This window comes from Lethenteron reissneri, unplaced genomic scaffold (genome assembly GCF_015708825.2).
Source record: "Lethenteron reissneri isolate LAM-NWPU_2019-01 unplaced genomic scaffold, ASM1570882v1 scaffold_121, whole genome shotgun sequence".
Lineage (NCBI taxonomy): Eukaryota > Metazoa > Chordata > Hyperoartia > Petromyzontiformes > Petromyzontidae > Lethenteron > Lethenteron reissneri.
In genome coordinates this window covers 310550-454728 of record NW_026890904.1, presented here as the reverse complement: position 1 = coordinate 454728, position 144179 = coordinate 310550, and the positions used below count along the sequence as shown (strand labels likewise).

Sequence of the window (144179 nt, the reverse complement as noted above, 5' to 3'; positions counted from 1 at the left end):
GCGCCTGGGGCTGTCTCAAGGCCAGGAGACTCAACATGCCACAGACAGCAGCCGACTTTGCCCACGAGCCGGTGGTGCCAAGTCTGGATTTTGAGCTGCCCCCCTCGGTGTCCCTCTCCATGGTGGAGCACCTGGCTGTTGCGCACCTCACCAGGGCGGGTGACATGGTGCAGTCGGGCCCACAGGGCCGATGGCTTGCACCGGACGAGGTGGCCGCACGGGCAGGACTACATTCAGAACGGCACGCCGCCCAGATACTGAACAGGGTGAAGGTAACATTCTCCACGAGGGTGGGGAGGGGGCCAGCCATGAACATCGAGGACGTATCGTCTAACCTCGTCGGATGCAGAGCATTGCTCGTGCTGCCTGCAGGACCTTTCATGAGGTGGAATTCAACAAGGTTCAGCGGCAAAAATTGTACAAATTCATGGTACAGTTCCACCATCAAGACATGCCGAGGATCCACAAGGACCACGCCTGGAGGGGGACCCTGCCCTGTGAGGGCCAAGATAAGCCTCTGTGAAGGGGTCTTCTACCCCAAGCCGTCATAGAAGAGTCATGGGGACCTCAGTTGGAGCCTGGCCTATGGCAACATAACCACCAATGCCGTCCTAGCCAGGTTCACGGACACCAAACCTGAGTGTGCTCTCTGCGGGAAACGGGTGGAGACAGTCGCACACCTGTGTAATACGAAAGTTCATCGATGAGCGCCGATCAGTGGATAGGCTCCACCGCTTGGGCCATCACCCAATTAGAGGGATGGGCCGAGGTTAGGGGCGGAGCTCAAAAGGCTCGGGGGAAGTAACCATCTCGAAGGTCCGTGAGGGGGCGTGGCTGTAGGTGAGGATTGGTGAAATAGGCCAGGGGATACATGGGGAAGCGGAAGAGAGCTCGGGGTCAGTGTGTAGAGTCAGAGAGCGGGACCACGTCGCTCGCCTCCGGGACGCCAGCGGCCATGTGGCTGGCCGGAGGCTTCCTCCCAGCGCACCGCCTGTCAGCGGCGCGCGGGAGTGGGATGTTGAAATAGAGAGGAAACGCGAGTAACCACCAGCCGTGCGGAACGGAGTGCAGCCATGCCAGAGAGCGGCGCTGTCCAGCTGTGAAAGAAATAATAAAGACGAAGACACGCCCAGATCGTCGTCGCAGTGGTTCATAGGGAAAATGTCAAAACTGGGTGGTTTTTAACTTTTGCCGACAAAACTGGATCCCAAATGTCAAAACTGGGTGCACCCTGGGTGGCCAAAAACTTGAGTTTTGGACACTCAGGATGCACCCAGTTTTGACATTTGTCAAATACACTTGATAATTGTATACTAGCACAGTGTGCCAGCACCCCATTCATCCAAACACTTGGTATTTGTATACTGGCACACTGTGCCAGCACCCCATTCATCTAAACACTTGGTATTAGTATGCTGGCACAGTGTGCCAGCACCATATAACTACACACACTTGATATTTGTACGCTGGCACAGTGTGCTAGCACCCCAACGACCAACATTTCAAGCTACGGCTCGGACTCGGAAGTGAGCTCGGGGCGGGCTTGCGACCAGGCGGGCGCACTGCCACCTTGCGTGATGACCTAGACTAGTGACTCGCGTCAATACCAAACTTTTGGATTGATGCTACGCGCTACTGTACACCCTTAAATTTGCCATGCATTCGACCATAGCCCGCCAAACGACCAAGCACAGAGACAAAGGCGACGTCCTTGGGAGATGGACCAGCCTGCTTGACGCTCCTGACCATGGTCCCAATGGTGCGGAACAAACCAACGAATGCGCATCTCATTGATTGGTCAATCCTTTGGCCCACCGTTACGGTGATTGGCGGAAATATTGTGTGAAAAATCAAATTGCTGGCAATGAAAATAGACATATTGTCTCGTGAAAAATTGAAAGTAGACGTAGAAACGTGATTTTTCACAAGCATTTTTCACGAAACAGGTGGAGGAGCGGCTCACATTCGAATGGCAACCCTCCACCCCAAGAAGACTTTTACCACGCGCCGCGAGGCCATCCACGGCATCCAAGACTTTGCTTTGCAACAAGGCAAGCGCGCGGTCCTTGACCTCAAGCGAAGCGGCGGACGGCACGTTGCCATCGTCTGCTCTAGTTCAACACCTTGTTCCTTCAAGGTGAAGCTGACGAAGCTCACGGGGGAACGACGCGGCTTCCGCGTCTCGGCGCTGTACACGGATCACCACGGCTGCACGGGCACTACCAAGATCACGCAGCGCCAAGTGGAGGCGAACACGACAGCCCGTTCGGCCTTTCGCGCCAACCCCCGTACCTCCGCACCGACTGTCATTGCCCAGGTCGCCGACGTTGCTCGCGTCATTGTCCCGACCCGGATGATGTACCGCGCCAAGGACACGTGCATCGCGGCGAACGAGAGTGCGGCCCATGCAGGCTTCGAGTTCATCAACTCGCTGGTGGAGACGGTCGGCAAGCTCAACGCGACGACCTGCAGTGTGCGAGAAGACGCGGGCATCTTCTGGGGTGCGTTCATCTGCAACCCGATCGCACGCTCGTTGCAGCCAAGTCTTCAACGCGTCGTCGGCATCGACGGGGGTCGCACATGAAGGCGCGCGCCTACAACGGAACCATGCTCGTCCTCGTTGGGCGCGACGGCAACAACCGCAACGTCCTTCTCGCCGTGGCGCTGGTGCCGTCCGAGACGGCAGCGGCCTACGACTGGTTTCTCAACTGCTGCACGACCCAACGACATCGAGCTCGACGGCACGCCGGTCTTCTGCGATCGTGGCACGGGCATCCTAGCCTCCGACTGGAAGGACCTCATGCTCATCCACTGCACGCGGCATTTGATCTGCAACGGCGTGGACAACATCGGCTCCGCGTTCACGCCCGACCTCCAAGGCATCATCTACGATGCCCAAGGGTGCGCCTCCGAGGCCGCGTTCCGCAGCTCCTTGGGCTGCTTGGGCGTAGCTCTGCCTGCGGCGGCCACGTACTACAACAAGATCGACCCCCACACGTGGGCGCTCTACCCGCACCTGCACACGACGCCATTGTACGGCTGGCGCACGACGAACTTTGTGGAGTCCACGAACAGCGAGGCCCTGCCGGCTCGCGAGATGGACCCCTTCCACTTCCTCATGCATCACATGGAAGACATGACGACGACGGCCTTTGCCCACCGCAGCGACGCCGAGAAGTGGGCCGCTCAAGGGCGTGTCATTACGCCGTACGCTCAAGGACTCATCGACGCTCAGCAGGCGTTGGCCCCGAGGTACAAGGTCTACGAGAGTACCTCGACGCGTGCATACGTCAAGGATCCAGACGCCTACGCCTCTGCAAGCGCCGAGTCGATCTCAGCTCTCGGTCGTGCACGTGCGGGTACATGAAGCAGATGGGCTTGCCGTGTCGGCACTACATTCGTGCCCTCATGGCGTTTGGGCGGATGCCTGAGCTCTACGACGCATGTGCGGTGTGTTACCAAGTCTCTGCCATCAACACGACATGGACCTCGGTTGCCGGTATCGAGCTGCCCATTGCCGAGGAGCTGCAACGCGACAACACCATGATGCCACCTCCTCGCCAGAAGAAGGCTGGCCGCCCGAAGAAGCGTCGGATTCGCAACCGTGGCGAAGGTGGCCCATTGGGCCTCACGCGGTGCTCCTTCTGTCGCGCCAAGGGCCACAACAAGCGCTCTTGCCCATCGAAGTAGTTATATATATGTAACAAACATGTTTTGTTCTAAGTGTGCAGCACTATACTTCTCGACGCAAACACTATCTACCGTTGTTCTACTGTAGTAGGTGTAGCATGCAAGCTGGCACACTGTACCAGTATACAAATGGCAAGTTCGTGTATGTTCGCGAGCTGAAAGTGTTACTGTAGTTGCAAGCTGGCACACTGTGCCAGTATACATATGGCAAGTAAGTGTTACTGTAGTAGCGAGCTGGCACACTGTGCCAGTATACAAACGGCAAGTAAGCGAGCTGGCACACTGTGCCAGTATGCAAACGGGAAGTTTGTGGTGCAAGGTATGGAACATGAGCCACGAGAAACATCATTTGGAACGCTCTAAATCTGTGGCGACATATGGATGAATAACGCAAGGACCTAAACGTGTACAAAATGATACATTAAAATCGTACACCTTCACCCAGTTTTGACATTTGTCCACATTGAACATCACCCAGTTTTGTCATATCAAAAAGCACCACCCTGTTTTGCCTGTCGTTTTCCAAGACCACCCAGTTTTGACATTTGGGATCCAGTTTTGTCGGCAAAAGTTAAAAACCACCCAGTTTTGACATTTTCCCGTGGTTTATATTTCACCTGTACACGCAGTGCAAGGCTCTGGACTCACTTTAAAGCTCCTGCGGAACATCTTGCTGAAATTCAACCTGCGCTTCCTCGCCCACAATGCTCGTCTTTGGTCAGAGGGGAGGCAGGGACAACAAACAGGGATGGACTTGTGAACACTCTGATGAGCTACGCCAAGCTGGCAATCTACAGGGCGAGAAAGGCGGCGGTGGACGGGAGCCGCTCACCAAACCTCTGGGGCATCTTGAGGGCCCTGCTCTTCTGGAGCAATGGGCGGTGGAGGGCGCGGTGTGATCTGTACTAGCCAACAGGGACCTGGTCATGGCTGACGGAGCTGGACCTCCACCTCCTCTTGGCAGCCTCGCACCACTTTTTGTTTACTTTACAAGCACATTTAAGTTTCTAGTCCAAAGTAAGACACTCGCCTGCAAAGCAAAAAAACAAAAAAAGCCGAAATGATGACCAAACAGTGCGCACGATCTGTGAACACACCTGGGACTGATCGGAAAGAGAAAAAAGGAGACACGGGGAGGAAGACAGGGGGAGGAGTGGGAAACGGGGAGGAGGAATGGGAAATGGGGAACAGGAATGAGACACGAAGAGGAGGAAGAAGATGAGGGGGAGGAAGAGAAGGAGGTGCTGCAGCTGCTGATCGTCTTGACAGGGAATCTGATCGCCGGCTTCATGGCTCACCTGGCGACACAGACGTAGTGGCTGAAGGTGCAGGACCAGCTGCAGAAGGTCCAACAGCTGAAGGTTTAGCGAGCACAGCTGGTGCAGGAATTGGTCAACTGCCTGGGGGACCCTGTTCAGAGACTCCGTTCTGGACTGCCGGCTGCTCGTGGACGTGGCCTGGGAGGTTCTCCGCGACGGCTCCGTGAGCTGGGGCCGCGCGGTGGTCCTGGTGGTGCTCTGCTCGCTGCTCTCCCGCGAAGAGGCTGGTGGACTGTGTACGTCTGAGCGACACGGAGATGGCGGCCGTGACGGACGCGGTGGCCACCCTGCTAGTGAACGTGTGCGGGGCCTGGCTCGTCGAGCAGGGAGGCTGGGAGGGCTTCCTGCAAGCATTCGGGCTGGGGACGACCACTTAGGAGAGGGGCCGTTGATGTAGAGCTCCGACGGGTAGCGACGGTGGAGACGAGAGGTTGAGAGCGAGAACGTTGCAGTTGGAAAAGGAAGAAACAATCCGTATGGAGGAGATGGCGCAACCTCACCCTAACCCCAACCGAGACGCGCGTTGGAGAGCCCTCATGTCGTTGTTGTTGACTCCGTAGTACAGGTTTTGTTTGGGTTAAATCGCGTGAATATATAAATGTTGTGTCGTTAAACCCGCCACCACCCGACACGGCTATCACCACACAGAGACCCTGCTGTCGCGACTGCCGCCCTGACTGCGCAGTAGGTCTCTCTAAATTTCCTCTTGGGCAGGCATTGACGTTTTATCAGAAGAGGTTACTACAAAATTCTGGCTAAAGCGCTATCATCCAAGATGAAGACTGTATTGGCTCAGGTGGTGGGCAGTGACCAGGCCTACACGGTCCCAGGGAGAACAATTCATGATGGTATCTTCCTCGTCAGAGACCTCATCACCCTCTGAGAGGAAGGGGCTCCCACTCGCGCTTCTCTCTATCGACCAGGAGAAGGCATTTGACAGGGTCGACCACAGGTACCTAACAGGAACACCGAGGGCATTTGGTTTTGGGACCAGCTTGCTGGGACTGATCTGCCTGCTCTACACTGAAATCCAGTGTCTAATCAAAGTCAACGGTACCCTCGCTGCCCCTGTTTGCTTCAGAAGAGGTGTGTACAACAGGGTTGTCCCATGTCGGGGCAGTTGTATACCCTCATTGTGGGGAAACATACTAATTAACTGATCACTAACGTAGTATATAATTACACACATTACAACTAATTACTAATCTACAACTTATTACTAATCATAATAATTACCCGATTACTAATCTATTATATAATTACAATACCCCCCTCCGCCTCAAATCACTGCACCTGAATGAGTTAAATGACGTCACCCTGCTGCTCTATTAAAGACCGGGAGCGAGAGGGCTGCACCATTCTGGCAAATTGCCCGAAAATGCTGGATGTAATTACCAGCGAAATGTTGTACCAAATTTTTTTTTTGTACAGGGAGGGAAAAAAGTATTTGATCCCCTGCTGATTTTGTTCGTTTGCCCACTGACAAAGAAATGATCAGTCTATAATTTTAATGGTAGGTTTATTTGAACAGTGAGAGATAGAATAACAAAATCTAGAAAAACGCATGTTAAAAATGATATAAATTGATTTGCATTTTAATGAGGGAAATAAGTATTTGACCCCTCTGCAAATCATGACTTAGTACTTGGTGGCAAAACCCTTGTTGGCAATCACAGATGTCAGACGTTTCTTGTAGTTGGCCACCAGGTTTGCACATCTCGGGAGGGATTTTGTCCCACTCCTCTTTGCAGATCTTCTCCTTCAGCTCCCTCCACAAATCTTCTATGGGATAAAAGTCTGGCGACTGGCTAGGCCACTCCAGGACCTTAATGTGCTTCTTTTTGAGCCACTCCTTTGTTTCCTTGGCTGTGTGTTTTGGGTCATTGCCATGCTGGAATACCCATCCACGACCCATTGTCAATGCCCTGGCTGAGGGAATGATAATAAAATTAAAAATTTATTAGAGAAAAGTACCTACATTAAAATTGAACGTAAAACTACTGCAATCATTGCAAATTCATTCATCCCTAAGAATGAACAATACCGAATTAAGCCAAGGGCCTCAAAACCAGCTAGACTGTATGGGCTACCAAAGATTCATGAAATCGGCATCCCATTACGACCCATAGTCAGTACAATCGGCTCTGCCACATATAAATTAGCAAAATATATAACTAAACAAATACAGCCCTACATCGGTAGGACATCTTCATTCATAAGAAATTCAGAACATCTTGTGAATGTGATTAAAGATATCAAACTTAACCCTAATGATATTCTGGTGAGTTTTGATGTGATTTCTCTATTCACTAAAGGTTCCAGTGAACGAGTCACTTAAATTACTTGATACAATAGTAAAGAATACAGGTTTACCAAAAGATATTCCGAAACTCGCTGACCATTGTTTAAATAAAACACTTACTTCTTATGGAGGTGATTTCTTTAAACAAGGGGCAGCAATGGGCTCTCCGTTATCTCCTGCTAGCAAATCTGTACATGGAAAACTTTGAAACAAGAGCGAGTACACTAAAACCATCTTTTTGGTTTAGATATGTGGATGACACTTTGGTTGTCTGGCCACATGGTAAAGACACACTTAATGATTTTCTAAATCGTCTCAATGCACAAAACCCAGCCATCTAGTTCACCATGGAAATGGATGTGAATAACTCCCGTCCGAGATATTTTTCTTGGACATGGCCTAAATGGTGAAAGTCTTGCGAGGGAGATTAAACATGTTAAAGAAGCAGTACGACAGAAGGGCTACAATAATGCTCAAATTAACAGAGCACTGAATGCCAAATCACGATCGCAAAGTAACACTGCTGAAAGCGATCAGATTGTTAAAACAACGAAAATACCATATATCTCAGGAGTAACTGACAAATTAGCCCGTGTTTTGCAAAAGCAAAACATTACAGTAGGAGGGAGACACAGGGAGGTGGACAGAGACAGGGGGAGGGGGAGTGGGACACGGGGAGGAGGAGGAAGAGAAGAGGAAGAAAAGGAGGTGCTGCAGCTGCTGACCGTCTTGACAGGGAATCTGATCGCCGGCTTCATGGCTCACCTGGCGACACAGACGTAGTGGCTGAAGGTGCAGGACCAGTTGCAGAAGGTCCAGCAGCTGCAGAAGGTTTAGCAGCTGCAGAAGGTTCAGCCAGCGCAGCTGGTGCAGGAATTGGTTAACTACCTGGGGGACCTGTTCAGAGACTCCGTTCTGGACTTGGTGAGTGACGCGGAGGAAACGGCGGCCGTGACGGACGCGGTGGCCGCCCTGCTTAATTAAATCGCAGTAACAGTTCTATTTCTGATGGTCCGAAATCCGTTTTAGCTAAAGGGCTAAACTTTGCAGTCACACCTAGACACATACCAGTTAATGATATAATTGCCCAAGTAGATGTGGCTCTCAAGGGCCTGGGTCACATCGCTGTAGATGTAGCAAGATCTGAAATCGCTGCAACCCTCAAAAACGCTAAGATGCCAGTTAGCAACATCAGCAAAGATGAGCGTTTTGAATTATCTCAATTAAAAAAAGAGGTATGACATTGTCATCCTCTCACTCGGCCGACAAAGGCAATGCCACCGTCATCATGGACAAACTAGAAAACAACAAAATTCAAGAACTACTCAACGATGGCAGCTATACAAAAATAAAAAGAGACCCCACCAACAGCCTCGTCATAAGCTTGTGCCGGAGGCCCCGGGGGGGACAGGCGTCTATGACGTCTCCTGGCCAAACCCCAATTGGCAGAGCCAGGAGATTGAATCTTCACCCTCGGGGCTCCTCCAGAAACAACGAAAAGCCACTTCGCGTGGTCACATGGAATGTTCGAACACTTACTGTGGAGGAGAGGCTGCCGCTCCTTTGTCGGGAGCTGGACCGGTACCGCCTGGATCTCTTTGGTATTCAGGAGGTCCGGTGGACCGGTTCTGGCTCCTGCCACCATGAGGGGTGGACAGTCCTCTACTCGGGGCAGGAGACTGCCAAACAACAGGATGTGGCTTTTCTTCTGAACAAAAGAATGAAGGGGGCGTGGGAGCGTGGCGGCGAGGTGTGGGAAGCTGTAAGCCCCAGGCTGCTTTGGGGTCGCCTTCCCATCAACCGGAGGCGAGGAGTGGTGGTCGTGGTTACTTATGCCCCCACCGAAGACGAACATCCGTGGAGGGATGCAAGCAAAGCCGATGAGTCGGATGCCTTCTATGACCTCCTGTCACAGCTGCTGGCTAAAGTGGCCACTCAGGACAGAGGCATCTTGTTGGGTGACTTCAATGCCCGAGTTGGTCAGGATGCTGGCACCTGGTCTGGAGTGATTGGAAGGCACGGGCCAGATCAGCACAATAACAACGGTAGGAGGCTGCTAGACTTTTGTGCAGCCCATGAGCTTGTAATTACCAACACGCTCTCCCGGCATCAGCGCATCCACACAACATCATGGATGCATGCCGGGTCCAAGCAAGAACATCTGCTGGACTACCACACAGACTGTAACTACAGGGGCATCTCATTCCTCAGTGTGCCGAGAAAGGTCCTGGCAAGGATTATTTAACATCGCCTTGCTAGGCACGCTGAGGAGAGACTTGGAGCCCCAATGCAGTTTCAGGAAAGGGCGGTCCTGCACAGATGCCATATTTTCTGTCCGTCTGCTACAGCAGAGGTGTAGGGAATTCCAACAAGACCTACATCTCTGCTTTATTGACCTGGTCAAGGCCTATTATACCATCAGTAGGCCTGGGCTCTGGGTTTTTCTTCGTGCTTTCGGAGCCCCTGACCCTCTGCTCACGATCATTAAGGACCTTCATGATGGTGAGTGGGCCCGGGTAAAACTACGTGGCCGGGAGTCAGAGCCTTTACCTGTACACCTTGGGGTGCGACAGGGATGTCCTCTGGCTCCCACATTATTTAACATCTATTTTGACCACGTAGTTCGTGAAGCCTTCAATAGCTGTACCGAGGAAATTTCCATTTGGTACAGATATAACAGGAGGCTGATCGAAGCCCGGGTGCGATCAAGGGATGGCTCCCTATTGGTCAACCACATTATGTATGCTGATGATTTGGTAATAGCTGCCCATTCAGATGAGTTGGAGACATTGCTGCTGAGACTGGAGTGTACCACTAAGAGATGGGGCCTTACTATCAGCCCCACCAAAACTAAGCACCTGCCTGGGTATTTTGTACCATCGGACACTCCACCCTCACAACTCCGAATCGGTGATGGGGCAGTAGTGGAGAGAGTGGAGTTTCCCATACCTGGGCAGTGTGCTTATGACCGGCTCCAGTTTAACAGCAGAGGTCTCACTCTGAATTAGTCGAGCGGCAATATTTTTTCATCGGTTGTGTAACGCTGTGTGGAAGCTATCTGGTCTGTCGCTCCGCACGAAGCTTCAGGTCTTCTCGGCCACAGTCATTCCCTCCCTTCTCTATGCTTGTTGTGTCAGGGTGGAATCCGACGTAAAAAAAAAGCGGAAGAAGTCGCTGCCCGCCCTTCTACGAAAAAGAAAAAAAGGACAAAAAAACATCGTAAGGAGCGCCTAAAGGCGTTCGGAACGCGACGTCGGTTTGGTCGTGCAGTGGTGCCTTTTGGACGTAGATACGACGTCGAGAAGGGCTTCTGGTGCATCCAGCTGGGCGAGAGCGGCCGAAGTCGCTGCCTTGGGAAAAGCAAAGGACACAGCTACCCAGACAGAGCCCAGGGTGGGAACTCTGCCCCTTGAACTCCCTGAACGCGCCCCTTGAAATCTGTCTCTCGGTCTCTTTCTCTGTGTGTCTGTCTGTCTCTGTCTGTCTCTCTGTCCATCTCTGTATGTGTGTTTCACTCTATATGTCTCGGTCTCTTTTTCTAACCATGAAAGTCTGTGTGTGTCTGTGTCCGGCAAACAACCCCCTACCTCCTCGCGGTGCCGGACAGGGAACTCTGTCGTGGACAGTGCTGTGAGGGGAGGGCCAATGCCCATTGGCCTCTCCCCTCATGGCGTCTGTGACCACCACAGTGGCTAAACGGGGGCTCTGGACGGGTGCGAGGGGCTGGTAACCCCTTCACCTTCAATTCATTACCACTAAACTACGAATGAAACGTAAATGTGTAATGAGAGGATATATCCGGGTCGTTGACGGATCACAACTCGTCACGATGATTGGCTCTGCCCGTCCTGGTCCATAGCCATATGGGGGGAAGGCTAGGGGCGTGGCCCTGACGTAATGGAAAGGTGACAGCTGTAAGTAGAGGATTGGTTCTGCTGGCTTTAGCCACAGCCAATGGGGAGACGAGTCAGGGGCGTGGTCCCGGGAGCCTACGGTGGAGTCTGGAAGACTCCATAGAGGCTAACCAGGATTGGTGGAAAGGTACCACATGACCCAGGTATTAAATAGGGGTTGAGACGAACAACACGTGGTCAGAACTGGAACGAAGGGGAGAGGCCACACGAGAGCGGGGGTCCAGGCTGCCACGTGGCTGCGCGTCTCTCTTTCTATCCCTCTCCCGCTGTCTGTCAGCAGCGTAAAGGAGTGTTGTAATGAAAGACGAATAAAGACCGGATTCCAGAAGTCGCTTCAACGACCTTTATTACATTGGTGACAGAAGTGTCTCGAGACCATTTGGACGATTCTTACAAAATGTCCAAGCACCTCAAGAAGAGAAACTCATCGGACCCTCCGTCGGAAGTAGTTGAGGCGGACGAGGACGAGCTGGTGGGAGCTACGGGCCCGCTACCTCCGTCTGCTGCTCTCCCCGACGCCGCTCACCGCCGACACGTTTCCGGCTGCGGACGAGGGGTGGCGTCGGCTGGCGGAGCAGATAGAGTCGCTCCGTGCGATCCTGCCAAATCTTGTAACGGCGGTCGCGTCATCAGCGGCCCTCGGTTGGCCGCGTGGAATTCACCCAAGGGCCAATGATCAAGATTTTCAGCGAGAAACGACTGTTGTATATGCCGGATTATCAAATTTTGATAAAAAGCAAAAAAAATTAACAAATTAAAAGCGTAAATCACATAAATTATGCTAATGTGTAGCTATATGCATAAATTATAACCATGGAGATAATCGTATTAATCTATGCGAATGCTTGCAATTATGTTAATGTGTGCAGTTATGATAATTAGGCTTAGCTTCGTTATCCAGAGTTGTATCAATCGGGATAAAACGATTATCTTTGATTAAACATTTATTGATTATCTTAGTGTGTTTATATTATGTTAGGTCTCCAAATTTATATCTCAACGCAGGATACAGTTCTTATAAATAAGACAGTTTTGCATAGACTTGGAAAGAAACACTCAAACGCTTTTGTTAAGCAATTTTAATTCTAAACAAACATATGATTCTAATATGCAAAGGCGAAAACATACGTCAATAGATTAATGAGCAAGATTATGCAATTAACGAAAATGATTGACTAAAACACTTCTTATTCATGTAACTCGGCGGCAGCAACTGCTTTGCACGATCAGTGGATATTGAACGCACCACCTTGAAACGGCAACCCTTTTCAAAACAAAGATAACCTTTTGAAATTGTCTTATTCGTGTGCGTGTTGTGTGTGCGTTGTCCCCTTGTAAAATTAATTATTTTATATCCGGGAGTTGTGTCGTTAGCTTGCGGGGGGTGGGGGAGGGGTTATACCACCAGCGACCGGAGGGGTTCTCTTTTGCTTGGGCGTGGCCGCAGCGAGCCGGTCCTGCTCCCTCGCTCAGGCGTGTCTCTGCTCGTGCGCTCTCTCTCCACTGCTAGATGAGTGGCGTCGGCACGACGCTCGCCGTCGTGGCGCGCGATGATTCCGTCGGATAGCGCGCAGCTCCGCCACTGCTGGATGACGAGTCGGCACGACGCTCGGTGATGCCCGGGTCGTGCTGCTCGTACGCTCTCTCTCCACTGCTAGATGAGTGGCGTCGGCACGACGCTCGCCGTCGTGGTGCGATATTTCGTCTTCCATTGCTGGACGTCTTGTCTGTTCTCAGCGGGTGCTGGTCGGTGTCCTCGCTGTGCCGGACAGGCAACACTGTCGTGGGCAGTGCTGTGGGGGGAGGGCCAATGCCCATTGGCCTCTCCCCTCATGGCGTCTGTGACCACCACAGTGGCTAAACGGGGGCTCTGGAAGGGTGCGAGGGGCTGGTAACCCCTCCACCTTCAATAATTACCACGAAACCACGAATTAAACATAAATCTGTAACTAATAAGCTTGTGCCGGAGGCCCCGGGGGATCAGGCTTTTATGACGTCTCCTGGCCAAATCCCATTTAGCAGAGCCAGGAGATTGAATCTTCAACCTCGGGGCTCCTCCAGAAACAACGAAAAACCATTGCGGATGGCCACGTGGAATGTTCGAACGCTCACTGCGGAGGAGAGGCTGCCACTCCTTTGTCAGGAGCTGGACCGGTACCGCCTGGATCTGTGGCATTCAGGAGGTCCGGTGGACCGGTTCTGGCTCCGGCCACCATGAGGGGTGGACAGTCCTCTACTCGGGGCAGGAGACTGCCAAACAGGGTGTGGCTCTTCTTCTGAACAAAAGAATGAAGGGGGCGTGGGAGCGTGGCGGTGAGGTGTGGGAAGCTGTAAGCTCTAGGATACTTTGGGCTCGCCTTCCCATCAACCGGATGCGAGGAGTGGTGGTCGTGGTTACTTATGCCCCCACCGAAGACAAACATCCGTGGAGGGATGCAGGCAAAGCCGATGAGTCAGACGCTTTCTATGACCTCCTGTCACAGGTGCTGGCTAAAGTGGCCACTCGGGACAGAGTCATCTTGTTGGGCAACTTTAATTCCCGAGTTGGTCATGATGCTGGCACCTGGGCTGGAGTGATTGGAAGGGCATGGGCCAGATCAGCTCAATAACAACAGTAGGAGGCTGCTAGATTTGTGTGCAGCTCATGGGCTTGTAATTACCAACACGCTCTTCCGGCATCGGCGCATCCACACATCATGGATGCATGCCGGGTCCAAGCAAGAACATCTGCTGGACTACCACACAGACTGTAACAACTACAGGGGCATCTCATTCCTCAGTGTGCCGAGAAAGGTCCTGGCAAGGATTATTCAACATCGCCTTGCTAGGCACGCTGAGAGAGACTTGCGGAGCCCCAATGCGGTTTCAGGAAAGGGCGGTCCTGCACAGATGCCATATTTTGTCCGTTTTTGTACAGCAGAGGTGTAGGGAATTCCAACAAGACCTACATCTCTGCTTTATTGACCTGGTCAAGGCCTATGATACCATCAGTAGGCCTGGGCTCTGGGTTGTTCGTGCTTTCGGAGTCCCTGACCCTCTGCTCACGATCATTAAGGACCTTCATGATGGCGAGCGGGCCCGGGTAAAACTACGTGGCCGGGAGTCAGAACCTTTCCCTGTACACCTTGGGGTGCGACAGGGATGTCCGCTGGCTCCCACATTATTTAACATCTATTTTGACCACGCAGTTCGTGAAGCCTTCAATAGCTGTACCGAGGGAATTTCCATTTAGTACAGATATAACGGGAGGCTGATCGAAGCCCGGGTGCGATCAAGGGATGGCTCCCTATTAGTCAACCACATTATGTATGCCGATGATTTGGTAATAGCTGCCCATTCAGAGGAGTTGGAGACACTGCTGCTGAGACTGGAGTGTGCCACTAAGAAATGGGGCCTTACCATCAGCCCCACCAAAACTAAGCACCTGCCTGGGTATTTTGCACCATCGGACACTCTACCCCCACAACTCCCAATTGGTGATGAGGCAGTAGTGGAAAGAGTGGAGAGTTTTCCATACCTGGGCAGTGTGCTTATGACCGGCTCCAGTTTAACAGCAGAGGTCTCACTCCGAATCAGTCGAGCGGCAATATCTTTTCATCGGTTGTGTAACGCTGTGTGGAAGCTATCTGGTTTGTCGTTCCGCACGAAGCTTCAGGTCTTCTCGGCCACAGTCATTCTCTCCCTTCTCTACGCTTGTTGTTGTTGTGTCAGGGTGGAAGCGGACGTAAAACAAAGGAAGCGGAAGAAGTCGCTGGCATTCCAGGGGACAAGTGTGTGGTCATGGGAGGTGACTACAACTGCCCGCTACACTGTAAAACCGACACTGGGGTTAATTAATACTTAGTAAATATATAAGAGTAGCCTATACATAACAAAAGACTGTGCAGTTTGGAATCACATTGAGATGAATTCAACATATTTCTATTACTTGTTAATTTTACTAAGTTTTGTTCGAATAAAATCAGCCATCAATAACTGAGTAGAATTTTATTGCATTTTATCAGGAAAGTCAAAGATGCAGAAAATTGATACATTTTACTAATTGGGAGGTTTTTGAATTCAATCACATTACACTTCCACCCTAACTCAAGCCATTTTTTGTGCCAAGTGGATATCATCCATCATTGTCCACAGACATGTTTCAGGGACTGCAGTTCTCCCAAAGGTAAGACAGGCTCAATTATTTTAGCGAACAATTTAACAAAGTTGCGGTAGCAGTTGAACATTGTTTTGCGTTACTGCAAGTTACCAGCATGCCAATTTAACTGGCTGTAACGTATATCAGAATTAACTAGCACAACATTAGGCCTTTCGAAGTCAGTCTGATTAGACTAAAAGCATGACTATAATTTTTGTTGCGCAAACAAAAAAGTAACGTAGGTGATTAAAACTAGGCTATATTCATTCGGATCACAGCGCGTACCGAACCAAAAGTCCTGAACATGCCGTTACACCTCTAGTATATTATATCTTGGTGTTGATGTACGTATAGCATGTTAACGTTAGCTAGCTTGGCACCAGTCAGTTAGTTTAACACGTAGGCTTTCGCGACCAATATTATTCATAATCAACGTCTTTGGGTTTAGATCGCCTTATTTATAAATGTGTCGTAACCCTCCACCACCCGACACGGCCAATCAGTAAAAAAGTGTCACATTGACAAAAGGACAGCCTGGAAGCGTATTATTAAATAAGATACATTACAATTCCTACACTATGGGGACCTCATTTGCCAGTAAAAATATGATAATTGGTTCTTTACCCTTCTATCTGGCAACAAAACTGACACCTTTTTGCAAGGAGTCATGTTTGCATAGACCGCAATACCTGCAGTCATAATACAAACAAAAGAACATAACTCTGATAATGTGCACTGTCCTTGAAGTTGATTGGTCCACACCCGAGACAGCTTTCCTTCGAGCCTAGTCTCATATGGGTTGGACCAGATGACGCCAAAAGGCGCACAACTCAAGAACAATGCACCATCAGAGTATGAGAGCTCGGGGCAAGCATCTACACTATGGGGACCTCATTTGCCAGTAAAAATATGATAATTGGTTCTTTACCCTTCTATCTGGCAACAAAACTGACACCTTTTTGCAAGGAGTCATGTTTGCATAGACCGCAATACCTGCAGTCATAATACAGGACAGTGCACATTATCAGAGTTATGTTCTTTTGTTTGTATTATGACTGCAGGTATTGCGGTCTATGCAAACATGACTCCTTGCAAAAAGGTGTCAGTTTTGTTGCCAGATAGAAGGGTAAAGAACCAATTATCATATTTTTACTGGCAAATGAGGTCCCCATAGTGTAGATGCTTGCCCCGAGCTCTCATACTCTGATGGTGCATTGTTCTTGAGTTGTACGCCTTTTGGCGTCATCTGGTCCAACCCATATGAGACTAGGCTCGAAGGAAAGCTGTCTCGGGTGTGGACCAATCAACTTCAAGGACAGTGCACATTATCAGAGTTATGTTCTTTTGTTTGTATTATGACTGCAGGTATTGCGGTCTATGCAAACATGACTCCTTGCAAAAAGGTGTCAGTTTTGTTGCCAGATAGAAGGGTAAAGAACCAATTATCATTACAATTCCTCATAAGGGAAACAAACACTGATTACTAACGTAGCATAATTACAATACAACACATTCCAACTGATTACTAATCTACAACTCTCATCGTAACAACTGCCTGATTACTAATATAGTATACAATTACAATACCCCCCCTCCCGCCTCAAATGGCTGCACCTGATGAGTTAATGACGACTTCACCCTGCCGCTGCTCTATATAAAAACGGGAGACAGAGCAGAGCCTCACCATTCTGGCAAATTGCCCGATGATGCTGGATGCAATTACCAGCGAAACTCAAAAATTGTAAATGTTGTGGTTTCACACCGGTGGGCTATATGTCTACATGACACTTTTTTATTGATTGGCCATGTCGGGTGGTGGAGGGTTACGACACATTTATAAATAACGCGATCTTAACCCAAAGACGTTGATTATGGACCAGTCAGTTAACGTCACCTTTACGTTGTGGCTAGCTTGTTGTGTAGTTGCTAGCTAGCTAGCTGATGAGAGTGACAAAAAGTTGATGCGCTAAATTTGAGCATTACAATTTGAATATTAAAAATAATAAGGAATTATCTTGTAAATGTTCACCTATTGTCCTCATATTATTAGAGATCTGGTGGCCTTGCATCTGATACATGGACCTTTTCCTGCCTCAGGTTTTTACTTATGGAATGGAAGTGTAAGATCTGCAAGTCTTTGTCTGCGACAAAAGGGAAATCTACTAAAGCATTACAGACTACAACACGCAACATTTGGTCATGGGCAATCCCAGCCATGCCTATGTAATGCGAGCAAGGAAAGAGGGGGCGCAGTCTGGGTCACGTGAGGAGGAGGAGTCAGGGTCACGTGAGAGAGAGAGGATTTAGGGGGAGAACCAGAAGGGATCTGGGAGTTGAGAAGGAGTGGAAACAGGAGGCCACGCTGGCCAGTGGCGAGAGGGTGGTGCGATTGCCACGTGGTGGGAGGCCACGGCACCGTCGGCCATCGGTGTACGTGGGGCACAGCAGAGCTAGTGGGCTAGAGTTAGTGGAGTAGAGCTAGCGGAGGAGAGCTAGTGGAGTGTGGGAAGCTAGCCGGGCGTGAAGAGCTAGCAGAGTCTGCGGGGCACACAGAGCAACAGTGTGGCTGCAGAGCGGAGCAGCAGTGTGGCTGCAGGGTGCACGGTGGAGGAGGTGCGGGTCTGAGCGAGGACGCCGTAGGGGCGAGAGAGACAAGAACCCGAATAAAGGACAACGGAGATCTACACCGTTTGAGTCCTTTATTACACCTATATGACAGTTGCCCTTGAACATTTAAAACGCAGTGCCCTTCGCACACATTTGTCCAGATACCATTCAGCCAAAGAAAGTCTACGTTCAGGAAACATCTCTGCTTTTAAGTGTTTAGTTTGCAATGCTTGTTGTTTAATAGGACTACTTTCGGCATATTGGAATTCATCTGAAGAGCCACGAAACTGTCTTTTGCGTATTTGAAGGATGCACCTTTCAGACAAATATATACAATACATTTATAAAACAAAACAGAAGACAAATCCTATTCTTTGAGTGATTTTAAGAAAGACGTGTACGAGTCGCCATAATCAGACTGTTGACCATTCTGATTTACCAGAGGCCAGTGATGTTGAGGCACTAGTTTAGATTGTGATCAGGAAAGTGCATCATACTTAGTTCTTCAAAGAATTGGCTTACTTCTGCTGAAGCTAGAAACCATCTAGAATGCCTCGGTGAAGTGCTTTGATGCCTTGGTTGAAGAACTTCAGTTAATTTAATCTTCAGAATCAGTTGCTAGAAACATACTAGATTCAACATTGAAGGTGAATAAATGCATTGTTGACCAGGCCATCATAACCGAGTTGTCAGAGAAGTTGTGCAAGTTCCATCCCATTAGTAGAGCACTTGGAGCAGGTGGTCCACTTGGTTCGACTTTTAAGAGAAGTATTTTAAAGGTGCATTTCCAGTGTGTTCATCGTGTTGAATATATTATTGATAATGAAAAGAACAAGACCTTTCAATATGTGCCTATTCTCCAGACTTTGCAGAAAGTCTTGAAGAATAAAGATATTGCAGAAAGACTCTTATCCAGAAAATCAAATAGTACTGGATATATTAAGTACATTTTTGATGGAAAATCCTTCAAGCAAAATTACTTTTATGTTGGAGAAGAAACAAGACTGTCTATAATCCTTTACGTTGACGACTTTGAGGTGTGTAACCCACTAGGAACTTCGAGAGAAAAACACAAAATAACAGCTGTTTATTGGGTTTTGGCAAATGTGCCAATCGAGTTGCAATCTGCATTAACGTCAATACACCTAGCTTTACTTTGCAAAGCTGTTGACGTTGATGTCAAACAGTTTGCATACAGAGCAGTTTTGGAACCACTCTTGAAGGATCTTGTCATTCTAGAACAGGAAGGGATTTTCATTTCCAGTGTTGGAAAAAATATAACGAACTTAGGCCGTTTAATCCCGTTCCCATATATGGGGCACCAAATTCTTTTCATTCTAATAAAAAGATCTATATTTTTTGGGCACGTTAATAAAAGTTCTCCATGTCTAATCCTGCAGTTTATTTTTTATTACTGTTTAAAGTCGGCATTATTTCTTTCCTTGCATAATCATATTTTGATCATCAGTGATGAGGCTTTGCGTCACGTGCTTCCCGCTAGACCAATAAGGTGGCCGCTTTTTTGGGACGAGAGGTAAACATTAGTCCAAGATGTCTGCGCCCTTGTTGTCAATATCGAGTAGTGGAGGAGGAAATTACGGCCAGACCTCCTTCAAAAGTCCGTAAAAAGTATTTTAAACAATGCTACATGCATCTCACGTCCATAAAGAAAGAAGAAACAAAGGATTTTACACACACGGTGGGATACATTCAGAAACTGCGTCAAATGGTGGCTTTTTTTGCAAGGTGATAATCGGAGAATAGCAGAAACAAACATGTCTAGAAATCGAGTTTGACAATGTTCCTGAAAATGCTGGGTTTCACTCCACTTGCTACAGGCGTTTCATTGACAAAAAGCACTTGGATGTGGCCGAGAAACGGGCCACACAGCGTCCTGAAGCTCAAGATCAAGGCCAGTCTGTGCCATCGGGTAGTAACGTTAGATTCGCTGCAGTTGATTATTCGACAAAGAAACTTAGGTCCAGGACCGGCATGCCAGTAGCTTGTGCTGGTCCTGTACTTCCTGCCTTGTGCATAATTTGTAAGAAAACGGACAATAATTTATTTAATGTTTATTTTACAGTCAGACAGATTTGCATTGTTTTGCATACAGCTACAGCCAGAACACTCAATAGTGTTTAACTCTTAAGTTTTATTAGTTTAATTAGTTTTTATTTATTTACAGGCAAGTTGCTGAAAGCTGTTGAGATGAAGGAAGACACTAGCATTCTTGTGCATATTCGAGACAAAGACTGTCTCTGGAGGTGTGATACCACAAGTCCTGTTAGACAGTACACCAGGTTCTTAACAGTCTAGTGCATCAGTTACTGTGACCTCAGAAGAACAGCGAGTTATTCATATTTTATATTAAGAAATATTAATTAATAATTCCCTCACATTTTCACATTTCAAAAGTAAAGCATTGACTATCTATATTGTCGATTTGTCTGTAAACACAGTCTTGACTGTATGACTATTGCACCAGTAATTCAAAATGAAAAAATGTTTAGTGATTTGTTAAGGTAGAAGAAACTAGAAATAATTTTCTTGCTGAAGAATAAAAAAAATCTCAAATCACTTTGTCAGGTTTCGATTTGCTACTATTTATACTACATTTAAAATTGAAGCCATTGTGCAATAGTTATGGCACATAAAGTAATACATCTTTTCTGTTTTTAATGTGTTTTCTTTTCAGAAATGAGCCAACCTTCGATGCCAGCTACAAGATCTTCTGTGAGAGGATCATCCGCCATAGAATTGTAAACCAAGAGGTGTTGACAATGACTCAGCTAAGAAGGATCTCTTTAAATCTAGTGGAAAAACATGAAGATCTTGATGCTTCAAACTACAGGTAATTTGAATACCACAAATGTCTTTGGAATCTTTGGAAAGAACGTTTATGCAACATTCTTTTTCTAACAAAAATGGAATTCATAATAATCATATATTATAACGTGTAGAATCTGTTAACAGTGTATTTTAACTTAAAAACAAATTCAGTGTGAATATATCTTTATTTATACCATTGTGATCATGTTTCACTCTATTTTTTTTTATTCAGGCAGGATAAATTGAAGAGGAGGTTGGCCCGTGATTTCCCCCAGCTGGTGTTTCACTCCCCCAAGAAGCGCAACATAAGTGAGATGGTTTTTTTTGAGACATTGTCTGCAGATAAGCTGATAGACAGGCTACATCATCCATCAGGTACAGAAACAGTCAACCGAGGTAACTAGTGAAAGTGACTGTGAAAACAGGGCTAGTGCAAAAGCTGGTCCACAAAGACCAAGTTCAATGGCCTCCGTCAATACCGCAGAGGACACGAGGACACTTTACAGTGCGGCATTAATATTAAAGATGCTTCTGTGTGACTCTCCCGGTATGAAATGCCCATGGCCACCCACATCAGATGACCTAAATGTGAGCGAGGCAAAATCTGTCGTTCCAATTGAACTGTACAATCTGATTTCCTGGATTATTGGTGCAACTGAGGAACCAACACTGGCCCATTATGTTTATATTCCAGATGATTTGAACCTAAAAGTGATATATATCTGTCAAGATATTGTGTATCTTGCATCTAAGGGTCGGAGGCAGACCCCTAAATCATTGTGTCTTGGTCTAACGGTTCACCATTTAACAGGTTCATCACAAATTGTGTCACTTCTAAATAGACTAGGACATTGTGCATCATGGGACACAGTTGTCAGTCTCGACACTAGCCTTGCCCAACTTCAACTAATAGAGGGCAGAGACAAAATACCAAAGGGATTCTCAAAGAAGGTTCCTACAGTACTTGTATGGGACAATATTGACTTTGGGGAGGAGACACTGTCAGGTCGTGGAACTACCCACCACACAAATGGGATTATGCTGCAAAGTTCTGTAGTTGAACCTGTGTCAACAGACAACCACTACAGAAGGGAGTTTCCTCATTGAAAGTACCCCCTAGCACCCCTGTCGAACAGTACCATCAGTCTAATAGACAAGGACCACAGAACTTGTTTCATCAGGAAAGTGTTCCATTACAGGCGGACACATACAAATTGAACACTGTCTGCTGTACAAACTTAACTGGCATATGTTTTTGTAAAGTCCATAGATGCTGAAAGATGCACAATACCAAGCTGGACAGGTTTCCATACATTACTTCGAGGTGATGGCACTCTGCAAAAGTCAGCACTGTATAAACTTCCAGTCATTGAGGCTTCAGAGATGTCAACAGTAAACAATTCTGAAGCGAAGTGTCCAAATTGCTAACCAGCTAGAACTGGACCATATAGTGTTAGTTTTTGACCAAGCTATATATGCCAAAGCTCAGCAAATCCGCTGGAAAGATGCCTTTACTCAGCGTATAGTGATTAGACTAGGTGAATTTCACACATGCATGTCCTACCTGAGCATTCTAGGAAAAAGGTTTGGAGATGCAGGACTGCAAGACACTCATTGAGTCCGAAGTTGTTGCCCCAGGATCCATCAATGGCGTGATCAGTGGTCATCATTACAACCGCAGCATGAAGGCACACAAACTTCTGTATGAGAGTCTGCAACGCATAAGACTTCTCACCTTCTTAGATTCTCTGCCACCAGAGGAGAGATATGAGTGTCTGGATGTCATCAATGAGATCAAATGTGCATTCCCGTACAGAACAATGGATGTTTTGTGTGCAAATGAGAAATGTGACAAAATGTGTTCGAAATATTAAGACTTTGTTTAAAGAAGAAGTGCAGAAAGCCCAACGTTTGCCTTCTGGAGTTCATACATCGACATGGTACAGATACTCCTTCTATTTGCGAGAGCAACACGAGAATCGGATTGGTAGCTTCACCTGTCAACAGTGCGCTTGATGGCATGATTTTTTTGCGTACGATCGTGTAAATTATGCTCGGTATTTATTTTTACTGGCTGGAAATGATCAATTTGCCCCTCACACATTCTTCTTGCCACAGTGAGCTCAGTGTTAAAGGCCAGTGGACTGTCCAACTTCAAAGTGTCCATGGATTTGCCTCGATTGCTTGTGACCAGGCCAGAGCAAACATGCAACAGAGATTCCAAGACAAAGGGTGGTTGGATAGGGTTAACACAAATCGGGCTGCAGCATATCACTGGATATTGTCACAACATGAAAGGGCTGCCATAGCAAGACAATGTGAGGCAATGGCAGGTAAATCTCCCGATATAAGGAAACGAAAAGACCTTGACAGCACACGAATTCATGCTGATGAAAGGGCTGTGACCAGAATAATTTCCACCCTAGATTCCATGCTGAATCCTTTTGACACACACCAAGATGGCATTAGGTGTCTTAGCTCTGGGACAGTAGCAGCTGAAGAAATCATGTGGGATTTGCTCGCAGCTCCGGAAAAGGGGGAAAATGCTGTCAAAGAGTTTATGGACCAAAGACTTATCACCATCAGTTGACATATTTGCTCCCATCAAAACACAAAAACTGAAGACCTTACGTGACCAAGCAAAGACAAAGAAGAAATCTGCAGCAGGCAAGGAAGTGATTCTACGTGCCGACAAGAAACTATTCTCCAGATTACTCGTCATAGGTCAAAGTAGAAAAATTGACCTGCGGGAAATTCTGTCTTACTCCTTGGGAAATGTCATATCCTTTAGGCAGTGCTGATGGTTCACTTGCTAAAACAAACAAATCAGCTCTTATGGATTTATTGGAAACCAAAGGTGGAGACTGTTTAGTTGACAAAGTTCCGACAGATGGAGCTATTCTCTTTGATGGCATGGCAGTCATTCAAGCCATTCGGTCAATACAAAGTACCTCTGGAGAGCTTGCAGAGACCATACTGCAGTACATAGTCAAACTTGCTCTGAAACACAACTGTAGACGGATAGACTTTGTGATTGACCAGTATCCAAAAATAAGTATTAACAACCTAGAACGGTCATGTAGAGCTGGTGGTGGTACACAACTGGTGAAAATTTATGGACGGGATCAAAAGACACCAACAATGGAAAAAGTTTCTATCAGATGGAACAAACAAAGAAGCACTGGCAGAATTTCGATTTAAAGCTTTCGTGACTGCAGGGATTCATCTTCTTAGTTCTTTCGGTAAAGTCACGTAGAAGGGAAGTAATAAAATAATAAAAATAAAACATAATAAAATAAAATAATTCTCACGACGTTTCGGCTACAACGCAAGCAGCCGTCTTCAGGTGAAGAATGAAGACGGCTGCTTGCGTTGTAGCCGAAACGTCGTGAGAATTATTTTATTTTATTATGTTTTATTTTTATTATTTTATTACTTCCCTTCTACGTGACTTTACCGAAAGAACTAAGAAGATGAATCACTGGCAGAATTCTTCTATGTTGTGTGGCGAGAGGCTGATCTTACTGTGGGAAAGGACTTAAGCTTGTACATAGCACATGGGGACCTGTGTCACTGCGTGACTGTAATGGAGGATTTACATACTCTCAGTGCTGTTGAAGATCTGACATGTGATCATGAGGAATGTGACACCAGGGTGTTTTTACATGCACAACATGCTGCACAGGAACATCAAACTGTAGTCATCAAGAGCCCTGATACTGATGTGGCAGTGATTTGCTTTAAGTCTGAAGCCAGATTTACCATGTAGGTTGTATTTTTTCACGGGGGGTTGGCAACAAAACAAGGCTCATTGACTTAGCTAAGGTGTCGTCAGCTCTTGGCACAAGTGTCTGTTTGGCACTTATTGGGATCCATACCTTCTCAGGTTGTGACTCTACAAGTGCCTTTTATGGCAAAGGCAAAAGAAAGGCATTTTCTGTTGCTTGTGAGAAAGAGGAATATCTGACTGCTTTTACAAATCTGGGTAGCAGTTTTAACCTAGACCAGTCTACCTTTGAGCTACTTTGCACATATGTGTGCCACCTGTATGGCCAGTCATCTGCCGAAAATGTGAACGATGCAAGATACAAAGCATTAATTCTAGATTTGAAACTTTCGTGACTGCAAGGATTCATAGTCTTAGGTTTTTTCGGTAAAGTCACGTAGGTAAAAAAAATTAAATTAATAAAAGTAAAATAAAACAAAATAAAAAATTCACGACGTTTCGGAAGCACCACAAGCCTCCGTCTTCAGGTGGAACCGTCACAGCCATACATAACAAAAGTGTGAAAAAAGAAAGCAAGTATAAACTAAAACTGGTAAAACAACAAACTGGCTGTCTATCAATAAACTGTAATAGTTGTCTTGACAGCCAGTTTGTTGTTTTACCAGTTTTAAGTTTTTACTTGCTTTCTTTTTTCACACTTTTGTTATGTATGCCATGTGTTAGTTACAAACCGCACCTCTCCATAACAAAGGCTCAGTCCTTTGTTATGCAGTCTACTCTTGGTCTTAAGCCTCACCTTACCATATTAATAAAAAAGTGTGCCGTTCCTGGCCCTTCCCCCCTCAACCATTATATATACGGGGTAGTATTTCTTGTGATCTCTCATTTACTTGATACAGATGTCGTGGCTGTGGCGGTTCCACCTGAAGACGGAGGCTTGTGTTGCTTCCGAAACGTCGTGAATTTTTATTTTGTTTTTTACTATTATTAATTTAAATTTTTACCTACGTGACTTTACCGAAAAAACCTAAGACTATACAAAGCATTCTGTATGGCATCGTCAGCTTTTCCAGAACTATCCATGCCCCCGACAAGTGACGCCCTGTACCAACAATGCAAAAGGGCAAACTACCAAGCAGCCATAATGAGACATTCTCTGAAAGGTATAATGTGTGTCCCTTCAGGCGTTGGCAATGGATGGCACCTCGAGGATGGGGAGTTAACAGTGGCCTGGATGACTAGAAATCCTGCCCCTGAAAGTGTGTTGCAGGCAGTCCACTGCAGTTGCAAGCATAGCAAATGTTAGACTGGAAGATGTTCCTGTATGTCTGCAACTGTCTTGTACTGATTTGTCGGTGCCAAAATTGTGCAAATGTTTCACAAGAAACAGAATACCTACATGGGATGATGGCTCTGATAGTGATAGGGATGATACCGATGAGTAAATATGCGCTGTGTTATAATTTAAGGTGATTGAGCTGTAAAGAATCTGTGGTAGAATTATAAAAAAAATTGGCAGCATTCCAAAACAAGGGGACAGTGTAGCATTTCGAGTCATTTCAGGCAACTTGGGCCAAAGTGTGCTTATATTTGTATCTTTCTGTGATTACACAGTACCTACTGAAATTTTTGATGTACAAAACATTAGTTTTGCTAAATTTATGTTTGTTTAATTTTGCTTAGTGCCAATCCGTCAAGTTGAAGCATATTTTCTACAAATGTGCCATATTTCATGGTCTACACACTTGAGTATATAATGCACCAAAACCTGTCTCAAGTGTTTAGGTACATGTATAAGTGTCAGTTTGAGAGATATTTGGTGTTGCTAAAATGTATATAAATAAAGTTACAAACAAAACCAGCAGCATAAGATTTTCGTTTTTCCCAATTCACAATTATATACATTTGTGGATTTTGAAAAAAAACTGCAGGGTATTTTGCGGAGAACTTTTAACAGTCGAAAATGGTTTTGTCTATGAAAAAATTCATTTAAGTAGTTCCCAGGTGTGGGAACGAAAATCATTTCCTAGCCACTTTTTCCTAGTTCACCTTACGGCCTAACTGTACATTGTGTTGTAGCCAACAATCTCGGTGCACATTCAATCAGTGGACTAGTTGAAAGTTTCACAGGGCCGTACATCTGTAGATTTTGTCTTGGACATTCTTCAGAGTACCAGACACACGAAGTGCAGACCAGTGTTTCCACCTCGGACAAAGAAGGAACATAGTTTGCATGTGCAAACTGAGAGAAAATCAAAATGTTACGCATTGCTTTGGCGTAAAGCGGTCGTGTCCATTGACTGATAAACGAAATCACTTTCATTTTGAGTCTGGGTACCCTCCAGATGTACTACATGACCTTTTGGAAGGCATAGTCCCAAGGGAACTAACATTGTGTTTTCAGATTTTCACCAAGAAGTACTTCAGTTTAACTGTGCTTAACGAGTTAATCACACGTTTCCCATATAAGGGCTCGGACAAAGCCAACAGCCCTCAAGCAATCCCTCAAAACTACATTCATGGCAGAACTATAGGTGGAAATGCCCATGAAAATTGGGCTCTAATATGGTTGTTGCCACTCATTGTTGGTTCACGGGTACCTGAGGTTGATTCTACCTGGCAGGTTCTTCCGACTTTAAAAGACAGTTGAATTGGTGGTTGCCCCTGTTCACACAGTTGAAACGATTGCGTTCCTTGACGTTAAATTATCTGAACATCGTAAAAGATCCTTATCAGTTTTTCCTGAAGAGAGATCGACACCCAAACACAACTTTTTTTGGAACACTACCCTGCATTGATTGAAGAATATGGGGCCTCTGGTTGGTGTATGGACAATGCGGTTTGACGCTAAACAGCTTCTTTAAGCAATTGTGAGGCACACTAACAATTTCAGAAATGTGTTGGTGACCCTTTCTACAAGACATCAGATGTAGATGGCATACAAATGTTGGAAAACAGGCATTGTGTCACAAAAATCTCTGTAGTGCCTTTAGATGTGCTTCATTCAGACATCCAGGAAGCTTTAAGAGAAACATCACTGCTTCTGTCTACTGTGCAGTTAGCTAACACTGTCACCTACTAGGGAACAAGGTACACTGTGGGAATGATCTTGTCCTATGGCTCTACTGGTGGACTACCCGACTTTGCTGATATTATTCAGATGGCCATTTTGGACAACCGTGTACATTTCATTGCGAAGTTACTTGCTGCCTGGTACGAAGAGCATTTAAGATCTTTTCAACTGGAGGACACTGGGAAAATAGCTCTTTTGGAGCAGTGGACACTTGGTGATGTGTACCCCTTGGCTGCATACAATGTGGGAGGGAAACGCTTGGTTACACTCAAACTTCACATCTGTTGTTAATTTTAGGTAATTTAAATAAATTATGTTAACCTTTACATCTTACAATGTCTGTATTGTTGCCGTTTATCTGGAAATATAAGTGGTGTCCTGTTTTTCATGACTAGCTATTTCAATGGAAACCGATGTATTGCAGGAAACAAATGTATTCTGAAATTGAATATGAAATGCAGACAAATTACATTATCTGATATTATTCATTCTTAAGATATTTTTTTTACTATTAATTGTTCCGGTGACTCTAGGCTCTTCATTACATATTCAGTGTATGTCTGGTTTGATCTATAAGCTTATGATGCTCAGAGTAATCATTGATGACCGAATTCAGAAGTTGGTCCTTCCATCAGGAATCCCGGGGGTACTTAAGCTGGAGCCCGTGACGTGAGCGGGGTTGTCGCAGGTGCCCGGGAACATGAAGGGTGGAAGTTAGACCCATGGGTAGGGCTGACGGAGCAGAGAAGGGAACCAGCACTAGCAATAGGAGTGGCTACTTTACCTGGTCGGCCGATGTTGAATGATCCCTCGGCCGGCGCAGAGGAAAGAGCCCGGAAAGCTAGTTGTTCTTGGGAGCCTAGGACCCCTACCCCTGGAGACAAGTATATTATCCCTTAGCCGGTTATTGGCGTAAGCCCCTAATAAACCCCTGGCGTAAGCCCCTAAAGAAGATCTTCCTCCGAGTTATCTTTGCACCACAACACAAGTGACCAAATTAAATACAAAGACACCATAAAGGTTGTTCACGCTGCCCCAAATCTTCTTAACTTAGTTAATGAAAGTTGGCAGTTCCTTTGGTCAATAGTCAACTGACTGAGTCAGCATCTTATGTAGAGTCAACTGCATCAAATACAGTCATGTACTGAAACGTCTTCTTCACAGGACACCATTATCTTGTCCAGGTGAAGTACCACAGAACGATGCCAGCCATGGCTAAAGCAGGTCCCCATTCCACTGTTTGCGTACGAAACCGAGATGTACCTTGAAAGTGCCTCTGAAGACTACAAGAAGAATGGAACACTTCTGACTACCTCAAAGGTCAAAGCAGACATATTTGAGAAGTTGTCTGAAACCATATATGAATATACAACCTATCCATCAAGTGCACCGATAAGTGAAGTTGCTCAAGCACTTGTCGGGAAATATCCTTTTCTTAAGGAACCCGGCTCTTTTTAAATCCTTTATATTAAGTTGGCTTGCGCGCTTACGACTGTGCAAATCTTTCGGTCGTTTAACCCACTTCCCGTGATCCAATCGAGCTGACATTTTGCACACAGACTCGTTGTGTGTGAAAATTTATTTTCGTGAAAAAAAATGCTAAAATTTTTTCAAAAATTTTCCACTTTTTAGGAAAAAAGATTTCACACACAATCATATATTTTTCCTAAACACAGAAAATTATTCTGGATGTGTCACACTCAAACGAGCTGAAATTTGGCTTGCCGATTTGTCAAATAAAATGAATTGTATCAAATTATGGATTCACACAGACTTAACTATACTACATAGTTTTAATGGAAATTTAACGGCTTTTTCAAATTGTGAACCATACAAACGTTTAATCCAAAGGTTTCTGCGCCAGTACCGGTAATACTTTAAAAATGAAAAAAAAGCGTTAAATTTTGCTAAATTTTTCTGGCATTTTTAAATTTTAGTTTCTAGTGAAGTTCAAACAAGTGAAAAAAGTAAAACAATGGTGTCTAATTAAAAATGTGATTATCTGCATAGTAATAATTATCTGTGAAACTTAAGAGGACATCGTAACATCGGAATGCTGGATTGACAAGACATTCTTGAACAGTTTGAGAGTTTTAGTTTTAAATGGCCTGGAACAAAAAAGTTTATATCAAGCGAACACCACATTTTCTGCTCCGGAGGAGAAGAAAACACCAAACAAACATACGGTGTCGCCTTTATAGTACACAAGAAATTAGCGAATAAAGTCAACAACTTTACACCAGTATCAGAACGAAAAGCACTACTACAATTAGCAGGCAATAAAGTCAACGTGAACATTCTACAGGTTTATGCTCCAACAGCAGATAAACAAGATCATGAAATCGAATCGTTCTATGAGCAACTAACCAACACGCTGAAGCCGCTGAAGAAGCAAGACATCACTATAATCCTCGGCAACTTCAACGCCAAGGTTGGCCACGGTCGAATGCAGAACATTGTCGGAGAACACGGACTAGGAACAAGGAATGAACGAGGCGACAGACTGGTTCAATTCTGCCAAGAAGAACGTTTCAGTATTGCTAACACGTGGTTCCAATTACCACCTCGACGACTGTACACGTGGACCTCGCCGCAAGACACCGACAACATCGTCAGGAACCAAATCGATTATATCCTAATTAACATCAGGTTTAAGTCCAGTGTGATTACAGCAAAAACCTACCCTGGAGCCGATATATCGTCAGATCATAACCCAGTAACAGCTACAATAAGACTCAAATTGCGATCAATACAATGTACAAAGACGAGACGAGCAAACCTGGAGAAACTGAAGAACAGCGCCGATAAAAGACAAGTACAGCAACATCTCAACGATAGCATCCGCTCAATAACAACAGAAACAGCAGATGTTCAGGAGTACTGGCGCTCGTTCAAACAATGCATCACAGAAACAACAGAAGTCATGCTGGGACAGCCACCGAAAAAGAAACAACGATGGATGACACATTATATTCTCGATTTAATGAGCAAACGAAGAATGTACAAAAATAATGACTTGGAGAAGTACAAACAAATGCAACAGAAGATCAGAGAAGCAATCCGACAGGCAAAAGAAAAGTGGATGGAAGAACAATGCGCCGAGATTGAAGAACTAATTAAAAAACATGACAATTTTACTCTGCACAAGAAGCTCAAAGAAGCTGGTAACATCTACAGACCAGCCCCAACAGCTACCTTGTATGCGGACAACAACCAACCAATCCTAAATAAACAAGAAAAAATGGACACCTGGACAAACTATATACACAAGCTCTATGGCGCCGCGAGAACACCTGCAGAAAAAGACCAACAGATGTCGAAAGACGCTCTACACATTTTAACATCAGAAGTAGAACATGCAATCAAAACAGCTAAGTCAGGCAAAGCGTGCGGGCCCGACACAATCCATGTAGAATTGCTCAAACTATTAGACAGCAACAACATACGACAACTGACTAATTGGTACAATCAAATATACAATGGCAATAAAATTCCATCCGACTGGCTACAATCCATCTTTGTGGCCATACCAAAGAAAGCAACAAGCCGGAAATGCGAGGACTACAGACTGATAAGCTTGATGAGCCACGTGCTGAAAGTCTTCCTGAAGGTGATCCAACAGCGCATACGCTCCACATGCGAAAATGCATTGAAGAACACAGTTTGGCTTCTGCAAAGGACTAGGCACAAGAGAAGCAATCTTCTGTCTACAGATACTACTACAGCGATGCTACGAACATCAGAAAGAAGTGTACATCTGCTTCATAGATTACGAGAAAGCCTTTGACTCAGTCGACCACGACCGACTAGCAGCTCTATTAAAACAACTGGGACTAGATAAAAACGACATCAACTTCATCATTGCTCTTTATTGGAAGCAAACAGCCCAACTCCAATATGACAACGAATTGACAGACCCAACACCAATACAAAAAGGTGTACGACAGGGCTGCCCACTTTCACCCAGTCTTTTCAACATCTACTCGAGCAGATTTTTGATCGAACACTAGCAGATAAAAACATTGGTATTAAAGTCAATGGACAATACATCAACAACATCAGGTATGCCGACGACACTGCACTGCTGGCCGATTCAGAACAAGACCTACAACAAATCTTGGACGAGGTTGCCACAGAGTCAAATATGGGGCTTACGAATTAATAAAAAGAAAACAAAGGTTACGAAGGTCAGCCGAACTACAAGCGAAATAACAATCAAGCTGGGCAGCGAAAAATTGGAACAAGTACACCGATTTAAATACCTTGGTGTAATCATTGACGATCAGTTGAGCCATGAAGTCGAAATCAAGAGCAGAATTGAACAAGCAAGGCAAGCATTTATTAAATGGAAAACACTCCTTGCAGACCGCAACTTGAGTACATCACTGAAACTGCGCACACTGAAATGCTACGGAGTAGAGACGTGGACACTGACAACAACAGCAACAAAAAGGCTCGAAGCTTTCGAGATGTGGCTGTATCGAAAAATGCTGAAAATCCCATGGACAGCCAAAACCACCAATACACAAGTTCTGCAAGATATGGGCACTGACAGGCAACTGCTGAAGACCATCATTAGCAGGAAGTGTTACTACCTAGGCCACATTGCCCGAAACGACCACAAATACCAGCTATTAAAGCAAATCCTGGAAGGAAAAATCGAAGGGAAAAAACGACCAGGACGGCCAAAAACGACATGGCTCGGTAACATCAACACATGGCTACAATTAACAGCACAAACTCTACACGCCGTGCTAGACCGGGACCAATAACATCGTGAAGTCGCACACGCCGTTAGGCAGCACTAAAGAAGAAGAAGAAGTTTTTCTTGCGTATTCATAGTGTAAACAAACTTCAATTTTCAGTTTCGTCATCGTATTTTTGGTCAGTATTATGTGAATTGAGGCTCAAATGTGAATCGAAGGTGATATTACATCATAATAGTTTTCATTGATGAAATTTCAATAATTAAAATATTTAGTTCTGTTTTACTGCTTCAGCTAAATTCATAAATTCCACACGCATCGTCCAAATTCCTGTACCAGACTTATATTTTGAGAGAGAAGAGCCTGGTCAATCCAGATCTACGTCTTATTGCGCAACTTTTAACATTTTATGTTCACCAAACATCAATCATGATCCAATGATATCTTTTAGTAACGGTAAGATTGTTCAGCGTTGGATTCAATGAATTCTCTGGATATTTATTAGTTTTGTCTTTCAGAATTCATCGAAACTCACCTCATATCAAAACATCGACATTTGAGAAGTGTATTTGGATCACTTCTAGTCATTCGATTCTCCAAAAATAACGAGGTATTATCGCTCATTATCAATTAATTATCTGGCTTAACTAATTATTCGGATTTTTAGAATTCTTCTCGACCTGTCTAGACCAAGAGCAACGAAATCAAAGTTCTTAGTAAAATTTCTCTTAAATTCAAGTAAGTTCAATCCACAGTCCATCCTAAACTGCTAGTATAATAATAATCCATAGTTGCTAACGTGATTCAAATTTCATTAATTCTTAATTCTTATCATTTTAGACATGAGTAAGAGAAAGTGTGAGACTTTGACGCAACGGAAACGCCGGATTGCGAAAGAGAAAAAAAGCGTCAATTGAAGAAGCAAAATGAATTGCCATCTGATCGTGATTCACGAATCACAAAGCGACAAGAAACCGATGCAAAACGAAAACGTGGAGAATCACCATCGTCCCGAGAACAACGACTCACGAAGCGACGTCACACCGCTGCAAAACGGCTACGTGAAGAATCGGTATCATCTCATGAATTACGACTCGTTCGACAAAGTCGTGCAGATGAAGAAAGACGATGCAACGAATCTCCATTGTCTCGTGCTTCACGACTCGCTCAAAAAAGTCGTGCTAATGAAGAAAGACGAAATATCAACGCAACAGCGGAAGCTTTTGATTCAAAAGTTTGTATTTACGCCGACTGCATCTGCGAAGTATGTCACAAGCGATGTTATAAAAATCAAGTCGCCAACTGCAGGTTTGATGACAGCTGTCCTGATTATCTTCCCATCGAGCTCTCAAACAAGAACTCATTGCTTTTGTGTCACCGATGTAAGACACATCTGAGGTCGAAGAAGACAACTCATCCTTCTAAAGTATATTGGAACAATCTTGATCCCGGCGTTATTCCTCAGGAGGTTGCAGTTCTCACACGTGGAGATTCTATTGCTCACTCGAGTCATCCCTTTTTTGAAAATCAAATATGATGGCGTTTTTGGGCAGTATGGATTTAAAGGCCAAGCAGTTGTTTGCACAAGACATTTTCGAGGTAACTGAAAAGCTGCCAACGATGCTTCCTCGTTCTCCCGAGTCTGCTGGATTGATTGTTATCACCGAAACTCTGGAGAACCTCGACAAAACACGCGAGTTCACCGTTTCACGTGACAATATAAGCAATACAATCAAGTGGCTGAAGGCTAAAAGCCACCTGTATCACGATGTTCAGAATGTCACAAGTACTACGCAGCTTGATGTTGAAAGTTTCATCAGGGTACAGCAGCCTCCCGCACCACTGGCAAAGCTCCCAAGTCGTATTCAGATCAATGAATAAACGACAATCATCTGGGCTCAATAGAATCAAGCGAATCCAATGTTTGGCTACAACGCAGGCAAGCAGTGCTGTGCAATGGAAATTGGAGCAATAATTCGTTCAACTATTCTGTCGCCTTCTGAATGGGACTCCAACACAATCAATGCAATTTTGATTGAGTCGGATAGACTGAGACAGTTCGAGATTTGTCCGATCCGCGATCGATTCCTCAGAGCGGTTTTCTTCTTGTGAACAACTTCCATGTCGTGGTGAGCGAGATTACAATGTTTGGAGGCACCTTCTCCCTTCAATACGATCAAGATCCAGTGATCTTTGGCAGTTTAGAAGATCAAAAATCCTCCAGGAGGTGTCGGTTTCAGCCTATTTGATGGCTTACAGACACTTTCTCAACTATTCAGCAGGAGTTTTGATTGCGAACTTGAAGATCTACGCTGTTATGAATATCAATTACCTGTACTACTTCGCCGATTCGCACTGATGTGGCCCAAAAGGAGCTGCTGCAGCTGCAGCAAATGGTCGAGCGTGCGTCATCGAATGCAGCACATTCGATGAATTGGTTCGCATATGTAAGCGAGCAACAGGATCGAAAAATATTGCATACACTCGACTACATTGACGTCATAATTGAGAGCGAAATGAACTCGAAAGTCATTTACTCAGAGCCTGAAATCGACAATGATGGTCAGCTATCACACATTTCACCAGTTGATCCAACTCATTTCTCTTCCCAACCCTCAAGTGAACTTCAAGTGGATTCAATTCCTGTTCAAACTTCTGTTATGACATCGATTGATGCACGTCAACCGCAGGAAGACTCGGGGTTAACAGGAATTCCACAGGAATTCCAGGCGATGGCGGTCAACGCGAATTGCTCAAAATCTCAAGAAAGACTACCGACAACATAGTTAACGATCGACAGGAGCTGAAAGCTGAGGAGTTTGCTTGGTATCATCTCTTCCCCAATGGTATTAACGGACTTAAAGAAACTCGACCGGTGCAAATCTCACCATTGGATTACTTTCAATCACGTATCATGGGCAATGATACAAGATTTCAGCGCACAGATGATCTGTTTTACGCTCTCTCAATGTACGAGTATTATCGCATAACGAGCAACATCAGTGTATTCGGAAAGAAGGTCCAAAACAACGAGATGGTGGAAGACGTTCATCTCTATGTCAAGAACTTACGTGGCTCGATGGCGTATTGGAATACTGTTCAGAGCGAGCTCATTGCACAGATCCGTTGCTTGGGCCAGCCAAATTACTTCATAACTTTCAGTTGCAACGATCTCCATTGGAAAGACATGATTTGTGCACCGTTGATTGCTGATGGAAATCCCGACAAAGATCTGACAACTTTAAGCACATATGATGCTCAGAAACTCATTGAGAAATTTCCGATCGTCGTGAGCCGTCACTTCATGATTCGAGTCAATGCAATGATGGCTTTACTGAAATCAGATGAAACAATTCTCCGTGGAAAGTTGGTTGATCATTGGTGGCGCGTTGAGTTCCAGAATCGTGGATCGCCACATCTTCACATGCTGGTTTGGATCGAAGGAACACCAAGCTTTGACACTCCAGAAGGCATCGCTCAAATCGATGAAGTCATGACGTGTGCATTACCAGACGATCCGGAGATGAAAGCTCTCGTCAGTGGTGTTCAACGACATCACCACACCCAAACGTGCTATAAGAATCGTTCCATTGAATGTCGCTTCAACTTTCCGCGAATTTCAAGTGAAAGAACTCATATCGTCGCAAATACGTCTGACGAGTTCATCAAAAACGGAGGTCGTATGTGTATTTTGAAACGAAATCCAGATGAAAACTTTATCAACAATTATAATGAGAAGCTGTTAAAATGTTGGAGGGGCAACATGGATATTCAACCATGCGGAAATAACGAATCAATCACAATGTATCTCGCCAAATATTGTTCAAAAAACGAGCCCACAGAGATGTCTGCATGTTTGAGAGATGCAATTCGAATTATACGCCAAGAAGAAAGTAGCACATCAGCAAAACTGTTTAAAATTTGCATGAAAATTCTACAAGAGCGACAGGTCTCTGCTTGTGAATGCATCTTTCGATTGTGTCATCTTCTTTTGAAGCAATCTTCTCGCCGATGCGTTTTCTTAAAGCACGCGCAAACCTGAACAGCGCTACAAAGTTCTCCGTTTCGTGAATGATGAAGCTGCCGGTTATTGCAAGAACATCTTTGAGCGATATACGAACCGTCCACAAGATCCTCATCAAATTGATTAATTTGAGCAGATGTCTCTGATGGAGTTTGCTATGTTATTCGAACCTCACTACGGCAAAGTAATCGATGAAGAAGATATTGGGGACCAAGATGCATGATGATATTCCAGAAGTTCGACAATTGCGTTTGTTGACTCTTTTAGACGGAACGAAAATCAGAAATCGCCCAGCTGTCGTACGGGTGCCAGCCTTCCGAGAAGCCAACGATCCCGAGAACTACTATTACAGTTCTGGCACAATACTTGCCGTTTCGTGATGAGACTGAACCGTTGAGAGGATGTGATTCAAAGGATGCGTTTCTGGCTAGAGAAGATCAACTCAAAGAATCAAGCAGGCTCTTGGAGATTCATCGTGCTCGAGACCGACAGTTGGAAAACGCAATTAATCAGGCCAACGCTTTTATCCAATTGCCGGATTCAGTTATCGATGACAACATTGATCACATCGGTCAAGATGATAATAACGACATTAGGCCAAGCGACAACGAGTTTGAAGCATCGTTGACAAAGATGAATGTTGACCAAAAAGATCTCTTCAACTTTATCACGAAAAGCATCGAGAAACAGGTGAGAGGATCACTCGATCGCGTTAGAATGTTCATCGCTGGCGGTGCTGGAACTGGAAAAACGTTCACGCTCAACCTTATCAAGGAGCAGATTCGTCGTTGCTATTGTGGGGAGATGGATTCGGTGAAAGTTGGTGCTCTTACTGGTATCGCAGCAAAGCTATCTCCGGTCGAACTCTTCACTCGATGTTCAAATTGCCGGTGCAACGCGATGGCAAGTTGACAAAACTACCCAATCTCACCGGAATCTACTTGAAATCTTTACGATTTCAATGGCGAAACTCAATTTCTAATCATCGATGAGATCTCCATGGTTCCATACGAAATGTTGGAACATCTGAACTCCCGTTTGCAACAACTTAGGGATAGCAACGATTTGTTTGGAGGTATCAATATTCTTTTGTTCGGTGACTTGATGCAACTCCCACCAGTTCGAGGAAGTGCTGTGTTTCATCAACCAAGGATCTCGGAACCAGCAACTCATCTTTGGCGCACTTTGTCATTCTGCGAACTTGTCCAGAACATGCGACAGCGAGGATACAACTTTTATCTATCTCCTGAACGACTTGCGGATAGGTGAGCTAAAGTCGGAACATTTCAATTTTGATTGGAAAAGTCGACAGGAATCTAAGTGGTGACTTCGCAATTGGAAAAGCGCTCCGCATCGATCCAACCAACGCGCTGGTAGATGAACACAATCACGAAGCTCTTCGACACTACCTTCAACAAGGTAAAAAAATATCAATCTCTGGGCAGCAGACAGAATCTCTGACGCCATCAAAAATATTGACAATATCAACATAGAGAGGCGCATTCCGGAAGATATTAACAAGACCGGGGGATTGCCTAAGAAGTTGACGATCTTTGTCGGAGCAAAGGTGATGCTTCGATACAATGTCGACACTACTAAAGGACTCGTTAATGGTGCGATGGGTGAAATTGTAGACATTTGGCCATTATTTCGACGAGCACAAATGTATGCAGAAGATTTGCCCAATGCAAAAGTAAATTTCTTTGAGATCGGCGAACATATTATCGCACCAAGGACTGGAATTTCCTGCAAAACTATCAGCAGGTACAGCAGAAAGACGAACGCTTCCGCTCATCCTTTGTTGGGCAGTAACTGTTCATAAGATGCAGGGTTCAACGGTCGATCGAGCAGTCGTCAACTTGGGATCTAAAGTTTTTGCAAAAGGTCAAGCATACGTCGCATTGAGCCGCGTGAGATCACTCGAAGAATTCGATTGGAAGAGCTTGACTGCTCCAAAGTGCAAGACAAAAAGTTCTGCAATTTACCAGCGTTGGAAGAGATGGAACGGTTGCGTCAACTTCCGTCATATCGAAATGCTAGTGATATTTAGAACAACCATACACAAAGACTGAAATAACTACTTTCCTTATTTATAATCTCAAATTTAATATAGTACCAATGTGATACAAATGAAAATGAATTTCTTAGTCAAGAAAACAACAAAAATGTACAATATAAACAATCATACAAAGACTGAAAACCTTATAATCCTCATACGACTTTCCTTATATTTAGTTTAAAATACCAATGTGATTAAAATGAAACTCTTACGCAAGAAAAACAGAAATGAATAATAAAATAAAACCGATGCCACGCATATAAAGGATTTATAGGTGAAAAACTTTGTTTTTACGGGTTAATTTTTTCAGGTTGCTATGGCTGGCAACAAAGCATCAAGTACAAGATGGCAAATTATCACACCAAACTCCGAAGCTACGGTGTTCCTGAGGTGATATGCAATTCACTTAAGCGCAAGAGCCCTGCAGATTAGAAGTCTGCAAAGAGCGTAAATAAAGGATTTAAAAACAAAATTTTTCACTATAAATCCTTTATATGCGTGGCGGCTAGAGTCCTCTCGTCCTCTGGCTTGAGATGGCTGCCACCTATGGGTCAGATGATTGTCTGCCAGTATTAAGCAATTGGTAATTAAATATTTAATTTGTTTTCCCTAAACAGTGTAACATTTTGGAAAAAAAATTCACGAACATTAATTGTCTCGCACAACAAGTCTGTGTGCAAAATGTCAGCTCGATTGGATCATGGGAAGTGGGTTAAAAACGACCGAAAGATTTGCACGGTCATAAGCAAGCAAGCAAGCACGCAAACTTAATATAAAGGATTTAAAAAGCCTAGAAAGGCAGAAGTAAACTAGCTCCCCCCTTACCCGGCAAAACAGGATGAAGAGCGTCAAGAACAAGAGAGGATTCAGTTGCTTACTGAAGTAAAGAAAAGGGACAACAACCAAGTGATAAAAGAAAAAATGTCCAAAACATTTGCACACAGAAGAAACGAAATCGTAAATCGAACGCCCAGCATAGATGACAAAGCCAGATGGCCATCTCTATTTGAAGAATCTCACGTGAGTTGCAAGTGCATGCTAATTAGAAATATTCCTAGTCAATATTCAAGGCTTCATAGCCGATTTCCTTATTTGTTTTCAGATCCAGGACGAGTTTCAGAGAATCACAACGGTACACCTTGAATCAAAATTCATGTCCAAGCTGGATGAATACACAACCAGGCATCCGAGCCTCTTCCACTCCAAGGGCGGAACCATGGGGTTGAAGTTGCAGGCTATCCTACTCAAGGTATCTTCACTGAGTATTGTTTGCTAATATTTAATTTTTAGGGATTAATTAAATCTACAGGAGGCAATGTTAGCCTGTGATTCCCTCTACAAAAAGAGTATGAAATAATTGCATACCTTTTTGTGCTCTCAGGGACCAGTCTAATGAAACACTTTGTCATTACTTAGGTTTTCCAGGGAACCAGCTGTGACTCCAGGAAGTCATTGGTCCCAGCCAAGAAATAGTGCATAGCACAAACTCCCATAAAACCACAACATTTTATACCTTGCTTTTTGTATGGATTAAACAAACATAACATGTTAATCAGTGAGCCTTAGATTTGCTGGTAATCAAATACTCTTACCTTTAGAGCAGACTAGCTATTTTTCCGTTTCCAGTTTTCATTAGAAGCTGTGTTGCTGGTTTTAGCTTCATATACAGTTTATTTGTCATTTTAGGCTCCAAGCAATCCTAGTGTAATAACAGCCATAGAGGGTTCACGTGGGGATTTGGCTTGCCGGTCCTGCTTTGTAGCCAATAAGGGATGAGCCAGGGAGCATGGCCTCGGCGTGATCGCGGCATGTTAGCAGGGGTGATTGGCCTGGCCAATCGGGGCCTCAGCTAATGGGGAGCCGGATCAGAGGCGTGGTCCCGGGATTGACAGGGAACCATCGGGAACGGTCAACGCTGTCTATGGAGGATTGGCTGGGGGGTACCACGTGACGAAGGGATTAAGAGAGAGAGTGAGAGAGAGCAGTCGAGAGCAGACTTGGGAACGAGAAGAGCGGGAGTCACGCGCGTACGGGGGCTCTGGGTGCCACGTGCGCGGTGGGGACTTGGCGGGAAGTCTGCTCTCTCTCCGTTGTCTGCCAGCAACGGAGAGTGTGTGTGTAAAGTGTAACTGTGGAAGTTGAAAATAAAAAGGACTGATTCCGGAAGCCGTCTCAAGAAGGTTTATTACACTAGCATCAACATGACCAGAGATGTTGTCATTCGTTGTTTGATGGTGTACCTTGGGGAATCTACAGAGCAACTCTTAAAAGAGAATGATGCAAGTAGAAGTGCATGTTAATATCCCACTCTTCTTTCTCCCATGTCTTGGGAAGGTCAAATCACAAAATACAGTATTAACCATTTCTCCCAGCAAATGTAATTGGCAAGCTACAGAGTTTCATAGTTGTGGAGTCATGTAAGTATCATTGCCCTCTGTAAGTATGTGCAGTTATTTTTCATTAAGGAATTTAAATACTATGGCAAAAATATATTACTAAATGCTCACCATCTCAATCTGATTTCACCAACTGGCAGAATGAAAATGATATGAAAATATGCTTTTACAAGTACATTATCTCAGATTTTTCTAAAACACTGATGTGAATGGGGTGCAATACGTGCAATAGCTGAGAGCCCCAGATTTTCTCGTCCAAAGGGTTGGAAGCCGTTTGGGAGATGTTACATTTTGATTTTCTCCTTTGGCTGAACAGTTTGAACTAAACATTGTTCTTGCTATTTCAGGATGTTGATGAAGACTGTCGTATGACCTTGCTGTACAAAGTATGAAAATCTACAACATCAAGTAGAGGTCATTAAAGTTCTGACTGCTCTAGGTAATTTTCCAAGGGCTTGCTTCATGCCCATTGGGTTGGCTTATGCATTGAATCTTGCCTATCCCAAGGAGCTCAGGTACACATTGGAAGTCTTCCAGAAACTCCTCAAGCTGGAATGTTCAAAGCTGTCCCCAAAAGTGAACAGCCTCAAGAATAAGCTACTAGCTTAAGAAAAGAGACCCTTGCGAAATGAAAGGGAATTGTTAAGTCACCGTTCTAACTGTTCAGGTCCCTTTTTTTATGGGCCCATTTCATCCAAAAGAGCGAGAGATCAGTGCAGTGGTAGGCAGCGCTTAAAAGCTTGTTATGCAGAGATAGCTTATAGGGTCTAATAACCGAGTCTGACTGTCAAAGTTCTGCGTTATAGGCCTATACATCTGATAAGCTATCGGATAATTCACTGTTTCTTGTGTGTTCTAACATTGTGCTTTCTTCTGATGTAACGCCGACCTAGGCCATTGCAAGTGTTTGTTCGAAAGGAATAGATGCAAGATGTGTAGAGGTGTAGTGGGTGACATCACATCACGCGTGCCCTCGGAGAGAGTGGCGTCGCGGGACGTGACGTCAGGCGGGCCGTGGGGGACGGTGACGTCATGCCCCCAGGGGGGTATTTAAAGGGGGACCCGGGACGGAACCGGGGGTCGTCGGGGGTAGGAGTGGGGACTCAGGTAGTTGGTCCTCACACAAGGCTAGGGGAGGCTACTCCGCCCGACCGGCCGAGGTTGGGGGTGGTCCTGGGCCGGGGCAGGGTGGAGAGCCGGGTTAGCTGGGGTATAGGGATCCCAGTACCCCGTCCCCTGGGGAGTTATTGGCTAGAGGGGTGTTGGTTCAGCGCAAGCCCCTAAACAACCTGGCGTAAGCCCTTAAATAAAACGTGGCGTGAGCCCCTAACAGCAACCTGCCTCGGAGTCGTGAATTGCGTTGCAACAGATGCATGGAACATCTGTAGGCTGTGCTAGTTTACTTGTGAGGAAGCCATGCTTGTAATTGTGCATGTTAAAAAAGATAGGTCCATCTGGATTGTGGATTATGGCTACTAGTATAAGTACAGGGAATGCAAGTCAATTCACGTGATGTTTTAATCTCTTTTAGCTGTTTGAAAAACATATTGGCCCTTAGGATTTCAATTTGCGCATATAAAAAAGAAATAATATGAAAGTAGTTTTACAGATTTTTTTTTTTAAAACATTGTCGTAATTTAAATGCACTAACAAGACTAAACCTTGAATTACATCCAAAAAAGTAATCTGTGCCTGTAATGCCCACAAATTATAAATATACTTCCAGTATTGTATCCCTATTGTACACATACATGGTTTCTGTCTTTGTTTTCTTATAGCATCTCTTTCATTTGTACAAGTAATATGTTGAATAAACATGTTGAGACAAAATTGCACAAATAAATGTTAACCTGACATTCTCCTTTTCATAGTTCTTATCTTTTTCATGGTGATCAGTTGACTTCACGCAAGTGAATTGTGGCACCATGAAGGCATGATATTGGGTGGATTAGAAATAAAAAAGTTATGGCAGACATTCAATACAAGTATTTTATTTAGTAAATCCAAATAATCTTGATCCAGATATTTAGTACGCTTATATCAATTTCACCCAGACAATTAGTAAATGTAAATCAATTTCACCCAGATCATTAATAAATATTAATAAGATTCCACCAGATATTTAGTAAATCTGAATTACCATTGCTCAGATATTTAGTAAATAAAAAAAATAACTTTTCCTTGTAAAATCTATTTGGATTTACACCATTTTTACACGCTTTTACAGTGATACCTCGGTTCACGAACAGAAAAGTTTATAAAAATATGCTCCGGTTCACGAACTTCGCTTCGGTTCACGAACAGAAGCCGCGGCCATTTTAATGCTATTTCCAGGCTGTCACATGGTCGTGACTTCCTGTAGGAAGATCGTGGAGAGAAGAGACACAGAAAGAAGTACTCCGAATGCTGTGAAGACACTTTCAGTGACTTTTTGCTTTTTGGTGTGCTTTTTAGCACATACAGTACTGTACTACTGTACAATACTGTACTTACTGTATTGTACAGTTCACCCGTTTGAGTGCTTACTGAAGTCATCTCAAGCAAGGTTAGTGTTCTCTCTTTATACATTACTATACTGTACAGTACTAATGTGTATTGTAATTTGTTTCATATTTTTGTGCTTCAAAAACCAAAAAAAGGTCAGAACGGATTAACCGGATTTACATTGAACCCTATGGGAAAATGTGCCTCGGTTCACGACCAATTCGGTTCGCGACCAGAGTCAGTTCACGAATTAAGTTCGTGAACCGAGGTATCACTATTTAACTCACTCCGTTCTGTTGTCGTATCCTCAAAACATTCTAACTCAATTTTTACCCACTTCCCAATGTGCTATCGACTGCAAAATTGGTATACTTGTGTCATACTGATGACAAGACTATATTCTATAATTGAAAATTAAAAATATTTATTTTTAAACGAAATTTTTTACGGCAAGCCTTGGGGAGCCACGCCAAGGGGCAGATGATGAGGAAGGAGAGGGGCGATGGGGAAAGGGGGCAGGGGGAGGGGCAGCTCTTGACAGTACATTTCATTAAAGCGTGTTTGAAAAAAAAGTATTTAGAAATATTTTATTTAGGCTATACAACTCATCATTTGGAATGCTATTTCTAAATCCAACACATTTTAACTGTTGCTTTAATTACCATGTGCTTATATTTTGTATTTCTTTTTAGTTAATTTATTCAATACTTTTTATTCAAAGTTGTAGTGCTTAAAATCTATTCAATTATATCACGTGTCACTTTGTTGCCATAATTTTTTTAAGTAACAATGGGTCACATTTTTAGACACCCAGAGAGACCTACAGATTTGCACGGTTGGCTACGTACGGTGCGAAAGAGGCTCAACATACAGGTTGGTGCTGATGAATTCTGACCACCCAATAAGTTGTATTTGTATTCTTGGGTGTTTCGGTAAAATCACATAGATAGGTTCAAATAAAATAGCAAAACATTTACAAAAAACTCCGACGTTTCGATCGTCGTAGTTTTTGTTATTTTCTTTGAACTCATCTGGTCCAACACCATGCGAGACTAGGCTCTAAAGAAAGCTGTCTCGGGTGTGGACCAATCAATTTCAAGTACAGTGCATACATTATCAGAGTTGTGTTTTTTGTTCGCATTCCGACTGCAGGTATTGTGGTCAATGCAAACATGACTCCTTGTAAAAAAGGTGTCAGTTTTGTTGCCAGATAAAAGGGTAAAAAACCAATCATCTTATCTACGAGACTTTACCGAAAGACCCAAGCGTATGAATTCCTGCAGTCACGAAAGCTTTAAGTCAAGATTTAAGTTGTATCCGTGTATATTGTTTTGCAAGCGATTTGTTTACCTCCTGTACCTCCCATGGTGGTTGTGTGTAGAGACAGTCCCCGGGCTACGGAAGGGTGAGGAGGTTCCCCAGATCCGTGACCTTGATGAGACGCAGACACCAAATACACAGCAGCAGCAGGCGTCAGGGTCGGCATCGCACCTGCGACCTCCTGGATACCAGGCGAGGTAGTCAACATCTCATAGACGAGGCGAGGCGATGGGCGAGGAGGGAGACGAGACGAGGCGATGGGTGAGGAGGGAGACGAGGCGATGGGTGAGGAGGGAGACGAGGCGATGGGTGAGGAGAGAGACTAGGCGAGGCGAGGGGTGAGGAGGGAGACGAGGCGAGGGGTGAGGAGGGAGACGAGGCGAGGGGTGAGGAGGGAGACGAGGCGATGGGTGAGGAGAGAGACGAGGCGATGGGTGAGAGACGAGGCGAGGCGATGGGTGAGGAGAGAGACGAGGCGAGGGGTGAGGAGGGAGACGAGGCGAGGAGGGAGACGAGGCGAGGCGATGGGTGAGGAGAGAGACGAGGCGAGGGGTGAGGAGGGAGACGAGGCGAGGCGATGGGTGAGGAGAGAGACGAGGCGATGGGTGAGGGAGACGAGGTGATGGGTGAGGAGGGAGACGAGGCGAGGAGAGAGACGAGGTGAGGCGAGGAGTGAGGAGAGAGACGAGGCGATGGGTGAGGAGGGAGACGAGGTGATGGGTGAGGGGGACGAGACGAGGTGATGGGTGAGGAGGGTGAGGGGGACGAGGTGAGGAGAGACGAGGTGATGTGATGGGTGAGGAGGGGGACGAGGTGAGACGAGGTGATGTGATGGGTGAGGTGGGAGACGAGGTGATGTGATGGGAGGTTGACGAGGTGGTGAGGGTGGTGAGGAGCAGCGAGACGCGCGGATTCCCCTCACCGATGTCGCTCCGCGTGGCGGAGGAGGCCGCGAGGGCGACTCAGAGGCGGCCGCCATTGCTGGGGGGCGAGGGGAGGGGCGAGGGGGGGGTCCCGCGCTTTTATAGACGCGTGACGTCACCCCGCCCTTAATTATCACCAGCACCAATCATCGTCATCACCAGCACCAATCATCGTCATCACCAGCACCAATCATCGTCATCACCAGCACCAATCATCATCTTCGTCACCAGCAACAGTCATCATCATCACCAATCATTATAATCTTCATCATTACGAGCACCAGCACGAATCATCATCATCATCACCAGCACCAATCATCATCATAATCATCACCAATCGTCACCATCATCACCAGCACCAATCATCATCACCACCACCAATCATCATGATCACCAACCATCATCAGCATCACCATCCATTATAATCACTAACCATCATCACCGCAACGAACCACCCAACATGACCACCACTCAACACGCACGACCACCCACCCATCTACCACCGACCACACACCATCACCCACCACCCACTACCCACCACCACCCACTACCCACCACCAACCACCCACCATACACCATCACCCACTACCCACAACCCACCACCCACGACCACCACCCACCACCACTCACCACCACCCACCACGACCAACCACCACCTCCACCAACCGCAACCACCACCAACCACAACCACCACCAACCACAACCAACCAACACCAACTACAAACACCACCAACCACAACCAACCACCACCAACCACAACCACCACCCATCATTATCACCAACCATTATCACCAACACTCACCATCACCAACACTCACCATCACCCATCATCAGCACCAACAACCCATCATCACTACTACCCATCATAATCACCACCACCTATCACCACCCATCATAATCACCACCCATCACCACCCATCATCAACCACCTATCAACACTACGACCCATTATCATCAACACCCATCATAATCACCACCCATCATCAACCACCTATCAACACTACGACCCATTATCATCAACACCCATCATCGTCATCAACTATCATCACCACCGACGCGCACCACCCGCACTACACCACGTGGTGCGGCAGTCGGGCGAGTGGGGCGGAGCCTCGCGGTAGTGACATCACCTCTGTTACGTCATAGCCACCCCTACGCCGACAGTGGAGAGGAATGCGCACGAGGGAGCAGCAGCATAAGCCTTTGGAGAGCGAATCCTCAAGGAGGTGAGCGGCCATGTTGACGATGACTGTTGTTAATTTTTATTTTACGTTTTGACCACAAACTAAAGCTTCATTATTTTGTATTGGTTGGTATTTTTATTTTCTGCAATAAAGTTAAGACCGTTAGATATGTTGCTATTACTGTTATTTAGACACAAACGAGTCCCTGTTGACGATGACTGTTGTTTATTTTTATTTTACATTTTCACCAAACACTAAAGCTTCATTATTCTTGATATGTTGGTATTTTGATTTTCTGCAATCAAATTAGGACTTAGATAGGTTACATGACATGCCCTGATATGTTACTGTGACTGTCATTGTTTAGACCCCAAGCGAGTCAGCATATAAAACATTCATAACTAACCTGTTTAAATCTCATAGAATATGAATAACATGTCTACGATTATTGTGTTCTGATTGCTGGCACAAGTGTGCCCTACATCACATGTATTGAATGTTGTTCAACATTGGGGAGGAGTTTGCCTTTAAGTTCAGACCCCAGCTGCTGCCATAGCTGTCTCAAATCTGTGATGTCACAGCCACATGGGTGGTGATTCTGACATCACGTGACCTACGACGTCATGCTCGGGTTATAACAAAAAAGTTAAGTATGGTCATATGACTCCAATGACCTCCAGGGAATGGGGGGCCTTTAGCAAGCAGTCGATTAATACAAATGGGCTGTACATCAACACACATATTTGGATTAGAGGTTAAATATCATTGTTAAGTCTGGCGATTATGTTTAATGCAATAAGCAGTTGGAATAAACATGTTGGTGTGGGTGGATGAGTGATCGGACGCATGTATGAGTGGGCAACAAACAAGTGATTGGGCTGGAAAGCAACAGGCACGAAAGTGATTGGATTGGTACAGTGAGTTGTCAAATATGTAATAAGTGAGAGGATGAGTGATTCAAATTGTTGCTAAATCTGAGCGTTGTTCCAACCTCCCCAGACCATCCAACTTCAAACAGAATCTACTCCTTCCCAACAACATGGACAGCCAAATCAAGTGGGCGGAGATCTTGGATGACGATGAGGGTAAGTCCCAGATACCTGCATTACGTGGCCTATATGCAGAGAAGAAGGCCCCTTGATCAATTACTTTTAGGAGACATAGTTTGGTGGTGATAGGAATACGTAATGATTGAGTGTGGCAGAGACAATGGGTTTAGATTTGAGTTTCAGCCATCTTTGTTTAAACTGGGGTCTCAAGCTTATGGAATTGATGGTCTCAACATGCCCACACAAACATGACTTGTAAAGTTTTACTGCCATGTAATGAATATTTCTCAATAGCAGGTCTTGTTGTGTGGTAAGAGGTAATTACAGGGATCTTAAAATTGGTTCTGTGAAACTCCATGTCCATTGTTCTCTAATTCATTACTCGTCCTTTAAATTAATTTTCTGTTCTATGTAGGCCGGGAGTCGTCATGCCAGTCGACCACGTGGGGGGACATTATGTATAAAGTGGACACTTTTCCAGGCCAAAGTTACAAGCATCGCCCCCCAAAGGTGTGTATGGGCTCAGTGGGAGTCAAACACACAACATACTCTCCAAAACTAGCACACTGTGTCACCACACCATCACACCAAAATATCACTACACCATCTCTCCACATGACCTTTCTCATCACACCACACCACCACCAATTGAATACACCATCATAGAGCCTCATCATGTCTCTATACCATCACAAGACACCATCTCTCTAGAACATTCCACTACCTCACCTCTCCATATAACAATACCATCTCCCGACACAATCACCCAATCTCTCCACCATCCCACCCATGCAAGCACTCGAAGTGGCCATTTATTAGCAATCTAGACAGAATGATATGAGTCACGTGAATTATATGTTAGTTGATTGGAAGTTGCCATTTCAGTTGCCCACTGTCACGTTGCCTAATCAGAAGAGCTGACAGTTGGGGTATACCGAGTTGCGCTGGTGTTTGACCACTCAGAGTCCTGGCTGTTAGGGATGTCAGCTTTTTATTATTCCTCGAGCTGACACCGACCACCCCAGGCAGAGAAGTTACAGCCGTGGAGCAGGCTACCACAAAGAACATCTGTAATAAAGCTCGTTGAGACGACTTCTGGAATCCGTCTTTTATTCAACTTATGCTACAGTTACTTCACGCTGCTGATAGGCAGCGTGAGAGGGACAGATAGACAGAGAGAGACGCACTGCCACGTGGCAACTCGGAGCCCCGCTCCCGCGTGGCCCCCTTCCTCTGTTCGTTCCCGTTCTGACCACGTGTCATTCGTCTCCACCCCTATTTAATACCCGGGTCACGTGGTACGTTTCCGCCAATCCTCGTTAGCCTGCATCGAATCTTCCAGGCTCCCTCGTCAGCTCCCGGGACCACGCCCCTGACTCATCTCCCCATTGGCTGAGGCCAAAGCCAGCAGAACCAATCCTTATAGCTGTCACCTTTCCATCACGTCAAGGCCATGCCCCCAGGCTTTCCCCCATTGGCTGTAAACCAGGATCGGCAGAGCCAATCACCATGACGAGTTGTGATACGTCAGTGAGCCGGATATATCCTCATATTACACACCAACCGAACAAGAATCAATACACGATCACGCACATACATCCACTCACAACTACAGTCCCTACCGCTTCCCCGAGACATACAGACGCTTTTAGGGGGGGGGGGGTCATCCACCTCCCCTACGCAACTCTGCTTCAGAGTTCCCACGTTCCTCCTCCAGGGGTTTCCCCCTCCCCTATGCAACTCTGATTCACAGAGTTCCAGTCCTCGGACAGTGGGAGATGTCCGTGGGCAGCCCAAGTGGCCACCCCGGTAACCCGATGGCAACCGACTTCAATCTCGGCCAGTGCCAGGCTGCAGCTCGCTTGCTTCCCCTCTCCTGACGCTCCTGGCATGTTCTTGTGGTCCCAGACGTCCCACCAGCCCTGGTTCACTCCCCAGGTCGACCACTGGAAACATATAACAATACCGTCACCTAATGTTTCCCTGTCCGATATCTATTCTGTAGAGTTGGAGACAGCACTCAACTCCTACTTACAGTGACAATTCCCCAGCCCTCAATCATGTCGCTCTTTGAGGGTGGGAGCTCGCCCAGCCACTCCTGCTGCTGCCGCCACCGCTTCTGCTACTTTTGAGTTGCGCACCCACACTGCCGATTCGGGCTCTCCTTTTTCGGGCTGCACAGCGCATTGCTTGGACCCTGGGCCAATCCCATGAGAGGTCCATCTATAAATAGCCTCCGTTTCCCTAGACCTGGTTGTGGTGTTCTCCCCCAAAACCCATTCCCACACCGGTCTGACCACACTCTCTCCAGCTCACGGGGTAGGCTTCATGCACTATGCCATATTCGGTAGAAAGGTCAGTGTAACAGTGAGACTTACCCAGGTGAGTGAGAGTTGGTAGGTGATTGTAACAGTGAGAAATACCCATGAGAGTGAGTGTGTAGAGAGGTCAGTGTGACAGTGAGACAGATCCAGGTGAGTGAGTGTGGTAGAGAGGTGAGTGTGACAGTGAGACAGACCCAGGTGAGTGAGTGTGGTAGAGATGTGAGTGTGACAGTGAGACAGACCCAGGTGAGTGTGTGTGTAGAGAGGTGAGTGTGACGGTGAGACAGACCCAGGTGAGTGTGTGTAGAGAGGTGAGTGCAACAGTGAGACAGATCCAGGGGAGTGAGTGTGAGTAGAGAGGTGAGTGTGACAGTGAGACAGACCCAGGTGAGTGAGTGTGGTAGAGAGGTGAGTGTGACAGTGAGACAGACCCAGGTGAGTGTGTGTAGAGAGGTGAGTGCAACAGTGAGATAGATCCAGGGGAGTGCGTGTGAGTAGAGAGGTGAGTGTGACAGTGAGACAGACCCAGGTGAGTGAGTGTGGTAGAGAGGTGAGTGTGACAGAGATACAGACCCAGGTGAGTGTAGGTAGAGAGGTGAGTGCGACAGTGAGACAGACCCAGGTGAGTGAGTGTGGTAGAGAGGTGAGTGTGACAATGAGACAGACCCAGGTGAGCATGGTGAGAGAGGTGAGTGTAACAGTGAGACACACCCAGGTGAGTGTGAGTAGAGAGGTGAGTGCGACGGTGAGACAGACCCAGGTGAGTGAGTGTGGTAGAGAGGTGAGTGTGACAGTGAGACAGACCCAGGTGAGTGTGAGTAGAGAGGTGAGTGCGACAGTGAGACCGATCCAGGGGAGTGAGTGTTGTAGAGAGGTGAGTGTAACAGTGAGACTTACCCAGGTGAGTGAGAGTTGGTAGGTGATTGTAACAGTGAGAAATACCCATGAGAGTGAGTGTGTAGAGAGGTCAGTGTGACAGTGAGACAGATCCAGGTGAGTGAGTGTGGTAGAGAGGTGAGTGTGACAGTGAGACAGACCCAGGTGAGTGTGTGTGTGTAGAGAGGTGAGTGTGATGGTGAGACAGACCCAGGTGAGTGTGTGTAGAGAGGTGAGTGCAACAGTGAGATAGATCCAGGGGAGTGAGTGTGAGTAGAGAGGTGAGTGTGACAGTGAGACAGACCCAGGTGAGTGAGTGTGGTAGAGAGGTGAGTGTGACAGAGATACAGACCCAGGTGAGTGTAGGTAGAGAGGTGAGTGCGACAGTGAGACAGACCCAGGTGAGTGAGTGTGGTAGAGAGGTGAGTGTGACAGTGAGACAGACCCAGGTGAGTGTGAGTAGAGAGGTGAGTGCGACAGTGAGACCGATCCAGGGGAGTGAGTGTTGTAGAGAGGTGAGTGTAACAGTGAGACTTACCCAGGTGAGTGAGAGTTGGTAGGTGATTGTAACAGTGAGAAATACCCATGAGAGTGAGTGTGTAGAGAGGTCAGTGTGACAGTGAGACAGATGCAGGTGAGTGAGTGTGGTAGAAAGGTGAGTGTGACAGTGAGACAGACCCAGGTGAGTGAGTGTGGTAGAGAGGTGAGTGTGACAGTGAGACAGACCCAGGTGAGTGTGTGTGTGTAGAGAGGTGAGTGTGACAGTGAGACAGACCCAGGTGAGTGTGTGTAGAGAGGTGAGTGCAACAGTGAGACAGATCCAGGGGAGTGAGTGTGAGTAGAGAGGTGAGTGTGACAGTGAGACAGACCCAGGTGAGTGAGTGTGGTAGAGAGGTGAGTGTGACAGTGAGACAGACCCAGGTGAGTGTGAGTAGAGAGGTGAGTGCGACAGTGAGACCGATCCAGGGGAGTGAGTGTGGTAGAGAGGTGAGTGTGACAGTGAGACAGACCCAGGTGAGTGAGTGTGAGTAGAGAGGTGAGTGTGACAGTGAGACAGATCCAGGTGAGTGAGTGTGGTAGAGAGGTGAGTGTGACAGTGAGACATACCCAGGTGAGTGAGGGAGTGAGTGTGGGTAGAGGTGAGTTTGACAGTGAGACAGACCCAGGTGAGTGTGGCGAGAAAGGTGAGTGCGAAAGTGAGACAGACCCAGGTGAGTGAGTGTGGGTAGAGAGGTGAGTGCGACAGTGAGACAGACCCAGGTGAGTGAGTGTGGTGGAGAGGTGAGTGTGACAGTGAGACACACCCAGGTGAGTGAGTGTGGGTAGAGAGGTGAGTGTGACAGTGAGACAGATCTAGGTGAGTGAGTGTGGTGGAGAGGTGAGTGTGACAGTGAGACACACCCAGGTGAGTGAGTGTGGGTAGAGAGGTGAGTGTGACAGTGAGACAGACCCAGGTGAGTGAGTGTGGGTAGACAGGTGAGTGTGACAGTGAGACAACCCAGGTGAGTGAGTGTGGGATGAGAGGTGAGTGTGACAGTGAGACACACCCAGGTGAGTGTGAGTAGAGAGATGAGTGTGACAGAGATACAGACCCAGGTGAGTGTAGGTAGAGAGATGAGTGTGACAGTGAGACAGACCCAGGTGAGTGTGAGTAGAGAGGTGAGTGTGACAGTGAGACAGACCCAGGTGAGTGAGTGTGGTAGAGAGGTGAGTGTAACAGTGAGACAGACCCAGGTGAGTGAGTGTGGTAGAGAGGTGAGTGTGACAGTGAGACAACCCAGGTGAGTGTGAGTAGAGAGGTGAGTGTGACAGAGATACAGACCCAGGTGAGTGTGAGTAGAGAGGTGAGTGAGTGTGGGATGAGAGGTGAGTGCGACAGTGAGACATACCCAGGGGAGTGAGCGTGGGTAAAATGTGAGAGTAACAGTGAGAGAGACCCAGGTGAGTGTATATGGGTTGAGGTGAGTTAGACAGTCAGACAGACCCAGGTGATTGAGTGTAGGTAGACGGGTGAGTGTGACAAGGAGACACACCCAGGGTGAGGGGTGTAGATGGGTGTGACAAAGAGACAGACCCTTCACAATAGTCACCACCACCCATCGTCATCACCACCCATCATTATCATCACCAATCACCCTCAGCATCAACACCCCTCATCACCAACCATCATTATCACCATCCATCACCAGCATGACCACCCTTCATAATCACCACTCATCATTATCACCATCACCACCCATCATCAGTATCAACCCCCATTATCATAACCACCCATCATCATCACCCATCGTCTTCATCACCCATAACACTGGTCGATAGCCAAAATGCTTCCGACATAAATGTAGTCCAACTTTACTTATTCTGGGTCACTATGAATGAAAATTATGCTTAAAATTGATTGGATATAGTTATCAAGATATGCTACTGGGTCAGTATATACGACCCTTGACTTGTGAATGGCAGAGGATAAGTGAGTTATAAAGGGAAGGGATCTCAATTTAAACCAGAAATGGCTCAAATACATCTTTGACGGGGTCTTTGAATAAATCTATGACTGGGTTTGGACAGAATTTGTTTTTTGAGCAAAACAATTGTAGTGACTAGGAATGTCACTGTGTGGTGCCGGGCCTGTGAGGCCACGGCGGATACTATATTGTCATTATGTACAGCCCGGATACAGGGCATAGTACCAGCCATAGTGGGGGTTTTGGTGAGCGCTGGTTAACGCGGGGACACCCTGTACAGTTTGCGGTGCGGGCTCAAGTTGAGGGAGCGAGAGAGTGTCAGCCAGCCAGGGTTACGTTCGGTCATGATACGCTGGCTGACCTGGGGACACGTGACCTGATGATACTGGAGGGGGGCCACCAATGGAGGGGGCCCAATAGGCGGTCACGTGGTATGAGAAGAGCTCTCGAGAGCCTTCCGAGATAAAGGGGTCCCTGAGAGGGGCTCGGCATTCTTACTGTTGGAGAGGCAGGAGATCCACGTCAAGCTTGAAGAAGCCTCCAGCCACGTGGTCCAGAAACCAGCTCGTTGTCCAGACCAGGATCGCGAACCCGTGGGTGTGGTTTGCCGTAGCGTGGTTAGTTGGATGGTCACCACCCGAGAGTGTGTTGTGTTAATAGCTTGGCGTATGTTGTGCTAAGAGTTAATACAAGTGTTGCTCCTAAGACAACGTCTGCGACTCGGTTGGGCTCGCTACACAATGAATAATGCAATCTGAACCTGGTATTGCATCATACATATGAATTGCATCATGTTATTCCTCGAAGTCATGGATGATGCAATCATAACGAGGCTTACATCCCTCTGAACAAATTGCCCTATATCAGCTGTTGAAATCATGTAGTGTTATACTCTTTTATTATATGTTTGGCCGAAGTGAGCAGAGATGCTTCGTACTTGTGTGAACAAAGCAGATAACTTGTACTGTTTGTGAAGTGACTTTTGCATCACCAAACCGCAGTATAACCCCTATGGTTAAGAAATCCTATCAACTTTTTTTTGGCTGCAAAATTGAAGGTCAGGACAAGATGTGAGCCCCACATATGCTGCAACACGTGTGCAACAAATCGTCGCCAGTGGTTGAACAGGAAAAGGAAATGTATGCCTTTTTCAGTGCCAATGATTTAGAGAGAGCCAACAGATCATATCAGCAATGGTTACTTCTACATCATGCCTTCAGTTGGGTAAGGTGTGTCAAAGAAAACGGTGGACTGTGCATTATTCAAGCATTCCATCGGCCATACACCCAGTAACCCACGGAGGACTGGAGGTTCCTGATGCAATTGAATAATTTTCACTTGAGTCAGACGAGGAAGAGGATGCAACTTCTGGTCCTGAACCATCAAGGTCACATGACCCAGATTCTCATATCCTCCTCCTCTGAACCACACCTCATAACACAAGGTGAACTGAAAGACTTTGTCAGGGATTTTGAACTACCCAAGAGTAAGGCAGAGCTGTTGGGCTCCAGACTGCAGCAGTGGAATCTCCTGGCAGGTGATGTTAGGGTTTCCATGTTCGGTGACCATCAAAAGGTTCTTGTCCAATTCATATTCACAGGTGATATTTTAGCCTGCAATATCGATGGTGTGATGGCAGCCCTCAGCATCGTTCATGATCCAGATGAGTGGAGGCTGTTCATTGATTCATTGAAGATAAATCTTAAAGCTGTTTTGCTGAATAGCATTGTTTTGCCATCAATTACAGTTGGTCATGCAGTCCATAGGGACGAAACCTATGACAAAATGAAACAACTTTTGAGGTGCATAAACTATGACCATCATCAGTGGCAGCTTTGTAGCGATTTGAAAGTTGTTGCTCTTTTGCTTGGTCTGCAGACTGGATGCGCTAAATACTGCTGTTTTATATGCAAATGGGATAGTCGTACGAGATATTCCCACGACATCAAGATAGATTGGCCACTCCAACAGTCATTGGAGCCTGGGAGGAAAAGTGTTCAGCATCCACAACTTGTTGAATCGAGGAAGATTTTGTTACCACCCTTACACATCAAGCTGGGTCTGATGAAGGACATTGTCAAAGCCATGGACAAAACACAAGCAGCTTTCAAGTACCTCCGTGGAAAATTTCCAAGGTTAAGTGAAGCTAAGATAAAGGAAGGTGTCTTTGTTGGTCCTCAGATTCGTGAACTATTTCAAAATGATGCATTTGACAGTGCACTGCGTGGCAACGAAAATACGGCATGGAATGCCTTCCAGTTTGTGGCAACACATTTTCTCGGAAACAAGGCAGACTACAGGGAGTTTGTGGAAAATCTCAAAGCATACAAAAGAGCATGGCGAGCGATTTCACCAGGACATTGCAACAATAGAGAAATGCTATCGGGGCAAATGCAGCCCATCAATGTTTGCAGACTATTGCTCGATAGTGACAAGAGATGCTCCCTTTCATGAATACAAGAGACAAGCCAAGAAGCGCCAAGTAGACACTGAATAAGGGCTAAACTATCTATATATATAAAATCGTGAATCTGTCTGTCTGTCTGTGTGTCGCCGGACCATACGCACTTTCATTGGACGAAATGTCAGGGATTTGCGACACACGATTGGTCCGGCGGTTGCCCCTGCATTGCGACACACGATTGGTCCGGCGGTTGCCCCTGGCAACGGGTAGCGACGCATTCGCCATTTTTAATTCCCGTTAAAAATAGGCGCACGCATTAACACGCGACTCTGAGGTAAATTCATCAGTTTCACGTCCTCTTCACTCCCCTCCGACCCCAATGTCTTCAATTACTATTATACGCTCCGTAGATAATTAAATAATAGTGATTACACAGTATTATTGTAGCGCGGGGGGGGGGGGGGAACGCCACCCATACCCTGCCTCTGCCGGGTGGGCAATTTAGGCGAGGCCGGAGGCTCTGCACGCTACTAGGCCTCCACACCCACCACGCTACTCTGAGGTAAATTCATCAAACTTTCACGTACTCTTCACTCCCCACCCACCACATTGTGTGCAATTAATATTACTTTTAAACCCAACGCACCAACATTCTATTCTTTAAATGGTGACTGTACAAATAGTCATTAAGCTGGGTGAGCGTACTGACAGTCTAATGTAGACTGTAGCCTGCTTATTAAATTGCCTGAGTGTACTGGCAGTCTATAATGTAGACTGTAGCCTGCTTATTAAGCTCGGTGAGCGTACTGCCACTCTATCATGTACACTCTAGCCTGCTTATGAAGCTGAGTGGGTGTACTGGCAGTCTATAATGTAGACTGTAGCCTGGTTATTATAATCGATTCTTTAAATGTTCTTTGTACAAATAGTCATTAAGCTGGTTGAGCGACCCCAGTTCGATTCCCACTCACGCCCAGCACCGCTGACGATTATTTGAACCGGACCTGGGCCTCCCCTAGGTAGACTCAGCCTCAAACGCGTAACTGCTGTCGTGTGTGAACATCGTCACTGGGGAGACAAAGGCGGCCGGGCGTCGTGGATCCAAGACCCGGGCGAAGCCGGGTAGTCAATCTAGTATACTTATATATACATCATAGTTTTGTTGCCTTTTGTTTCGTAAATTTGTTTTATTTATATAACCCTTTTACTGATTTTTTTAAGTGTTACATGAACAGGACAGGTGACATGTTATCATGTAAAGCAACCATAAACACATGAAAATACCTAGGTTTACAATTTATGAGTAAAACTCTATCTACACAATAAACATAGATGTAAAATGTAAAAACTTAAATATCTTGGGAACGTATCTCCTCGATGTGCTCTGCCTTATAACTGAATACAAATCTGTAACAAATTCCTATATCAAATGTGCTCATAAAATTACCTCCTTGCTATGAAACAAATCAGCAGACACGACGTATCTTTAATTTATCGGTATCTGCACGAAACAAAGGAATGTTTAAGGCAAACTATAAATAGGAGTCTTCTGGGAGTGCATCATTGATTCAGTGCACGCCACCTGTGGGATGTTATTGGTGGTGTTATTGGTGGTGTCTCAACATACATTTTTCTGATTGAGAGGGGGTCAAATACTTATTTCCCTCATTAAAATGCAAATAAATTTATAACATTTTTGACATGCGTTTTTCTGGATATTGTTGTTATTCTGTCTCTCACTGTTCAAATAACCCTACCATTAAAATTATAGACTGATCATTTTTTTGTCAGTGGGCAAACGTACAAAATCAGCAGCGGATCAAATACTTTTTTCCCTCACTGTAAACACGTAATACAAAATTAGAAATCGTGTTGTGGAGAATGTATCTCCTATACATACATTTTAAGTGGTATGCCTTGTAACTGATGAATGATCCATGTTCCCGGAGCTTCCCGACTAACCCCACCTTTTAACTTTAACCCAGATACGCCCCCTTTATTAGTTACCGAACCTTGCCCATACCCGCAATTACCCTTCAGGCTGACACACAATCAGACAAGTGTACGTAAAATGATAATTCAAATGATCGATAGGCATAGTGATAAAATGTCATTACTGTACCGAAATGTACTTCATCATGTTATATTATATTTAGAAGTTAATTTCTGTCTGGATGAGGTCTACACCTGCAGCACTCAGATTGAGGGAAGACAAGTGGTCGTGCATTTGTAGCAGAGGTTAAAGGTTCAAATCCGACAGGCACCCTTGGTTAGTCCAGGAACATTAAATACAAATGCACCATCTGCTCAATATTGGATGTAAAACATACATTCGTGTCATTTAAAACGAGGCCATTGCATGCTGGCGTCGTGGTCAAAATTTGTCAAGTTCGAAACATTACCCACAAATTACACAACTGAGGTTACACATCAATCATCGCCCCCTATTGACAGACTCATGCCCACATGCAGGCTCGTGCAGGGCCACCTGTTGCCACACAGAGGCAGCTGCCACTTGGGTGTACTCTTCGAGTGTTTGTGATGAGATATGATACGAAACTCTGAGTTGATGAGGCAATTAAGCAAGCACCATATAAATGCAATTATTATCATAACATAGTGAATGCTTGGGAGCTTATTGACTCTCGCTCCTGGTTAGATATCTACCCAACCCACAGGTCCACAAATAATGGCTGCATCTCACTTTCCAGTTTGAACCTAGGAATTGAGTGTTAAACTTCACATTATTTTCATTAAAGACATGTGACAAAGATGAATCTATTGGAGCTTTATTGTCTCAAGTTTGCACATCTACCGGGTCTCCATTTGACTTTGTATTGTCTAGGAAGTCCACCCACACCTCCACTTCCACAAACTGCTGGGAGTTTCTTCGCTCTGCCTCACAGTCAGAATTCTCCTCCTGCTTCACGTCGCCTTCATCCATGTGAAGGTCCAATGTTGGATTTGAATCTTCATCTTCACATTTTACCTTCACTTCTTCGCTCTTCACTGTCACTTCTTCACATTTCACCTTCACCTCTTCATATTTCACCTTGATACCTTTCAGTGTCCAAGCTGGGGTTTCTTCTGGTTCTTGTTTTATGAGGGATGGGCTCATTGCAGCAATTTTACTTACACAAACCGATTTCAGACTCCACTCATTCGGGGTCTTCTGATGCTTGTGTGTTATCTGGTGTCTTTGAAGATGTGGTGACTGTGCAAACGCCTTCCCGCACAGAGTACACTTAAAGGGTTTATCTCCTGTGTGTGTTCTCTGGTGATTTTTAAGAGTAGAAGAAACTGAAAATGCCTTCCCACACACACTGCATCTGAAGGGTTTCTCTCCCGTATGTGTTCTCTGGTGGCTTTGAAGAATTGTTGACTGTGAAAACGCCTTATCACACACAGTGCACTTGAAGGGTTTCTCTCCTGTGTGTGTTCTCTGGTGGCTCTGAAGAACTGATGACCGTGCAAATGCCTTCTCACACACAGTGCACTTGAAGGGTTTCTCTCCCGTGTGTGTTCTCTGGTGTTTTTTAAGATTTGATGACCATGCAAATGCCATCTCACACACACTGCACTTGAAGGGTTTCTCTCCTGTGTGTGTTCTCTGGTGCTCTATCAAGTTTATAGCACGATCCGTGCTGTATGCACACTGGTCGCATTGTTGCCTTTTTGCACCGAGCTGCGCTGAGTGCCTTTGCTCCATCAGACCAATTCTGCAGAGGAAGCGTCAGAGGAAGCGTCAGCTGCAGACAGAAAAAAAGAATATCCAGACCATCTACGTCAGTATCGAGGCACAAAGGAATGCATATATACACAGTTACACATGACTTAAACGTCTATACTAATTCATATATTCAGGATATTCCCCAATTAATCACACAGGCTGTTAAAGCATACAATGAGAGGGCAAATGGTCTTAAATATGCCTGGAAGCCCTAGTATCTTCTAAATGAATGTTAACCCAAAACTTCAAGAACACACAATTTCGGCTGTCTGGCTACAAAAGGAATATTTATAAAAGCAAAATTCAGCTAACATAGCAAAGGCTGTTGGAAATAAAACTATTTGTATTATGCAGAAATGCATAAATTAATGCTCAATCACAACTTAAAGGTGTGAAGCCAGGCTCAGATTTCCTTGAATGCTGGGATGAACAGATCTAACTTCAGCTGCATAGTGCTGTGTTAATTTCCTGATTGTTACCATTCTTATAAAAAGTTCCAGAAGAAAACTAAAATAAACTATTTTTTTTATTTAACCTCCATGTTCAATAGATTTAATATACTTTACTGCAAATACAAACTTGACACTGTCACACACTGGCATGGTAAAAAGGTGGTGGTGTGTCCAGGACCATGCCTGGCCACCTCCATCTGCTCAGTTTTAATGCTTCCTCACTTCACCAAAATTTGTCAAGTTCAAAACATTAAACTTCGAATACAATGTAGTCCATTTCAATAGAGGAGGGATCATAGGCAGTCCAGCCTTAATTGTATACGCCAGCACAAATAGTCCTTTAAAGGTGTTCATAATTAAAATTCACAAAAAAAGAAGTAATATCCGTGGCTTTGTCTGGAGCAAAAGTCCAGGCAGCTTCCACACAGTGTTACACAGTCTAATGAAAGATTGCTGCTTGACTAATTTGAAGTAAGACTTAAGCTGCCAAACCAGAGCTGGTCGTGAACACATTAACTAAGTATGAGACACTTGTAGACCTGCCTGATTACTCGTGCATAGTTGAGCAGGTGGAGTGTTGGATGACAAGACTATCAAAGGCAGTAGCTTTATTTTTGTGGAACATATGCAAGACCTCACCTCGTGATGGAATTCTCCAGGTACAGAACAAGAGTCCCTAACTCTCATTGAGTAGCCATTACCAGATCATCAGCATATATAACATGGTGGACCAAGAGGGAATTGTCCCTTAATTATAACCAGGCATCGACTAGCCTCACATTGTAACTGTTCTGAGTGTGTTTTAATGCCATTGTGAGCTTCTCAAAATAAATAATTATCGAAGAAGCTATGTAACATAATGTATAGGGCCAGATGGAATTCCTTAACATGCAAAGTTGAACAGGAAATGGCTCCAACTTCTGGTCAAGCAGGTTTAGCCAAGTCATAAAAATCCTCAACGAATGTGATCAGAGCAGCAGTAACATCGAAATCATGAAGAAAGCAGAGATCTAGTTTCTGCTAAAAATCCATACATCTGCGCTGGAATCGATAACCACAATGCGGCTGTGCAAGTTTCTTCTCAGCAGGTTTGGCAAGCCAATGTTGAATAATCATTATCTGGCAATAAGTGTGGTCGAAGGTTAGATCTCTCTCCAATACTCCAGAGATGATCCTTTGGTCTGTGAGATTGTAATAGTGTTCTGTATTGCAAACTGTGTAACATCACCACCCTCCCTCAGCAGCTTCCTTTGGAGGTCAATTATGCCCAGCCCTAAGACTGCTCTTAGACTCTGGATTGCCCCCCCCCCCCACTTAGTCAACAGATGGTGCGCCAACCAACCACTCACAAGGGGTGGTTACTTCCTAGAATATTTAAGACATAGCAAAAATAACAAATACATATACACTAACACACAAATTCTAATACACAAACACCTGTGTTAGCTACCCAGCACGCCAAGATGCTCACACACCATGCTCTACAAAATCACTAATAAGAAGAGGCTAAAATACAAAAAAAGGTTAAATGTTAGGTTATACACGCAGTTACATAAAACACACATATTCTTTGGGTCTTTCGATAAAGCCACGTAGATAGAAAAATATTAAAAATATCATGACGTTTCGATCGCAACACAAGCAATCGTCATCAGGTGAAAAAATATATATATATAGCGGGAGAGCTGCTGAAGCAGGATGTTATATAGGTTTGAGATGGGTTTAGCCCAAGGGTAAGTGGGTGGGGCTAGAGATAGAATTTGCATGTAAATGTAAGATCGGATAGCTGATATACCTCCACGACGAAGCAGCTGTGGAGGTGGCCATTGCGAGAGATTAGCATGTCAATGTCAGCTAACCACCGCAACGGTGGCTGTGCTTGTGAGACATCCAGCTCATTAAAAAACGAGGGACACCGCTGCTTGTGTTGCGATCAAAACGTCGTGATATTTTTTTTTATCTACGTGGCTTTACCGAAAGACTCAATAAATATGAATTCCTGCAGTCACGAAAGCTTTAAGTCAAGATATAAACACACATTAACACACATACACTCATAAGCATATACTGAGGCACACACATTCATATAGTTACACGCAAGAAAGACAAAGATCCCCAATATAGCCTTAACAATAAGTTCAAAAGTGGGGTGTATGTGTGCACCATACCCGACTGCCGTTGTTTCCCCAGTGGCAATGTTTACACACTGCACCAGGTACTCTCGGGAGGCTGAGTCGACCTAGGGGAAGTACAGAGCCAGTTAAAATAAGTCACTGGTGTTGGTGGCCGTGTGTGGGAATCAAACTCGTGTCACCAGGTTCATAGTGCTGCAGGCTGAAGGTTACACTAAAACACACAACAACACCCGTTGTTGTACGAGCCTTTAGCCCGTCCAAGGACGGGTGTATTGCAGTAAATCTGAAACTTGCAAGCAAAAAGCAGACGGCGACGCGATGTTCATTGCATCCATTCGCGTGCAATTGGTAAGGCCGTGGTGACACACTTATTTAATTTAAAGGTTATAATCCCTTGTTCATCATGACGTCCTTTTTACTTCTATGTCTCAATAGCGTTACGGAGATCGCATGACGTGAGGGTTCTGCTTTTGTAGTGAGGGTTATAAGTTGACACTGAGGAGGGGGGAGGAGGGGCCTCGCCCCCCCATGTGGAGTGACGTCACCCGCTAATTATTATTAATGGCTGGGGGTGTTCATTTGGAGGACGTCATCTGTTCATGATTATTAATGAGGGGTGCCAGTCGACGTGCAGTGACGTCACACGCGGGACACACATACATTCTTGGCTCATTATAGTAGTAAATTAACACAGACTGTGGAAGCTTACTCCTATCTCAATGCCAGGGCAGGTTTTGTTCACACGCTGTTCAGCAGCCTGAGCCCAGTGCCGTATAAATGTCACCAACCGCAGCATTCCCTGAGGGAGTTGGTGAGTGAGTAAATGGGTGGGTGAGTGCGTGAGCAAATGGGTTAAGTGGTTGATTGAGTGAGTGGGTGATTGAGTCAGTGGGGACATCGTATTTTACCCCCCCCCCCTTGATTTCTGGCTGTTTATCCTGCAGGTTCTGTGTATTGAATACTTTCCATACACGGCACGGATTGATGGGATCTACGGATGAAATGCAGCATTTTACAAATGTTACGTTTTTAATATTGCAGGCTTATTAATCAGACCATCATGTACCATCTGCTTCACAATTGACATTGGAGTTCCTCTCTCTTTCACATGATTTTTCATAAGTAGGCCATTATGTACCGGAATCATGGTCCACATGTTTGATTAAATAAATATGTTGAATAAAAGGCTTTACCCTTGTCAGCAATAACACGTGAGGCGTTAAGATCAGAATCTTTAGAATCAGAATGTCTTCTGGAGGAATCAGATGCGCTTTTAAGATCTTTTTCAAAGATGTCCAATCTAGGCAGATCAAATAGTTCCAAACAAAAAAATACACGATTGGCCATGTATGGTGTGAAATAAGTTCAATGTACATATAAATAAGACAGGGAGTGTAAACTAGATTAAAGGTAATCGATTCACAAACAATACGTTGAAATGAATAAAGTCAAATTTGCAAACAGGAACCTATTGCAAGGTATTATCAAGTCGGCATTAACCACACATTCTTGTGGGATATTTGAGCACAAACATCAAGTCTGCATCAACCACACATGCTATTTTATCATGGGACCTTTGTTTCCCAGTATCAAATTATGAAACAGCATGTTCACCTGAAGCACGTGTGGTTAAAGCAGAACAAATTTCTTGCAAATGGTATCTATTTGGTACTAATTTGTTCTTTCGGTAAAGTCACGTAGGTATAAAATAAAATAAATCACGACGTTTCGGGCGCAACACAAGCGTCCGTCATCAGGTGGGACAACCACAGCAAGAAACAATTGCAGAAGTGGGCAAAAGGGGCTGTTGCATGGATCCCTGCAGTCACTAAAACTTCAAATGTATCTATATGGTGTTTGAAAATCTTAAAACCGGTTTTATTTCCGGACAGGGTAAAATCAATTTTTATTTACAAGGGTATTTGTCCATAGATCTGCTGTTTACGTATCTCACCGGTTATTAAACCATTGGACAATCCTAAAAATCTGCAACGTGCGTCTGATTGTCTGTGTGCGTCTGTGTGGGTCTGATTGTCTGTTAACAGTTGCACACAATTTGTTATCAAACGCATTTAATATCGCTGTCACAAAAGTTTTGAAACATCTAAGTTTCGTCTATTGGCATCTCCATTCTGCCATCTCTTACCTTATTTAAACTGACTATTATTAAAATCAATCAAGTTTGAGCGTGAATGTAACTTTGCAACATAATTGGTATTACTATTAAGTTTGTTTGTGAATTTAGAATTGTGGAATGCTTTGATGTCTGCTGGCCAAGCCGCTCTTTAAAAAGAGCTTCTATGCTCAGTGCGCTTCACTCGGGAAATTCACTTCTGGTTGTGATGGTGAGTGGGTGGGTGAGTGGGTGGGTGAGTGGGTGGGTGAGTGGGTGGGTGAGTGGGTGGGTGAGTGGGTGGGTGAGTGGGTGGGTGAGTGGGTGAGTGGGTTGGTGGGTGAGTGGGTTGGTGGGTGAGTGGGTTGGTGGGTGAGTGGGTTGGTGGGTGAGTGGGTTGGTGAGTGGGTTGGTGAGTGGGTGGGTGAGTGGGTGGGTGAGTGAGTGAGTGGGTGGGTGAGTGAGTGGGTGGGTGAGTGGGTGGGTGGATAGGTGAGTGGGTGGGTGAGTGGGTGAGTGAGTGGGTGGGTGAGTGAGTGGGTGGGTGAGTGGGTGAGTGAGTGGGTGGGTGAGTGGGTGAGTGGGTGGGTGGGTGGGTGAGTGAGTGAGTGAGTGGGTGGGTGGGTGGGTGAGTGGGTGAGTGGGTGGGTGGGTGGGTGGGTGAGTGGGTGGGTGGGTGAGTGGGTGGGTGAGTGGGTGAGTGGGTGAGTGGGTGAGTAAGTGGGTGAGTGAGTGGGTGAGTGGGTGAGTGGGTGAGTGGGTGGGTGAGTGGGTGGGTGAGTAGGCCAGTCAGTGTGGCTGAGTGTGTGGGTAGGTGAGTATGTGCTTGAGTGGGCAAGTGGCAGAGTGGATGGATGAGTGGGCGAGCGGTAGAGTGGGTGGGTAAATGAGAGGATTGGTGAGTGAATGAGTGAGTGGATGAGTGGGCCAGTGAGTGCAAGTGTGGGTGAATGGTTGACTGCACGAGTGAGTGGGGTCGTGGGTGGGTGAGTGGTTGAGTTGGTGAGTGGACCAGTGTGAGTGTAATTGTGGAATGCTTTGATTTCTGCAGACTGAGTCTCCCTTGAAAATAAGCTGATGGACTTCATCAGGAAAAAAAACTAATGGTGACTCTGAAATCAATTTCTGTCCTGGTACCATCCACATATTCCAATGCTGAAAAACGGCCTGCAAATTACTAAATCGGAAATACGTGAAGCATCGCCCCTCCCGCCAACTGCAAAACCAACTCAGCAGAATGCTCCTGGAACTAGAGTATTGAGACACAGTGTGGTAAAGTACCCGAGTGGGCACCATGGTGGCGGAACCCGTCCTGTGATCCCATGGGCTACACAGAAGAGTAGCAGCCTCCTTCCGTTATTGAGCTGATCTGGCTCATGCCTTCCAATCACTCCAACCCAGGCATTAGTCACCCAAGAGGATGACTATCCCTAGGGACCACTTCAGCTATCACATGTGACAGGACGTTATAGAAGGCGTCCGACTCATCAGCCTTGTCTGCACGCCTCCAATGATGTTCATCTTTGGTGGGGGCGTAAGCAATCACCAACACTACTCCCCACCTCTTGTTGATGGGACGGCGAGCCCACAGCAGCCTGGGACTTACAGCTCCTCACACCTCACCGCCATGCTCCAACACCCCCTTCATCCGTGCCATTCCCTGATGTTTGGCAGTTTCCTGCCCCGAGTGGAGAATTGTCCACCCCTCATGATAACTGGAGCCAGAACTGCTCTACTGGACCCTCCTGTATCCCACAGAGGTCCAGGCGGTATCGGTCTATCTCCCGACCGAGGAGTGGCAGCCTCTCCTCCACAACGAGAGTCCGAACATTCCATGTGGCCAATCTCAGTGTTCTCCTGTTCCTGGATGAACCCTGAGAGAGAGGGGGGGTTCAGTATGGCTCTCCCAGATGGAGTTTGGCCATAAGGCGTCATGGACGCCTGTCCCCCTGGTCTCGACCACAAGCTTATGCTGGTGGAGGGGTTACCAGCCCCTTGCACGCTCGGACCTATCTACAAACCCTCAACTCACAAGACGCACACAACCTGTGCCGCACTGTTCACATTGTAATGCACAACACACTATCCTAGACAAGCCACAATGCAGCACAGACTACCGTAAACCACACTCTGCAGTACAAAGACAAAGATCCCCCGTATAGCATGGAACATACTGTTCGGGCAAGTGCTGTTAGCGAGCACCTATGAAAGCCGGAGCAGCACACGAGGGGGTGGGTAGCCAGCACCACGCCCGACCGCCTTTGTCTCCCCAGTGGCGATGTTTACACACCGCACCAGTACGTCATGCTACAGTACACCCCACGATACTGTACACCACAGATACTGTACACCCCCAAAACTGTACACCCCACGCCACAGTACACGCCACGCTACACCCCACGCTACACTAACGCTCCCCACTACACCACGCTATTTATAAACACAGACATGCACGAGGGCACGAATAATAAATCATACACAGACGCCAACAATACAGATACCGTCCAAAAAAAACGAAAGACATTAAACAATCCACAACGCGATATTAACGCACACTCATAAAAACACACAGTACATGTCAACCCAGCAGGTAAGAGAGACTCCGTAAAGCTCACAGCAGATTCTGAGCACACACAACTCACATACACACCACAACTACCACCACCACCACAACTACCACCACAACAACCACCACCATCACCACCACCACAACCACCATAACCACCACAACCACCACCACAACAACCACCATCACCACCACAACCATAACCACCACCACCACCACAACCACCACCATCACCACCACAACCACCACCACAACCACCACCACAACAACCACCATCACCACCACAACCATAACCACCACCATCACCACCACAACCACCACCACCACAACCATCACAACCACCACCACAACCACCACCACAACCATCACAACCACCACCACAACAACCACCACAACAACCACCACCACAACCATCATCACCACAACAACCACCACCACAACAACCACCATCACCACCACAACCACCACCACAACCATCATCACCACAACCACCATCACCACCACAACCACCACCACAAACATCATCACCACCACCACAACCACCACCATCACCACCACAAAACCACCACCACCACCACAACCACCACCACAACCACCATCACCACCACCACAACCACCACCACAACCACCACAACAACCACCACCACCACAACCACCACCACCATCACCACCACCACAACCATCACCACCACAAAACCACCATCACCACCACCACAACAACCACCATCACCACCACCACAACCATCATCACCACCACAACAACCACCACCACCACAACAACCACCACCACCACAACAACCACCACCACCACCACAACAACCACCACCACCACAACAACCACCACCACCACACACCACCACAACAACCACCACCACCACAACAACCACCACCACAACCACCACCACCACAACAACCACCACCACAACAACCACCACCACAACAACCACCACCACCACAACAACCACCACCACCACAACAACCACCACCACCACAACAACCACCACCACAACAACCACCACCACAACAACCACCACCACAACAACCACCACACACAACCACCACAACAACCACCACCACCACAACAACCACCACCACCACAACAACCACCACCACCACAACAACCACCACCACAACAACCACCACCACAACAACCACCACCACCACCACGTGAGCTTCTCACCTTGAACCTCTGTGAGCGGCGAGTGGAACGGAAACTTCCGGGTATCTCGTGACGTCACGCAGAAGCTCGCGGGGAGGGGGAGATGATGTGACGTCACTAGCGGGGTACTGCATACATTATGTTAATTAATACGCACCCATATGGAGTGATGGGTTTGGCTGCTTCTCGGTGATCGAGAAAGTGAATGAATTATGTTAATGAGCGAAGCCCACAAGGATTTAACTGGAACGAGGAGTCATCTTCTTGGTTCTTTCGGTAAAGTCACGTAGAATGGAAATAATAAAATAATAAAACATAATAAAATTATTCTCACGACGTTTCGGCCACAACGCAAGTAGCCGTCCTCAGGTGGAGAACAGACCTGTTCTCCACCTGAGGACGTGACTTTACCGAAAGAACCAAGAAGATGAATCCCTGCAGTCACGAAAGCTTTAAATCGAAATCGAACGAGGAGGGTGGTAGTTTTTTTCGCAGGCTATTCTACGGCAAAGAACTGCATCGGATGAAAGCTTTGCAAAGAGGGCAGGCACTTCAGGAGGGATGTCCCCGAACAAATGACAGCGCAGGTGGGGGAAAAGATCGTGGGAGGAGGGAGGCCGTGTGAAGGAAGCAGAGCGGCAGGATCCTTCACCGCAACAAAGCCCCTCAACGTTGGTAGTACATGTTGTTGACGTCGTTTATTGTGAAAATTCGGTCACAGTTCCTATGATCACTGTTTCATTGCTTTTATCGCTTTATTTTTGGTGATTTTCGAAAAGTTTTTGGTTTGGCCATGTTTGTTCATTGTAGTACAGAGACTGACGGCCTTAATCTAAGTTGTCTTGTGGTTGTTGTTGTTGTTTGACTTGCATGCCACTGAGATTTTTGCACACAGCGTTGGTGTACGGTGTTTTTTCTGCAATATTTTTGCTGTCTTTTCTTGAATTTTCTGTTTGCACTTAGTCACATATTCACTTTAAGATGTTTTTTGTTCATGTTTTTGTTTTTTGTTTGTTGCGGTTGCACCCGATTCAAGAGCTGAATGGCTCACAGGGCTGTACCTAATAAATGAACTTGAACTTGAAGTTACCCTGCTGCTCGTTTGGGGAGGGGGATTGTGTGAACCCCGCAAGTGACGTCATGTCACCTGCTGCCGCATGACGTCACGACATACCAGGAAGCTGCCGCTCCGCTCACGCTCGCTCACTGAGATCCGAGGTGAGAAGTTGACATCGTCGTTGTTGTGGTTGTTGTTGTTGTGAACCCAGGTAGAGCCTCGCTCCTTCTCCCTCGTAGGGATATCAATTGAGTAGCAGCGAGTATGAAATCGATGTCCAGGTTGGAACATTACAACGCGGGGCCTTGCCTCCTGCCCTCGTCTGATTGCATTTGCTTTAATCCTCTGCTTAAGTTGAATTTGTCTTCACCTGGCTCACTACTTTGAAACTTTGTTTTTCTTTTAATATTTCTACTATTTTATTTTACCAGGCATAGCCCACTTGAGCTACACCGCTCGTTTTCAGAAGCGACCTGCCCACAACGCAGTGAGCTTATCAACGTGTGGAAATGTTTATCGGCCAAATACTCTAAACGCGTGGTGATGTTGACTCTAAATGTGCAGGGAAAACCGCAGGATCCGGAGGAGAATCCACGCGACCACGGAGAGAGAGGGACACGCAAACTCCAAATATACAGGCATAATACAGGTTTGTTTGTGTGAGATCGCGTAAATAAATAAATGTGCCGTTAACCCCGCCACCACCCGACAGCCAATTAGTAAGGGTTTGTCACGTAAACAGAACGTGGCCAATGCGTCACTAGTACAGCACTAGTGTGTCGTGTAGTGTATAGTAGTGTAGTGTATAGTGTAGTGTACTAGTACAGCATATCGGTGTGTTGGAGAGCCAAGCCACAACATTTACAATCTGAGTACGACGTTTTGACAGTACAGTGTATCCCCGGGGATCGAACTTAATTCGTTCCAGAAGGCCATTCGAAGACCGATTTGTTCGAACACCGAATTAATTTTCCCCATAAGAATTAATGTTAATGACTTTAATTGGTTCCAGACGCAAGAAAGCTATCATAACCCATTTTTACACGAAGTTTACAGTAATTACATGAATAAAATCATACAAAAAACAAGAAACAATAAATGGAATAAATGAATAAATATATGGAATAAATGAACATTGAACTTCACTACCACTAACCTTCTTAGGAGACATTGTGTATGGATAAACACCAAAAAAACACTAAAATAAAGGAAATTAACTAAAAAGTTAAGGAACGATGTTTTGCGGGTCTGCACTGGGTGAGAGCTACGCGTTAACTAAGCCTCTCACACGGTAAAACATTTGTCTGGGTAAGCGTCATGCATGCTGGCCATACACGTCTCAGCCAAACAGGTTTTTTCAAGTCGCGATTGCCCGTTCAACCTCCGAGTTTCGTTCGGTTTCCAGGGAAAAAATGGTCGGAAAAATCGTTCTAACACCGATTTGTTCGAGTTCTGGTGCGTTCAATCTCCGAGATTCTGCTGTACTTTCAACAGACTTCATCAGGTGACAGCCCAATGTTGTGGCTTGGCTCTGTAGGAATATAAATCGGCTCACTGGGTTCATAGCGTAGCACGCTAATCGTTGCACTACCGCTCCCCACTCATGCACAAACTTAATCGGAAGTATAGTATTTTTCCAATAATAACTAAGTTAACCGGCTTAGCTCAGGTCTCAGTAATCAAACATTTAGAGTAATGTCTTGCCATGCTGGCTTTATTACAATTATTGAATTTTGCCAATGAAGTCTGTAAATGTGTGTATATTGTCACGGTTTTTTGGTTGTGTTATACAATAGCAGGGCTTGTTTGTTTCATGAGGACAACTTATACATTAGTTGCCCTTGGAGAGCTTCAGGATAGACAATGTTGTATGTTTTTCCATCTGGTAGGTTTAATTAAATGAAGCTTCCATTTTGGCATACATGTCGACAGAAAATTGGTGGAACAGCTCTTTGCATCTCAAGAACAGATTGAAGTTGCCGTTTTGCACCCTGATCCTGAAGGCAAAGCAGTCCATGGCGGAAATTTTATCTTGTGTTGGCAAGCCTGTTGCTAGGTCAGTTTGGCGAAGTCGTAAATTGTAGCCATCATCACCTTGCCAGAAAATCAGTAGACATTGAAGAGGATCATAGAGTCGGTGTGTTTCATTTCTGTTTAGGGTATTGTTCCTCAGTTGCAAGACGATGCCTCGAGTGCCATGTTCAGCAGTCAGAATGACAGCGACTTCAGATGTGAGTGCATTTAAGCGGCACTCATGTTGACCAAGTGGAAATTAGTCTGCATGAATGACAACATTGAACTCTGAAGTCATCTTCTCCATGGCACACTTGAAACTGAATGTAATAGTTTTCCTTATGGAGCATATCTTGCAACAGCAATAGGACTGGCATCTTGGTGTTGATGACATTTTTGCAATGCTGGTGGGCCTATCTGGTATTATCAGACATGCAAGTAGATCTGTGGTAATGTAGGTAGGTTATTAGGTAGTGGCAGCAGACTGCCAATGTGATTATGTACCTGGCCCTGAACTTTAAATGTGGGCATGTAGCCAGATGTTACGATGAGTTGGTCGGTGCCAAAACATGATCATTTGGAACCATGAGTTCTATCTTATATTGTTATTTCGGAAATGGCTTGTCAGGTATCAATACATGAATAGGCTCGGTATGTAGGCAGCTGAACCATGGTACTGTTGTAGCATAGCCCTGGAGGGTCTCCTTTCCATGTCATTGCATGGCAGTAGCTGCAAGAAGTAGACATGGAACCAATGGCAACTAATGGATCAGAAGTGTAAATGAAGTGAGAAATGTATGGAAAAAATACTTATCCTTTTGGCTGCAGGGTAGGCACCTAGTTGCAGCCATTGTAGTACTGTTTGCAAGCTGCCGTGCTTGTTGGCGGACTGGAGTTGATTCGCTGTGGCAAGAGCCATTTGTCCTGTGTTACTTTTCTGTGTAGCTTATTGCTGTTGATGAGATTCATTCGCTGTAGGTGCAGGCATAGCAGCACTGGCAGCATACCTTATGGCTTGGTGTTCAGGAGTGTCCTCAATAGGTGCAGCCATCGCAGCACTTGCACGAATAGCATCAATTATTGTAATCGGCTTTGGTGAAGAGAAGCGCACGTTTTTCGCAAGGAACATTATAGGTGGAGGTAAAAGTTAGTAAGCAGAAAAAAACATAAATAGTGAGTGTGTGAGTGAATGCTGTGGTGAGATTGTTAATTAAATTATAGTTGAATGTGAAATCGTTGTCGGAATGTAAAGACATAGCTGCAACGGAATAAAGTATAAGGATGTAAGTTGTTGGAGGGAGTAATTGTTTGCAGTGCTTGAAGTGGGTATGAATAGTATGTGTGTGGTGGTGCGTATACACAAAATAAGTTTAATGTGTGTGCGTGTGTTTTTTATTCCTTGCCAGGCGATCTAGACTTGATTTATTTAGTCGTAGCTGTTGTATAGCGTCTATATTGTGTAGGAGGAGGTCGGTAGTCCTGGTACATAGATGTAGATATTTTAGAATAGTACATGTCTTTTTAAAATAAATATTGCAGTGCGTGTTAGAGGTGAGCCGTGCATGTGCAGAGAGGACAGTAAGGAGCTCTATGTGGATTAATTTGGCAGCAAAAACGCAGGTCTGATAATAGGGAAGGATAACATGGTAAATATGACAACAAATATTGCAGCGCAGACACTTATGGTATGATGAGCGCTTGGAATTGTAGCATATGAAATGTCATAATGTGTTTGCGTGTGTGGCTAACCGGAGGTAGTGAGTGCCCCGGGCTTTAATACATGGCGAGAGAAATAGAGGGGTGGGGGGGTTGGAGTGTGCAGGTGTCTGAGGTTTTGAAGGTGAGCAGGTAAGCTGAAAATAGTGCGACAAACACACTAACTCACCCGTGACTACTCATTTAATGTTTATGTTGTTGAGGTTTCATGGTGTTGGCACAATTTGGTTCACAAAAAATTAACACATGCGCAAAGTGTGCTTTATTTAAATAGCTTTATACTATTTTTCGTCTTAACATTTTTTGGAATGCACTACAGTACTTGTTTCAATTGTGATGTTAATTTTATATTCATATTCTTGGTTCTTTTGGTAAAGTCACGTAGAAGGGAAATAATAAAATAATAATGAACTATCTAAATTCTCACGACGTTTCAATTGCAACACAAGCAATCATCATCAGGTGTGAAAACCACAGCAAGAATTGTTTTACCTAACGCCAATACTTGGGAATGGCTTAAGTATTGAATATCGCACTTTTAGCTTTCGCTCAGCAATTTCCAAGAACGTAACCTCCGATATTCAAGGGGCTAATTTATTTTCTGTCGATCGACTACAGCAGAGGAGTACGGATTTTTAGCGGAAACTAGATTTCTGCATTTTGATATAATTCAAGTTCAAGTGCATTTATTAGGTATAGCCCTGTGAGCCATTCAGCTCTTGATGCCTATAATATCATAAGAGACTTGGGGCTTTTGTTTGTTTGTTTTCGATGTCTCTGCCTCTGCTCACATTCGTTGAGGATTTTTATTATTTTCGGTAGGACCATCTGAAGCTGTGTGATCAGGAGTCGGAACCATTTGCTGTTCAACTTGGCTTGTGACAGAAATTCACTCTGGCCCTATGTATTACATAACATAGCATCTTCAATAATTGCGTAGTTTGAGAATCTCACAATGGCCATTTAAATAAATTGCATTTGTTACGGTTACAATGATATGCTAATAAATGCCTGGTTATAGTTAAGGGAGTGTTTCCTGCTGGTCAGCCATGTTACATCTGGTGATGATATGGCAATGGCTACTCAATGAGATGGCATTAGAGAATATTGTTCTGTGCCTGGATAATACCATCATGAAATGGGGCCTTTTGTATGTTCCCCAAAAGTAAAGTACCTGCCTGGGAATTTCACGTCACACAACACTGTATCTGCTCAACTCTCCATGAGTAAAATTTCGATTTAAAGCTTTCGTGACTGCAGGGATTCATCTCCTTGGTTCTTTCGGTAAAGTCACGTAGAATGGAAATAATAAAATAAAAATAAACATAATAAAGTAATTCTCACGACGTTTCGGCCACAACGCAAGCAGCCGTCCTCAGGTGAAGAACAGGTCTGTCGGGAAGACAGAGTCTGAATGAAACACCCCAGGCTTGGAGCGTATATTTAAGCTGGGTTGGAGGGGGAAGAGCGCCTTGACAAAATAATTTGCATATCAAGAGGAATTTAACATATTTATAGGAAATGCAGATATGGGTTTAGTACTACTTGTGAATTGCGTAGGAGGTGGGCGGGGTGGTTTCAAAGTCATATTATGCCCGTGCATTATGCAGGATTAGCAGCATCAAAGGGAGGGGATAGGGGTAGCATTAATAAAGGGAAGGAATGTTAATAGTATGTAGCTGCAGTAACTGAACCACCACGTAAAAAACTAAAGTATAAATTACATAGTATCATCAGTATACTAAATATACTCTCCAATAAGCTAAGCTACTAACAGTAAGTAATACATTACAATTCTATGTCGCAAAAAATATAATATGCTTCCAGCTAAACTGTATTCTCTTACATCACACGGGTCTACCCCATACTATATACTGCCATAGACAAACCCAACATTAAATTATATACTGTATTACTATACACCACCCTATACCTTATACATTGTAATATTACACTATGTATTATTCTACCCACCCTACTGTATATCACACTGCTGTATATTCACTATACAATTACGATACTATATATTACCTTATACATTGTATTAATCATTACAATTGTATACTATTTATTATTATGCAATCCGCTATACACTATACCATTGACCGTCGCGTGAAAGATACTAAGAGGAAGCAACGAAATATGTCAACGGGAGAGTGATGGTATGAGACTTGCAGCGGAGCAAAAATCCATTCCCTGCGGAGAATACAAGATATATTTTCAATGCCAGTGAGTGGACTGCGGTCTGAAATTCACCGTAAACATGAACACAATCAGTTAAGATCCGAAATGGTTAATACGTCCTTCCAATGATTGCTGAGCCAGAATCCATCTTCTCGGTTGAAATTGTCTCTGTGTTTGTATATGTGGATCGCCTCATGAACGAATCTCTCATGGTAGCCAGATGGCTTACAGAGAACCTTTGTCTTGGAGAAGTCAATATCATGTGAGCCCACTGAATTGTAACAGTGATCTGCCACGGCGGAGGTGTTTGTCCTACCGTGTTTCAAGTCTGCTTTATGTTCACGGATGCGGTCCGAGACATGTCGTTTGGTTTCTCCAATGTAACTGCTACCACAGAGGCAACTTAGTTTGTAGACGCCAGGGTACTGTATGTCTGGAACCACATCTTTTACAGACGGGACCAGATCACGGATTTTATGTACTGTGTTGAATCGGACCTGGATCTTGTGTTTAATCAGGATTTTGGAGATCTTTTTTGTGACCCCAGCAATGTAGGGTAAGGTGATGGTTTTGAAAGGCTCCTCAACAGGATCCTTCTTGATGGTTGGGGTGATGGCTTTGCGGATTGTGTAGTCGGAGTAACCATTAGCCTTAAGAGCTTGGCGTACGTGTTTGAGTTCACTGGCAATGTGTTCCTGGTCGGAGATGCATTGGGCTCTATGGTATAGAGTCTTGATGAGGGAATTCTTCTGGGATGGATGGTGGTGGGAATCCGGTTTTAGGTAAGCATCTGTATGGGTGGCTTTCCTGTAGACAGAGTGGCTCATTGAACCATAAGGTCTCATTTCAATTAGGACATCCAAAAAGGGTAGCTTGCCATCTTTTTCGACTTCCATGGTGAATCTGATGGCTGGGTGTATGGAATTGATGTGGTCAAGGAATTGGTCTAGAGGAGGCCGGCCATGTGGCCAGATGACAAAATTGTCATCTACGTACCTCTTCCATAAGGTCGGGCGTTGAGTGGCAGTCTGGATGGCGTCAGTCTCAAATTTCTCCATGAAAACGTTGGCTACAACCGGAGATAGGGGGGAGCCCATTGGGGTGCCCTCAGTTTGTTTGTAGAAAGTTCCATTCCAGGTGAAGTATGTATTGGTTAAGCAGTGTCTCACCAGGGGGGTACCCCAGTATTCAGTCCTTGATGAACAAAGTCTTCAATGATTGCGATGGTGTCAGGTATAGGAACTTTGGTGAATAAGGAAACCACATCAAAACTGACAAGCAGGTCATCTGGGGACAGGGAAATTCCCTTGATTGTCGATACCAGGTCAGTAGAGTTTTGTACCGCAGAGGTGGTTTTTCCAGTGAAAGGCCGCAGGATTTCAGACAAAAAACGAGCCAGTTTGTAGGTGGGGGAGTTGATAGTAGAGACAATGGGACGAAGAGGTGTATCTTCTTTATGTATCTTTGGCAAGCCATATAATCTTGGTGGCCTGGCTGCGGAAGGTTTCAACGGGAACTGTTTGGTTTGATCAATTAATGCGGTTGAATCAGAAATGATTTTGTTGTTTTAATGACGAGGCTGTTGGTGGGTTGAGTAGTTCTTGAATTTTGTTGTTGTATTCTATTTTGTCCATGATGACAGTGGCATTGCCTTTGTCGGCTGAGAGGATGACAATGTCATCCCTCTTTATTAATTGAGCTAATTCAAAACGCTCATCTTTGCTAATGTTGCTAGCTGGCATCTTAGCGTTTTTGAGGGTTGCAGCGATTTCAGATCTTCCTCCGTCAGCAGCGATGTGACCCAGGCCCTTGAGAGAATTTCATGTCACACAACACTGTACCTGCTCAACTCTCCATGAGTAATCAGGCAGTTCTATAAGTGGTGGAGGAGCTCCCACGTAGCCATTTCAGGCTGGGCCTAAATGGATTACATGGGTCACCTAGCTACCAGGCCTCGTACCATGAATGATATCAATATAGAATATCTGTGAGGAGGCCCCCCAATAGACTGCCCCTGGAACTCTACTGCGCACGTCCCACTCTGGGAAGTCCCCGGGGCCTGGCCCTTGGACATGCTGGTGGGAATATGTCGCTTGGCTGGCTTGGGAACGCCTGGGAATTCCCCAGGAAGAGCTAGAGTCTGTTGCCAGGGAAAGGGAGGTCTGGACTGCCCTCTTCAATGTGCTGCCGCCACAATCCTCAACTAAGACGAGAGGATTTAGAAATAAATTAACGAACAAAGCTGCGAGTCTTCTTGGCCACATTTATTTCTCCCTTCTCTGTGGATGCAAAATATTTTACTTATTTTAAGGACCGTCTGTTCTGACTTCTAATTAAGGCTGGCCTACCTATAATCCTCTCTATTGAACCAAACAAGATTGTATTAGAACCTTGCAGATCATTAAAATATCAGTACAGAATATAATCAATGAGTCTCTTTGGCAGGCGAGGCTGCATTGGTTGGGTCATGAATCCCACATAAACAGACAACATGCTCAAGCATCTTCTGTTAAATTTCGATTTAAAGCTTTCGTGACTGCAGGGATTCATCTTCTTGGTTCTTTTGGTAAAGTCACGTAGAAGGGAAATAATACAATAATAAAAATAAAACGTATTGTATTTTATTATGTTTTATTTTTATTGTTTTATTATTTCCCTTCTACGTGACTTTACCGAAAGAACCAAGAAGAAACATCTTCTGTTACTCCAGATGTTACAGGCTAAACAGGCAAGGCATTGGCTAGAGAATAGATTGGAGGATGTGGAGGTGATCAGACCTGCTGATGACTGGTACCAGGAGTGTCAAGGTCGGCCTCTGTGGAGGAGGCCCGTGATATATGCTGCAGGGCAGGTCGAGATATTTGCTCTGCAACAACAGTGAGGTCCTAGTATCAACGTGCACATGAATGGGTGGAACGCTGGGTGCCTAAAATGCAGCAAGACAGCAGGAAGCACAGCTGGTGCATTTGTTGATCATCTCAGTCAGTCATCCCTTGACACCTGGATCATTCCCATGACCTGCTGACAAGTGATCACTACACTATGTGTAGTGAGTTCAACTGAGTCGCAGACATACACTTGGAGGCAACACATTTAACACCAACACATGAGGAAACTGCCCCTTAACAGAATAACAACCTATGGTGGTGACCACCAGGTTAACTACACTAATTACAATGTAACTAACTACGACGGACCGGGACCACAGCTCGGGTCCAGTTCCAAGTGTTGGAGACTTGGTGGAACGTAGACGAAGGTTTCTTCAGGTTGAACAACAACAGCACATATGCAGCTGAATTTGGTCTGTTTATCCCAGCATTCAAGGAAATCTGAGCCTGGCTTCACACCTCTAAGTTGCGATTGAACATTAATGTATGTATTTCTGCATAGTTCAAACAGTATTATTTCAACACCCTTTGCTTTGTTAGCTGAATTTTGCTTTTCATAAATGTTCCTTTTCTAGCCAGACAACCGAAATTGTGTCATTGGAGTTTTGGGTTAACATTCATTTTGAAGATACTAGGGCTTCCAGGCATATTTATGACCATTTGCCCTCTCATTGTTTCGTCATAACAGCCCGTGTGATGAATTTGGGAATATTTTTCACTATATCATGAACATGAATAAGTATAGACATGTAAGTTATGTGTGACTGTGTATATATGCATTCCTCTGTGCCTCGATACTGACGTAGATGGTGTGGATATTCTCTTTTTTCTGTCTGCAGCTGACGCTTCCTCTGCAGAATTGGTCTGATGGAGGAAAGGTGCTCAGCGCAGCTCGGTACAAAAAGGCAACAATGCGACCAGTGTGCATACAGCACGGATCGTTCTGGACATTTGACACGGCACCAGAGAACTCACACAGGAGAGAAACCCTTCAAGTGCACTGTGTGTGAAAAGTCATTTGCATGGTCATCAGGTCTTCAATGCCACCAGAGAACACACACAGGAGATAAACTTTTCAGGTGCACTCTGTGCGGGAAGGCGTTTGCACAATCATCACATCTTCAAATACACCAGAGAACACACACGGGAGAGAAACCCTTCAAGTGCAGTGTGTGTGGGAAGGCGTTTTCACAGTCATCTGGTCTTGTATTACACCAAAGAACACACACGGGAGAGAAACCCTTCAGGTGCACTTTGTGCGGGAAGGCGTTTTCACAGTCATCTGGTATTTTATTACACCAGAGAACACACACAGGAGAGAAACCCTTCAAGTGCAGTCTGTGCGGGAAGGCGTTTTCACAGTCATCTAGTCTTGTATTACACCAGAGAACACACACGGGAGAGAAACCCTTCAGGTGCACTGTGTGCGGGAAGGCGTTTGCAGGTTTATCAAATCTTAAAATACACCAGAGGACATACAAGCATCAGACTATTCCCAAGGAGTGGAGTCTGAAATCAGCTTGTAAAAGTCAAAGTGCTGCAATGAGTCCATCCCTCATGAAACCAGAACTAAATCCCAGCATGGACACTTTTAAAGGTATCAAGGTGAAATGTGAAGCGGCGAAGGTGAAATGTGAAGAAGTGATGAAGAGCGAAGAAGTGAAGGTGAAATGTGAAAAAGTGGTGGTGAAGAGCGAAAAAGTGACAGCAAACTGTGAAGATGAAGATTCAACTCAAAAATCGGACCTTCACATCGATGGAGGCAACGTGAAGCAGGAGGAGAATTCTGACTGTGAGTCAGAGTGAGGCACCTCCCAGCAGTTTGTGGAAGTGGAGGTGTGGGTGGACTTCTTAGACAATACAAAGTCAAATGAAGACCCTGTAGATGGGTTGGGTTGAGACAATGAAGCTTCAATAGATTCACCTTTGTCACAGGCCTTTAATGAAAATGAACGTGAAGTCGAACACTCAATTCCTGGGTTCAACCTGCAGAGTAAGAGTGGCGAGTATTTGTGGACCTGTGGGTTGGCTAGATGATTCACTAGGAGCAAGAGCCAATCAGCTCCCAAGTGTTGTATATGTGGTGGTGGTGGTGATGTTGGAGCACGCACACACCAAACCGGCCGACTTACAATACTTACCGGTGCGGGTGATTGTGTCATTTCTGACCAGGCTTCCTGAGGGGAGGGGGCTTGGGGGTCTGTGTGATCCCACAGAAACCTGCCCCTCGGTGGGAAATCGTATCAAAGGTGGGACCCGGAGAGCAGAGAGGCATACTCTTGGGTTTTTTTTGGTAAAGTCACGTAACTTGATTTATTCTTTTATTTCTATTATTCTATTTTTAGTATTATTTTCTTTTATTATTATTATTTTTTTACTTACGTGAATTTACCGAAAAAAAAACCTAAGAGTATGAATCCTTGCAGTCACGAAAGCTTCAAATCTAGAAGCAGAGAGGCAGTTCGACTCAAGTCAAGACGAAGAGCCAGTGAAGACTGAAATCCAGCTAGCTAGACCCTGGGACTACTCTCACCCGCTGCCGGGCAGAGCAAGCCAGTGGTGCGACCCCAGAGCCGCGAGGGCCGATGTCCTTCTAAGGGCTGGACTCATGTGGCTGGTGGTCGAGACCTGTGCCGAAGCTGGGCCAGGTCAGTTAGCCTCCTTGTGAAGGAGGTCTAGAATTGAGGGAAGTAGGGAGTTAACGTGGGGTGTTAACTTGGGGGAAACTTCCCTCAATAGAACGGGTGAAGAGGCCGCTACCTCTTCGAGTGTCAGGGTCGCTACTCTGCTATATGAAGTTATCTGTAATAAATCCGTGTTGTCTCAAGTCAACTCTCTCCGTCGTCATAAAGGCCACTACATATATATTCGGTCTTAAAAAATAATAAAAATTAAATGAAAACTGAAAATGCGTATTTTTTTAAATTATGCTAATTATGCGTGTATGCTAATTAGCCTCTGCTTCGTTGCCTAGGGGTATTACTAATCGTGATGATAATATAAAGGTGTAATTGTATGAAGTTATGCAAGTGTATGTAATTATGCTAATTCGGCTCTGCTTCATTGCCTATTTGATTGACTTAAAGCTTTCGTGACTGCAGGAATTCATATTCTTTGGGTCTTTCGGAAAAGTCACTTAAAAAGGTTTTTGTTATTTTCTTTGAACCTATCAACGTGACTTTCCCGAAAGACCTAAAGAATATAATACATTGATTCTCACTTGAACTTTACTGATTGGTTTAGTGTGTTTGTCAGGTCTCAAAATTCAGATCTCACCTCAGGATACAGTTCTTATAATTATGATTATTACGCATGAACTTAGGAAGGGACACTGACTCTTCTGCGTTAAGCAACTTTAATATCTAAAAACAAAACACTCTAATATGCAAACTCTTACGCTAGGAATTGTCAACCCAGTACTCCTGGAAATGTCCTAATTGATCCGTGCAATTAACCCTCCATGGTTACGTTTGTTAACTGGATAACAGAACAATCAGCTAATTCCTCACAGTAAAGCGACCATACATGCCGGTAGGTGGTGTTCATTCAGATGCTGTCTTTCCGACAGACCTGTTCTTCACCTGAGGACGGCTGCTTGCGTTGTGACCGAAACGTCGTGATAATTGTATTTTATTACGTGTTATTTTAATTATTTTATTATTTCCCTTCTACGTGCCTTAAACGAAAGAACCAAGAAGATGAATCCCTGCAGTCACGAAAGCTTTAAATCGAAATTTAACCGCCTCTATGGGGAGGGATTCCACATAACTTTGAGATCCTTCAACAAACTCTGGGATAAGAAGGCTCAGCTAATTGAGTCTCTCACCTTTCTGAAGAGATGCCGCAACTCTAAGGTAATCCTTTGTCAAGGCACCCTTCCTCCTCTAACCCAGCTTAAATATACGCTGCCAAGCTTGGTGGTGTTCATTCAGACGCTGTCTTTCTGACAGACCTGTTCTTCACCTGAGGACGGCTGCTTGCGTTGTGGCCGAAACGTCGTGAGAATTGTATTTTATTATGTTTGATTATTTTATTATTTCTCTTCTACGTTTGCCCAAGGCAAAAGTAGTTTTCAATGAATTTATTGGTAAGATGATGCAATTGATCGAAATGCCCTGGAACAGTAGTGTGCGGCAGTGTGCCTGTTTGCTTAATAGATGCTTATCAATTGGCTAATGGGCTTGAATTGATTCGCGGGCAAGATTCCGTGATCAAAAGAAAGAAATCCCAACACAATTGTATTCCTGTGAGTGCAATTAACGAACCGAATGACAAATACTTATATACGACCATATTGAAGCAGCTCAATGGACCGAACAATGTTTTCCACCATCAGCTAATAGTTAACGCACCACCTTAGGATGGTCCTTTTTAAAAAACAAAGCTAACTTTTGGAGCAATCTTATTAGTCCCGATATGTGTGTAATGCGAGCAAGGGTTGAGGGGGGGCGGAGTCTGGGTCACGTGGGGAGTGGGTGGAGTTAGGGTCACGTAGGAGAGAGGATTTAGGGGGAGAACCGGAAGGGGAAAGGGAAGTTGAGATGGATTGAAACAGGAGGAGGCCACGCTGGGCAGGACGGAGAGAGTGGCGTGGTCGCCACGCGGTGGGAGACGTCGACACCGTCAGCCATCGGTGTCAGACGCAGAGAGCTAGCAGCTGTGGGAGGCTAGCTGTATACGGGGCAGCAGTGAAGCTAGATAGCGGAGCAGTGGTGTGGCTGCAAGGTGGAGCAGCAGGGAGACTGCATATCGGAGCAGCAGGGAGACTGCATATCGGAGCAGCCGAGTGGCTGTGGAGAGATTGTCGGGAGGGACACGGGCCTGAGCGAGGACGCCGTGGTAACGAGATTCTACGAACCCAATAAAGGACAACGGAGATCGACATCTGAGAGAGAGTCCTTTATTACATTGGTGTCAGAAGTGAAACGGCATGTCAAAACAGCTCAGGAGGAAGACCGTCCATGCACCATCTTCTGCAGCATCTTCTGACGACGACCTCCCTCCAGCGGTGGCGCTACCGACGATGGAGGAGGAAAGCGGCGCGGGGACGAGCGGGGGTCCGGGCGTGCAGGACGTGGCCGCCTCGGTGGGCCCATCCGCGCGACTGGACGCTGGGGACGGATGGTGACAGGTGGCGGCGCAACTGGAGGCGCTGAAGACGGTGTTGGCGCAGTTGTGCGACCTTGTGACGCCGGCGAAGACTTAGGGGAAGGCTCGGAGGGGAACAACTGGCCGGGGCCTAGCCGTCACCATCAGCCCTCTCGACCACGCGGCAAGAAGACGCCATCTTGGGCATGGCCGAGGAGGAACGGCGGGAAGCCGCCATCTTGCGCCCTCCGCCGCGGGAAGCCGCCATCTTGCACACGTTGCGGAGTGACGCCATCTTGTCGCTGCCGCGTGAGTCACCATCGGCGGAGGACAGCGGAGCAAGAACCCGCAGCCGTCATTTAACAACGGTCAAAAAATTCTCCATCGGCGGCGATTGGAGCGCATTCGCCTGCCGTTTTCAAGCGGCCGTACGCTCCGCCAAATGGACGGACGCGGAGGCCCTGGAAGTCTTACCAACACTTCTCGACGACGAGTCCGTCCGGTCCGCTCCATCAAGGCCGACAAGAAAAAGACGCTGCAGGGTGTCTTCGAGGAAATGGCGGATGCGTACGAGCCTCTGGACGATGCCCTTTCGTAGATTTGTTCAGCGCCAACGGGCACCTGATGAATCGCCGGTGGCTTTCAGAGGCGCAGTTCTGGAACTGGCGATGGCAGCATACCCCGAGACGGAGCCGGATTTGTTGGAGCCCCTTGTGTTGGGCAAGATGCTGGAATTGTCTAGAGACCTGGGGATCCCCATGCCGGTGTGCAGCCATGATAAATTGACGTCCCGTGCTGCGGCTAAGTGCTTGGACGCTCAATTTAATTTCCGACGCTGGAAGCAGGTGTCAGCTTGGACGGGGGGCCCCATCGTTGAAGGCGGTGCTACGGGGTGGGATCCTAAGAAGGCGGTCTACGTTCCTGACGACAAGGGTCCGCAGGAGTTAACGGCCGCCTCCGCCCAGTGGCCTGCTCGGGGGGGAACAGGGCCGAGGTCCGGCCCGCCGGCGAGGGAGCGTCGGGACAGTGGGGGTGCCGCGCGTCGGAACGACGTGGAGTGTTTCCGCTGCGGCTGTAAGGGCCACTTTGCCAGGGACTGTTGGGCTCGCATCCCGGGGCCGCCCCAGCAGGAGGCCTCGACCACGGACGTCGCGCGAAAAGACCAGCCAGGACAGGCAAGTCGTTGCGCATCAGACACCCGGCAAGGCCTGTCACCTCATGCATCACCATCGCCGCGCGGTCCGTGTGTCGTTAACAACGAGGTGCCTCCGATTGACCCGTGTCGCTCGCTGACGCAATGTCGCCGATTGGCACGGAGGGTAGTTGCGGCCGCTACGGGGTCGTCCACGGTACCGGGTTCTATTCAGGGGGTCGAGGTGCATATTTTGGTGGAATGCGGTGCGTCCGCGACCATTATTTCGGATGTCATTTTCCATCTTTTGGGCATTCCGCCAGGGAGAGTGCGAGCGGTTTATAATTCATGCATAGCGGCGAACGGGGGAAGTATGGGCATTGTGGGCCAGGTGGACGCCAACATATCGATTGGGGGGGTGTCGGCTTCAGGGACCGTTTTGATCTCTGGGTCCCTCAAGGTTCCCTGTTTGTTGGGGACTGATTTCCTGGCAAAAATGCCCATTCAAATAAGGGTTGATCAAAATTGCATTGAATTACCAGGGGGGTGGAAAATGTCGTTCCTACCGTCGCCATGGGGCCGGCCTGCCCCTGTTTGCCAGGTGCAGGCGCTGTCCGAAGTATCTGTTGACATTCCACCTGGTTCGCAGATGCTTATCCCGTTGAGATATTGGAAGCCAGTACCTGGCGTTGAGGGAGTAGCGGGGGTTCTGTTATCGCCGTCCACGGCTATAACGGGCGGCTCGGCGCTGGTTGGGGCACAAACGATTGTCCAGCCGGGCCAGCCCCCGTTCTTACAGGTGCTAAATGGGAGTGCGGAGAATGTCAGTGTCCCGGCCAGAACGGTTTTGGCTCACGCCACGACCGCGTTCACGGCCCATGACAACCGGGCCCGCCGGGACATGGTAGGGGGGGTTTCAGGGCCTACGGGGCAGGATGACCGTTGGGTTGCCGAGTTATGCTGGGAGAATTCATCCCTGACCGGAGAACAACGGTTTGCGCTTCGCGCGCTGTTGCTAAGTTATTCTGACGTGTTCAGCTCGGATGATTTTGACTTGGGACGCACCTCCCTGCTTTCCCACCACATTGATACAGGGGATGCCGCTCCGATTCGGTTGAACTCTCATCGGTTGAGCCCGACGGAGCGGGATCAGGTTCGCGGTGCAGTGGAGGACATGCTGGCCGCTGACGTAATATCCCCGTCTAACAGTCCATGGGGCGCGCCGGTAGTCCTTGTGAAGAAGAAGGATGGGAAACTGCGATTTTGCGTCGATTTTCGAAAATTGAACAAGGTGTCCGTCGCAGACGCGTACCCCCTGCCGTCTATGGATGATTCCCTCGATGCCTTGTCTGGGGCGAAGTTTTTTTTCAACGCTGGATCTCTCTTTGGGATTCTGGCAGCTTCCCCTCGACGAGTCCTCGAGGGAAAAGACGGCTTTCCGTACGCCGCAGGGACTGTTTCAGTTTAATTGCCTTCCGATGGGCTTGAATGCGGCCCCTGCCACTTTTCAGTGGTTGATGGAGCTGGTGTTAACAGGTCTGCAGTGGGAGACATGTTTGATTTATTTAGACGATGTCATCGTCTTTAGCCGCACATTTGACGAACATTTGCAGAGATTGGAGACGGGTTTTGCTAGGATGCGCTCCGCCAATTTAAAATTCAAACCGAAAAAGTGTCACCTACTGCAACGATCCGTGCGTTATTTGGGACACATAGTCAGTGCGGACGGGGTGGCCACGGACCCGGAGAAGACGGCGTGCATCCGCAACTGGCCAACCCCGGCCTCGGTTGGGGACGTACGTCGCTTCCTGGGGTTCGCCTCATACTATCACAGGTTCGTTCCGAACTTTGCTATGATCGCTAGGCCCTTGCACCTCCTTACGGGTAATGGTCGGAGGTTTAGTTGGGGTCCGCCGGAGGAAGCGGCGTTTGAGGGCCTACGCGATCGGTTGGCGACGGCGCCGACATTGCACTATCCGGATTTTGATCGACCTTTTATTCTGGATACGGACGCTAGTGACACTGGGATCAGGGCCGTTCTGCCACAGTCCAAGGGCGGCGTGGAACGCGTGGTAGCCTATGGTAGCCGTGTACTGTCCCCGGCAGAAACCCGCTACTGCGTTACTCGCCGCGAACTATTGGCTATTGTCTATTTTCTCCGCCAATATCGGCCGTATCTTTACGGCCGGTCGTTTATTGTGCGCACGGACCATTCGGCTCTGCAATATGCCCTGAGGGTTGACCAACCATCTGGCAAACTGGCACGATGGTTGGAGACCCTGCAGGAATTTTCTTTCGACATACAATATCGGAAGGGGTCACGTCACGCGAATGCGGACGCACTCTCCAGATTACCGCAGGGGTCCCCTTGCGCTTGCGCGTCAGGTACGAATAGGTGTATGCCGGTTCAGCTACCCCCTCGGCCTGTCGTGTCAGCTGTCGAGGTGCCTGGGGCTCCGGTGTGCCCAGGACCGGCCGATGGGGTTCTGAACCTGCCGCGCTCGGTATGGATTCGCGAATAATTGCTTGACGACTCGTTGGGGGCTTTACGGAGTCGGGCTGCGAAGGGAGCGGGGAGATTGCTGTCCGGTGGGATGCCGGGGGCCGCTCTCCGGAATGGTTTGCTCATGTGGAGGGAGGGATTGCATGACCGCTGGTGTCTGGTAGTACCGTCGTCGTTACGGTACAAATTGATTCGGACTCTGCACGGCGACACTTTATTACATCTCGGGGTGCAGAAGACTTTGTTAACATTGCAGCGAGACTACTTTTGGCACGGCATGACGACGGATGTCGTCGGACACATTCGGGCGTGTCCCGAGTGTGCCCGGCGGAAGCCGCCTAAAAACCCTTACGTGACGCCGGTGCAGTCTATACAGGTGTCTCGAATCAACGAGTTGGTGGCGCTGGATATTTTGGGACCTTTCCCGCCATCCGCTAGGGGTAATAAATATTTGCTGGTCGGGGTGGAATATCTTTCCCGTTGGCTGATGGCTTGGCCCTTACCCGACCAGTCGGCGGCGTCTATCACGGATGCCTTCCTATTTGGATGTGTGCTGGACAAAGGGGCGCCGGAGAGGCTACTCACGGATCAGGGGCGAAATTTTTCTTCCAAATTGTTGGCGGAAGTGTGCGCTGCTCTGGGACCCAAGAAGGTTCGTACGTCTCCTTACCACCCGCAGACGGATGGCATGGTGGAACGGCTTAATCGGACGCTGTCGGCCATGCTATGTCACACGGTTGACGAGAAACAAGCTGATTGGGACTTGCATATACCTGGGGTACTCTCCGCGTATCGGATGACGCCTCATGCGTCCACAGGGTATTCTCCATTTTTTCTAATGTACGGCCGCGAGAATGTGCCGCCGGTGGAAGTACAGCTGGGTACGGGGGCGAAGGGTCCTGTAAAACCTCCCCGAATACATTCAGGACACTGTTCGATGCGTCGCCGAGGCACGGGAGGGGGCCAGATTGGCTACTGCCAAGACTCAGGCGCGAAACGAGCGTTGCGCCCGGCGCTCGACCGGTACATGCCCCTGGCGAGTGGGGGACAAGGCATGGCTGCACTGCCCGCAGGTGCGGCCGGGGACCTCCCCTAAGCTTCACAAACCATGGCAGGGGCCGGTTAAGCTTATTGAAGTCCCTAACCCGCAATCCGCACGGGTTCAGTTCGGATCGCGGCGCTGGTACGTTCATACGTCTAGGTTGAAGCCCTACGTGGCCCCGCGGACGGATGCGTCATCCCCTGATGTTGCCTTGCCGGTGTCTGTTGCACCCGACGCACCTCTGCCCTTGCCGGTTGACTCTGCAAGTGCGCCTGTCGTGCCTTCTACAGACGAACCAGCCGTGACGCAGGTGGATGTGGCGAATCCTGCTCTGGGTGGGCCTACCACGGTGACGGGGCCACTTGACCCCGCTGCCCCTCCAACCCCATCACAGACACGGTTGCCAGAGACCCCGGACTTGGGTCTCTCTGGGGAACGGGACCTTGGCGTTGACGGGCCTCCAACAGCGGCGGGCGGTTCTACTCCCGTCGATCTTAAAACCCCATCGCGTTCTCGGTCTATGGGGGGACCGCCGCCCGTTCGTGACGGGCCGGCGACCCGCACGCGTTTCAAATCCCTTTCCTTTCGTTGATTGTTCTTGTGGTTCTTGTTATCGTTGTTATATTCTCCGTTGTCCATTGATGCCAGATGGTTACAATGTTGCTCGCATTATTTTATTATATTTATTGCAGCCAGGGAAGGCTGCGTTTTCATTAGGGGGGGGGGGGGTCGTGTAATGCGAGCAAGGATTCAGGGGGGGCGGAGTCTGGGTCACGTGGGGAGTGGGTGGAGTTAGGGTCACGTGGGAGAGAAGATTTAGGGGGAGAACCGGAAGGGGAAAGGGAAGTTGAGATGGAGTGAAACAGGAGGAGGCCACGCTGGGCAGGACGGAGAGAGTGGCGCGGTCGCCAAGCGGTGGGAGACGTCGACACCGTCAGCCATCGGTGTCAGACGCAGAGAGCTAGCAGCTGTGGGAGGCTAGCTGTATACGGGGCAGCAGTGAAGCTAGATAGCGGAGCAGCGGTGTGGCTGCAAGGTGGAGCAGCAGGGAGACTGCCTAACGGAGCAGCAGGGAGACTGCATATTGGAGCAGCAGGGAGACTGCATATCGGAGCAGCCGAGTGGCTGTGGAGAGATCGTCGGGAGGGACACGGGCCTGAGCGAGGACGCCGTGGTAACGAGATTCTACGAACCCAATAAAGGACAACGGAGATCGACATCTGAGAGAGAGTCCTTTATTACATGTGTATTATGTGTGTGTGGGTGTATTGTCTTCGTGCTCAACTCTTTGAGTTAAGCTCGCGCCGAGGTGGGGCTTTCCTTGTACCGAGAATAGCTCGGTTCGGTTCCCTCCTAACCGAGGCGTGTCATACACACGGCGCTCTCTCTCTTGGTGGCAGCTCCAGGCTTCTCCACTGCTGGATGATTGATGAGTCGGCACGATGATTGCCTTTGACGGTGCCCGATAGCACTTGCAGCTCATCCGCTGGTCGCCAGTGCTGACTCTCTTTCTCGGTTGCGCTGGTCACACTCTTTTCTCTACTGCTAGGTGATTGTTGAGTCGGCATGATGCTCGTCTTCGGCAGTGCCTGATAGCGCTCGCAGCTCGTCTGCTGGTCGCCAGCGCTGACACTCTTTCTCGGTTGCGCCGGTCAGGCACTCTCTTTTGCAACAGGCACGGTTGATCCTTGTAGACTCAACCTTTGCAGGAATGTGCTCGGCTTCCGAGTCCGCACGCTCATGGTTAGTCGTTAGCCGCTGCTGCTGGTCCTGTGCGATGCTCGCTTGGTCAATGCGTATCACTTTATGCCCTTTCTCCAGGTTGATTGCTTGTTGTTGCTCATCACTCTTTCTCTTTATCTCTTGCTGCAGCTGCTGGTGGAGCTGTCACTCAATGTAGAATAAAACTTTTAGCGATACTTAATCTGTCAGCGCCCAACTTACACTCGGCGACACATCGGCCCTCTGCAAGCCTCGTCATCCTCGGTCGTTGACGGGGCACACCCCCGGAGCTTGCCGCAGCAAGACTCAATTGCGTGTTCTGTTTTCTTGCTTTTATTTGAAATTCTTCTCCCTCTGTGCGTCTCTCTTGGAAAATAAAATGGAATCCCTTTGATTTAGTTTTCCTGTGGTTGCAGCTGCTTGGTTGCCCCCCCCTCCCGAGTAGAGCGGCTGGTTTTCCCAATTTCCTGCCATAATTTTGAAGCTGGGGGGGGGGGGGTTACTTTTCACCTTTGTCCGGCTGCTTTTCCATCACCATGTTTATACTAGATTTGAAGCTTTCGTGACTGCAAGGATTCATATTCTTAGGGGTTTTTTTGTCAGAAAAGTCACGTAGGTAAAACATTTAAAATTTAAATTAACAAGAATAAAATAAAAATCACGACGTTTCAGAGGCAACACAAGCTTCCGTCTTCAGGTGGAACCGTCACAGCACGATTGCTGTATCAAGTAAGATAAATTCCAAGAAAACCCGTCCTTGTATATATACTGGTTGAGGGTGGGAGGAGCTTGTGAAGTTGGTGCGGCTAAAGCAGACAAGGGCAATGCCATGGTCATAATGGATAAAGATTCATACAACAATAAAATCCTGGACCTACTTAATGATGGGAGTTACTCCAAAATTAAAAACGATCCTACTAACAGCCTAACAACAAAAACTAACAAAATCATCACGAGTTCGACTTCCCTAATCGGACCATCCAAACGTCCCTCTCTCTATGGTCTTCCCAAGATCCATAAAGAAGGCACCCCACTACGACCCATCGTGTCGACGATCAACTTTCCTTCCTACAAACTAGCCCGGTTTCTATCAGATACTCTGCTTCCCTTCACAGGCAAGACCTCTTCGGCAGTACTCAACTCAACCCAATTAGTCTCTATGGTCAAGGACATGGTACTATCTCCTGATGATATCCTCGTCAGTTTTGATGTAGTATCTCTGTTTACCAACACCCTAATAATAATTGAGGACTTGGTCCAACATGGATTGAATTCGGATGTACCTGCGCTGGTTAGGCATTGCCTCACCAACACTTATTTTACCTGGAATGACACCTTCTACAAACAGAATGAGGGTACCCCTATGGGCTCCCCCTTGTCACCAGTGATGGCCAACATGTTCATGGAAAAGTTTGAATCAGACGCCATCCAGACATCCACCCTGCGTCCTTCCCTGTGGAAGAGGTATGTAGATGACACTTTTTGTCATTTGGCCACATGGCCTCCCAGCATTGAACCACTTCTTGGACCACTTCAATTCCAGACACCCATCCATCAGATTCACCATGGAAGTGGAGAAAGATGGTAAACTACCATTAGAAATTCTGTTTGAGAGGAGACCTGACGGATCCTTGGGACATTCTGTCTACAGGAAAGCCACCCACACATATTCCAACTTGAAACCTGATTCCCACCACCACCCATCTCAAAATAATTATCTCATCAAAACGCTATACCACAGAGCTCATGGCATTTCTGACCAACACCACCTGGCCAGTGAATTAAGACATGTACATCGGGCCCTCAGGATGAACGGATAATCTGATCGCACCATCCACCAAGCTGTTTCTCCCACCATACAGAAACAGCCACTTGAAACTCCGATCAAAACTATCACGTTGGCATACATAGCAGGCATGACCAAAAAGATCTCCAAAATTCTTAACAAACATAAGATCCAAGTCCGATTCAGTACAGTACATAAAATCTGTGATCTAATTCCATCTGTGAAAGATGTCATTCCTGACTTACAATACACTGGAGTCTACAAACTGAGTTGCAGCTGTGGTGATTGCTACATTGGAGAAACGAAACGTCATATCTCTGATCGTGTCCGCGAGCACAAGTCAGATCTGAAACACGTTAAAACTGTTTCTTCCGCCGTTGCTGATCATTGCTACAACGCTGTGGGCTCTCATGAAATTGTCTTTTCCGAGACCGAGGTACTCTGCAAACCACCTGGCTACCATCAAAGGTTTGTACACGAAGCCATCCAAATATACAAACACAGACATCATTTCAACCGTGATGCTGGGTACAAACTTAGTAATCATTGGAAAAATGTTATTAACCATGCAAAAAAGATTTAACTACACATTTGGACCATCTTATTTGACAGGCACTATTCAGTTACCATATAGTTTCTTCTTTTTTCACACACTGGTTTTCTGCTTTAAGTTTTACCACACATATTTGGCAAATCAAGAATTAATCCCAGCAACATGGCAAAGTGCTGTTTCATCTACATAACAAAGGCTCAGTCCCATTTACAGCAGCCGCACCTTTACAGCAGCCGCACATTAACAACTCGTGGAACCTCCCAGTTCAACCAGTCTACACAACAAAGGCTCATTCCTCGCAGCGGCTTTAGCCGCACCAACTTCACAAGCTCCTCCTACCCTCAACCAGTATATATACAAGGACAGTTTTTCTTGGAATTTCTCTTACTTGATACAGCAATCGTGCTGTGACGATTCCATCTGAAGACAGAAGCTTGTGTTGCCTCCAAAACGTCGTGATTTTTATTTTACTTTTATTAATTTTTCACCATGTTTATGTTTTGGTTTGTGGCCCCCCCTCCCTCTTCTCTCGTGGTTGGAATTTCTTCATGGTGTTTGCTATCTCGAGGGAATGCGCCCTCCCTTCATACGTAATTTATTGCCACCATGTGTTGTTGAGTCGGCATGAGACAAAGGCGGTTGGTGAGGCTCTGATCCTATGGAATACGTATTATCTTGGTCGTGTTTGATTGACCTATTTCGCCTTGTATCTCTTCTGAATGACCCTAGGTCTAATACTTCATAATTATTATTTGGTTTATGTTTAACCAAGATTTGTAATATACCATAGTTACCACAGGTATTCCGAGGGTTTTATTAACCTTTGTTCCCTGTCTGTGTCGCCAGGGATCCGTGCTTCTTATGCTCGAGTTATATTTTGATATCCAGAGGTTGAAGATATAAGTAAGTTTTTACTTTAACTTTTGTGACTGACATAATTCATATTCTTTGTTTCTTTCGGTAAAGTCACGTAAATAGAAAATAGAAAAAAAAGATTTAAGGTGAAAAAAAGTAAAATATATATAATAATACAAGTCACTAATGTAGACTGCAGCCTGGTTCTTAATCTGAGTGAGTGTACTGGCAGTCTATAATGTCGACTTATTCTTATCACTAAGTTTCGAACTTTTACCGTTAAAAAGAAAACCGCCAGTTGCAATGTCCGACCGACCCTGCTGCTCTCGCTGTCCGTGGAGATCCAAATGGGGGTGAAGTAAAGACTGTCAGCAAGTCTCGATGTAAAAACAGGGCGTGAACGAGGCTGGATGCAAAGACAAGGCGCCAGAGAGTCTGGGGGGTCATGTTTGGGAAATTCCCCAATGCCCACAACGTCCGTGGAGGTCGTGTCTCCTGCTGTTTGTCCGTGTTTATGGCAGCCTTTGCCCCGGTGGAGATTTCCCAGTCTCATTAGCCACCCCATATGGATTTTATTACATTTTACGGCTACTTCCTTGCCCCATCTCTACATCCAGGTCAAACTTATAAAAAAAAACAGGCAGAATTATTCTTAATGTAGTGTGGTAAAATATGCAGTGCACACTGCTGGCAGGCAGGTGCGCTTGTGCAACGTAAAGTTGCACGTGCAAACCGCCACCTCTTAAATGGGAGATTCAGTTGCAGACGAGGTCGGTCCGGGGTCGTACGCTGCCACCGGAGGTGTCGCCTTGAAGACGTGCGATAAGGAGTGATTGATGGCCTGACAGGTGCCAGCCTGTCAGGTACAAGGACGGCCGACGACTGCCGCCGCGGAGGGCGATTGGATGGCCTTCCATCATCGGTTCGAGGCTGCCTATGTCTCGGTGGGATGGATGCCTGGTGAAGCGCTCGGAGCTCTTCCCACAGCCCTCGACGATGACTCGCTTTCTGCCTTCTTCGCCATTCCTGAGGTGGATAGAGCGACCCTCATGCGCGCCTACACCGAGATGGCCGTCGAATGAGTGTTGAAGATTCCGCCTGCGACAATGGAGCGAGAAAAAGACGCCGTTGGCGTTTCGCAGTGCTCTCTTCGCTCTGGGGCACCTTTTTTTTCCGAAAATGGACAGCCAAGCCCTGGACTCTCTTGCCTTGGAGCAACTTCTCTCCGTGGATCTGGAGTTGGGGGTCACCTTCACAGTGACAGAGGACGACAACATCACCTCTCTACAAGTGGCCCGTGGCATGCAGACACACCTTGACCTCAACGACTGGCCGGCGGGGCCGGACGCAGACGCGCTCGGGGGTGCCTCCTTTGACCGTGGGTTGGAGGAGAGGGATGCCACTCAGCTCCGGCAAGTGCGGGAATGGCGCCCCAGGCTGCGCCAACTGACCGGTCGCCCCTACCGAACATGCTACAAATGCGGCTGTGCGGGATACATCGCAGCGAGTTGTACACTGGGTGCGCGTTCGTTCATGTGTTGGCCACACGGCACCGATCAGTGGGACGTGCTAGCTCATTATGTTGTGGCCGCCGCGGCAGGTTCTTCTACAATTGAGGGGCTGATTCAAGGGATTCGAGTTCGGTTGTTGGTTGACATGGGAGCCGTTGCGACTATGGCTTCCGAGGCCATGTTGCTTTCGTCATCCAATCCTCTTGCCCCCGTGGAGAACACTTGTGTTGCGGCTAATGGGGAGAGCCTGGGTATTCTGGCGCAAATGTCAGCCACTGTTGGAGGGTCAAATTTTGGTGTCACGAACATTGGCTGTGTCCTTCTGAGCAGGATACCCTTGAAAATCCTAATCGACCAGGGATGCATAGAATTACCATCAAGGCAGCGGTTGCAGTTCCTGCATTCCCCTGGTCGACAGCCGTCGCAGAACGCCGTCGTTCACGCGATGGCTAGCCAAACCGTTAAAATACCTGCGGGTGCTCCAATGCTCGTGCCGCTGTGTTTGCGCAGAGAGTTGCTTTCTCCGGGGCCAGAGGAGGGGATCCTGTTAACCCCATCTAACGTTGTGTCGCGGTCCCCTTCATTAGTGGGGGCTGTGACGGTTGTGTCTGCCATGCAGTCAACGTATCTGCAAGTGTTGAATGCGGGATGCGCCGGTTGTGATTTCGGCAGGTACGATCCTGGCACAGGCTTCAGCAGCGCATTGTCTTGATGATGCGGGGCTGGCTCTATTGGTTGTCGGACACGTCGGTAATTCTGACGAGCCGGATTCCGCGTGGTTGGAATCCCTGTGCTCTGAGAACCCTGCACTTATGGTAGTGCAGCGAGCTCATCTACGCCGGCTTTTGACGTCTTTAGCACTGGAAAATTTGATATTGGGCGCACTTCCCTCCTCCATCACATGAATACGGGTGATGCACCTCCAATTCGAATTAATTCGCATAGGTTCAGCCCCGCGGAGGAGCAGGTGCGCCTGGCTGTTGACGAGATGCTAGCAGCAGACATCGCTCCGTCGAACAGCCCGTGGGGAGCACCCATTGTCCTAGTCAAGAAGCGTGATGGAAATTAGAGATTTTGCGTTTACTTTCGCAAATAAAATCAAATATCGGTGGCGGATGTGTACCCTCTACCTCGTATGGATGACTCACTCGATGCATTGTCGGGCGTACAATTCTTTTCGACACTCAATTTATTATCTGGATTTGGCAATTGCCCCTTGATGATGAGCCAAAACCAAAAACTGCTTTTCGTACACCCCAAGGACTTTATCACTTCAATTTCCTTCCGATGGGATGGAATTCAGTGCCGGCCACCCTTCAGCGATTAATAAAGTTGGTCCTAGCAGGGTTGGAATGGGATTCTTGTCTCATATATTTAGATGACGTCATTGTCTTTAGCAAAACTTTTTATGAACATTTTCAGCGATTGCGCTCGGTCTTCGAGAGAGTGCGTGCTGCCAAATTGAAATTCAACCCACAGAAATGCCATTTGCTTCAGATGTCGGTTAAGTACTTGGGCATGTAGTTAGTTCGGCCGGTGTCGCCACAGATCCAGAAAAGACTTTGTGTGTGCGCACATGGCAGGCGCCTAAATCAGTGGCAGACATCTGCAGTTTCTTTGGATTCACTTCTTAGTACTGGCGGTTCATTAAAGATTTTGCTACCATTGCTAAACCGCTGCATGCCCTCACGGCCAAGGGCCAGAGATTTTGGTGGGATAAGGCTGAAGAGGATTCCTTCCTCGCCCTCTGCACTGCCCCTCGCTCGCGTACCCCGATTTCACTAAGCCCTTAGTTTTGGACACTGACGCCAGCGATACGGGCATCGGGGCGGTCCTTTCCCAGCTTATCGAGGGAACGGAGAGAGTGGATGCTTACGGCAGTTGAGTGCTGTCTCCTGCTGAGCAGAGCTATTGCATCATGGTCCATTTCATTCAGCTCTCTCGTCCTTATATTGTACGGACGGGACTTTGTAGCACGGACCATGTGGCCCTCCAGTATTCCCTGCACATTGACCAGCCGTCTAGCCAGTTGTCCCAATGGCTCGAGATCCTTCAGGGATTCTCGTTCACGGTGGCGCACAGGAAGGGCACTCGGCACGTCAATGCTGACGCCTTGTCCCGGTTGCCGCCCCATACCGTGTGCACGTGTACTTCAGGCGCGTCGAGATGTAAGCCCCCGCAAAGGGGAGGCGCCCATGGTGCACACGGAAGCAGGGACAATGTGGGATATGGGCACTCAGTCACAATGTAATTATATTTATTATCGACGACGAGACGTGGGCTAAGCTGCAGTTCGATTATGCTTCGCTGTTGACGTTGCGCCGGCGTGTTTCTCGGAGACCGGGTGCTGCGGGTCGCCCCTCCATCGTACTGCGGGAAGGATTCCTCATGCGGCGCGCACTGCTGCCCGAGGGCAACCGAGGGCAGGCAGGTGCGCGTGTGCAATGTAAGGTTGCATTTGCAAACCGCTACCTCTTCATCGGGAGATTCGGTTGCAGACGGGGTCGGTCTGGGGTCATACGTTGGCACTGGAGGTGTCGCCTTGGAGACGTGCGATAAGGAGTGATTGATGGCCTGACAGGTGCCAGCCTGTCGGGCCCTAAAGAGACACAAGGGAGCAGCTGGATAATTGGGAGGAGGGATATAAGGGGGTGTGTGAGGGCGGAGCGGGATTCGGGTTATGGGACCAAGGTGAAGACATCTCGCCGCTGCCGCTCAAGCTTGGGACAGCCTCAACCCTCGCGAGTCGATGGGCGGGTGATGGTTGATCCCCCCGCCCGGATCGGACGAGTGAGTGGTTCTGAGGGAACGTAGGCGAGGGCAGCAGCATAGAGGGAGAGTAGCTGTGCGCAAGCTCTGAACGAAGCTTCTGTGTTAGTGATGCCTCTGTGTGAGCTCTGCTGTGTTCAAGCTCTGTGTGAGCACGACTGTGTGCAAGCTGTGTGAGCTGCTGTCTGTGTGCGGAGCTGTGAGTGCGGAGCTGCTGAGAGGAAGAGCTGCCGCAGGCAGGTCAGCGAGGTGTAAAGTAGATAGGGGCAATCTATATATATAAAATCGTGAATCTGTCTGTCTGTCTGTGTGTCTGTGTGTCGCCGGACCATACGCACTTTCATTGGACGAAATGTCAGGGATTTGCGACACACTATTGGTCCGGCGGTTGCCCCTGCATTGCGACACACGATTGGTCCGGCCGTTGCCCCTGGCAACGGGTAGCGACGCATTCGCCATTTTTAATTCCCGTTAAAAATAGGCGCACGCATTAACACGCGACTCTGAGGTAAATTCATCACAGTTTCACGTCCTCTTCACTCCCCTCCCACCCCAATGTCTTCAATTACTATTATACGCTCCGTAGATAATTAAATAATAGCGATTACACAGTATTATTGTAGCGCGGGGGGGGGGGGGGGGGGGGAACGCCACCCGTACCCTGCCTCTGCCGGGTGGGCAATTTGGGCGAGGCCGGAGGCTCTGCACGCTACTAGGCCTCCACACCCACCATGCTACTCTGAGGTAAATTCATCACAGTTTCACGTCCTCTTCACTCCCCTCCCACCCCAATGTCTTCAATTACTATTATACGCTCCGTAGATAATTAAATAATAGCGATTACACAGTATTATTGTAGCGCGGGGGGGGGGGGGGGGGAACGCCACCCGTACCCTGCCTCTGCCGGGTGGGCAATTTGGGCGAGGCCGGAGGCTCTGCACGCTACTAGGCCTCCACACCCACCATGCTACTCTGAGGTAAATTCATCAAACTTTCACGTACTCTTCACTCCCCCCCCCCCACCACATTGTGTGCAATTAATATTACTTTTAAACCCAACGCGCCAACATTCGATTCTTTAAATGGTCACTGTACAAATAGTCATTAAGCTGGGTGAGCGTACTGACAGTCTATAATGTCGACTGTAGCCTGCTTATTAAATTGCCTGAGTGTACTGACAGTCTATAATGTAGACTGTAGCCTGCTTATTAACCTCGGTGAGCGTACTGCCACTCTATCATGTACACTCTAGCCTGCTTATGAAGCTGAGTGGGTGTACTGGCAGTCTATAATGTAGACTGTAGCCTGGTTATTATAATCGATTCTTTAAATGTTCTTTGTACAAATAGTCATTAAGCTGGTTTAGCGTACTGCCCGTCTATTATGTAGACTGCAGCCTGCTTATTCAGCTGGCTGCGTGTACTGGCAGTCTATAATGTACACTGTAGCCTGGCTATGAAGTAAAGTTAGTCAATTTGTAACACGTACGCCCATTCCCACTCACGGCCACCACCGGTGACCATTATTTCAACCCGACCTGGGCCTCCCCTAGGTAGACTCAGCCTCAAACGCGTAACTGGTGTCGTGTGTGACCATCGTCACTGGGGAGACAAACGCGGCCTGGCGTCGTGGATCCAAGACCCGGGCGAAGCCGGGTAGTCAATCTAGTTGGTTAATAAAGTAACCGTATAGACAGAGATAGGAGTGCCTATAACTGGTACGAGAGAGAGTAATATAGTGTAAGCAGGTGACTTGGAGCAACGTGTCCGACTGAGTGATTCGGCACGACACTACATTAATTTTGGGAAAAGGCACGTAAGCATTGATTCCACTCTTATATTCATATTTGCATTCATATGGTGCTTGCTTAATTGCCTCAACAACTCAGTTTTGTTTCTTATCTCATCACAAACACTCGAAGAGCACCCCCAAGTGGCATCTGCCTCTGTGTGGCATCAGGTGACCCTGCACGAGCCTGCATGTGGGCATGAGTCTGTAAGTAGGAGGTAATGATTGATCTGTAATCTCCATTCTGTAATTTTTGGATATTGTTTGGAATTATCCAAATATTGACCATGACACCAACCTGAAACGACCGATGCGTTTTGAATGACAATAGTATGCTTTACATACACTGTTAAGCAGACGGTGCATATTTGGTTTAATGTTACTGGAGTAGCCAGGCGTGCCTGTCGGATGTGAACCTTGAACCTCTGCAATAAATAGAGAATGTGCTACCACTTGGCTTCCCTCAATCTGAGTGTAGGCATGACAGCCTGAATGTTTCTAACCGGCGCAGATGTTCCATTTAGAGGGGTCCACGTTTTACCCACACAGTATACAAACAGCCTGTACACACGCAGTAACAAGAACAACAACCGCCATTCGCCACTAAGTGTTAATGAGCCCTGTGCATTATCATAATTTATTCAGTTACCCTGTTGCTCGTACGGGGCGGGGGATTGTGTGAACCCCGCAAGTGACGTCATGTCACCTGCTGCCGCATGACGTCACGACATACCAGGAAGCTGCCGCTCCGCTCACGCTCGCTCACTGAGATCCGAGGTGAGAAGTTGACATCGTCGTTGTTGTGGTTGTTGTTGTTGTGAACCCAGGTAGAGCCTCGCTCCTTCTCCCTCGTAGGGATATCAATTGAGTAGCAGCGAGTATGAAATCGATGTCCAGGTTGGAACATTACAACGCGGGGCCTTGCCTCCTGCCCTCGTCTGATTGCATTTGCTTTAATCCTCTGCTTAAGTTGAATTTGTCTTCACCTGGCTCACTACTTTGAAACTTTGTTTTTCTTTTAATATTTCTACGGTTTTTTATTTTACCAGGCATAGCCCACTTGAGCTACACCGCTCTTTTTCAGAAGCGACCTGCCCACAACACAGTGGGCTTATCAACGCGTGGAAATGTTTATCGGTCAAATACTCTAAACGCGTGGTGATGTTGACTCTAAATGTGCAGGGAAAACCGCAGGATCCGGAGGAAAATCCACGCGACCACGGAGAGAGAGGGACACGCAAACTCCAAATATACAGCCATAATACAGGTTTGTTTGGGATTGATCGCGTAAATAAATCAATGTGTCGTTAACCCCGCCACCACCCGACACAGCCAATTAGCAAGGGTTGTCACGTAAACAGAACGTGGACCATGTCACTAGTACAGCACTAGTGTGTAGTGTAGTGTATAGTAGTGTATAGTGTAGTGTATGGTAGTGTATAGTGTAGTGTACTAGTACAGCATATCGGTATGTTGGAGAGCCAAGCCACAACATTTACAATCTGAGTACGACGTTTTGACAGTACAGTGGTACCCCGGGGATCGAACTTAATTCGTTCCAGAAGGCCATTCGAACACCGATTTGTTGGAACACCGAATTAATTTCCCCCATAAGAGTTAATGTTAAGGACATGAATTGGTTCCAGACACAATACATCTCTCATACAGCATTTTACACGAAGTTTACAGTAATTACATGAATAAAATCATACAAAAAAACAAACAATAAATGAAATAAATGAACATTGAACTTCACTACCACTAACCTTCTTAGGAGACATTGTGTATGGATAAACACCAAAAAACACTAAAATAAAGGAAATTAACTAAAAAGTTAAGGAAAGATGTTTTGCCGGTCTGCACTGGGTGAGAGCTACGCATTAACTGAGCCTCTCGCATGGTAAAACGTTTGTCTGGGCAAGCGTCATGCATGCTGGCCATACGCGTCTCAGCCGTACAGGTTCTTTCAAGTCGTGATTGCCCGTTCGACCTCCGAATTTCGTTCGGTTTCCGGGGCAAAAAATGGTCGGAAATATCGTTCTAACACCGATTTGTTCGAGTTCTGGTGCGTTCCATCTCCGAGATTCTTCTGTAATTTCAACAAACTTCATCAGGCGACAGCCAAATGTTGTGGCTTGACTCTGTGGGAATATAAATTGGCTCACTGGGTTCATAGCGCAGCACGCTAACTGTTGCACCACCGCTCCCCACTCACGCAAAAACTTCATCGGAAGTATAGTATTTTTCCAGTAATGACTAAGTTACCCGGCTTAGCTCAGGTCTCAGTAATCAAACATTAAGAGTAATGTCTTGCCATTCTGACTTTATTACAATTATTGAATTTTGCCAATGAAGTCTGTAAATGTGTGTATATTGTCTCGGTTTTTTGGTTGTGTTATACAATATCAGGGCTTGTTTGTTTCATAATGAGGACAACTTCTAAATCAGTGGCCCTTGGAGAACTTCATGATAGACAATGTTGGATGTTTTGCCATCTGGTGGGTTTCATCAAATGAAGCTTCCATTTTGGTATACATGTCGACAGAAAATTTGTGGAAGAGCTCTTTGCATCTCAAGAACAGATTGAAGTTGCCGTTCACACCATGATCCTGAAGGCAAAGCAGTCCATGGCGGAAATCTTCTTTTGTGTTGGCAAGCCTGTTGCTAGGTCCGTTTGGCGAAGTCGGAAAAATTGTAGCCATCATCACCTTGCCAGAAAATCAGTAGACATTGCAGAGCATCATAGGATCGGTGTGTTTCATTTCTGTGTAGGGTGTTGTTCCTCAGTTGCAAGACGATACCTCGAGTGCCATGTTCAGCAGTCAGAATGACAGCGACTTCAGATGTGAGTGCATTTAAGCGGCACTCATGTTGACCATGTGGATTTTAGTCTGCATGAATGACAACATTGTAACTCTGAAGTCATTTTTTACATGGCACACTTGAAACTGAATGTAAGAGTTTTCCTTATGGAGCATGTCTTGCAACAGCAATAGGACTGGCATCTTGGTGTTTATGACATTTTTGCAATGCTGGTGAGCCTGTCTGGTATTGTCAGATATGCAAGTAGATCTCTGGTAATGTAGGTAGGTTATTAGGTAGTGGCAGCAGACTGCCAATGCGATTATGTACCTGGCCCTGCACTTAAATGTGGGCATGTAGCCAGATGTTACGATGAGTTGGTCGGTGCCAAAACATGATCATTTGGAACCATGAGTTATATTTTAACTTCTTGTTTTGGAAATGGCTTTTCAGGTATCAATACATGAATAGGCTCGGTATGGTCATTAATTGTAGGAAGCTGAACCATGGTACTGTTGCAGAATAGCCTTGGAGGGTCTCCTTTCAATGTCATTGTATGGCAGTAGCTGCAAGAAGTAGACATGGAACCAATAGCAACTAATGGATCGGTGTAAATGAAGTGAGAAATGTATGGAAAAAAATACTTATCCTTTTGGCTGCAGGGTAGGCACCTGGTTGCAGCCATTGTAGTACTGTTTGCAAGCTGAGGTGCTTGTTGGCGGACTGGAGTCTATTAGCTGTTGCAACAGCCAATTGTGCTGTGTTACTTTCTGTGGAGCTTATTGCTTTTGATGAGATGCCGTCTTGTTTGGTGTTCAGCAGTGTCCTCAATAGGTGCAGCCATCGCAGCACTTATACAAATAGCATCAATTATTGTAATCCGCTTTGGTGAAGAGAAGCGCATGTTTTCCGCAAGGAACATTATAGGTGGAGGTAAAAGTTAGTAAGCAGAAAAAAGCATGAATAGTGAGTGTGTGAGTAAATGCTGTGGTGAGATTATTTATTAAATTATAGTTGAATGTGGAATCGTTGTAAGAATATGAAGACATAGCTGCAACGGAATAAAGTATGAGGATGTAAGTTGTTGGAGGGAGTAATTGTTTGTAGTGCTTGAAGTGGGTATGAATAAATAGTATGTGTGTGGTGGTGCGTATACACAAAATAAGTTGAATGTGTGTGTGCGTGCTTTTTATTCCTTACCAGGCGATCTAGACTTGATTTATTTTGTCGTAGCTGTTGTATAGCGTCTATATTGTGTAGGAGGAGGTCGGTAGTCCTGGCACATAGATGTAGATATTTTAGAATCGTACATGTCTTTTTAAAATAAATATTGCAGTGTGTGTTAGAGGTGAGCCGTGCATGTGCAGAGAGGACAGTAAGGAGCTGGAAGTGGATGAATTTGGCAGCAAAAGCGCAGGTCTGATAATAGGGAAGGATAACATGGTAAATATGACAACAAATATTGCAGTGCAGACACTTATGTTATGATGAGTGCTTGGAATTGTAGTATATGAAATGTCATAATGTGTTTGCGTGTGTGGCTAACCCATGGTGATAGAAATAGAGGGGGGGGGAGGAATGGTGGGGGGTTGGAGTGTGCAGGTGTCTGAGGTTTGAAGTTGAGCAGGTAAGCTAAAAATAGTGTGACAAACACACTAACTCACCTGTGAGTACTCATTGAATGTTTACGCTGTGTAGGTTTAATGGTGTTGGCACAATTTGGTTCACAAAAAATTTACATGCGCAAAGTCTGCTTTATTTAATTAGCTTCATACTATTTTTCGTCTTCAATTTTTTTTTGTTTACGGTTTCTGAATGTTTATTTCAATTGTTTAGTTTTTAGTTGATTTGCAATGCACTACAGTACTTGTTTCGATTGTGATGTGAATTTTATATTCTTATTCTTGGTTCTTTCGGTAAAGTCACGTAGAAGGGAAATAATAAAATAATAATAAAAAACGATAAATATGCCTCGAAGCCCTATGTTAATCCAAAACTCGAAGCATACAATTTCGGTTGTCTGACTAGAAAATGAATATTTATGAAAGCTAAATTCAGCTAACAAAGCAAAGGGTGTTGAAAATAATACTGTTTGTATTATGCATAAATTAATGTTCAAACGAAACTTAGAGGTGTGAAGCCAGGCTTAAGTATTGAATATCGCACTTTTAGCTTTCGCTCAGCAATTTCCAAGAAGGTAATTTATTTTCTGTCGATCGAGTACAGAAGAGGAGTACGGATTTTTAGCGGAAACTCGATTTCTGCATTTTTATATAATTAATGCCTATAGTATCATAAAGAGGCTTGGGGCTTTTGGTTGTTTGTTTCGGGTCCAGTTCCACTTGTTGGAGACTCAGTGGAACGTAGACCCTAGATGTAGACGAAGGTTTCTTAAGGTTGAACAACAACGCCGGTTCCTCTGGGGGACCCGGCTTATATTCTCTGCGGTTTGGCTGGCTCCCTCCCTTGGCCACGACCACTTTCCAGAATCCTCGAGCAGGATCTGGACCTCGACCACGTGACCACCCCTAGCTCCCACTTGGGGCCCCTTCGTAGACTTAACTGGTCACGTGTCCTCTCGGGTCAACCAGAGTGCCATGGCCTTTAGTAACCTCATTCCTACGGCCGTCACTCCCACACCCTATCCTGTAGGGCCAGCACTGCATGCCAAGCGTGGTGCCATCCTGCGCTATCAATCAGCGCTCTAGGGCTGGTACGACACCCACCATAGTGGTATCCGCGATGTCGTTACACCGCACGCCGTGCCTCTCGAGGGCCAGCACGACACAGTGACATCCCGCGATGTCACTAGATCTGTAAGAGTTTATCTGTGGGGAGCGGTGGCGCAGTTATTACACTGTGTAACAAAAAAACATTTTTGTTCCTGGGTAGTGTTATTTCCTCATTGCCTATTCCTCAAAAGTACAGATTATTCCCCACAAACTTTGCTTTTTTGATCAGGACAGTGATATTTTGAAATTTACCTATTTTCAATGAGAAAACGGGCTAATTTGTGTCTTTTCGTTCACATAAAGTCCTGGTCACAAAAGCAAAGTTTGTGGGGAATAATAGCGATTTTCTATACTTTTTAGGCATACGCAATTAAAAAATAACACTTTGTACACAGGAACAAAAATTGTGTTACATAGTATTATTACTGTATTATGAATTCAATAATTTGAGTTTGATTATCTCCGACAACAAACGTGATTGATAAGTGAAAACTTAACTTCTTGTGGGTCTCGGCTATGTTGATTGATCTTCAATTAATTACTTGGTGAAGTGAGAGAAGCATTCATATTGAGCAGATGAAGGTGGCCAGGCATGGTTCTGGACACACCACCACCTTTTTACCATGCCAGTGTGTAACAGTGTCAAGTTTGTATTTGCAGTAAAGTATATTAACTCTATTGAACACGGAGGTTAAATCAAAACAATAGTTTATTTTAGTTTTCCTTTGGAACTTTTTACGAAAATGAACACGACACATATGCAGCTGAAGTTAGATCTGTTCATCCCAGCATTCAAGGAAATCTGAGCCTGGCTTCACACCTCTAAGTTTCGTTTGAACATTAATTTATGCATAATACAAACAGTATTATTTTCAACACCCTTTGCTTTGTTAGCTGAATTTAGCTTTCATAAATATTCATTTTCTAGTCAGACAATCGAAATTGTATGCTTCGAGTTTTGGGTTAACATAGGGCTTCGAGGCATATTTATGACTATTTGCCCTCATTGTTTGTCATAACAGCCCGTGTGATGAATTTGGGAATATTAATAAGTATAGACGTGTAAGTCATATGTGCCTCGATACTTACGTAGATGGTGTGGATATTCTCTTTTTTCTGTCTGCAGCTGACGCTTCCTCTGACGCTTCCTCTGCAGAATTGGTCTGATGGAGCAACGACCCTCAGCGCAGTTTGGTACAAAAATGCAACAATGCGACCAGTGTGCATACAGCACGGATCGTCCTGGACATTTGACACAGCACCAGAGAACTCACACAGGAGAGAAACCCTTAAAGTGCACTTTGTGTGAAAAGTCATTTGCATGGCCATCAGTTCTTCAGAGCCACCAGAGAACACACACGGGAGAGAAACCCTTCAGGTGCACTCTGTGCGGGAAGGCGTTTGCCGAGTCATCACATCTTAAACTACACCAGAGAACACACACGGGAGAGAAACCCTTCAAGTGCAGTGTGTGTGGGAAGGCATTTTCAGATTCATCTGCTCTTAAAAAACACCGGAGAACACACACAGGAGAGAAACCCTTCAAGTGCAGTCTGTGCGGGAAGGTGTTTTCACAGTCATCTGGTCTTGTATTGCACCAGAGAACACACACGGGAGAGAAACCCTTCAAGTGCAGTCTGTGCGGGAAGGCGTTTGCAGTGTCATCACATCTTAAACAACACCAGATAACACACACAAAAGAGAAACCTTTCAAGTGCACTGTCTGTGAGAAGTCATTTGCATGGTCATCAGGTCTTAATTGCCACCAGAGAACACACACGGGAGAGAAACCCTTCAAGTGCACTCTGTGCGGGAAGGCGTTTGCTGAGTCATCGCATCTTAAACTACATCAGAGAACACACACGGGAGAGAAACCCTTCAGGTGCACTGTGTGCGGGAAAGCATTTGCAGGTTTATCAAATCTTAACAGACACCAGAGGACATACAATCATCAGAAGATCCCCAAGGAGTGGAGTCTGAAATCGGCTTGTGAAAGTCAAAGTGCTGCAATGAGCCCATCCCTCATGAAACCAGAACTAAATCCCAGCATGGACACTTTTAAAGGTATCAAGGTGAAATGTGAAGAGGCGAAGGTGAAATGTGAAGAAGTGATGAGCGAAGAAGTGAAGGTGAAATGTGAAAAAGTGATGGTGAAGAGCGAAAAAGTGACAGTAAACTGTGAAGATGAAGATTCAACTCCAAAATCGGACCTTCACATCGATGGGGGCAACGTGAAGCAGGAGGAGAATTCTGACTGTGAGTCAGAGCGAGGCACCTCCCAACAGTTTGTGGAAGTGGAGGTGTGGGTGGACTTCTTAGACAATGCAAAGTCAAATGGAGACCCGGTAGATGTGTAAGCTTAATGAAGCTCCAATAGATTCACCTTTGTCACAGGCCTTTAATGAAAATGAACGTGAAGTCGAACACTCAATTCCTGGGTTCAGCCTGCAGAATAAGAGCGGCGAGTATTTGTTGACCTGTGGGTTGGGTAGATGAATAATCAGGATCAAGAGACAATATGCTCCCAAGTATTCCACTGTTATATTTATATTTGCATTGATATGGTGCTTGCTTTATTGCCTTAGCAACTCAGTTGTTTCATGTCTCATCACAGACACTCGAAGAGCACCTTCAAGTGGCAGCTGCCTCTGTGTGATAAGGTGACCCTGCTTGAGCCTGCATGTGGGCATGAGTCTGTCAGTAGGGAGTGATGATCGATGTGTAATCTCCATTATGTAATTTCTGGATAATGTTTGGAATTATCCAAATATTGACCATGACCCCAACATGCAATGACCTATGCGTTTTGAATGACAATAGTATGTTTTACATCCACTGTTAAGCAGACGGTGCATATTTGGTTTAATGTTACTGGAGTAGCCAGGGGTGCCTGTCGGATTTGAGCCTTGAACCTCTGTAATAAATAGAGAATGTGCTACCACTGGGCTTCCCTTAATCTGAGTGTAGGCATGACAGCCTGAATGTTTCTAACCGGAGCAGATGTTCAATTTAGAGGGGTCCACGTTTTACATGGCTACAGAAGGGAGGGCATTACTGTGGCCGAGAAGAACCGAAGCTTCATGCGGAGTGACAGACCAGGTAGCTTCCACACAGCATTGCGCAGCCGATGAAATGATAATGCCGCCCGACTGATTCGGACCACCCACACAGTGTACACACACCATGTCTACACAGAGCGTACACAGTGTACCCGCACAGTATACAAACAGCCTGTACACACACAGTAACAAAAACAACCGCCATTTGTCACTAAGTGTTAATGAGCCCGGCACATTATCATAATTTATTCATATTGGTTCTTTCGGTAAAGTCACGTAGAATGGAAATAATAAAATAAAAATAAAACTATAAAATAATTCTCACGTTTCGGCCACAACGCAAGCAGCCGTCACCAGGTGAAGACCAGGTCTGTCGATTTTACCGAAAGAACCAAGAATATGAAGCCCTGCAGTCACGAAAGCTTTAAATCGAAATATAATTTATTCACCATTGTAACCTCATTTGCCAGAGGAAAAAATATGATAATTTTTTTTTACCCCTTTTAGCTGTCAACAAAACTGATCTGGTCCAACACCATGTGAGACTAGGCTCTTAAGGAAAGCTGTCTTGGGTGTGGACCAATCAACTTCAAGGACAGTGCATACATTATCAGAGTTATATTTTTCGTTTGTATTACGACTGCAGGTATTGTGGTCTATGCAAACATGACTCCTTGTAAAAAAGGTGTCAGTTTTGTTGCCAGATAAAATGGTAAAACAAATTATAATTTTTCGATTTAAAGCTTTCGTGACTGCAGGGATTCATCTTCTTGGTTCTTTCGGTAAAGTCACGTAGAAGGGAAGTAATAAAATAAACGTCGTGAGACTTATTTTATTATGTTTTATTTTTATTATTTTATTACTTCCCTTCTACGTGACTTTACCGAAAGAACCAAGAAGATAAATTATAATTTATTCAAGTTACACTGCTGCTCGATAGGGGAGGGGATTGTGTGGACCCCGCAAGTGACGTCATGTCACCTCCTGCCGCATGACGTCGCGGCATACCAGGAAGCTTCTGCTCCGCGCACGTTCGCGCACGGAGATCCGTGGTGAGAAGATTACATCGTGGTGGTTGTGGTTATTGTTGTGGTTGTTGTTGTGAACCTAGGTAGAGCCTCGCTCCTTCTCCCTCTCGTATGGATATCAATTGAGTAGCAGCGAGTATGGAATCGATGTCCAGGTTGGAACATTACAACGCAGGGCCTAGCCATGCGGGGCCTTGCCTCCTGCCCTCGCCTGATTGCATTTGCTTTAATTCTCAGCTTAAGTTTAATTTGTCTTCACCTGGCTCACTACTTTGAAACTTTTTTTTACTTTAAATATTTCTACGTTTTTTTATTTTACCAGGCATAGCCCACTTGAGCTACACCGCTCGTTTTCAGAAGCTACCTGCCCACAACACAGTGGGCTTATCAACGCGTGGAAATGTTTATCGGTCAAATACTCTAAACGCGTGGTGATGTTGACTCTAAATGTGCAGGGGAAAACCGCAGGATCCGGAGGAAAATCCACGCGACCACGGAGAGAGAGGGACACGCAAACTCCAAATATACAGCCATAATACAGGTTTGTTTGTGTGAGATCGCGTAAATAAATCAATGTGTCGTTAACCCCGCCACCACCCGACACAGCCAATTAGCAAGGGTTGTCACGTAAACAGAACGTGGACCATGTGTCACTAGTACAGCACTAGTGTGTAGTGTAGTGTATAGTAGTGTATAGTGTAGTGTATGGTAGTGTATAGTGTAGTGTACTAGTACAGCATATCGGTATGTTGGAGAGCCAAGCCACAACATTTACAATCTGAGTACGACGTTTTGACAGTACAGTGGTACCCCGGGGATCGAACTTAATTCGTTCCAGAAGGCCATTCGAACACCGATTTGTTGGAACACCGAATTAATTTCCCCCATAAGAGTTAATGTTAAGGACATGAATTGGTTCCAGACACTACATCTCTCATACAGCATTTTTACACGAAGTTTACAGTAATTACATGAATAAAAAAATACAAAAAACAAACAACAAATGAAATAAATGAACATTGAACTTCACTACCACTAACCTTCTTAGGAGACATTGTGTATGGATAAACACCAAAAAACACTAAAATAAAGGAAATTAACTAAAAAGTTAAGGAACGATGTTTTGCCGGTCTGCACTGGGTGAGAGCTACGCGTTAACTAAGCCTCTCACACGGTAAAACATTTGTCTGGGTAAGCGTCATGCATGCTGGCCATACACGTCTCAGCCAAACAGGTTTTTTCAAGTCGTGATTGCCCGTTCGACCTCCGAATTTCGTTCGGTTTCCGGGGCAAAAAATGGTCGGAAATATCGTTCTAACACCGATTTGTTCGAGTTCTGGTGCGTTCCATCTCCGAGATTCTTCTGTAATTTCAACAAACTTCATCAGGCGACAGCCAAATGTTGTGGCTTGGCTCTGTGGGAATATAAATTGGCTCACTGGGTTCATAGCGCAGCACGCTAACTGTTGCACCACCGCTCCCCACTCACGCAAAAACTTCATCGGAAGTATAGTATTTTTCCAGTAATGACTAAGTTACCCGGCTTAGCTCAGGTCTCAGTAATTAAACATTAAGAGTAATGTCTTGCCATTCTGACTTTATTACAATTATTGAATTTTGCCAATGAAGTCTGTAAATGTGTGTATATTGTCTCGGTTTTTTGGTTGTGTTATACAATATCAGGGCTTGTTTGTTTCATAATGAGGACAACTTCTAAATCAGTGGCCCTTGGAGAGCTTCATGATAGACAATGTTGGATGTTTTGCCATCTGGTGGGTTTCATCAAATGAAGCTTCCATTTTGGTATACATGTCGACAGAAAATTTGTGGAAGAGCTCTTTGCATCTCAAGAACAGATTGAAGTTGCCGTTCGCACCATGATCCTGAAGGCAAAGCAGTCCATGGCGGAAATCTTCTTTTGTGTTGGCAAGCCTGTTGCTAGGTCCGTTTGGTGAAGTCGGAAAAATTGTAGCCATCATCACCTTGCCAGAAAATCAGTAGACATTGCAGAGCATCATGGGATCGGTGTGTTTCATTTCTGTGTAGGGTGTTGTTCCTCAGTTGCAAGACGATGCCTCGAGTGCCATGTTCAGCAGTCAGAATGACAGCGACTTCAGATGTGAGTGCATTTAAGCGGCACTCATGTTGACCATGTGGAATTTAGTCTGCATGAATGACAACATTGTAACTCTGAAGTCATTTTTTACATGGCACACTTGAAACTGAATGTAAGAGTTTTCCTTATGGAGCATGTCTTGCAACAGCAATAGGACTGGCATCTTGGTGTTTATGACATTTTTGCAATGCTGGTGAGCCTGTCTGGTATTGTCAGATATGCAAGTAGATCTCTGGTAATGTAGGTAGGTTATTAGGTAGTGGCAGCAGACTGCCAATGCGAGTATGTACCTGGCCCTGCACTTAAATGTGGGCATGTAGCCAGATGTTACGATGAGTTGGTCGGTGCCAAAACATGATCATTTGGAACCATGAGTTATATTTTAAATTGTTGTTTTGGAAATGGCTTTTCAGGTATCAATACATGAATAGGCTCGGTATGGTCATTAATTGTAGGAAGCTGAACCATGGTACTGTTGCAGAATAGCCTTGGAGGGTCTCCTTTCAATGTCATTGTATGGCAGTAGCTGCAAGAAGTAGACATGGAACCAATAGCAACTAATGGATCGGTGTAAATGAAGTGAGAAATTTATGGAAAAAATACTTATCCTTTTGGCTGCAGGGTAGGCACCTGGTTGCAGCCATTGTAGTACTGTTTGCAAGCTGAGGTGCTTGTTGGCGGACTGGAGTTTATTAGCTGTGGCAACAGCAAATTGTGCTGTGTTACTTTCTGTGGAGCTTATTGCTTTTGATGAGATGCATTCACTGTAGGTGCAGGCATAGCAGCACTGGCAGCATGCCGTCTTGTTTGGTGTTCAGCAGTGTCCTCAATAGGTGCAGCCATCGCAGCACTTATACAAATAGCATCAATTATTGTAATCCGCTTTGGTGAAGAGAAGCGCATGTTTTCCGCAAGGAACATTATAGGTGGAGGTAAAAGTTAGTAAGCAGAAAAAAGCATGAATAGTGAGTGTGTGAGTAAATGCTGTGGTGAGATTATTTATTAAATTATAGTTTAATGTGGAATCGTTGTAAGAATATGAAGACATAGCTGCAACGGAATAAAGTATGAGGATGTAAGTTGTTGGAGGGAGTAATTGTTTGTAGTGCTTGAAGTGGGTATGAATAGTATGTGTGTGGTGGTGCGTATACACAAAATAAGTTGAATGTGTGTGTGCGTGCTTTTTATTCCTTACCAGGCGATCTAGACTTGATTTATTTTGTCGTAGCTGTTGCATAGCGTCTATATTGTGTAGGAGGAGGTCGGTAGTCCTGGCACATAGATGTAGATATTTTAGAATCGTACATGTCTTTTTAAAATTAATATTGCAGTGTGTGTTAGAGGTGAGCCGTGCATGTGCATAGAGGACAGTAAGGAGCTGGAAGTGGATGAATTTGGCAGCAAAAGCGCAGGTCTGATAATAGGGAAGGATAACATGGTAAATATGACAACAAATATTGCAGTGCAGACACTTATGTTATGATGAGTGCTTGGAATTGTAGTATATGAAATGTCATAATGTGTTTGCGTGTGTGGCTAACCCATGGTGATAGAAATGGAGGGGGGGGGGGAGGAATGGTGGGGGGTTGGAGTGTGCAGGTGTCTGAGGTTTGAAGTTGAGCAGGTAAGCTAAAAATAGTGTGACAAACACACTAACTCACCTGTGAGTACTCATTGAATGTTTACGCTGTGTAGGTTTAATGGTGTTGGCACAATTTGGTTCACAAAAAAATTACATGCGCAAAGTCTGCTTTATTTAATTAGCTTCATACTATTTTTCGTCTTCAATTTTTTTTTGTTTACGGTTTCTGAATGTTTATTTCAATTGTTTAGTTTTTAGTTGATTTGGAATGCACTACAGTACTTGTTTCGATTGTGATGTGAATTTTATATTCTTATTCTTGGTTCTTTCGGTAAAGTCACGTAGAAGGGAAATAATAAAATAATAATAAAAACGATAAATATGCCTCGAAGCCCTATGTTAACCCAAAACTCGAAGCATACAATTTCGGTTGTCTGATTAGAAAATGAATATTTATGAAAGCTAAATTCAGCTAACAAAGCAAAGGGTGTTGAAAATAATACTGTTTGTATTATGCATAAATTAATGTTCAAACGAAACTTAGAGGTGTGAAGCCAGGCTTAAGTATTGAATATCGCACTTTTAGCTTTCGCTCAGCAATTTCCAAGAAGGTAATTTATTTTCTGTCGATCGAGTACAGAAGAGGAGTACGGATTTTTAGCGGAAACTCGATTTCTGCATTTTTATATAATTAATGCCTATAGTATCATAAAGAGGCTTGGGGCTTTTGGTTGTTTGTTTCGGGTCCAGTTCCACTTGTTGGAGACTCAGTGGAACGTAGACCCTAGATGTAGACGAAGGTTTCTTAAGGTTGAACAACAACGCCGGTTCCTCTGGGGGACCCGGCTTATATTCTCTGCGGTTTGGCTGGCTCCCTCCCTTGGCCACGACCACTTTCCAGAATCCTCGAGCAGGATCTGGACCCCGACCACGGGACCACCCCTAGCCCCCACTTGGGGCCCCTTCGTAGACTTAACTGGTCACGTGTCCTCTCGGGTCAACCAGAGTGCCATGGCCTTTAGTAACCTCATTCCTACGGCCGTCACTCCCACACCCTATCCTGTAGGGCCAGCACTGCATGCCAAGCGTGGTGCCATCCTGCGCTATCAATCAGCGCTCTAGGGCTGGTACGACACCCACCATAGTGGTATCCGCGATGTCGTTACACCGCACGCCGTGCCTCTCGAGGGCCAGCACGACACAGTGACATCCCGCGATGTCACTAGATCTGTAAGAGTTTATCTGTGGGGAGCGGTGGCGCAGTTATTACACTGTGTAACAAAAAAACATTTTTGTTCCTGGGTAGTGTTATTTCCTCATTGCCTATTCCTCAAAAGTACAGATTATTCCCCACAAACTTTGCTTTTTTGATCAGGACAGTGATATTTTGAAATTTACCTATTTTCAATGAGAAAACGGGCTAATTTGTGTCTTTTCGTTCACATAAAGTCCTGGTCACAAAAGCAAAGTTTGTGGGGAATAATAGCGATTGTGTATACTTTTTAGGCATAAGCAATTAAAAAATAACACTTTGTACACAGGAACAAAAATTGTGTTACATAGTATTATTACTGTATTATGAATTCAATAATTTGAGTTTGATTATCTCCGACAACAAACGTGATTGATAAGTGAAAACTTAACTTCTTGTGGGTCTCGGCTATGTTGATTGATCTTCAATTAATTACTTGGTGAAGTGAGAGAAGCATTCATATTGAGCAGATGAAGGTGGCCAGGCATGGTTCTGGACACACCACCACCTTTTTACCATGCCAGTGTGTAACAGTGTCAAGTTTGTATTTGCAGTAAAGTATATTAACTCTATTGAACACGGAGGTTAAATCAAAACAATAGTTTATTTTTGTTTTTCTTTGGAACTTTTTACGAAAATGAACACGACACATATGCAGCTGAAGTTAGATCTGTTCATCCCAGCATTCAAGAAAATCTGAGCCTGGCTTCACACCTCTAAGTTTCGTTTGAACATTAATTTATGCATAATACAAACAGTATTATTTTCAACACCCTTTGCTTTGTTAGCTGAATTTAGCTTTCATAAATATTCATTTTCTAGTCAGACAACCGAAATTGTATGCTTCGAGTTTTGGGTTAACATAGGGCTTCGAGGCATATTTATGACTATTTGCCCTCATTGTTTGTCATAACAGCCCGTGTGATGAATTTGGGAATATTAATAAGTGTAGACGTGTAAGTCATATGTGCCTCGATACTTACGTAGATGGTGTGGATATTCTCTTTTTTCTGTCTGCAGCTGACGTTTCCTCTGACGCTTCCTCTGCAGAATTGGTCTGATGGAGCAAAGGCACTCAGCGCAGTTTGGTACAAAAATGCAACAATGCGACCAGTGTGCATACAGCACGGATCGTCCTGGACATTTCACACAGCACCAGAGAACTCACACAGGAGAGAAACCCTTCAGGTGCACTCTGTGCGGGAAGGCGTTTGCCGAGTCATCACATCTTAAACTACACCAGAGAACACACACGGGAGAGAAACCCTTCAAGTGCAGTGTGTGTGGGAAGGCATTTTCAAATTCATCTGCTCTTAAAAGACACCGGAGAACACACACAGGAGAGAAACCCTTCAAGTGCAGTCTGTGCGGGAAGGTGTTTTCACAGTCATCTGGTCTTGTATTGCACCAGAGAACACACACGGGAGAGAAACCCTTCAAGTGCAGTCTGTGCGGGAAGGCGTTTGCAGTGTCATCACATCTTAAACAACACCAGATAACACACACAAAAGAGAAACCTTTCAAGTGCACTGTCTGTGAGAAGTCATTTGCATGGTCATCAGGTCTTAATTGCCACCAGAGAACACACACGGGAGAGAAACCCTTCAGGTGCACTGTGTGCGGGAAAGCATTTGCAGGTTTATCAAATCTTAACAGACACCAGAGGACATACAATCATCAGAAGATCCCCAAGGAGTGGAGTCTGAAATCGGCTTGTGAAAGTCAAAGTGCTGCAATGAGCCCATCCCTCATGAAACCAGAACTAAATCCCAGCATGGACACTTTTAAAGGTATCAAGGTGAAATGTGAAGAGGCGAAGGTGAAATGTGAAGAAGTGATGAGCGAAGAAGTGAAGGTGAAATGTGAAAAAGTGATGGTGAAGAGCGAAAAAGTGACAGTAAACTGTGAAGATGAAGATTCAACTCCAAAATCGGACCTTCACATCGATGGGGGCAACGTGAAGCAGGAGGAGAATTCTGACTGTGAGTCAGAGCGAGGCACCTCCCAACAGTTTGTGGAAGTGGAGGTGTGGGTGGACTTCTTAGACAATGCAAAGTCAAATGGAGACCCGGTAGATGTGTAAGCTTAATGAAGCTCCAATAGATTCACCTTTGTCACAGGCCTTTAATGAAAATGAACGTGAAGTCGAACACTCAATTCCTGGGTTCAGCCTGCAGAATAAGAGCGGCGAGTATTTGTTGACCTGTGGGTTGGGTAGATGAATAATCAGGATCAAGAGACAATATGCTCCCAAGTATTCCACTGTTATATTTATATTTGCATTGATATGGTGCTTGCTTTATTGCCTTAGCAACTCAGTTGTTTCATGTCTCATCACAGACACTCGAAGAGCACCTTCAAGTGGCAGCTGCCTCTGTGTGATAAGGTGACCCTGCTTGAGCCTGCATGTGGGCATGAGTCTGTCAGTAGGGAGTGATGATCGATGTGTAATCTCCATTATGTAATTTCTGGATAATGTTTGGAATTATCCAAATATTGACCATGACCCCAACATGCAATGACCTATGCGTTTTGAATGACAATAGTATGTTTTACATCCACTGTTAAGCAGACGGTGCATATTTGGTTTAATGTTACTGGAGTAGCCAGGGGTGCCTGTCGGATTTGAGCCTTGAACCTCTGTAATAAATAGAGAATGTGCTACCACTGGGCTTCCCTTAATCTGAGTGTAGGCATGACAGCCTGAATGTTTCTAACCGGAGCAGATGTTCAATTTAGAGGGGTCCACGTTTTACATGGCTACAGAAGGGAGGGCATTACTGTGGCCGAGAAGAACCGAAGCTTCATGCGGAGTGACAGACCAGGTAGCTTCCACACAGCATTGCGCAGCCGATGAAATGATAATGCCGCCCGACTGATTCGGACCACCCACACAGTGTACACACACCATGTCTACACAGAGCGTACACAGTGTACCCGCACAGTATACAAACAGCCTGTACACACACAGTAACAAAAACAACCGCCATTTGTCACTAAGTGTTAATGAGCCCGGCACATTATCATAATTTATTCATATTGGTTCTTTCGGTAAAGTCACGTAGAATGGAAATAATAAAATAAAAATAAAACTATAAAATAATTCTCACGTTTCGGCCACAACGCAAGCAGCCGTCACCAGGTGAAGACCAGGTCTGTCGATTTTACCGAAAGAACCAAGAATATGAAGCCCTGCAGTCACGAAAGCTTTAAATCGAAATATAATTTATTCACCATTGTAACCTCATTTGCCAGAGGAAAAAATATGATAATTTTTTTTTACCCCTTTTAGCTGTCAACAAAACTGATCTGGTCCAACACCATGTGAGACTAGGCTCTTAAGGAAAGCTGTCTTGGGTGTGGACCAATCAACTTCAAGGACAGTGCATACATTATCAGAGTTATATTTTTCGTTTGTATTACGACTGCAGGTATTGTGGTCTATGCAAACATGACTCCTTGTAAAAAAGGTGTCAGTTTTGTTGCCAGATAAAATGGTAAAACAAATTATAATTTTTCGATTTAAAGCTTTCGTGACTGCAGGGATTCATCTTCTTGGTTCTTTCGGTAAAGTCACGTAGAAGGGAAGTAATAAAATAAACGTCGTGAGACTTATTTTATTATGTTTTATTTTTATTATTTTATTACTTCCCTTCTACGTGACTTTACCGAAAGAACCAAGAAGATAAATTATAATTTATTCAAGTTACACTGCTGCTCGATAGGGGAGGGGATTGTGTGGACCCCGCAAGTGACGTCATGTCACCTCCTGCCGCATGACGTCACGGCATACCAGGAAGCTTCTGCTCCGCGCACGTTCGCGCACGGAGATCCGTGGTGAGAAGATTACATCGTGGTGGTTGTGGTTATTGTTGTGGTTGTTGTTGTGAACCTAGGTAGAGCCTCGCTCCTTCTCCCTCTCGTATGGATATCAATTGAGTAGCAGCGAGTATGGAATCGATGTCCAGGTTGGAACATTACAACGCAGGGCCTAGCCATGCGGGGCCTTGCCTCCTGCCCTCGCCTGATTGCATTTGCTTTAATTCTCAGCTTAAGTTTAATTTGTCTTCACCTGGCTCACTACTTTGAAACTTTTTTTTACTTTAAATATTTCTACGTTTTTTTATTTTACCAGGCATAGCCCACTTGAGCTACACCGCTCGTTTTCAGAAGCTACCTGCCCACAACACAGTGGGCTTATCAACGCGTGGAAATGTTTATCGGTCAAATACTCTAAACGCGTGGTGATGTTGACTCTAAATGTGCAGGGGAAAACCGCAGGATCCGGAGGAAAATCCACGCGACCACGGAGAGAGAGGGACACGCAAACTCCAAATATACAGCCATAATACAGGTTTGTTTGTGTGAGATCGCGTAAATAAATCAATGTGTCGTTAACCCCGCCACCACCCGACACAGCCAATTAGCAAGGGTTGTCACGTAAACAGAACGTGGACCATGTGTCACTAGTACAGCACTAGTGTGTAGTGTAGTGTATAGTAGTGTATAGTGTAGTGTATGGTAGTGTATAGTGTAGTGTACTAGTACAGCATATCGGTATGTTGGAGAGCCAAGCCACAACATTTACAATCTGAGTACGACGTTTTGACAGTACAGTGGTACCCCGGGGATCGAACTTAATTCGTTCCAGAAGGCCATTCGAACACCGATTTGTTGGAACACCGAATTAATTTCCCCCATAAGAGTTAATGTTAAGGACATGAATTGGTTCCAGACACAATACATCTCTCATACAGCATTTTTACACGAAGTTTACAGTAATTACATGAATAAAAAAATACAAAAAACAAACAACAAATGAAATAAATGAACATTGAACTTCACTACCACTAACCTTCTTAGGAGACATTGTGTATGGATAAACACCAAAAAACACTAAAATAAAGGAAATTAACTAAAAAGTTAAGGAACGATGTTTTGCCGGTCTGCACTGGGTGAGAGCTACGCGTTAACTAAGCCTCTCACACGGTAAAACATTTGTCTGGGTAAGCGTCATGCATGCTGGCCATACACGTCTCAGCCAAACAGGTTTTTTCAAGTCGTGATTGCCCGTTCGACCTCCGAATTTCGTTCGGTTTCCGGGGCAAAAAATGGTCGGAAATATCGTTCTAACACCGATTTGTTCGAGTTCTGGTGCGTTCCATCTCCGAGATTCTTCTGTAATTTCAACAAACTTCATCAGGCGACAGCCAAATGTTGTGGCTTGGCTCTGTGGGAATATAAATTGGCTCACTGGGTTCATAGCGCAGCACGCTAACTGTTGCACCACCGCTCCCCACTCACGCAAAAACTTCATCGGAAGTATAGTATTTTTCCAGTAATGACTAAGTTACCCGGCTTAGCTCAGGTCTCAGTAATTAAACATTAAGAGTAATGTCTTGCCATTCTGACTTTATTACAATTATTGAATTTTGCCAATGAAGTCTGTAAATGTGTGTATATTGTCTCGGTTTTTTGGTTGTGTTATACAATATCAGGGCTTGTTTGTTTCATAATGAGGACAACTTCTAAATCAGTGGCCCTTGGAGAGCTTCATGATAGACAATGTTGGATGTTTTGCCATCTGGTGGGTTTCATCAAATGAAGCTTCCATTTTGGTATACATGTCGACAGAAAATTTGTGGAAGAGCTCTTTGCATCTCAAGAACAGATTGAAGTTGCCGTTCGCACCATGATCCTGAAGGCAAAGCAGTCCATGGCGGAAATCTTCTTTTGTGTTGGCAAGCCTGTTGCTAGGTCCGTTTGGTGAAGTCGGAAAAATTGTAGCCATCATCACCTTGCCAGAAAATCAGTAGACATTGCAGAGCATCATGGGATCGGTGTGTTTCATTTCTGTGTAGGGTGTTGTTCCTCAGTTGCAAGACGATGCCTCGAGTGCCATGTTCAGCAGTCAGAATGACAGCGACTTCAGATGTGAGTGCATTTAAGCGGCACTCATGTTGACCATGTGGAATTTAGTCTGCATGAATGACAACATTGTAACTCTGAAGTCATTTTTTACATGGCACACTTGAAACTGAATGTAAGAGTTTTCCTTATGGAGCATGTCTTGCAACAGCAATAGGACTGGCATCTTGGTGTTTATGACATTTTTGCAATGCTGGTGAGCCTGTCTGGTATTGTCAGATATGCAAGTAGATCTCTGGTAATGTAGGTAGGTTATTAGGTAGTGGCAGCAGACTGCCAATGCGAGTATGTACCTGGCCCTGCACTTAAATGTGGGCATGTAGCCAGATGTTACGATGAGTTGGTCGGTGCCAAAACATGATCATTTGGAACCATGAGTTATATTTTAAATTGTTGTTTTGGAAATGGCTTTTCAGGTATCAATACATGAATAGGCTCGGTATGGTCATTAATTGTAGGAAGCTGAACCATGGTACTGTTGCAGAATAGCCTTGGAGGGTCTCCTTTCAATGTCATTGTATGGCAGTAGCTGCAAGAAGTAGACATGGAACCAATAGCAACTAATGGATCGGTGTAAATGAAGTGAGAAATTTATGGAAAAAATACTTATCCTTTTGGCTGCAGGGTAGGCACCTGGTTGCAGCCATTGTAGTACTGTTTGCAAGCTGAGGTGCTTGTTGGCGGACTGGAGTTTATTAGCTGTGGCAACAGCAAATTGTGCTGTGTTACTTTCTGTGGAGCTTATTGCTTTTGATGAGATGCATTCACTGTAGGTGCAGGCATAGCAGCACTGGCAGCATGCCGTCTTGTTTGGTGTTCAGCAGTGTCCTCAATAGGTGCAGCCATCGCAGCACTTATACAAATAGCATCAATTATTGTAATCCGCTTTGGTGAAGAGAAGCGCATGTTTTCCGCAAGGAACATTATAGGTGGAGGTAAAAGTTAGTAAGCAGAAAAAAGCATGAATAGTGAGTGTGTGAGTAAATGCTGTGGTGAGATTATTTATTAAATTATAGTTGAATGTGGAATCGTTGTAAGAATATGAAGACATAGCTGCAACGGAATAAAGTATGAGGATGTAAGTTGTTGGAGGGAGTAATTGTTTGTAGTGCTTGAAGTGGGTATGAATAGTATGTGTGTGGTGGTGCGTATACACAAAATAAGTTGAATGTGTGTGTGCGTGCTTTTTATTCCTTACCAGGCGATCTAGACTTGATTTATTTTGTCGTAGCTGTTGCATAGCGTCTATATTGTGTAGGAGGAGGTCGGTAGTCCTGGCACATAGATGTAGATATTTTAGAATCGTACATGTCTTTTTAAAATAAATATTGCAGTGTGTGTTAGAGGTGAGCCGTGCATGTGCATAGAGGACAGTAAGGAGCTGGAAGTGGATGAATTTGGCAGCAAAAGCGCAGGTCTGATAATAGGGAAGGATAACATGGTAAATATGACAACAAATATTGCAGTGCAGACACTTATGTTATGATGAGTGCTTGGAATTGTAGTATATGAAATGTCATAATGTGTTTGCGTGTGTGGCTAACCCATGGTGATAGAAATGGAGGGGGGGGGGGGAGGAATGGTGGGGGGTTGGAGTGTGCAGGTGTCTGAGGTTTGAAGTTGAGCAGGTAAGCTAAAAATAGTGTGACAAACACACTAACTCACCTGTGAGTACTCATTGAATGTTTACGCTGTGTAGGTTTAATGGTGTTGGCACAATTTGGTTCACAAAAAATTTACATGCGCAAAGTCTGCTTTATTTAATTAGCTTCATACTATTTTTCGTCTTCAATTTTTTTGTTGTTTACGGTTTCTGAATGTTTATTTCAATTGTTTAGTTTTTAGTTGATTTGGAATGCACTACAGTACTTGTTTCGATTGTGATGTGAATTTTATATTCTTATTCTTGGTTCTTTCGGTAAAGTCACGTAGAAGGGAAATAATAAAATAATAATAAAAAACGATAAATATGCCTCGAAGCCCTATGTTAACCCAAAACTCGAAGCATACAATTTCGGTTGTCTGATTAGAAAATGAATATTTATGAAAGCTAAATTCAGCTAACAAAGCAAAGGGTGTTGAAAATAATACTGTTTGTATTATGCATAAATTAATGTTCAAACGAAACTTAGAGGTGTGAAGCCAGGCTTAAGTATTGAATATCGCACTTTTAGCTTTCGCTCAGCAATTTCCAAGAAGGTAATTTATTTTCTGTCGATCGAGTACAGAAGAGGAGTACGGATTTTTAGCGGAAACTCGATTTCTGCATTTTTATATAATTAATGCCTATAGTATCATAAAGAGGCTTGGGGCTTTTGGTTGTTTGTTTCGGGTCCAGTTCCACTTGTTGGAGACTCAGTGGAACGTAGACCCTAGATGTAGACGAAGGTTTCTTAAGGTTGAACAACAACGCCGGTTCCTCTGGGGGACCCGGCTTATATTCTCTGCGGTTTGGCTGGCTCCCTCCCTTGGCCACGACCACTTTCCAGAATCCTCGAGCAGGATCTGGACCCCGACCACGGGACCACCCCTAGCCCCCACTTGGGGCCCCTTCGTAGACTTAACTGGTCACGTGTCCTCTCGGGTCAACCAGAGTGCCATGGCCTTTAGTAACCTCATTCCTACGGCCGTCACTCCCACACCCTATCCTGTAGGGCCAGCACTGCATGCCAAGCGTGGTGCCATCCTGCGCTATCAATCAGCGCTCTAGGGCTGGTACGACACCCACCATAGTGGTATCCGCGATGTCGTTACACCGCACGCCGTGCCTCTCGAGGGCCAGCACGACACAGTGACATCCCGCGATGTCACTAGATCTGTAAGAGTTTATCTGTGGGGAGCGGTGGCGCAGTTATTACACTGTGTAACAAAAAAACATTTTTGTTCCTGGGTAGTGTTATTTCCTCATTGCCTATTCCTCAAAAGTACAGATTATTCCCCACAAACTTTGCTTTTTTGATCAGGACAGTGATATTTTGAAATTTACCTATTTTCAATGAGAAAACGGGCTAATTTGTGTCTTTTCGTTCACATAAAGTCCTGGTCACAAAAGCAAAGTTTGTGGGGAATAATAGCGATTTTGTATACTTTTTAGGCATAAGCAATTAAAAAATAACACTTTGTACACAGGAACAAAAATTGTGTTACATAGTATTATTACTGTATTATGAATTCAATAATTTGAGTTTGATTATCTCCGACAACAAACGTGATTGATAAGTGAAAACTTAACTTCTTGTGGGTCTCGGCTATGTTGATTGATCTTCAATTAATTACTTGGTGAAGTGAGAGAAGCATTCATATTGAGCAGATGAAGGTGGCCAGGCATGGTTCTGGACACACCACCACCTTTTTACCATGCCAGTGTGTAACAGTGTCAAGTTTGTATTTGCAGTAAAGTATATTAACTCTATTGAACACGGAGGTTAAATCAAAACAATAGTTTATTTTTGTTTTTCTTTGGAACTTTTTACGAAAATGAACACGACACATATGCAGCTGAAGTTAGATCTGTTCATCCCAGCATTCAAGAAAATCTGAGCCTGGCTTCACACCTCTAAGTTTCGTTTGAACATTAATTTATGCATAATACAAACAGTATTATTTTCAACACCCTTTGCTTTGTTAGCTGAATTTAGCTTTCATAAATATTCATTTTCTAGTCAGACAACCGAAATTGTATGCTTCGAGTTTTGGGTTAACATAGGGCTTCGAGGCATATTTATGACTATTTGCCCTCATTGTTTGTCATAACAGCCCGTGTGATGAATTTGGGAATATTAATAAGTGTAGACGTGTAAGTCATATGTGCCTCGATACTTACGTAGATGGTGTGGATATTCTCTTTTTTCTGTCTGCAGCTGACGTTTCCTCTGACGCTTCCTCTGCAGAATTGGTCTGATGGAGCAAAGGCACTCAGCGCAGTTTGGTACAAAAATGCAACAATGCGACCAGTGTGCATACAGCACGGATCGTCCTGGACATTTCACACAGCACCAGAGAACTCACACAGGAGAGAAACCCTTCAGGTGCACTCTGTGCGGGAAGGCGTTTGCCGAGTCATCACATCTTAAACTACACCAGAGAACACACACGGGAGAGAAACCCTTCAAGTGCAGTGTGTGTGGGAAGGCATTTTCAAATTCATCTGCTCTTAAAAGACACCGGAGAACACACACAGGAGAGAAACCCTTCAAGTGCAGTCTGTGCGGGAAGGTGTTTTCACAGTCATCTGGTCTTGTATTGCACCAGAGAACACACACGGGAGAGAAACCCTTCAAGTGCAGTCTGTGCGGGAAGGCGTTTGCAGTGTCATCACATCTTAAACAACACCAGATAACACACACAAAAGAGAAACCTTTCAAGTGCACTGTCTGTGAGAAGTCATTTGCATGGTCATCAGGTCTTAATTGCCACCAGAGAACACACACGGGAGAGAAACCCTTCAGGTGCACTGTGTGCGGGAAAGCATTTGCAGGTTTATCAAATCTTAACAGACACCAGAGGACATACAATCATCAGAAGATCCCCAAGGAGTGGAGTCTGAAATCGGCTTGTGAAAGTCAAAGTGCTGCAATGAGCCCATCCCTCATGAAACCAGAACTAAATCCCAGCATGGACACTTTTAAAGGTATCAAGGTGAAATGTGAAGAGGCGAAGGTGAAATGTGAAGAAGTGATGAGCGAAGAAGTGAAGGTGAAATGTGAAAAAGTGATGGTGAAGAGCGAAAAAGTGACAGTAAACTGTGAAGATGAAGATTCAACTCCAAAATCGGACCTTCACATCGATGGGGGCAACGTGAAGCAGGAGGAGAATTCTGACTGTGAGTCAGAGCGAGGCACCTCCCAACAGTTTGTGGAAGTGGAGGTGTGGGTGGACTTCTTAGACAATGCAAAGTCAAATGGAGACCCGGTAGATGTGTAAGCTTAATGAAGCTCCAATAGATTCACCTTTGTCACAGGCCTTTAATGAAAATGAACGTGAAGTCGAACACTCAATTCCTGGGTTCAGCCTGCAGAATAAGAGCGGCGAGTATTTGTTGACCTGTGGGTTGGGTAGATGAATAATCAGGATCAAGAGACAATATGCTCCCAAGTATTCCACTGTTATATTTATATTTGCATTGATATGGTGCTTGCTTTATTGCCTTAGCAACTCAGTTGTTTCATGTCTCATCACAGACACTCGAAGAGCACCTTCAAGTGGCAGCTGCCTCTGTGTGATAAGGTGACCCTGCTTGAGCCTGCATGTGGGCATGAGTCTGTCAGTAGGGAGTGATGATCGATGTGTAATCTCCATTATGTAATTTCTGGATAATGTTTGGAATTATCCAAATATTGACCATGACCCCAACATGCAATGACCTATGCGTTTTGAATGACAATAGTATGTTTTACATCCACTGTTAAGCAGACGGTGCATATTTGGTTTAATGTTACTGGAGTAGCCAGGGGTGCCTGTCGGATTTGAGCCTTGAACCTCTGTAATAAATAGAGAATGTGCTACCACTGGGCTTCCCTTAATCTGAGTGTAGGCATGACAGCCTGAATGTTTCTAACCGGAGCAGATGTTCAATTTAGAGGGGTCCACGTTTTACATGGCTACAGAAGGGAGGGCATTACTGTGGCCGAGAAGAACCGAAGCTTCATGCGGAGTGACAGACCAGGTAGCTTCCACACAGCATTGCGCAGCCGATGAAATGATAATGCCGCCCGACTGATTCGGACCACCCACACAGTGTACACACACCATGTCTACACAGAGCGTACACAGTGTACCCGCACAGTATACAAACAGCCTGTACACACACAGTAACAAAAACAACCGCCATTTGTCACTAAGTGTTAATGAGCCCGGCACATTATCATAATTTATTCATATTGGTTCTTTCGGTAAAGTCACGTAGAATGGAAATAATAAAATAAAAATAAAACTATAAAATAATTCTCACGTTTCGGCCACAACGCAAGCAGCCGTCACCAGGTGAAGACCAGGTCTGTCGATTTTACCGAAAGAACCAAGAATATGAAGCCCTGCAGTCACGAAAGCTTTAAATCGAAATATAATTTATTCACCATTGTAACCTCATTTGCCAGAGGAAAAAATATGATAATTTTTTTTTACCCCTTTTAGCTGTCAACAAAACTGATCTGGTCCAACACCATGTGAGACTAGGCTCTTAAGGAAAGCTGTCTTGGGTGTGGACCAATCAACTTCAAGGACAGTGCATACATTATCAGAGTTATATTTTTCGTTTGTATTACGACTGCAGGTATTGTGGTCTATGCAAACATGACTCCTTGTAAAAAAGGTGTCAGTTTTGTTGCCAGATAAAATGGTAAAACAAATTATAATTTTTCGATTTAAAGCTTTCGTGACTGCAGGGATTCATCTTCTTGGTTCTTTCGGTAAAGTCACGTAGAAGGGAAGTAATAAAATAAACGTCGTGAGACTTATTTTAGTATGTTTTATTTTTATTATTTTATTACTTCCCTTCTACGTGACTTTACCGAAAGAACCAAGAAGATAAATTATAATTTATTCAAGTTACACTGCTGCTCGATAGGGGAGGGGATTGTGTGGACCCCGCAAGTGACGTCATGTCACCTCCTGCCGCATGACGTCACGGCATACCAGGAAGCTTCTGCTCCGCGCACGTTCGCGCACGGAGATCCGTGGTGAGAAGATTACATCGTGGTGGTTGTGGTTATTGTTGTGGTTGTTGTTGTGAACCTAGGTAGAGCCTCGCTCCTTCTCCCTCTCGTATGGATATCAATTGAGTAGCAGCGAGTATGGAATCGATGTCCAGGTTGGAACATTACAACGCAGGGCCTAGCCATGCGGGGCCTTGCCTCCTGCCCTCGCCTGATTGCATTTGCTTTAATTCTCAGCTTAAGTTTAATTTGTCTTCACCTGGCTCACTACTTTGAAACTTTTTTTTACTTTAAATATTTCTACGTTTTTTTATTTTACCAGGCATAGCCCACTTGAGCTACACCGCTCGTTTTCAGAAGCTACCTGCCCACAACACAGTGGGCTTATCAACGCGTGGAAATGTTTATCGGTCAAATACTCTAAACGCGTGGTGATGTTGACTCTAAATGTGCAGGGGAAAACCGCAGGATCCGGAGGAAAATCCACGCGACCACGGAGAGAGAGGGACACGCAAACTCCAAATATACAGCCATAATACAGGTTTGTTTGTGTGAGATCGCGTAAATAAATCAATGTGTCGTTAACCCCGCCACCACCCGACACAGCCAATTAGCAAGGGTTGTCACGTAAACAGAACGTGGACCATGTGTCACTAGTACAGCACTAGTGTGTAGTGTAGTGTATAGTAGTGTATAGTGTAGTGTATGGTAGTGTATAGTGTAGTGTACTAGTACAGCATATCGGTATGTTGGAGAGCCAAGCCACAACATTTACAATCTGAGTACGACGTTTTGACAGTACAGTGGTACCCCGGGGATCGAACTTAATTCGTTCCAGAAGGCCATTCGAACACCGATTTGTTGGAACACCGAATTAATTTCCCCCATAAGAGTTAATGTTAAGGACATGAATTGGTTCCAGACACAATACATCTCTCATACAGCATTTTTACACGAAGTTTACAGTAATTACATGAATAAAAAAATACAAAAAACAAACAACAAATGAAATAAATGAACATTGAACTTCACTACCACTAACCTTCTTAGGAGACATTGTGTATGGATAAACACCAAAAAACACTAAAATAAAGGAAATTAACTAAAAAGTTAAGGAACGATGTTTTGCCGGTCTGCACTGGGTGAGAGCTACGCGTTAACTAAGCCTCTCACACGGTAAAACATTTGTCTGGGTAAGCGTCATGCATGCTGGCCATACACGTCTCAGCCAAACAGGTTTTTTCAAGTCGTGATTGCCCGTTCGACCTCCGAATTTCGTTCGGTTTCCGGGGCAAAAAATGGTCGGAAATATCGTTCTAACACCGATTTGTTCGAGTTCTGGTGCGTTCCATCTCCGAGATTCTTCTGTAATTTCAACAAACTTCATCAGGCGACAGCCAAATGTTGTGGCTTGGCTCTGTGGGAATATAAATTGGCTCACTGGGTTCATAGCGCAGCACGCTAACTGTTGCACCACCGCTCCCCACTCACGCAAAAACTTCATCGGAAGTATAGTATTTTTCCAGTAATGACTAAGTTACCCGACTTAGCTCAGGTCTCAGTAATTAAACATTAAGAGTAATGTCTTGCCATTCTGACTTTATTACAATTATTGAATTTTGCCAATGAAGTCTGTAAATGTGTGTATATTGTCTCGGTTTTTTGGTTGTGTTATACAATATCAGGGCTTGTTTGTTTCATAATGAGGACAACTTCTAAATCAGTGGCCCTTGGAGAGCTTCATGATAGACAATGTTGGATGTTTTGCCATCTGGTGGGTTTCATCAAATGAAGCTTCCATTTTGGTATACATGTCGACAGAAAATTTGTGGAAGAGCTCTTTGCATCTCAAGAACAGATTGAAGTTGCCGTTCGCACCATGATCCTGAAGGCAAAGCAGTCCATGGCGGAAATCTTCTTTTGTGTTGGCAAGCCTGTTGCTAGGTCCGTTTGGTGAAGTCGGAAAAATTGTAGCCATCATCACCTTGCCAGAAAATCAGTAGACATTGCAGAGCATCATGGGATCGGTGTGTTTCATTTCTGTGTAGGGTGTTGTTCCTCAGTTGCAAGACGATGCCTCGAGTGCCATGTTCAGCAGTCAGAATGACAGCGACTTCAGATGTGAGTGCATTTAAGCGGCACTCATGTTGACCATGTGGAATTTAGTCTGCATGAATGACAACATTGTAACTCTGAAGTCATTTTTTACATGGCACACTTGAAACTGAATGTAAGAGTTTTCCTTATGGAGCATGTCTTGCAACAGCAATAGGACTGGCATCTTGGTGTTTATGACATTTTTGCAATGCTGGTGAGCCTGTCTGGTATTGTCAGATATGCAAGTAGATCTCTGGTAATGTAGGTAGGTTATTAGGTAGTGGCAGCAGACTGCCAATGCGAGTATGTACCTGGCCCTGCACTTAAATGTGGGCATGTAGCCAGATGTTACGATGAGTTGGTCGGTGCCAAAACATGATCATTTGGAACCATGAGTTATATTTTAAATTGTTGTTTTGGAAATGGCTTTTCAGGTATCAATACATGAATAGGCTCGGTATGGTCATTAATTGTAGGAAGCTGAACCATGGTACTGTTGCAGAATAGCCTTGGAGGGTCTCCTTTCAATGTCATTGTATGGCAGTAGCTGCAAGAAGTAGACATGGAACCAATAGCAACTAATGGATCGGTGTAAATGAAGTGAGAAATTTATGGAAAAAATACTTATCCTTTTGGCTGCAGGGTAGGCACCTGGTTGCAGCCATTGTAGTACTGTTTGCAAGCTGAGGTGCTTGTTGGCGGACTGGAGTTTATTAGCTGTGGCAACAGCAAATTGTGCTGTGTTACTTTCTGTGGAGCTTATTGCTTTTGATGAGATGCATTCACTGTAGGTGCAGGCATAGCAGCACTGGCAGCATGCCGTCTTGTTTGGTGTTCAGCAGTGTCCTCAATAGGTGCAGCCATCGCAGCACTTATACAAATAGCATCAATTATTGTAATCCGCTTTGGTGAAGAGAAGCGCATGTTTTCCGCAAGGAACATTATAGGTGGAGGTAAAAGTTAGTAAGCAGAAAAAAGCATGAATAGTGAGTGTGTGAGTAAATGCTGTGGTGAGATTATTTATTAAATTATAGTTGAATGTGGAATCGTTGTAAGAATATGAAGACATAGCTGCAACGGAATAAAGTATGAGGATGTAAGTTGTTGGAGGGAGTAATTGTTTGTAGTGCTTGAAGTGGGTATGAATAGTATGTGTGTGGTGGTGCGTATACACAAAATAAGTTGAATGTGTGTGTGCGTGCTTTTTATTCCTTACCAGGCGATCTAGACTTGATTTATTTTGTCGTAGCTGTTGCATAGCGTCTATATTGTGTAGGAGGAGGTCGGTAGTCCTGGCACATAGATGTAGATATTTTAGAATCGTACATGTCTTTTTAAAATAAATATTGCAGTGTGTGTTAGAGGTGAGCCGTGCATGTGCATAGAGGACAGTAAGGAGCTGGAAGTGGATGAATTTGGCAGCAAAAGCGCAGGTCTGATAATAGGGAAGGATAACATGGTAAATATGACAACAAATATTGCAGTGCAGACACTTATGTTATGATGAGTGCTTGGAATTGTAGTATATGAAATGTCATAATGTGTTTGCGTGTGTGGCTAACCCATGGTGATAGAAATGGAGGGGGGGGGGGAGGAATGGTGGGGGGTTGGAGTGTGCAGGTGTCTGAGGTTTGAAGTTGAGCAGGTAAGCTAAAAATAGTGTGACAAACACACTAACTCACCTGTGAGTACTCATTGAATGTTTACGCTGTGTAGGTTTAATGGTGTTGGCACAATTTGGTTCACAAAAAATTTACATGCGCAAAGTCTGCTTTATTTAATTAGCTTCATACTATTTTTCGTCTTCAATTTTTTTTTGTTTACGGTTTCTGAATGTTTATTTCAATTGTTTAGTTTTTAGTTGATTTGGAATGCACTACAGTACTTGTTTCGATTGTGATGTGAATTTTATATTCTTATTCTTGGTTCTTTCGGTAAAGTCACGTAGAAGGGAAATAATAAAATAATAATAAAAAACGATAAATATGCCTCGAAGCCCTATGTTAACCCAAAACTCGAAGCATACAATTTCGGTTGTCTGATTAGAAAATGAATATTTATGAAAGCTAAATTCAGCTAACAAAGCAAAGGGTGTTGAAAATAATACTGTTTGTATTATGCATAAATTAATGTTCAAACGAAACTTAGAGGTGTGAAGCCAGGCTTAAGTATTGAATATCGCACTTTTAGCTTTCGCTCAGCAATTTCCAAGAAGGTAATTTATTTTCTGTCGATCGAGTACAGAAGAGGAGTACGGATTTTTAGCGGAAACTCGATTTCTGCATTTTTATATAATTAATGCCTATAGTATCATAAAGAGGCTTGGGGCTTTTGGTTGTTTGTTTCGGGTCCAGTTCCACTTGTTGGAGACTCAGTGGAACGTAGACCCTAGATGTAGACGAAGGTTTCTTAAGGTTGAACAACAACGCCGGTTCCTCTGGGGGACCCGGCTTATATTCTCTGCGGTTTGGCTGGCTCCCTCCCTTGGCCACGACCACTTTCCAGAATCCTCGAGCAGGATCTGGACCCCGACCACGGGACCACCCCTAGCCCCCACTTGGGGCCCCTTCGTAGACTTAACTGGTCACGTGTCCTCTCGGGTCAACCAGAGTGCCATGGCCTTTAGTAACCTCATTCCTACGGCCGTCACTCCCACACCCTATCCTGTAGGGCCAGCACTGCATGCCAAGCGTGGTGCCATCCTGCGCTATCAATCAGCGCTCTAGGGCTGGTACGACACCCACCATAGTGGTATCCGCGATGTCGTTACACCGCACGCCGTGCCTCTCGAGGGCCAGCACGACACAGTGACATCCCGCGATGTCACTAGATCTGTAAGAGTTTATCTGTGGGGAGCGGTGGCGCAGTTATTACACTGTGTAACAAAAAAACATTTTTGTTCCTGGGTAGTGTTATTTCCTCATTGCCTATTCCTCAAAAGTACAGATTATTCCCCACAAACTTTGCTTTTTTGATCAGGACAGTGATATTTTGAAATTTACCTATTTTCAATGAGAAAACGGGCTAATTTGTGTCTTTTCGTTCACATAAAGTCCTGGTCACAAAAGCAAAGTTTGTGGGGAATAATAGCGATTTTGTATACTTTTTAGGCATAAGCAATTAAAAAATAACACTTTGTACACAGGAACAAAAATTGTGTTACATAGTATTATTACTGTATTATGAATTCAATAATTTGAGTTTGATTATCTCCGACAACAAACGTGATTGATAAGTGAAAACTTAACTTCTTGTGGGTCTCGGCTATGTTGATTGATCTTCAATTAATTACTTGGTGAAGTGAGAGAAGCATTCATATTGAGCAGATGAAGGTGGCCAGGCATGGTTCTGGACACACCACCACCTTTTTACCATGCCAGTGTGTAACAGTGTCAAGTTTGTATTTGCAGTAAAGTATATTAACTCTATTGAACACGGAGGTTAAATCAAAACAATAGTTTATTTTTGTTTTTCTTTGGAACTTTTTACGAAAATGAACACGACACATATGCAGCTGAAGTTAGATCTGTTCATCCCAGCATTCAAGAAAATCTGAGCCTGGCTTCACACCTCTAAGTTTCGTTTGAACATTAATTTATGCATAATACAAACAGTATTATTTTCAACACCCTTTGCTTTGTTAGCTGAATTTAGCTTTCATAAATATTCATTTTCTAGTCAGACAACCGAAATTGTATGCTTCGAGTTTTGGGTTAACATAGGGCTTCGAGGCATATTTATGACTATTTGCCCTCATTGTTTGTCATAACAGCCCGTGTGATGAATTTGGGAATATTAATAAGTGTAGACGTGTAAGTCATATGTGCCTCGATACTTACGTAGATGGTGTGGATATTCTCTTTTTTCTGTCTGCAGCTGACGTTTCCTCTGACGCTTCCTCTGCAGAATTGGTCTGATGGAGCAAAGGCACTCAGCGCAGTTTGGTACAAAAATGCAACAATGCGACCAGTGTGCATACAGCACGGATCGTCCTGGACATTTCACACAGCACCAGAGAACTCACACAGGAGAGAAACCCTTCAGGTGCACTCTGTGCGGGAAGGCGTTTGCCGAGTCATCACATCTTAAACTACACCAGAGAACACACACGGGAGAGAAACCCTTCAAGTGCAGTGTGTGTGGGAAGGCATTTTCAAATTCATCTGCTCTTAAAAGACACCGGAGAACACACACAGGAGAGAAACCCTTCAAGTGCAGTCTGTGCGGGAAGGTGTTTTCACAGTCATCTGGTCTTGTATTGCACCAGAGAACACACACGGGAGAGAAACCCTTCAAGTGCAGTCTGTGCGGGAAGGCGTTTGCAGTGTCATCACATCTTAAACAACACCAGATAACACACACAAAAGAGAAACCTTTCAAGTGCACTGTCTGTGAGAAGTCATTTGCATGGTCATCAGGTCTTAATTGCCACCAGAGAACACACACGGGAGAGAAACCCTTCAGGTGCACTGTGTGCGGGAAAGCATTTGCAGGTTTATCAAATCTTAACAGACACCAGAGGACATACAATCATCAGAAGATCCCCAAGGAGTGGAGTCTGAAATCGGCTTGTGAAAGTCAAAGTGCTGCAATGAGCCCATCCCTCATGAAACCAGAACTAAATCCCAGCATGGACACTTTTAAAGGTATCAAGGTGAAATGTGAAGAGGCGAAGGTGAAATGTGAAGAAGTGATGAGCGAAGAAGTGAAGGTGAAATGTGAAAAAGTGATGGTGAAGAGCGAAAAAGTGACAGTAAACTGTGAAGATGAAGATTCAACTCCAAAATCGGACCTTCACATCGATGGGGGCAACGTGAAGCAGGAGGAGAATTCTGACTGTGAGTCAGAGCGAGGCACCTCCCAACAGTTTGTGGAAGTGGAGGTGTGGGTGGACTTCTTAGACAATGCAAAGTCAAATGGAGACCCGGTAGATGTGTAAGCTTAATGAAGCTCCAATAGATTCACCTTTGTCACAGGCCTTTAATGAAAATGAACGTGAAGTCGAACACTCAATTCCTGGGTTCAGCCTGCAGAATAAGAGCGGCGAGTATTTGTTGACCTGTGGGTTGGGTAGATGAATAATCAGGATCAAGAGACAATATGCTCCCAAGTATTCCACTGTTATATTTATATTTGCATTGATATGGTGCTTGCTTTATTGCCTTAGCAACTCAGGTTGTTTCATGTCTCATCACAGACACTCGAAGAGCACCTTCAAGTGGCAGCTGCCTCTGTGTGATAAGGTGACCCTGCTTGAGCCTGCATGTGGGCATGAGTCTGTCAGTAGGGAGTGATGATCGATGTGTAATCTCCATTATGTAATTTCTGGATAATGTTTGGAATTATCCAAATATTGACCATGACCCCAACATGCAATGACCTATGCGTTTTGAATGACAATAGTATGTTTTACATCCACTGTTAAGCAGACGGTGCATATTTGGTTTAATGTTACTGGAGTAGCCAGGGGTGCCTGTCGGATTTGAGCCTTGAACCTCTGTAATAAATAGAGAATGTGCTACCACTGGGCTTCCCTTAATCTGAGTGTAGGCATGACAGCCTGAATGTTTCTAACCGGAGCAGATGTTCAATTTAGAGGGGTCCACGTTTTACATGGCTACAGAAGGGAGGGCATTACTGTGGCCGAGAAGAACCGAAGCTTCATGCGGAGTGACAGACCAGGTAGCTTCCACACAGCATTGCGCAGCCGATGAAATGATAATGCCGCCCGACTGATTCGGACCACCCACACAGTGTACACACACCATGTCTACACAGAGCGTACACAGTGTACCCGCACAGTATACAAACAGCCTGTACACACACAGTAACAAAAACAACCGCCATTTGTCACTAAGTGTTAATGAGCCCGGCACATTATCATAATTTATTCATATTGGTTCTTTCGGTAAAGTCACGTAGAATGGAAATAATAAAATAAAAATAAAACTATAAAATAATTCTCACGTTTCGGCCACAACGCAAGCAGCCGTCACCAGGTGAAGACCAGGTCTGTCGATTTTACCGAAAGAACCAAGAATATGAAGCCCTGCAGTCACGAAAGCTTTAAATCGAAATATAATTTATTCACCATTGTAACCTCAATTGCCAGAGGAAAAAATATGATAATTTTTTTTTACCCCTTTTAGCTGTCAACATAACTGATCTGGTCCAACACCATGTGAGACTAGGCTCTTAAGGAAAGCTGTCTTGGGTGTGGACCAATCAACTTCAAGGACAGTGCATACATTATCAGAGTTATATTTTTCGTTTGTATTACGACTGCAGGTATTGTGGTCTATGCAAACATGACTCCTTGTAAAAAAGGTGTCAGTTTTGTTGCCAGATAAAATGGTAAAACAAATTATAATTTTTCGATTTAAAGCTTTCGTGACTGCAGGGATTCATCTTCTTGGTTCTTTCGGTAAAGTCACGTAGAAGGGAAGTAATAAAATAAACGTCGTGAGACTTATTTTAGTATGTTTTATTTTTATTATTTTATTACTTCCCTTCTACGTGACTTTACCGAAAGAACCAAGAAGATAAATTATAATTTATTCAAGTTACACTGCTGCTCGATAGGGGAGGGGATTGTGTGGACCCCGCAAGTGACGTCATGTCACCTCCTGCCGCATGACGTCACGGCATACCAGGAAGCTTCTGCTCCGCGCACGTTCGCGCACGGAGATCCGTGGTGAGAAGATTACATCGTGGTGGTTGTGGTTATTGTTGTGGTTGTTGTTGTGAACCTAGGTAGAGCCTCGCTCCTTCTCCCTCTCGTATGGATATCAATTGAGTAGCAGCGAGTATGGAATCGATGTCCAGGTTGGAACATTACAACGCAGGGCCTAGCCATGCGGGGCCTTGCCTCCTGCCCTCGCCTGATTGCATTTGCTTTAATTCTCAGCTTAAGTTTAATTTGTCTTCACCTGGCTCACTACTTTGAAACTTTTTTTTACTTTAAATATTTCTACGTTTTTTTATTTTACCAGGCATAGCCCACTTGAGCTACACCGCTCGTTTTCAGAAGCGACCTGCCCACAACGCAGTGGGCTTATCAACGTGTGGAATGTTTATCGGTCAAATACTCTAAACGCGTGGTGATGTTGACTCTAAATGTGCAGGGAAAACCGCAGGATCCGGAGGAAAATCCACGCGACCACGGAGAGAGAGGGACACGCAAACTCCAAATATACAGCCATAATACAGGTTTATTTGTGTGAGATCGCGTAAATAAATCGATGTGTCGTTAACCCAGCCACCACCGGACAGCCAATTAGTAAGGGGCTTGTCACGTAAACAGAACGTGTCCAATGCGTCACTCGCACAGCACTAGTGTGTAGTGTAGTGTATAGTGTAGTATATAGTAATGTATAGTGTAGTATATAGTAGTGTAGTGTATAGTGTAGTGTATAATAGTGTAGTGTACTAGTACAGCATATAGGTGTGTTGGAGAGCCAAGCCACAACATTTACCATCTGAGTACAACTTTTTACAGTAATTACAACCAGCTTCATCAGGTGACGGCCAAATGTTGTTTTTGGCTCTGTGGGAATATAAATAGGCTCACTGGGTTCATAGCGCAGCACGCTAACCGTTGTACTACTGCACATGCACAAACTTAATCGGAAGTATAGTATTTTTCCAATAACTAAGTTAACCGGCTTAGCGCAGGTCTCAGTAATCAAACATGCTGGCTTTATTACAATTATTGAATTCTGCCAATGAAGTCTGTAAATGTGTGTATATTGTCACGGTTTTGTGGTTGTGTTATACAATTGCAGGGCTTGTTTGTTTCATAATGAGGACAGCTTTTAAATACATTGCCCTTGAAGAGCTTCAGCATAGACAATGTTGGATGTTTTGCCATCTGGTAGTGTTGGCACAATTTGGTTCACATGCACAAAGTTTGCTTTATTTATATAGATTGTTTCCATTTTGTCTTGCAAATGTTTTTGTGTATGGTTTCTCAATGTTCATTTCAATTGTTTAGTTATTTTTATTTTACTTTTACCTCATGCCATTATTTAGGTAAGGCTTAAGTATTGAATATCGCACTTTTGGCTTTGCGAGGCACTTTCCCAGATTGTAACCTCTGATATTCAAGGGGCTGAGGATTACGGATTTTCAGCAGAAACTATATCTCTGCTTTATTGATGTAATTAGGCATATAGTACCATATAGAGGCTTGGGGCTTTGGGTTCTTTGTTTTTTATGTCTCTGCCTCTGCTCACATTCTTTGATGGTTTTTATGATTTTGGGCAAGCCCGTCTAAAGCTGCGTGACCAGGAGTTGGAGCCATTTCCTGTTCAACTTGGCTTGTGACAGAAATTCACTCTGGCCCCATGCATTACATTACAGAGCATCTTCAATAATTATGTCGTTTGAGAAGCTCTCAATGGCCATAGAAATAAATTGCATTTGTTACGGTTAAAATTATACGCGCATCGATGCCTGGTTATAGTTAAGGGATCGTTCCCTGGTCAACCATGTTATATATGCTGATGATCTGGTCATGGCTACTCAATGAGATGGGGTTAGAGAATCTTGTTCTGTGCCTGGATAATTCCATCATGAAATGGTTCTTATCATATGTTCCTCAACAAAACATCACCTGCCTGAGAATTTGATTTCATACAACACTATACCTGCTCAACTCTCCATGAGTAATCAGGCTGTTCTACAAGTGGTGGAGGAGCTCCCATACCTGGTTAATGTGTTCACGACCAGCTCTGGTTTGGCAGCCAAAGTCTCACTTTAAATTTGTCTAGCAGCATTCTTTCATTAGACTGTGTAACACTGTGTGGACACTTCCTGGACTTTTCCTCCCTACAAAGCTGTGAGTGTCCATCGCCAAGGTCTAGTCTACTAGCATCGCACCCGCCTCTCTTCGTACTGTGGATGGTGGACGCACAGGACGGTGCCACGTAGCCATTCCAGGCTGGGCACAAATGGATTACATGAGTCACCTAGCCACCAGGCCTCGTTTCATGAGTGATATCAATATAGAATATCTGTGAGGAGGCCCCCCAATAGACTGCCCCTGGAACTCTACCGGGCACGTCCCACTGGGGGAAGTCATCGGGGCCTGGCCCTTGGACATGCTGGTGGGAATATGTCGCTTGACTGGCTTGGGAACGCCTGGGAATTCCCCAGGAAGAGCTCGAGTCTGTCGCCAGGGAAAGGGAAGGTCTGGACTGCCCTACTCAATGTGCTGCCGCCACAACCCTCAACCAAGACGAGAGGATTTAGAAATGAATGAACGAACAAAGCTGTGAGTCTTCTTGGCCACAGATATTACTCCTTTCTCTGTGGATGCACAATATTATCTTATTTAAAGGACCGTCTGTTCTGGCTTATAATTAAGGCTGGCCTGCCTATAATTCCCTCTATTGAACCAAACAAGATTGTATTAGAACCTTGCAGATCCTTAAAATATCAGTCCAGAATATAATCAATGAGTCTCTTTGGCAGGCCGAGCTGCATTGGTTGGGTCATGAATCCCACATAAACAGCATGCTCAAGCATCTTCTGTTAGTCCAGATGTTACGGGCTAATTAGGTATGGCATTACTCTTTGGTTCTTTCGGTAAAGTCACGTATAAAGATAAAATAATAAATTAAATAATAGCATACGACGTTTCGATTGCAACACAAGCAAGCATCATCAGGTATAAATGAAATAGCAACAAAAATCTAACCAGAAAACTATAGACAGACATATAAGCAGACAGATATCACCAAGATACATATCTTGGTGATATCTGTCTGCTTATATGTCTGAGATACATATCTTGGTGATATGTCTGCTTATATGTCTGTCTATAGTTTTCTGGTTAGATTTTTGTTACTATTTCATTTATACCTGATGATGATTGCTGGTGTTGCAATCGAAACGTCGTATGCTATTATTTAATTTATTATTTTATCTTTATACGTGACTTTACCGAAAGAACCAAAAAGTAATTCCTGCAGTCACGAAAGCTCCAAATTTAAGGTATGGCATTGTCTAGAGAAGAGATTGGAGGATGTGGAGGTGATCAGACCTGCTGATGACTGGTACCAGGAGTGTCAAGGTCGGCCTCTGTATAGGAGGCCCGTGATATATGCTGCAGGGCAGGTAGAGATATTTTCTCTACAACAACAGTGAGGTCAGAGTAGCAACGCTTAAATGAATGGGTGGAACGCTAGGTGCCTAAAATGCAGCAAGACTGGGAAGCACAGCTGGTGCGTCTGTTAATCATCTCAGTCACTCCATCCCTTGACACATGGATCATTCCCATGACCTCCTGACAAGTGATCCACACTTACATGGCATTCATGTGAAATGTATGTGTAGTGAGTTCAACTGAGTCGCAGACGTACACTTGGAGGCAACACATTTATTTAACACCAACACACGGGGTAACTGCCCCTTAACAGAAAAACAACCTATGGTGGTGACCACCAGGCTAACTACACTAATTACAACACAACGAGCTACGACGGACCGGGACTACAGCATGGGTCCAGTTCCACGTGTTGGAGACTTGGTGGAACGAAGACGAAGGTTTCTTCGGGTTGAACAACAACGCCGGCCCCTCTAGGGGACCCGGCTTATATTCTCTGCGGTGTGGCTGGCTCCGCCCTTGGCCACGACCACCTTCCAGAATCCTCAAGCAGGATCTGGACCCCGACCATGTGACCACCCCTAGCCCCTACTTTAGGCCCCTTTGTGGACTTGTCACGTGTCCTCTCGGGTCATCCAGATTGCCTTTCGTAACCTCATTCCTACGGCCGGTACTCACACACCCTATCCTGTAGTGCCGGCACTGCACGCCAAGCATGGTGCCATCCTGCGCTATCAGTCAGCGCTCACCGTGCCCCTTTAGGGCCGGTAGTACACCCATCATAGTGGTATCCGCGATGTCGTTACACCGCATGCCATGTTTCTCTAGGGCCGGCACTACACAGTGACATCCCGCGATATCACTACATCTGTAAGAGTTGATTTATGTGGTGAGCGATGGCGTAGTTATTACACTGTGTAACAAAAAAACATTTTTGTTCCTGGGTAGTTATTTCCTAATTGCCTATGCCTCAAAAGTACAGAAAATGCTATTCCCCACAAACTTTGCTTTTCTGACTAGGACAGTGATATTTTGAAACGTGCCTATTTTCAATGATAAAATGGGCGAATTTGTGTCTTTTCTTTCACATAAAGTCCTGGTCACAAAAGCAACGCTTGTGGGGGATAATAGCGATTTTCTATACTTTTTAGGCAAAATAAATTGAAAAATAACACTTTGTACCCAAGAACAAGATATGTTTTACATCGTATTATCATTGTATTATGAACTCAATAATTAGAGTTTGATTATCTCCGACAACAAACGTGATTGATAAGTGAAAACTTAACTTCTTGTGGGTCTCGTCTGTGTTGATTGATCCTCAATTAATTACTTGGTGAAGTGAGGAAGCATTAATATTGAGCAGATGAAGGTGGGCAGGCATGGTTCTGGACACACCACCACCTTTTTACCATGCCAGTATGTGACGGTGTAAAGTTTGTATTTGCAGTAAAGTATATTAACTCTTTTGAACACGGAGGTTAAATCAAAATAATAGTTTATTTTTGTTTTCCTCTGGAACTTTTTATAAGAATGGAAACAGGAAATTAACACAGCACATATGCAGCTGAAGTTAGATCTGTTCATCCCAGCATTCATGGAAATCTGAGCCTCGCTTCACACCTTGAAGTTGTGATTAAGTTGTGATTGAACATTAATTTAAGCTTTGTTAGCTGAATTTAGCTTTTATAAATATTAATTTTTTAGCCAGACAACCGAAATTGTGTGCTTGGAGTTTTGGGTTAACATTCATTTTGAAGATACTTGGGCTTACAGGCATATTTATGACCATTTGCCCTCTCATTGTTTGTCATAACAGCCCGTGTGATGAATTTGGAAATATGTTTCACTATATCATGAACATGTCAATAAGTATAGATGTGTAAGTCATGTGTAACTGTGTATATAATTATTCCTCTGTGCCTCGATACTGATGTAGATGGTGTGGATATTCTCTTTTTTCTGTCTGCAGCTGACGCTTCCTCTGCAGAATTGGTCTGATGGAGCAAAGGCGCTCAGCGCAGCTTGGTACAAAAAGGCAACAATGCGACCATTGTGCATACAGCACGGATCAAACTGGACATTTGACACAGCACCAAAGAACTCACACAGGAGAGAAACCCTTCAAGTGCACTTTGTGTGACAAGGCATTTGCATGGTCATCAGGTCTTCATCACCACGAGAGAACACACAAAGGAGAGAAACTCTTTAGGTGTACTCTGTGCGGGAAGGCGTTTGCACAATCACCACATCTTCAAATACACCAGAGAACACACACGGGAGAGAAACCCTTCAAGTGCAGTGTGTGTGGGAAGGCGTTTTCACAGTCATCTAATCTTGTATCACACCAGAGAACACACACAGGAGAGAAACCCTTCAGGTGCACTTTGTGCGGGAAAGCGTTTTCAGGCTTATCAAATCTTAAAACACACCAGAGAACACACACGGGAGAGAAACCCTTCAAGTGCAGTCTGTGCGGGAAGGCGTTTACAGTGTTATCACATCTTAAACAACACCAGAGAACACACACAAAAGAGAAACCTTTCAAGTGCACTGTCTGTGAGAAGGCATTTGCATGGCCATCAGGTCTTAATTGCCACCAGAGAACACACACGGGAGAGAAGCTCTTCACGTGCACTCTCTGCGGGAAGGCGTTTGCTCAGTCATCCATTCTTAAAACACACCAGAGGACACACAATCATCAGAAGATCCCCAAGGAGTGGAGTCTGAAATCGGCTTGTGAAAGTCAAAGTGCTGCAATCAGCCCATCCCTCATGAAACCAGAACTAAAGCCCAGCTTGGACACTTTTGAAGGTATCAAGGTGAAATGTGAAGAGGCGAAGGTGAAATGTGAAGTAGTGATCAAGAGCGAAGAAATGACGATGAAATGTGAAGTGATGGTGAAGAGAGAAGTGATGGTAAACTGTGAAGATGAAGATTCAACTCCGAAATTGGACCTTCACATCGAGGGTGGCAACGTGAAGTAGGAGGAGATTTCTGACTGTGAGGCAGAGGGAGGCAACTCCCAGCAGTTTGTGGAAGTAGAGGTGTGGGTCGACTTCTTAGACAATACAAAGTCAAATGGAGACCCGGTAGATGTGTAAGCTTGGGACAATGAAGCTCCAATAGATTCACCTCTGTCACAGGCCTTTAATGAAAAGAACGTGAAGTCGAACACTCAATTCCTGGGTTTAACCTGCAGAGTAAGAGCGACCAGTATTTGTGGATCTGTGGGTTGGGTAGATGATTAACCATGAGCAAGAGCCAATAAGCTCCCAAGTGTTGTATATATTAGGTCTTGAAAAAGAATGAAAATTAAATGATAACTGAAAATGCGCAATGTTTTGAAATGATGCTAATTATGTATTTATGCTATATCTCGGGGTATTACCAATCGTGATAATAATATAAAGGTGTAATTGTATGAAGTTATGCAAGTGTATGTAATTATGCGAATTAGGCTCTGCTTCGTTGTCTCAGGGTGTATTACCAATCGTGCTAATACATTGACTTAAAGCTGGATTCATATTCTTTGGACCTTTCGGTAAAGTCACGTAGGTAGGTTTTTGTTATTTTCTTTGAACCTATCAACGTGACTTTACCGAAAGACCTAAAGAATATAATACAGTCTTTCTCGCTTGATCATTTACCGATTATGTTTTAGTGTGTTTATGTCAGGTCTCAAAATTCAGATCTCACCGCAGGATACAGTTCTTATAATTATGATTATTACGAATGAACTTAGGAAGGGACACTCAGACTCTTCTGCGTTAAGCAACTTTAATATCTAAAAACAAAACACTGTAATATGCTAACTCTTACGCTAGGAATTGTCAACCCAGTATTCCTGGAAATGTTCTACTCATTGATCCATACAAGTAACCCTCAATGGTTATGTTTATTAACTGGATAACAGAACAATATGCTAATTGCTCAGAGTAAAGCGACCATACACGCCGATAGGAAAAAAGTCCTTAAGAATCTGTTACAATATTCATACGAACAGTAGTAAAGAAACATGTGCCCAAGGCCAAAGTAGTTTTCAATGAATTAATTGGTATGATTATGCAATTGATCGAAATGCCCTGGAACAATAATGTGTGTCAGTGTGCCTGTTTGCCTAATAAATGCTTATCAATTGGTTAATGGGCTTGAATCCGCGGGCAAGATTCCGTGATCAAAAGAAATAAATCTCAACACAATAGTATTCCTGTGAGTGTGTAGATTCATAACATCGCTTATAAATGTTTAACGTCAATTAATGTATTGCTAAAGCTATGCAATTAACGAACCGAATGACTAAAATACTTCTATACGACCTTATTCAAGCAGCTCAATGGACCAGACAATGTTTTCCACGATCAGCTAATAGTTAACGCACCACCTTAGGATGGCCTTTTTCGAAACAAAGATCACTTTTGGAGCAATCTTATTAGTTCCCGATATGTGTGTTGTGTGTGTGGGTGTATTGTCTTCGTGCTCAACTCTTTGAGTGAAGCCGGCGCCGAGGTGGGGCTTTCCTTGTACGGAGAATACCTCTGTTCGCTTGCCTCCTGGGCGATGAGTCGTGTGTGTGTGTGTGTGCGGGCGTGTCATACACACGGCGCTCTCTCTTGATAGCAGCTCCAAGCTTCTCCACTGCTGGATGATTGTTGAGTCTGCACGATGATTGCCTTTGGCGGTGCCCGATATCGCTCGCAGCTCGTCCGCTGGTCGCCAGCGCTGACACTTAGGGGTTAATTTTCGAAGGCCGTCAACGAAAAGTTCATGCATTTGGGTGTGCATAAAACATTGGCGACGTTGAAAAAGGACTTTTACAGGCCCGGGATGTAGAGTGATGTCCTCCTGATTAGAGGTTGTGTCGATTGTGCGCATCGGAAATCTCCTGCCACGCGACCGCAGATTCCGTCACAGTCCATTGTTGTGTCATGGCTGAATGAATTTGTGGCCCTGGACAATTTGGGTCCCTTCCCGGTCTCCCAGAGATGGCACAAGTACCTCCTCGTGGGGGTCGAATATTTGACTCATTGGCCTATGGCCTGGCCCTTGGTTGACCAGTCAACTGCGTCTATAGCCGACGCCTTTGTGAATGGCTATGTCCTGGATAAGGGGGCCCCGGAGCAACTGCTCACGGATCAGGGTATTAATTTCTCCTCCAAATTGCTCCAGGATGTGTGAGTCTTTGGGCAGGCGGAAAATACGCACCTCACTGTATCATCTGCAGACTGACGGGATGGTTGAGCGGTTGCATAGAACCCTCACCGCTATGCCAGCAAGTGACTGGCGGACAGGCGGATTGGGATCTGCACTTCCCGGGGGTCCTTGCTGCATACAGACTTGCTCCGCATGCCTCGACAGGTTTCTCACCGTTTTATTTGATGTATGGGAGGGAACCCGAACCCCTTGTGCAAGTTGAGTTGGGACTGAGCCCCCTGCGGAAAGGTTCAGCAGTGCTTGACCCCATATTGAAAACACTGGAGCAGCTACGGTTGGGCCGTGAAGCCGCTCGGGTCAACTCGGCCCGCAGACAGGCCCGGCGCTGGTTTGTGCATCCTTTACGGTTAAAAACTTACGTTCTGTCCGGTCCGGTCGATTCATCCCCACATCCCTGCCGGCCGGTGTCTGATGTGTCTGGTACGCCAACCGGCAAGCCTAAAGTAACAGGCCGTGAGGAGGAATGTTCTGTACTGCCTGCAGGGCTGGATGATCTAAAGACCACGGACGGAGCCTTGTGGACTCCCTCATCGGACACTCATCACACTCAAGCAGACCCGTCTCGACCTGCGGGGATGGGCCTGCTGCACATACCCATTCGCGACGCGTTGTTTTTCGTTAATTCCCCATTCCCTTGTTCTTGTTTATTTTCATGATCACTGCTTATGATTGTCTTGTAGTTAGGGGTCGGTCACTGGTCACTATAGAGTTGTGTTTATGGGTTGTCACGTTGCGTGCGCACAAGGGATGTATATTACAGCCAGGATGGCTGCGTTTTTGTTCGTGGGGGGGGGGGGGGGGGGGGATGTAGTGTGGTAAAATACGTGGTGCGCACTGCTGCCCGAGGGCAACCGAGAACAGGCAGGTGTGCGTGTGCAAAGTAAGGTTGCATTTGCAAACCGCCACCTCTTTATCGGGAGAGCAGACGGGTCGGTCCGGGGTTATACGCTGATGTAGTGGTGATACGCGCTGGCAGGGATAGTGTGGCAGCGCGTGGTGATTGGCTGTGTGTCGGTGACGCGCGCTGACGGTG

The 144179-nt window shown here is 45.4% G+C and overlaps 4 protein-coding genes across 5 annotated transcripts; 3 read left to right on the top strand and 1 right to left on the bottom strand.

Moving 5' to 3' along the window:
* Positions 1 to 56985: 56985 nt before the first annotated feature.
* On the bottom strand, positions 56986 to 68034 carry LOC133361721 (zinc finger protein 664-like). The gene is made up of 2 exons (XM_061580723.1): positions 67990 to 68034; positions 56986 to 59532 (listed from the first exon to the last, which is right to left on the bottom strand). Exon 2 carries the CDS (start codon positions 59520 to 59522, stop codon positions 58611 to 58613), a length of 912 nt encoding a protein of 303 aa, XP_061436707.1. The 5' UTR covers positions 59523 to 59532; positions 67990 to 68034; the 3' UTR covers positions 56986 to 58610.
* A 1080-nt stretch (positions 68035 to 69114) lies between these two features.
* Positions 69115 to 133345, top strand: LOC133361728 (uncharacterized). The gene is made up of 15 exons (XM_061580731.1): positions 69115 to 69186; positions 69590 to 69674; positions 78666 to 79620; positions 80374 to 80474; positions 83561 to 84089; positions 86458 to 86550; positions 87229 to 87430; positions 87882 to 88107; positions 93695 to 93919; positions 94964 to 95073; positions 96358 to 96464; positions 105261 to 106051; positions 114311 to 115223; positions 122957 to 123991; positions 131723 to 133345. The coding sequence occupies exons 3-15, from the start codon at positions 78694 to 78696 to the stop codon at positions 132761 to 132763; spliced, it is 6300 nt and encodes a 2099-aa protein (XP_061436715.1). The 5' UTR covers positions 69115 to 69186; positions 69590 to 69674; positions 78666 to 78693; the 3' UTR covers positions 132764 to 133345.
* Positions 79641 to 88255, top strand: LOC133361719 (uncharacterized). Its single transcript, XM_061580720.1, has 2 exons — positions 79641 to 84089; positions 87882 to 88255. The coding sequence occupies exons 1-2, from the start codon at positions 83121 to 83123 to the stop codon at positions 87894 to 87896; spliced, it is 984 nt and encodes a 327-aa protein (XP_061436704.1). The 5' UTR covers positions 79641 to 83120; the 3' UTR covers positions 87897 to 88255.
* A 1109-nt stretch (positions 133346 to 134454) lies between the features above and the next one.
* LOC133361718 (zinc finger protein 239-like) lies at positions 134455 to 143857 on the top strand. 2 transcript variants are annotated; one of them, XM_061580718.1, is made up of 3 exons: positions 134460 to 134518; positions 134949 to 135033; positions 139905 to 143857. In XM_061580718.1, exon 3 carries the CDS (start codon positions 139933 to 139935, stop codon positions 140917 to 140919), a length of 987 nt encoding a protein of 328 aa, XP_061436702.1. In that variant the 5' UTR covers positions 134460 to 134518; positions 134949 to 135033; positions 139905 to 139932; the 3' UTR covers positions 140920 to 143857. The 2 variants fall into 2 exon arrangements, with proteins under 2 accessions (XP_061436703.1, XP_061436702.1); XM_061580719.1 differs by lacking the exon at positions 134949 to 135033 and having other exon boundaries at positions 134455 to 134518; positions 139905 to 143856.
* Positions 143858 to 144179: the final 322 nt, after the last annotated feature.

What these genes read in the sequence shown, in the direction of transcription:
- LOC133361728 (XM_061580731.1), top strand. Translation starts at nt 78,694, where the DNA reads ATGGAGGAAAGGTGCTCAGCGCAGCTCGGTACAAAAAGGCAACAATGC. An exon ending in AGGAGGAGAATTCTGACTGT is followed by an intron (nt 79,621 to 80,373) that starts GAGTCAGAGTGA and finishes GCTGCCGGGCAG; the next exon opens with AGCAAGCCAGTGGTGCGACC. An exon ending in TTCTGAACCTGCCGCGCTCG is followed by an intron (nt 86,551 to 87,228) that starts GTATGGATTCGC and finishes TACCACCCGCAG; the next exon opens with ACGGATGGCATGGTGGAACG.
- LOC133361721 (XM_061580723.1), bottom strand. Translation starts at nt 59,522, where the DNA reads ATGGAGCAAAGGCACTCAGCGCAGCTCGGTGCAAAAAGGCAACAATGC.
- LOC133361718 (XM_061580718.1), top strand. Translation starts at nt 139,933, where the DNA reads ATGGAGCAAAGGCGCTCAGCGCAGCTTGGTACAAAAAGGCAACAATGC.
- LOC133361719 (XM_061580720.1), top strand. Translation starts at nt 83,121, where the DNA reads ATGGCCGAGGAGGAACGGCGGGAAGCCGCCATCTTGCGCCCTCCGCCG.